Below are 144,179 nucleotides of genomic sequence, written 5' to 3'. Positions count from 1 at the left end.
TCTCTCTCTCTTTCTCTCTCTGTCTGTCATTTCAAAGCCTCCATTTGGGTGAAACGATGATGGACGACAGCCCCCTCCAGGTGCTGACGGTCCCCACGGCCCCCTATCCGGACCAGAGGCCCAGCACCGCCAGCGGCCTGCGGAGGAGGGTCTACGTCTTCCAGTCCAGGAGGAACTACCTGCACAACTTCATCCAGAGTGTCTTCTCCTCCATCGACCTGCGCGATCGCCAGGGCTCCACCGTGGTGGTGGGGGGCGACGGGCGCTTCTTCAACCGAACCGCCATCGAGGTCATCGTGCAGATGGCAGCTGCCAACGGGGTCAGTGTCACCAACCATGTCACCACGCCTTGTGTGTTGCATTTGCTTGCCCCTGTGTGCCTCTGTGAGTGTTTGTGGGGGTGTGCTTGTGCATACCGTCTCTGCACGTGCAGGTGTTTATGTGGTCTTGCATGTGTCATTGTGTAAATGTTTTGCTTGTGTGTTTGTCGGCCTGCGCGCGTGTGTGTGTGCGCGTGTGTGTGTGCGTGTGTGTGTGTGTGTGTGTGTGTGTGTGTGTGTGTGTGTGTGTGTGTGTGTGTGTGTGTGTGTGTGTGTGTGTGTGTGTGTGTGTGTGTGTGGTTCAGTAGCATGCAGTGTCAGTGTCACCTGCCCCTGTCATCTGTTGTAGGTGTTTCCCATGTGTTGTGGTGGGTCTTCCTCGGGGCATGTAAACACACACTATTAATAAAGCGTGTCTAATTACATGCCAAAGGTCCATTCTGCTAACATAAAACCAAACAAGTTTATCAGTGGTTCCTAACCATTGGGTGGCCCACTGTAATTAAACGCTTACATTTTGGAAATTAAAAATGTTAATTGTGTGTCACGTGGTTCAGTTATCTTGTTACCTTGTTATCTTGCAATTCTTCTCTTGCAAAAATTACAGGAAATGGGTTGAAAAGTGAAAACTATTATTGTTCCGGTGTCAAAGTTGACCCATTCTGCTCCTGTTTGACGCGTAGTACAGTACATCATGGGGTCACAGGCTTTCAATGATGGTCCCTGGTTCACCTAGCCTGGTAAACACCCCCTCCCTCCGGAAATCTCATTTGCATTTGGTTTCAGGAAGGAGGGTCTGGGATTGCTCACAGAGTAAAGCTGCCCGAACCGCTGCGCATACGAACCAATCAGCGGCTGCTAGGGGCGGGATCATCCAATCACCTGCCTAGTAGCTTGAAAAAAATGAAACTCCGTCTGTCATCGATTCTGCGCCCGGAGTCTCAGATGCAAGTACGCTGTGAAACAAAATGTGTGTCGCAAGCTTCTTCCATTTGACGGAGTGAGGTTATGGTTCACCCCCCTGGCGAGCAAGACAATTAACCCCTACCTGTTCCTCCTGCACTGTATTAGAAGTTGTGTTACTGTGTTAAAGACATATATTCCCCAAAGGTTGAAAGTGGTTAAGTCTGTCTATGAGTTTTATAAATATTTATCCAATGAAAATGTATGACAATAGATTGTTACTAAATAATAACTATACATTGGAGCACATGGTTCTTTTTTCTGTTTCTTGAAAAGTAACATGCAAGGTTTACAACCGACATTGACAATAAAGGAAAACGGCAATGAAAAGCAATACGATGGTATCACAACACTGTGATAACTGCGAAGACAGACAACCACTGCTCTAGATGGCTCCGGGCTCCTCCTGCTTGGCCGTTCTGTCTTGAAATAGAAGTGTATGAAACTTGTGTAGTTGTTGTCCCACTGCCAATGCCATTAATGTGTTCCCTAGGTGCCGGGGCTTAATTTAGAGAGCTTAGAGATGCTTTCGCTCATGGGGGGTATATTTAGAGCGATTTAAAGTAAGTTACACATGATGGCATCTGCACTTAACGCCGTGTGCCGCTTTCAGGTGGGCCGACTGATCATCGGCCACCAGGGGATCATGTCCACGCCGGCCATTTCCTGTGTCATTAGGAAGTACAAAGCCATCGGAGGCATCGTCCTCACCGCCAGCCACAATCCCGGCGGTCCCGAGGGAGACTTTGGCATCAAGTTCAACACCGCCAACGGAGGTAAATGTAACCGGAGAGGAGGAAGCAAGCAGTGGCAAGTTTGGCAACTGCCAAGTGTAAAATAGTGTTACGAGAGAAGACTAGACATTTCACAAGGCGCGGGGAGCTGTGCACGGCCTTATCCAGACATGACACATGCACACTACTGAAATACCATGTGTCAAATCTACACTAACTTTTTACTGTTATGTGACCGGTGCTAACTGTTATCCTCACAACGTCCTCCTTACACAAAGAATAACAAGCATATGAGTATTTTTGCTTTATTACTGTATATGTGCATTAAACTCATAAAGAATGTCAGCTCATATTGACCAGGCCACTACCTTTAATGACTGGTTAAATAAAGATTAAAACAAAAGTTGTCATACAGTCCTATAATCTGTATACTGTGGCATTAGTGGTGAGTGTCCCTAGAACAATACCTTTACACATGCACAAGAATGTCATATTTATAAGCTGTATAACTAATCAGTCATACACTACAATATGTTAATACCTCAATAATAGCAATCCTTCTGCTGTGTGTTGCTGGATCTAGGACCAGCCCAGGAGGCCTTCACAAACAAGATCTTCCAGATCAGCAGAAGCATCGAGGAGTTTGCCATCTGCCCGGGGCTCAGAGTGGATCTGTCAACACTGGGCAAACAGATGTTTGACCTGGAGAACAAGTTCAAACCCTTCACTGGTGAATGGCTACCGCACACACCCATCAGTAATAATGATAATAATAATAACTTTATTTATATAGCACCTTTCCAAGCAGAAGTCACAAAGTGCTGCACAGAGAAGTTACACATTAAAACAAGAGCAAGGAAAACAAAACACAAATTTAAAAGGATGCAAAATAGAGAATTAACAACTTAGAGATCTAACGGATAAAACTGATATACAGAAATTCAACAAGAAAAGAGGGGGATTGGGCTGTATAGGAAAAGAAAAGGGATGTTATATAACATCCCTTTAAAAAGCATTCTTGTAAAGAATGCTTTTCTGAACATATATGTTTTTAGAAGTGATTTAAAGGATATGATAGTATACGCTTGTCGAATACAGTATCAACACGTTCTCACACATAGGCATCAGTTATTGAGTGAGAACGGGTTGCGAATACACTTGGGTAGGGCATTCCAGATTGTTGGAGCTCGTAATAACCTAAAGACACTCAGACAAGAGCCTATACGACGTACAGTACATGTAAATCCTTCTTTTTGTTTGTGCTCATTCCAAGTGGAGATGGTGGACTCTGTGGAATCCTATGCCAATCTGATGAGAAACATATTTGACTTTGCTGCCCTGAAGGAGCTGTTGTCCGGCCAGAACTACAAGATACGACTAGACGCCATGCATGGAGGTGAGAGTATTAAAAATGTTCCTAAATATTTTCGATATTTTTCAAAAATTGCAGAAGCGCGACACGAAGTGACGTGCTGTGAGCTTGTAGATCTGCTATTTTTTGAATAGCCAACACATAAATGGATAAAGTGGTTTAAAATGGTTGTGATGCTATATTAACCACTTTTGCTGGGGACCCCCTGGAACCCCCCCAACTGAGTCTTAAGGGGCTGAGTCTTAGGTGGCTGGCCACACCAAGCACCATAACTATAACTGTAAATGTATGGCTTTAAAAAAGTCGATCTAGCTCAGGTGGATGGCAGAGCCCACACAGCACAACTATAGCGCTGACAGTGGTGATTTATTGTTATAGTTATATCGTGCTTGGTGCGGACAGCCCTTTACTTCATGTACTCAGTGCATCTTGCCAAGAAAATCCCTGAACAGAAGTGCTTATCTCATACAGAGATTATTTGGCGTGGTCTGAAAGAGGTAGCTATCTATAAGAGGGTGTGTCTGTCTGTGTGTCTGTCCGGAGGTAATCTCACAAACAGCTGGACCACTCAGCACCAGATTACATGTGCACACTGTCACTAGACTAACGTAGAATCCTGCACATTTTTGATATTTTTGGGCTTTTCTGCCTTTATTGATAGTCTAAGTGGGGATGGACAGGAAACAGGGAGAGAGAGATGGGGAGAGACATGCAGCAAAGATCGTCGGGAACAGGACTCGAACCCGCGATGCGTTGGTCAGGCTGCATTAAAGGCTAAGTGCCCACTGCCCAGACTGCTAGGCCAGCTGTCCGGGCTTAACATTATGTTCTAAACTTTTTTCAATGGGCCTCTGATTGTCCAAATGTGCACGGATGACGTGTGGATGACTCTTTCAGAGCCAAGCCGTCTAAAAGGAAGTGAACGGCGGTCGAATCGGCCTGAAACCTTGCCCAATATGGAGTCATATGTCATAGAAACGTCATAGATGTCTGTTGTCATAGATGGGCTGCATGAAATCCCAAAGCCACATGAAACCACCAAGTTATAGGTCTTGTTTTTCTGCTTGTAGCCCCTGATAAACAACTGCATATTCACAACACTTTGACATGGGGACACACGTCAAATTGTATGCAATCGAGGCAATTCCAATTCCTTTCAGAAGGCCAGACGTCACATTGTGTCATCTGGCGTGGGTGTTCACGATGCTAACATTCGTCACTTGTTTGCGGGGAATCTTTGCTAAGTCAAAGGCGAAGGTCAAGTCAGGGTGAAAACACGTTGTGTTTACCCAGTGGAAAAGCGCTAATCCATGCCACTCAAGCTCAATACGCAACGTTCACTGCAACGATAAAGAGGAGAAGATCGTGATATAGAAACATAATAAGGTTTTCAGCTGTTGTAGTCCCGAGTGTTTGTTACAGTATATGACCCAAGTCTTTGCGACCAGTGGAGAATGTGGTAATAGAAGCCGTTGCAGGGAGTGATGAGGTTTCTGAATTCAAACTGTTCCCAGGGCCTTTAGTGTATCCCCTAGTGTGATAACACTGAAACCAGACGCGAGATGCCATAACACACACACACACACACACACACACACACACACAGTCACACAGTCACACACACACGCACGCGCACGCACACGCACACGCACACGCACACGCACACGCACACGCACACACACACACACACACACAAAAGTCGAGTCTTGACATGTTCCTTATTCTAACAAGACACCAAACATTCATATCCCATGTCCCAGTATCTATCTCTCTCTCTCTCTCTCTCTCTCTCTCTCTCTCTCTCTCTCTCTCTCTCTCTCTCTCTCTCTCGCTCTCTCGCTCTCTCGCTCTCTCTCTCTCTCTCGCTCTCTCTCTCTCTCATGGGGTTAGGTGATTAGCAGGCCAACAATGCCACACCAGTATGTTTTGGCTCTTGCAATATTTGACTTTGCATGCCGTCAATCAAGTTATTTCTGGTAACGTTATCATGTCTCTTGGTCGTGATGTGATCACATTTTTCTTGACCTCTTTCAAAAAGTAGAACATCCGATCTAGTAAACAGGTGCAGGACAGACAAGACAACTCAAGGTAAAATAAGACAGAGTCGAGTAAGGGCGTTGTCTCCCTATCCAATCTTTGGCTATGGTTAGTTAGATAAGCAACCAGGTGTTTCAGTTTGAGAATGAGAATATTTTTCAGAACTAATACTAGTGTTGTTTGAGAAAAAGCAGCTCTCTCTTAATGTATATAAACATGAATACAGAACCATTCATATAGTATTTTAGTTGAGTAGGATTTCCCCCTTTGAAATAGCATAAACTTATTCTAAACGTATCCTATTCAATCAGCTGTTGTTAGACAACCAACTAGCAATTCTAGCACAATCCCTCCAGGATATGGATTATAAACAGCTGACGGGGCCGCCCCTGCGTGGTGCAACACACCTTACAGTATTTCCTGATAAGATATGGATGTTTTTTTTCTTGTTTTGATATTCTTACGTTACATGGATGTGTCTTATTATTGACATTTGAGACGTCAGCGCTCTGTTGATTCTGCCATTCACTTGTTACGCGACGATAAAGCGGCGTGATTTTTATTCAGATCAAGGTAGATGTTTCTGAGCTGCCACACCGTGAAAAAAGGCATCAACCTGTATTAATGAGGCATCAACTATATGAATAAGCAGCTCATTGGTCTTGTGGTTAAAGTGTCCGCCCTGAGACGGAGAGGTCAGGGTACCCAATGCTTCCCTGCTTGGCACTCAGCATCAAGGGTTGGATTGGGGATAGGTCCCTGCGACATACAGTACTAACGTCATGTCCAGGGGATGTACTTGTACATCAAGCTGCCTCACACTATGGAAACAGGATATTGGTTCCTGATATATGGCCCACATTGGTTCTGGATGGAACTGGTTGGGTCCCAAGGCCAAGGCTACTTACTTACAGTAACTATATCAGTTGATGAATTGTTTTGATGCAAAATATTTGCATATTTTGCATTTTCCTCACACTTTATTCATCACAACCCCAATGTGTAAAGGCCTTAAAGTGTGAGACAAATCTCCACAGCGAAGTCCCACCCAGACAACTTTAAACCCTGATATGAGGGGCTGGATAATCAATACAGTTTTGTGAGAAATCCCTGCATTGACAACCTGGCAGCTTGTGAGCATGTTGACTAGTGTGGTGACGGTCTATTTCCTTTAGTTTAGACAAATGGAAAGAGCCATCTTTATACATATTTCACCAAAAGTACTTCACAAGAACAAAGTCGTTAAGAGAGAGACTAAGAGATTCACTGAAAGAAAAACATTTTCAACTACAACCCAATTTTCATGCTCCTCTCTATACCATGAGCTATGATTGTTCTACTTTGGAGGGACACAAATTCATACATAATATACATACTGTACGTATACATACATACGTACACGCACATGTATACGTACATAGGTACGTACGTACGTACATACATACATACATACATACGTACATACATACAGTACATACATACATACATACATATTACTGTACATAGCCTACATACATACAGTACCGTACATATATACAATTTAGGCATTTAGCATATACAGTATGCTGTGTATAGACAAACCCTGTTCTATAAAAGAGAGTCTGCACACTTAAAACTTAAAATTGTGTACGACATAGGGCAGGCTCTGAATGATGCCTGACAGCGAGTCCCCAGTTCGAAGGCAGACCTTTGCTGCATTTCACTTCCCGACTCTCTCTCCCTATTTCCTGTCTCTGCAGACTATCAATAAAGTCAAGAAAAGACCCAAAGCTAAACAAAAAAATGTCCTCTTCAAGGAAAGGTCTTGATGAAGATCTCTGTCTTTTGTTCCCCAGTGTTGGGACCCTATGTGAGAAGGATCATTTGCGAGGAGCTGGGCTCCCCTGCTAACTCTGCCGTCAACTGTGTCCCCATGGAGGACTTTGGGGGCCTCCACCCGGACCCCAACCTCACCTACGCTGCAGACCTGGTTGAAGCCATGAGGGAGGGACCATACGAATTTGGTGCAGCGTTTGATGGTGACGGGGTATGTGCAGAAGCTCTATTTATCGAAAATCTAAAAGCCACAAATCATTTCAAAACAGTGTTACATTTGTAAGCTTAAAGCTGCAGTCCATATAACTGTCACGTCCTACCTGGGATTCGAACCGGGGGCCCCACATGAGTGATGAAATATTTTCTGTTGAGCTAAAATGTAGAGCACATTTGGGAAAACAAGATAATTCCATTTGATTTTCATGTAATACCTCTTGTCAACCAGTAGTGGTCCTACCTGACTATTGGATCTAAATGTCTCAATAGAAGAACAGGCAGACCAAATACTACAAACCACCAAAGTTGTGTTAGTTATACAGATTGATTAAGAAATATATACAGTATATGTGGTGGTGGTGGAGTCTCCCATCGATCCGACGGATGAGTAGACAGGCAGTTATTTCCTCTTAGCGTGGCTCATGTGGGAGCGTAGCCCTAAATTACCCACTAAATTACCCTAGACTAAACTGAAAAGAGAACCCGCACTAAACTAAACATTTCCCTATAACTGTCTGGATACAATGGAGACTTACAGTATATCCTATTTAAAAGGTCAAAGGTCACGAACTGGAGTTGAACCGGGCCTTCTAATCGCTGTCTGCCTGGCTTTCTAGGACCGTAACATGATCCTGGGGAAGCATGGCTTCTTCGTCACCCCATCTGACTCGGTGGCTGTGATCGCTGCCAATATCTTCTGCATCCCTTACTTCCAGCAGACGGGGGTGAGAGGTTTCGCTCGCAGCATGCCCACCAGCGCAGCCTTAGACAAGTAAGGCCTCGGCCTGTCATCTCACCTTATTGTCAAAGCCCCAAGGAGTGCTGTTATTTATTCATTTCTTTACATTTTCTTATTTTTTTCTTTTACATCTATGTTATATTATCAATCAATCTAAAGGCCGTTTCAGACGGGGAGCGAGTGACACGCCTTAGTAATTAATTTTCAATGAGAGACGGGCAATTATATGGGACGCACGGAGAAGTTGAGGGGCGGAGAGGCAAGTGGGCGCGGTCCCGTGAAATTCTCGCGCTCGTGCTTGTTTCGTGCACACGCCCACGGGTAGCAAGAGCTGAATTGTGGTCAACTTTTTTTCCCCCGCTACGCGCAGGAGGACAGAACAACAATGATTGTGGTGCGATCCCCGCTGATCCAAGCGAGAACGCCCGCGTCACTCGCTCCCCGTCTGAAACGTGTTAGTGTTCTGCCAATTATTTAGGGGCCCACTTGCAATATCCTCATGGTCCACCAGTGGGCCCCGGCCAACAGGTTGGGAATCGCTGCTATAGAACTTTTTCATGGCAGCCATATACAGGTGTTACCAGTGATACTCGTTAACTACTTAATGGACACTGACATGTCCAAGGTGGGAAATGGTTATAAGGCTCTGTTCCACTGCGACCGTACATCAGTGCCGCCGCCTTATTAACCAGGTCAGCTTGCCATAATACCAAAGCAAGAAATATGCCTGAGTTGTATAAGTACCTGACTGAGACTAAAACCTTTTTCTGTTTTATAACATTACTGTTAGTACTGTAGCCTATATCTATGATCCAACCTGAAACTGCACAATAGCAGCATCCTGACTCTTTTGACCTGAATGGAACAGAGTCATAATTTGTATCATTGTGATCACCTGTAAAGGAAGTAACATTACACAACTATATGGTCTGTTGTGAAAAAGGCCTGTTGGGTGAAATCTACATGGACTTTAGAGATGTTACGTAGTCAAAGATATATATGGATTGACTGCATGATAAGGTTGTCCATTTGAAGATGTTACCGTATCAGGCGACATTGTTTTATTGTTGTTAGTGTTGATATTTTGAGCACTTCTTTGAATGCTGTTTCTGTGTATTTCTTGTAGAGTAGCCAAGGCATCAAAAATAGAGCTATATGAAACTCCCACTGGCTGGAAGTTCTTTGGGAGCCTAATGGACGCTGGCCGACTGTCCTTGTGTGGAGAGGAGAGTTTCGGCACAGGTAGCTCTTCAGTGAGTGAAGCGGACTACAGAAATCACTTTTAAATCGTAAATCATTTTAAAACTTGAAATCTCTTACTTTAACCAAGAGAGTCAAATCTCTTGGCTTTACCTAACATATGTTAAAACGTAAGTTAAAAGTTAAAACCACAAGAAATTCTGCTGCAGTTTTTTTAATAGAGGACTTGAGGGTTCACAGACAATTCTGCCTTCTCTTGTCTTGAATTCCCCAATAAGTCTTGCACTGATTACGGGTGATGTTAAGTTGAATCAATGATTTGTTTGGATAGTTTACAGTCAACTTGATTAAAAATCTGCCCCTATACCACCCTGACAGGTGGAGACCATATTCGTGAGAAGGATGGGCTTTGGGCCGTGCTGGCATGGCTATCCATCCTGGCCACTAGACGGCGGAGTGTGGAGGATATTATGAGGGACCACTGGCTGAAGTATGGCAGAAATTACTACACCAGGTATTTAAAAGCATCACACAAAGACAGGCCTGTTAAGCCTCAGTTATCCTTGGTTGTGCACAGGTGTCGTGCACTGAAAATAGCACATCTAGAAAATCTAAAATGGAATCTATTCAATATAGACATACTATAAGAAGCTGCAGCAAGGAAAAAGAAAAATGGGGGCCGAATTGCATCCACAGACCACAGATAGTCCCAGACAAGTCCCATTTGTTTAAAAAGCCAAATAAAAGACCTCATAGGGTGATAAAAAAAACTCCACAATGAGGGAAGCACATGAACTCGCTGTGTGTGTGTAAGGGTGCTGGGAGTCCAATAAGATTACATATGTGGCTCTGACTTGGTAGGCTTCATGTGTCAAAGACACATTTACACCAGTAACTTTATAGCACACATTCATAATTCTTCTTGTGTGTGTTTGTGTGTGTGTTTGTTTGTTTGTTTGTGTGTGCGTGTGCGCGCGCGTGTGTGTGCGTGCACAGTCTTAGATGAAACATTTGGTCCTTATACACAGATTAACACAGAATTTGATAGATATGTCAAGACAATGCCTTTTTATTGGTAGCCTATAGCAGATTCCATAAAAGAAAAAGAAAAGAAAAGCACTCAAAGGCATAAAAGATAAGGATTTAACTGACATCTAGTGGCCAAACTATGCTGTTGCACATTGTTAAAACTATTGCACTGCCTTGCCTGTCAGTATAGTATTGGCACTGCCTGGGGCCTATTTACAATTTACTTGGAGATAAAAACCATTGTGAAAAATAATATTAGTTTTCTTAGTAAGTTGAATTTGAGTGAATGACAGAAAGGAATGTGAATACTAGTTCAATCTAGTCAGAAAATAACAATACTCTGATTCTGAAATTGTATTTCCCCCAAACACAGAGTGGTAATTAAGCCAAAAACTGATGATAATAAAAGACACATCGGATGGCATGGAAGTGACAGAGTCCAGCACAAGTTTTCAATGTTAATGCTGTTGTGATTTTTGTCATTGTCATCGCCCCAACCCAGATATGACTACGAGGATGTAGACCTGGACGCAGCCTTCGAGATGATGGAATACTTGGAAAACACGATAGTGGACAAGTCCTTTGCAGGACAGAGGTTTGCCGTGGGGGACAAAATCTACCAGGTGGAGAAAGCAGACAATTTTGAATACACCGACCCAGTGGACAGCACCATCACAAGGAACCAGGTACAGGATGGACAGACAGACAGACTGACAGACAGACAGACAGACACGAGTTTGTGGTGAACGTTCTCCCAAGAATAGGAATGCTGGGGTTCAAGTGGTTAACAAAGGGGCTTCTGGTTTCAACTGTACATGTTTCTAATCCACGCTAGTTGTTTTGTAGCCTGGCATTGCCAGACTGATGATGTGGATTCACACACACATATCTCCACAGAGGAACGTGTGAGTGAATCCAGGTCATCAGTCTGGCAATGCCAGGCTAGTTGTTTTGTGCATTGCTTGACAGTCTTATATATTGCACACTGAGGGAGGAGCTTGCTCCGAAACGCACAGGCCAATACAATGATAAAAAAGAGAACAAGTAGGGTATTGTTTTATGTTTTCATTGTTTATGTTTTTTTCATTTTATTGTAGGGCCTTCGGATAATCTTCACAGATGGATCTCGGATCATCTACAGACTCAGTGGGACAGGAAGCGTCGGGGCAACTGTTCGGATCTACATTGACAGCTACGAGAAGGTGGACGTCTCCCAAGACACACAGGTAAAGTGTCTAACTCAGTGGTTCTCAAACTTTTTAATTTCAAGGAGTTTGGTATGCATTAGGCCACGGAATACCCATAACTCTGAGAGTGTACAAATGGAACCAAATGGACCCATAATGATCCATTTGGTTCCATTTAAGGGTCCATTTGTACACGCTTTTGAAAATAGCAGATCTATAAGCTGACAACGCATCGCATCACACCGCGTCGTCAACTTATAGATCAGTTATTTTTAATAGCCGAATAGCCAACATATTTGAATAGCATCAGTATAAAGTGGTTAATTTATGTTTTGTAAAAAATATCTAAATATGCAAAGTAACTAGTAACTAAAACTGTTAAATAATTGTAGCGGAGTAAAAAGTACAATGTTTGCCTCTGAGATGTAATGGAGAAGAAGTATAGTAAGTAAAGTAAAAGTACCTCAAATATGTAGAGTAAGTACAGTACTTAAGTAAATGTACTTAGTGACTTCTCACCACTGCCTGGCCCCACCGCTGTGAATGTCTAACTACAGTGGTGTGTCTGTGTTTGGAACAGGTGATGCTGGCACCCCTGGCGACCATCGCTCTGAAGATCTCTCAGCTTCACGACAGGACGGGTCGAACAGGACCCTCAGTCATCACATGAGCTTTTATTTTTTACCTACATTTCACTCCAACATCCCGACTCTTATGTCCATTTCTCCCTCATACCTGTGAAAAGGCACAACGGTATTCAAATCCACAACCTGTGGTTTGCAAGTGCAGGACAATGTAGACAACCCCATTCACTGTACCATTGTACCACAATAAACATCTGCTTATTTTGTTGAGGTCTGGTTCATGAGTTGTTGTTTTGTGTTTTGTTTGTCATATTAGGCAACAGGTACACCTAAACTGTATACTGTATCTTTGCAGGTCATAGTAGCAGCAATCTGGGAACCCAAAGCCAAATGAGAATGAAAAACAGCGCCCTCTGCTGTTTGTACTATCTCATGTTGGCTCTGGGCTAAAGACGACGCAGCACCTATGCGCAAAGGAAACCGGGGTTTTAGTCTGCCTTCACGCTCCTTTTCCGGGTGGTGCGACTATGTTTTCATTCCCACTAACAATATTTCTACACGGAACACTAACACCACTTCTCCCAGAGAACATGGATCGTTTTGGTTATAAGCCCACTTGTTTCTATGATGAAAGAGCAAGTTAAAATGTGAATATCTTTCCGTGGTTTTGTCTGCTCCGCGGACGCCATTGTTAAATTAGTTTTGGCTTGTTTCGAGTAGGGAAGGATCAGCGGACACGTAAATCCCGCCCACTACATTTGATTGGGTAAAGCGCGGCCTGCTTCCTGATCTGAAGGCACGCCCACGCCCACACAGTGTGTACACGTTATGACGAACCTTCACGACAGATTCCAACGCAGAGCAGAATCTGTTCTTGAGAGATTATAGTAGCAGTGACTTGATAGTATTATGGAGAGACTGAAAATAGGGCTGCAGCTGTCAATTATTTTATTAGCTATTATTCTACCGATTACTTTCAATCAAATAATCGAGAAACTCAAGCTCACAACGTTCTTTTTTATAGACCTTTTAAACTTTTCACCCAGAATAGGGTTTGATTAGCCTATTAATAGATTATTTTATTGATTTATATATATTTAAATAGATTTATTTTACTTACAATTGATTAAATCGATTAGTTCAATTAACTGTTGCAGACTTTGCTAAACGTGATATCATTTTGATCTTTCAAAAGATTTGGGCCGTGCCAAAAATGTGCCAAATGTGTAGCAATTTAATTTCATTATCTCAGATTTCATAAAATGCATTGCCACAAACCACTATGAAATCAAGTGATCAACTCAGCCACAACTCATTATGTGAGAGTTTGGAGTTGAACAAGTCATACTATAGAGACACCTTGACACAAGTAATAAAACTTCTGGGCAAGGAGTATGCTTTCAATTACCTTGTATCCTCGAAATAACTGCTGTTTGAGTCATTGATATGTCTGCATGCAAGGGAATTTAAGTTCAGTGAGTAAAGACAGCAACACATCACACACACATGCACACAACAGTGCATTACACCAAGTGGAATGCAGCAGCATTAATGCTGCAATCCATCATTATTCTTTGTGAATAACATGTTATGTTAACCAATCTGTATGATAGAATATGTTACGGATTGCAGCTTTAAATGATTAAGCCTTTGGTGATGTTATATTCACAGGCCAACAGAAATGGGCTGGTTGCGATTCAGTAATATGTAAAGAATGTGATTTAGGTAGGATGTTGTTTAGACAATTGCTAGTATTGTTTACCTGGTATCCAAGCTTCTTTGAGGCACTACATTTTCTCTGTCTCTGCCCTATATGTGACCACCTTGTTGTTCATTGACTCATGCTTAGGCTACTCTGCTTATTCCAATTTCACACTTCTGTGTCTGCTAAATTCCTAAATTTTAAATTGAGATAATTCAAATAATTCGAATTATGGGAAATAATCAGAGTTATGGGAATAATGTATTGCAATGGTATTAACACACCTCCACATTTTTAGCTCATGTCTACCCAGGCAGGGTTGTGATATTTTCCTACATAATAGCCACCAGGGCCTTCATGGTTGTTTTTGTGAAAGCAGAATTTAGATTTTACAACAATGTCTGTCACAGGCTTTGTGTGTGCATGTGTGTGTGCGCGTGTGTGTGTGTGTGTGTGTGTGTGTGTGTGTGTGTGTGTGTGTGTGTGTGTGTGTGTGTGTGTGTGTGTGTGTGTGTGTGTGTGTGTGTGTGTGTGTGTGTGTGTGTGTGTGTGCGCGCGGGCGCAGTCTTAGATGAAACATTTGGTCCTTATACACAGATTAACACAGAGTTTCAAAGATATGTCAAGACAATGCATTTTTATTGGTATAGCAGATTCCATAAAAGAATAAGAAAAGAAAAGCGCTCAAAGGCATAAAATATAAGGATTTAACTGACATCTAGTGGCCAAACTATGCTGTTGCACATTGTTAAAACTATTGCACTGCCTTGCTTGTCAGTATAGTATTGGCACTAGGCCTTCACAAGTATTTTTTACTTAGAGATAAAAACCATTGTGAAAAATAATGTTAGTTTTCTTGGAAAGCTAATGTATTGCAACGGTATTAACACACCTAAACATTTTGTGGTGCTGGAAGTCATTTATTCCAAGGGGGGCTGGGCTTGGCGGGGGACTCCGCACACGTGCGATTTCCCCTCCACATTTTTTACGTTTTTTTCCCACTTTTTTCACTTTTTTCCCACCTTTTTCAACAAATATTTTATTCCCCAAAGTTAAATACATCATTGTTTTAATATATATGTGTGTGTATATAGACTTTTTTTTTTGTTGCTTCCCACCACCAGGGGGGCTGCAGCCCCTATAGACCCCCCCCCTTCCCGTGCCACTCATGTCTACCCAGGCAGGGTTGTGATATTTTCCTACATAATAGCCACCAGGGCCTTCATGGTTGTTTTTGTGAAAGCAAGATTTTACAACAATTACCTTATGGAATAATGTTTTGAGCTGACGCTTTTGGCTAAGCTTTAGAGGGGCTTTAAACGTCGTACTATTCACAGCAGACTTTTGCACGCATCTGCTGTATATTACTCTGGGTACAGTGTGCTTCATTTGTGTTACTGTAGGCCTACATGATTAACAGCACACACAGAGAAACTACTGGCAGTGCCAGTAGTTCATGTGCTCATGTGTTTCACCACCCTGTCCTGTCCCCAAATGACCCCACCTCACCAGTGGAAATCCCCTAAATTCACGCGTCAGGGTGCACACATGCACACCCACACACGCCCATCAAGCAGGTGTCTAGGGGTGCTCCTGGGAACCGTGTTCATCAACTTTCCCACGCCTCAAATCGATACAATGTTGCGACTGAGGAGGTTTAAATGGTGGCCTTTTTGGACTAAAGGTCTTCTTGACCAGACATCATTTGGAGACGACGCACCACGCACGTTGATTTTATCAAACAAAAAGCCAGCTATAAAATCAACACGAATAATACAGTAATGCAGCAAGTTAAGGTAATAAATCAATCAAGATGTCACGTTCTAAACAAAAAGTGGCCGTGGCGTACAAGACGCCCAAGTGTGCCAGATGCAGACATCACATTCCTGTCCTCTCTTCTTCCTGGTGGTCGCACAAACACTGGGTTACACCCAGATGTCGCGACACAACTAATCTCATCTATCCTACTCACGTCGAGCAAGTGGTAGCGGGAGGGCTTTGGAATTGCCACTCGGCTGTGGTGGAAGGCAAATCTGCTTTCATCTCAGCCTACGCATCCTTGCTCTCCCTCAACTTCCTTGCTCTGACTGAGACCTGGATCAGACCAGAAAACACTGCTACACCCGTGGCTCTGTCAGATGTGTACTCTTTCTCTCACACTCCCAGAGCCGTGCGGACAGGTGGTGGGGCTGGTCTGCTAATTTCCAGAAAATGGAAATACTCTCCTGTTTCGCTGTCACAATTCTCTCCTACCTCATTTGAATTTCATGTGGTCACTGTTTCTCATCCAGTCAAGCTCACCATTGCAGTTGTTTATCGCCCACCGGGCCCTGCTGGTGGCTTCCTGGAGGAGCTGGACCATCTAGTCTCTCACTTCCCTGTCGATGGCTCTGGATTCATCCTTCTGGGTGACTTCAACCTCCCGACTGAGAAGCAGCTAGACCCACTACTTTCGTTTCTCGCCGCCTTTGACCTAGTTATTTCCCCATCTCCTCCTACCCATGAGGCGGGCAACCAACTGGACCTGATCTTCACCAGAGGCTGCTCTATTGCTAACCTGTCTGTCACTCCTCTTTCCAGTGAAATCTTCGCTCACTTTCCTCCACTGATCTTTCCTCTTCTGTTCTCTCTGCTCTCCCTGCCCCTGAATCCTTTGCTCTTCTATCCCCTGATACCGCCACAGATCTTCTTTTCTCTACTCTATCCTCTTCTCTCGACCATCTCTGTCCCCTCACCACCAGGCCTGCACGTCAAACTTAACCTGCCCCCTGATTGTCGGACTCAGTGCGGACTGAGAGACGGAGCCTGAGAGCGGCTGAGCGCAAATGGAGAAATGGCAACCTCCTGGAGGACCTTCTCACCTTCCAATCTCTCATTTCTACTTTTTCCTCCTCTCTATCAGCTGCTAAAGCTGCTTTTTTCTGCACTAAAATTCAGGCTTCTGCTTCCAACCCTAAAAAACTCTTTGAAACTTTCTCCTCTCTCCTGCAACCACCACCCCCTCCTCCCTCCTCGTCCCTCCTCCCTGACGATTTCGCCAACTTCTTTGACAAGAAGGTGAACGATATCCGATCCTCCTTCCCTCCTCCCCCGGCTGGTGCCCTGCGCACTACCCACACCCGTCTGCCTGCCACCCCCCCCTCTCTACCTTCATCTACTCCTCTTCCCCCCCCCATCCCCTCTCTATCCCACTTCTCTCCCCTCTCCCCTAACGAGGTCCTTCTCCTTGTTACCTCTAGTCGCCCCACCTCATGCTCTCTGGACCCGGTCCCATCCACTCTGTTGCAGTCTATTGCACCTGAACTTCTTCCCTTCTTAACCCACCTTATTAACACCTCTCTGACATCTGGCTACTTTCCCTCTACTTTCAAGACTGCCAGAGTCACCCCCCTCCTGAAGAAACCGACACTTGACCCCTCTGAGATCAAGAACTACAGACCGGTTTCCCTTCTATCCTTCCTATCTAAAACTCTCGAACGTGCTGTCTTTAAACAACTGTCCTCCTATCTCCACCAGAACAACCTCCTGGACTCCAACCAGTCTGGGTTCAAAGTGGGTCACTCGACAGAGACTGCCCTCCTGGCAGTGACGGAGTCGCTCCATGCCGCTAGAGCGAACTCTCTCTCCTCCGTTCTGATACTCCTGGACCTGTCTGCAGCGTTCGACACGGTGAACCATCAGATCCTCCTCTCCACCCTCGAGGGGATGGGTGTCTCAGGCTCTGCACTCTCCCTGTTTGCATCCTACCTGACGGGTCGCTCCTACCAGGTGATGCTGAGAGGGTCTGTGTCAGAACCACACAGGCTCACAACTGGGGTTCCCCAAGGCTCGGTTCTGGGTCCTCTTCTTTTCTCTCTCTACACTACATCTCTGGGTGCTGTCATCCACTCCCATGGCTTTTCCTACCACTGCTATGCCGATGACACCCAGCTGATCCTCTCATTCCCCCCCTCTGATACCCAAGTGGAGGCACGCATTGCTGCTTGTCTGGCTGACATCTCGGAGTGGATGTCGACAAACCACCTGAAGCTCAACCTGGACAAGACCGAGCTGATGTTCCTCCCGGGGAAGGGCTGTCCGCACCGAGACATGGCCATCACCATTGATAATGCTGTGGTGACCTCAACTCGGACTGCGAAGAATCTGGGTGTGACCCTGGACGATCAACTGACGTTCTCGGCAAACATCGCATCAGTGACAAGGTCCTGCAGATTCCTCCTCTACAACATCAGGAGGATTCGCCCCTTCCTCACGGAGAAGGCAGCCCAGGTGCTCATCCAGGCTCTCGTCATCTCCCGCCTGGACTACTGCAACTCCCTCCTTGCTGGTGCTCCGGCATCTGCCATCAGACCTCTGGAGCTGGTTCAGAAAGCTGCGGCTCGTCTGGTGTTCAACTGCCCCAAGTTCTCCCACACAACCATCCTTCTCCGTTCTCTACACTGGCTCCCCGTAGCGGCTCGCATCCAGTTCAAAACCCTGGTGCTAGCCTATAGGGCAGTGAAAGGAACAGCTCCTTCCTACCTCCGGGCTATGGTCGATGCCTACACCCCTGCCCGACCACTTCGGTCTGCCACCTCGGGGCGACTGATTGCCTCGTCACTCAAGGGTCCTTCTGGCCGATCCACACGGTCACAACTCTTTTCTGTTCTGGCCCCACAGTGGTGGAATGAACTTCCCACTGATGTTAGGACAGCAGAGTCACTGCCCATATTTCGCCGCAGGCTGAAAACCCACCTCTTCAGGAAACACTACCCTTCCTCTCTGCCTGACCTACTTGTTGTTAACTAGTTGTACGAACGCTTGTTTTCCATTGTTGTATTGTTTATTGGATCTTGTTTAGTCGATACACTTAATTGTTTTAGCTCATGCTCATTTGATTTAGCTATTTTGTCTCATCTGTTTAAGGAAATAGGTAGCTGATATATTGCACTTTTACCTTAGCGCTAGGTATACTCTTGGTTGCTTGTTTTTGCAGAAAATGCACTAAAGACTTCTGGTGATTAGTAGTTTTCGTTCCCTACCTATGTTGAATACACTTATTGTAAGTCGCTTTGGATAAAAGCGTCTGCTAAATGATTGTAATGTAATGGTTATCTCCCTTGTGCCCATCTCCCTCCGCTGCTGGAACTGCCTCCGACTCCATGGGTCTCCCTTCCTGCGACGGCGATTCGGCGTCTCGTTCCCCGCTCGGATCTCCCCTCCACGAGTCCAAACAGGCGTATGTTGTCTTCCCCTCATCTCAGCGTCCAGTTGCCTTGCCTGTAATTGCTCCACATGTTCCACCAGCACCATCATCGCCTCGTCCGCTCCCACTCGCCAGTCCTCTATCTCCGATAAGCGCATTTGGGTTTCGTTTGTACCCGCCTTCAGTGTCGCTAACTCTTCATCGTGTCTTTGCAGCTGGCGGTCCACCTCAATGTGAAAACTTGTGATTTCCTCCTTCATGTATTTTTTCATTTCTTCTTTAAACGACGACAGCTCCTGCCGTATTTCCTGCTTGAAAGATTGTAGTTCTTTAGTTATATTGTCGAGTCCAGCATGCAGTATTTCAGCTAAGCCCTTGTCCATTTTCTCATCCGAGTCTTCCTAACTATCCCTCCGTCGTCGCCGATGTTTTCGTGTTATTCTTCTGCTGTTTATCTTCGGGTGTTCCTACGGCTTCATCTGTGTCTCCTATTCGTTTCTTTTCATTATCTTTCCATTTTGGTTCTGTTTTTGTCGAGTTATTTTGACCGACTGTAGAGAGCTAACCCCTCAAGCTACTCCTCTCTCCGCCATCTTCAATCGATCGATCAATTTCCTAAAGCGTTTACTCCCAGAATATTCGTTATAAAGACATTCATTTCGCCGCACAAATCGAAGAACCATTTCTTTCAGTTTCGGTGTTTCCAGTTTTTTCAGTTTTGCCAGTTCCCACCTGATGTTGTGTGGGAGTTCTGACTGCTCCAGATTGTACTGAATAACTGTTAGCTTGCATAATGTCTTCAGACAAGGCCTTAAATCTAACATGAACAGTTTATCAGTGCGAACAGGCGCTGAGCTGAAGAAGGATGAGTTGAAGAAGCATCGTTTGTATCCTCCAAAGATGATGATACGATCTCCCACCATGCAACATATCATTCCAAACATTGAAAACGGGCCTTTTCCTTTGGGCTCCACCTTCCTCCAGGAGAAGGTCTCTGGATTTAATTTCCACAGATCCTTCAAGTCCTTGTTTTTGCATTTTCCACCAAATATGTACAGCTCTCCATTGTAGGCAAAGGCTGAATGATCACTGCGTCCTTCTGAAGGAAGCTGTGCAGAAGGAGTGCTCAGCCAGCAGTTGGTCTCTGTGTCAAACACACTAATGTTGTTGTTAAACCATTGGTATATGCCCCCAAATACAAACATCTTTGTCCCAATGATGGTGGCAGAGTAACCTGAGCAAGCAGTTGGTGGAGTGCCTCTGGTGTTAATTAAAGACCAGACCATTGTGCTGGTGTCCAACTTGTAGATGACAGTGTATCCAGACCTCATTGCATATATGGCCTTCCCCAAGACACAGGCTGAGTAGTAGTGCTTGTGTTCTGGAACATTCCCACAAACCTTGGGCTTGAACCATCTGTGGGTGTCGACATCAAATGCATCAAGCAATCCGGCCCCAAAAATATAGATGGAACGTTCGATCAGCATAGCTGACACCGGGCCATATTTTATGGAGGGAACCTCAAGGTGGCGTTCTCCACTTCCTGCTGTCACAGGGGGTAACATCATCCAGCACAGAGACACTGTGTTGAAGACATGCACTTCAGTCCGATCATTCCTCTTCAAGTTTCCTCCAAAGCAGTAGACCTCATGCCCAACTACCACAGCACCACGGAAGTAATTATTTTCCCTTCCATTCAGATGTACCTTCCAATGAAACATTTCTCTCACCAACACAAATCAGTGCTGATAACTATTTTACAAGAGGAAGTTGTAACAAAGAAGATTTCTTGGTAAATCACATTTGTACCTGGACAGTTATGGTTGTGATGATGATATTGTGATGTCATTGCATGATGACGTCATCAAAATAAGTAAATAATACATTACACAAACCAGTGATTTTTCTGATAACATTTTAATCCAAGATCAGTCTGAAACAGTTTTTTTTAAGTTATATTTTCACCTACCGGTATATATTAAGAGAGAAAATGTATTGGTTTACAGTTTATACTGAAGAGTTGAAAAGTACTAAACCATGTAAAAACATTAAAACTGTAGGTGTAGCGCAGTGACAGTGACTGCACTAGCTAACATTGTACAGTACTTTCATACATGCAGGTGGAGGTTCTACTGTATGAGAGTCAAACAACTAAACCTGGAAGTGTTAATGCCATTCTCTACAGTGATATCGTGCTCAGCTCTGGGATCTTCCCCAGCACATGGAATCAAGGGCTGATAACGCCACTCCACAAAAGTGGAGACAAATATGACCCAAATAACTACCGCGGGATCTGTGTAAACAGCAACCTCGGAAAGATCCTCTGCATGATCCTCAACCACAGAATTCTAAACTTCCTCACAGAAAGCAATGTCCTGAGCAAATCACAAATTGGTTTTCTACCAAAATATCGCACAACAGACCACATTTACACTCTAAACACCCTAATTGACAACCAATTAAACAAAAACAAAAGCAAATTATTCTCCTGCTTTGTCGACTTCAAAAAAGCATTCGATTCAATTTGGCATGAGGGTCTGATGTACAAACTGTTGGAGAGTGGCATTGGGGGGAAAACCTATGACATCATAAAATCAATGTACACTAACAACAAATGTGCAGTTAAAATAGGCGAAAAGCACACAGACTTTTTCCCCCAAAGCCGAGGAGTTAGACAGGGATGCAGCCTGAGTCCAACACTCTTCAACATATATATCAACGAATTAGCAAAAACGTTAGAACAGTCCACAGCTCCAGGCATCCCCTTGGCAAACACAGAAATCAAATGCTTACTTTTTGCAGATGACCTGCTGCTGCTGTCTCCAACCAAGGAAGGACTACAGCAGCAACTTGATCTCCTACACAAATTCTCCCAGACATGGGCCCTGACAGTGAACCTAACTAAAACTAAAATCATGATATTTCAAAAAAGATCCAGCCGCCAAAACCATCAATTTTTCCTAAATACAATCCCACTAGAACAAACAAAAAACTATACCTACCTTGGCCTAAACATCAGCAGCACAGGGAACTACAACCAAGCTGTAAAGGACCTGAGAGACAAGGCAAGAAGGGCATTCTATGCTATCAAAAGAAACATCAAAATAGACATCCCAATTAAAACCTGGCTTAAAATACTGGACTCTGTGATAGAACCAATCTCCCTCTATGGTTGTGAGATCTGGGGACCATTAGCAAACCATGACCCTGAAAAATGGGATAAACACCAAACCGAGACCCTACACACAGAATTCTGCAAATCCATTCTCCGTACCCAGCGAAAAACACCAAATAATGCATGCAGGGCAGAATTAGGACGATACCCACTAATTATCAAAATAAAAAAGAGAGCACTTAAGTTCTACAACCACCTAAAAGAAAGCGACCTAGATGCACTCCATAACAAGGCACTCACACACAGCGAAACCCTAGAGAGATGCCCCCTCAGCCAGCTGGCCCTGGAACTCCGGGCACAAACACAAACAGAGCCACGAGATAGAAAACCCATTGGACTAAACCAAATTATAAAACAGCAAAAGGAAAACTACCTGACACACTGGAAAGAAGCAACACAAAAGCAGAGTAAACTAGAATGCTATCTGGCCCTAAACAGAGAATACGCAGTGGCAGAATACCTGAGCACCGTGACTGACCCAAAACAAAGAAAAATCTTAACTAGGTACAGACTCAGTGAGCACAGTCTTGCGATCGAGAAAGGTCGTCACAGGCAGACCTGTATCCCGAGAGAAGACAGACTATGCACCCACTGCACACAAAATGAAGTGGAAACCGAGCTACACTTCCTAACCGTCTGTCCATTGTACCAAGACATCAGAGACACATACTTCCCACAGATTACAACCACACACGGAGATTTTGAAAACATGACCAATGACAAAAAACTCCCATATCTGCTGGGCGAAGTACAACAATGTGCAAACACAGCAGCAAGATTCGTGAGTTGCTGTGATAGGAAAAGGATATCAAACGGAACACAACCACCCTAAAGACTAATCATTGGGTATATTCCGGCACTATAACTACACCCAGTGATCTTGGTACATAGAAATTGATCTATTGAAGATTCTGACTTTCAAATGTACATATTTTTTGTTTTGATTGTATTGCTGTATTGTTGTATTATGCTTTCTGCTTTGGCAATGTAAACGTATGTTTTCTCATGCCAATAAAGCCCTTTGAATTGAATTGAATTGAATTGTGTGTGTGTGTGTGTGTGTGTGTGTGTGTGTGTGTGTGTGTGTGTGTGTGTGTGTGTGTGTGTGTGTGTGTGTGTGTGTGTGTGTGTGTGTGTGTGTGTGTGTGTGTGTGTGTGTGTGTGTGTGTGTGTGGTTAAGAGTAGAGTCACTTTAGAATTCAGCAGGTGGTCAAAGAGAACTTTCTCTAGGCGACCATTAAGAGTTAGTGAGGTGAAGGTTGGCATATATTTATATGGCAGGACAGTATGTAATGATGACAGGGAACCCAGGCAACTAAACAAACACATTAACATAATGCTTATGTGTGTACTTGTGCTCTACTAGTGAGGGCCAACTGTCCCCACAAGTATAGTAGAATTTGAGAAGTAGACATTGTTTGGACAATGGTCCTCACAAGGACTCTAAAAATATTTTATGCCTGTTTTATACTTAATTGCACACCAGTGTCGCACACTGAAAATAGTCCATCTGCAAGCTTACAATGCATCACACTGTGACACATATTGTGAGCTTGTAGATCTGCTACTCTTTGGTGTGCGACACCAACACCAGCAGACTTCCAGGTTTGGGTTGAAAAAGTGTGTGTGTGTGTGTGTGTGTGTGTGTGTGTGTGTGTGTGTGTGTGTGTGTGTGTGTGTGTGTGTGTGTGTGTGTGTGTGTGTGTGTGTGTGTGTGTGTGTGTCTACGAGCAGAGGGAAGGATGGAAAGGAGACGAGACACGAGAGAGAGTAACAGACGAGTGGAGAGCAGAGGCGGGCAGTGTGAGGCGACGGAGATTGGAGACGTGAGACGCCAGTGTTATACTCCTAAAAACCGCAGCGGCAGAGTCATAGACTGCCTGGCCGGTAAGTCTTTGACTTAAAAACAACACTTGACCTACAGAGTAAAAAAAAAAGTGTAAACACTTTTATTTTCAACTCAGGTTCAAAGAAAAGCAAAAGGAAAAAAGTAGGAAAAAGCAGCAAAAAAAAGGACCTCCTTCTCAACGACCGGCTCCCTTTTAAGTCTTTGCTTGTATAGGCCGGCAGCAGTTGTCAGAGGTTCCACGCGATGGGCGGCGGAGAGCTTTGTATCCATCTTTGAAGGGTGTGTAGCAGTGGTCAAGAGTATTGTCACTGGCCCGGGCAGGCCTAGCGGTCCAGGCACCTAGGCTCCTAATGCAGCCTGATTGGGGATGCAAATGATCGATTAATTCCTTAATTGATAGTTTAAAAAAAGAGTGCAGAAACATAATTGCCTTGATGTATATAACATTATCGAGCGTCAATGAACATCAGCTGGACACACACACACACACACACACACACACACACGCGCGCGCGCACACACGCGCGCGCGCGCGCACACACACACACACACACACACACACACACACACACACACACACACACACACACACACTGAGCTGACATGGCTGACATTGAGCTGACATGGCTGAAACAAATATATATATGTATGTATATATATATGTATATATATATATATATATATATATATATATATATATATATATATATATATATATATATATATATATATATATATATATATATATATATATATATATATATATATATATATATATATAATAAAGGTGCTATACCAATATGCATATACAATTGTCCCACTTTATATTATGTCTCAAATGTGGAATGCAGTACATGAGTGTAACTAATGTAACTATGCATTGCCTCACCATAGTTATATGGATTACTGCTTGTACAAATATGCATGTGTATCAACTTAAGTCCAGGAGGCCACTGGTTCTCAGCTTGAGCCCCTGGGTTTACCAAATGGACCCGTAATTTGACGTGATAAAACAAAAAAGAAATCATATCAAATGCGAGTCCAAGGCCTAACAGTTGCTCTCAAAGTGCAACTGAAGGGATCCTTGAGAGGGTTCCAGGGAGTCCCCAGCGAAATTAGTTATTAAAAATCTGTCTAACCACTTTAACTATTATATACATTATATACGATTATATATAAACAAAAGTCTTGAAAATAATTGACCTTTTTGAAACATATTTGAAACATTTTAACAACGCAAATCTAATGTGGGTCCCTGGCACAAAATATTTTCAGATGGGGGTCCGCAGCCATATACATATTAATTTGGGGGTCCTTGACGTGAAAACATTAGAACCACTGACTGGCCTAATCCACATCAAACTGGGGGAGTCCTTTCCCAAATGAAATGGGTTTGAGAATCACTGAGCTAGGTCAGGATTGGAACTCTCAGTGACAGTCACTGTACCTTTAAGAAAGTCAGCTGATGATCAGAAAAGAGAGACAAAAAACCATAGACTGGAAAAGGAGGAAGTGAGACGACGTTGGTGAGTCTACAAAGTGACGACAGAAAGGAGCACATAAACAACACCAGACAAAAGGAGAGAAGCTGAAATAAAAGCACATCTTTATACAATGGCGGGCGTGAAAGGTAATCAGATTACTCTCATAAGGGAGTTACTGGTCATTTACTAACTGTGATCACCAATAAGGCCACGACAGCTTGTTATAAAGTTACATTTTCTAAGGCTCTTTTTTTTGTTCGCGACATTTTCTGAAACGTATCATCAAAGTTGTTTTAACATAACGTTGTCAACATTGGTTTTGATGATCTCGTTCTATATTAAAATGTGTAATAACAGTATACCAATAATATAGTTCTCATCACGGTGCCCCATCATCCGTTTACATTCACGTCGACATAGTAACGTGTTGTATATCGGCCATGCAATAGAACAGTGGTGTAAAGTAACTTTGGTACTTACATACTTTTACTCTTACATACTTTTTACTTTACTATTTCCAATTTTCAGTCCGTTTACTTCTAACTCCCCTTCATCTCAGACTGGAGGCAAATAGTACTTTTACTCCACTATAATTAATTGAAAACTTTAGTTACTAGTTTGTAGATTTTGATTATTATTACAAAACGTATGTTACCCACTTCAGACCTATACATTTTGGCCATTTGAAAATAGCCGATCTACAATCTCACAATGCCATGCATTGTGAGCTTGTGGATCTGCTATTTTCAGAAGATTTTAATGCATTTTATACATTTGAAAACTTGTGAAATGGGACATTCTGCATAATGAGTACTTTCTACTTGTGGTACTTTAAGTACATTTTGATGCCAATACTTTTGTACTTTTACTCAAGTAAATTTTTAATCATAGACATTACTTGTAACAGAGTATTTCTACATTGCAGTATTGATACTTTTACAGTACTTAAGTAAGAAATGTGAGTACTTTTTTCCACCACTGAGACTGACTCTACGTTTTCTGTTTGCCTTTCAGCACTAGTTGGCTTGTCGTTTAGTGGTGCCATCGGGCTGACATTCCTTCTGCTGGGCTGTGCATTGGACCAGTACGGGTATGTATGTGATTCTCAAACATTTTCATGTCAAGCCGTGGACCCCCACATTATGTATTAGACGGGCTGCAGACCCCTACCTGAAAATGCTCTGCAGGTGTCCCATAAGAGAAATTTATTTTTCAACAGAACATTAGAGTTTTCTCACCGTCAGTTGATGCTTCATATCCATATGAGTCAAACCGCTGGGATCATTTGTTTATTTTTTATCTTATTTGACGCCATATTAAACACGTCTATGGGAATTCAGAATGGGGGGGGGGGGGAACGCGACCCAGGTAGGATGCGTAAATTACATCAGACTTCGGTGCTCTATTAGCATGCTTATTAGTCCGATTCTTTATGGATTCCATAATTGACTCTTGATCAATTTTCATGGGAAAAGAGGAGGTGCACAGGTTTTAAACTGTATCCCTGAGTCTGAACAACACAGTATAGAAACGGTAGACAAAAGGCATACATGTCTGCCTTGTGCAGTGTCTTATATCACTTTTAACGAAGCATGTTAAAATAATTTACAAAATCTTCTCCTTTTCAGCAGTACGTAGACACATGACATTGTTTGCAATGAGCAACTGTCAGAAAAACATGCCACTATTGATCAAAGGATAAGCTCAGACTCGTACAATTCCTATCCTTATATGCAGTCATGCACTTCAAAGGTGTTCAGTCTTTATTCAGAATCTCCTCGGTGGTCAGTAGGAACACACTGAGGACACTAGCTGGAGCACTCATCCAATGTCATTTCGACTATGTATGCATGCATGCATGCACCTCATGGTACTTTAGTGCCACAAAGGCATTAAAAACAAAGCTGCAGGCCTCTCAAAACAGGTTACTACTTGGCCTTACACCCATAACTCACCTAATCCCTGCTCATTATGCTAGGGAGGGATGGCTCAGGGTAGAGGACAGAGTAAAGCAACTTGCAATGGGCCTGGTCTTCAAGATACGCATGAAAACGGGGATACCGATGTACCTGTCAGACTACTTCAATAGCGTAAAAGACACACACAGGCACAACACTAGAGGGAGCTCCACTGATCTCACTCAACCCAGATTCAGCACAAGCATGGGGTCAAATTCGTTCTACTACTATGCCACCAGAATGTGGAATGCCCTACTACCAACAGACATCAAAAAGTGTGTTTAATGTACATATATGTTTCATTGATACTAGTGTAGATGATGTCTTGTATATTATCGTATGTCTTTAAATGCCTCGATGAATTGAATACACAGGACCACAATGGAAATAAGCCCTTAAGGCTTTTTGTGTTATCCTTTTAGCACCATTGTATAATCGTACCACTGTACTAATTTGCAAACCGTTAACAAAGTATTCAATCAATCAATCAAAACAATGAGCAACTGTCAGAAAAACATGCCACTATTGATCAAAGGGCTATTCAAAGGATAAGCTCGGAGGCATACAATTCCCATCCTTATATGCAGTCATGCACTTCAAAGAAGTGCACTTCAAAGAAATGCAAAACCAACATCTTGAGAGATGAATAGTACTTTATCTATATTGCAGTTTGAATGCATCAGCACTTTTTTTTAATGTGTCTTTTTAACGTGTCTCTTGTTTTTAAATGTGAAGCAAGTTGTGGAGAACGGTATTTTGCTCCCTTGTATGCCTAGTGTGTATTGTGGAAGTGACAATAAACTGATTCTGATTCTGAAGATGTTCAGTCTTTACTCTTTACTTAATGACTCTTGCTTTTCTCAGGCAATATTGGCCACTCTTTGTTCTCATCTTCTACGTCTTGAGCCCCATCCCGACATTCATTGCCAGAAGACTCAGTGATGACACTGATGCTGCCAGCAACGCGTGTAGGGAGCTGGCATATTTCTTCACCACTGGAATTGTGGTATCAAGTTTCGGCCTTCCGATTGTCCTAGCCCGCAAGGCTATTGTGAGTTCTCCCTTTCCTTGTTAATGAATATTGGTTGTCCGTTTTTTCTTGGAATGTGTGTGTGCTCATGCATTTGACTCAGATTTATTTAATTAGAAACTAGCTTTGCTGTCACAGCTCTCCGTACATAACTCATTAGTTAGTAGAGAAATGCAACACTTTGGAAAATTAGAGGAAAGACTAAATTTGCTTTTGATTAATTGGGGCTTAAACTGTTATGCCTTGCCCTTCTAACGTCCATATACATACAGTGTATTTTACTGAACATATACAGTATAGTCCCAGTGTGGAGGACCAAGCATGCTTTTTTTCCCTGTAGAACACCTTGTATCTGTGAAACGTGTTTTGTCTAAAGAGCCACTGGGGGGTGCTGGCGCTACAACTTAAAATATGTCTCTTTTACAGATCGAGTGGGGCGCTTGTGGTCTGGTGATGGCAGGAAACACAGTCATCTTTCTCACCATCCTCGGCTTCTTTGTTGTGTTTGGTGGTGGGGATGACTTCAGCTGGGAGCAGTGGTAGAGCACCTCCCTGTGGACTATGGATGGACAGACAGATAGGGTGGATGGCCTGAACGAAGAGAAGACGGAGGGACTCTGAAGTCTACTACACTCCCTGGAGAGTGATGCATCTGTTGCTCATGTATAATGCCTATAATTCTTTGCTAGAGGACATATTTTGATTGTTATTCATGGAGAGGGAGGCTGGGGGTGACACTGTGGCCTCTATACCTGTGTCTTGTGTCTGTAGAGAGAGCAGACACTGATATAACCATACCTGTAGCCCTCAATCTGCATGTATCCAACTCAAGTCTTTTTGTCCGCAGTCACGCTTTTTTTCTTTACTGAGGGAGAATGCTTCCACCCCAAAAATCCTGTTTTTGTTGTTTTTTCCCCCCAATTTTAGTCATTGCCATCTGCCCCCATGTATTTGATAGTCCCTGTCCCAACGAACCCCTACTGTTTGGTCTGAGGTGGCTATAGACAACCACATGTCTCCTCTGATACACATGGAGTCGCAAGGCGCTTCTTTTCAGAAGGAGATTCACCGGGAGGGCGTTGCACGTCTTGCACATGTGGAGGAACACGGCGCTATTCCTCACGGTTCCACTCCTTGTTGAACAGGTGCCCCGACCAAACTAGGAGTTGCTTGTGCAGCGACCGAGAACTCAATCCCCTGCCAGCTTCCCATCCGCAAACGCGGCCAGCCAAGCCGGAGGCACCGTGGAGGAATAAAACCTTAAGACTCCATAGTGGTGGCAGGAACTTTACGCCTGCTCCACCTGGCCGCCCCAATTTGTTTCCTAATTTTTTTTCTCTTTCTTTTTTTTTTTTTTTACATCTATATACATTATGCTTCAATTATTTTTTATAATAAGGGACATCAATTAGTAATTCTGTTGTAATTCGCACTGCAACAATCTCTTTCTTTCTCTCACTGGATACCCTCAATCTTTTTCCTTCTGGAGGGAATTCGCTGGAGTGAAATACAGCGGTGACAACATAAAGTGTCTTTGGTAAGGTGTTGGCCCACTACATGCCACCAGGACCTTGGTATAGATTGTGTCTCTGGAACTCTACTGGAGGGTTGGAACACCATTCTAACAAGAGATATTCCCTCATTTGATGTTTTGATGATGGCGGCGGAGAACACTGTCTAAAACATCAGTCCAAAATATATGTATATATATAATGTATACAACTGGGTTGAGGTCTGGTGACTGTGAATGTCATAGCATATGATTGACATGATTTTCATACTCATCGATCAAACCAACCAGTGACACCTCATGCCTTGTGGGTGGAGGCAAATGCCCAACTGGAAATGACCAATATCATCAGGATAGAAATGTTTCATCATGGCATAAAGGTGATCACTCAGAATATCTTTAAGTGGACCCAAACCATGCCAGGAATATTCTCCCCCAGACACACACCAATAACGGCCCACTGGACCCCTCACTGTCAGGATCAAGCAGTAAAGCATTCAGGCATGTACCTTTCTCTTGGTGTACACCACACATGCACTCACCCAGTTGTTGTGGAGAACAAATGTTGAAGGATGACTCATCTGAACATAACACCTTTTCCCCCCCATCACTATAGACCGGGGTCATGATTTTTGTAATTTGTACCACTGAGCTCTCAAATGTGCATTTGTCTTTGTACTGAGGGGTTTCTGCACTGCAACCCTATTATAACGCCCCTCTCTAGTTGTTGACTCATGGTTGTTGATCCAGTCTGATCACGTCCTACTTTGACATTCTCAGTCTCCTCAGGGAGAGTTATGATTTTCCTCACATATCACGGTCATCGAATGTGAGATTTCTACCACAATTTCTATTTACTGGTGTATTTCCCAAAGATTGAAATTAGGGGTGCAACAGTTAATCGAACTAATTGATTTGAAATAGAAAATCCCTAATTTATTTTCTTCTATAAGTAGTGAAAATATAAATAGCTGATCTACAAGCTCATAACGCATTGTGTAGATCAGCTAAATTCACTCTTTTTGCATGACAGACACCATTGCATGATGAAGTGTATATAATGGGGCTTAAATGGTTAATCAGACTAATTTATTTAGTTGGATTATAAGAAATAAAAAGTATTATTATTTGATTGACCAAAAGAGTAATCAAGAGAATAATGGCTAGTTGCAGCCCTAATTTAAATGTAGATGCAGTCACTTTAGTCAACACTAGCCAGCTGAGCAGTGAAGCTCCTGCCATCTGTGCCTCAATAACGAACCTTTTATAGTACCACAAATCTTTTCCTGTTATCTTGATCCAAAATAGCGGTCAACTGGGCTTACGTTGGATGCATTAGTTATGTTTATCCATTCATTTATTTGGGTTTTTCTTTCTATCTGTCACCTGTCTGTACTATGCAATGCACATTGTAAGCACTCATACAGTAATGGCAGGCTTTCTGACAAGTATTCAGAATTGTATTGTTAGACAACTATTGTCAGAATTGTATTGCTTCTAATACAACTTAACATTCTTATCAAAAGAAAATAATTTGTTAGTTCATTTGGCACTGCGACTTTAAAGCCTTGTTGTATCCTGTTGCAAATGTTTACATGTTCACCAAAGACCTTTTTTTTTTGGACTGTAAAATCTATTTGTGTGCCACGCACAGATGTCCACAACGCCAGGCAAAAAAACTAACCCATACGAGATGTTTAAGCAGTCTTCCACAAGAAATTGGATAGTCCTTTTATAACTACCTACATGACAAACAATATTGGCAATTATATCAGATTTAGAATTGTATTTTTACACATGTAATGTTATATACATGTATATGTATGTCTTTTTAGACCATATCCATTTTTTTTCCTAAAGTAGAAATCTCTTCTATACACATGACATAAAAAGAAGTTTGCATAGAAAAGTCTTTTTTTATGTTGCACTGGACTGTCAAGAAAGTCTATGTAGCATTATTGGGGAGTTGTATCTGTTGTCATTGCCCCATTACATGGCCAAAGAACTGGTCAATGTTTTAGTGAATGTCTGAGGTGTGATTTGCTCAATTTTGACCAGCTGTTGCTATTATATTCTCACTCTTTGTACGTTTCAATCGTTGATATAATAATTGAATTTCTGCTACACGGCTAACAAGGGAAAACATTGTACACTACAAGAATGTTTGGAACATCATACGTTCTCTATCTCTATATCATGTGACTCCCAGAACCCAACCGCACTTTGAAAACACTAGCGAACTCTAACGAGGCCTTGGAACTGGACTGCCTTCTGTTTTCTAACACTGATTAAAAGCTCTTTATAGTGAGTGAGTTGACTGTTGCTTCAGGAAATATTATACATTTCAAAAACAATATTATGAAATAATATCTGACTGTGTCTCTCTGTCTGCTGTTGATGTAATGAGAAATATGTTGATGTAAGACCTGTGAAATTGAAGGGGGAATCGTGACTAACTTCATTATAAACTGCACCCTGGCCTGTCAGTCCCAGTGATGATGGAGGATGCATTCAGACAGACAGTGAGACTCCTTTAGGTACTGTAGTAGGCTATAGTACAGTGGCCTATTGACAGTGATAAACAAAAGCACTCAACCCCAGTACTTAAGTCAAAGTGAAGATACAGCACTCTGGTCTAATACTCAACTGCAAGTGAAAGTTGCTTGTGTCAAATTTGTACTTGAGTTAAAAGTAGAGTACTTTCTTTAGAAAATACGTAAGTATTCAAAAGTAAATGCTAGGAAAAAAAATTGTTTAAAAGGACGAATTACAAAGTAGCCTACATTTTCTTTTTAATATCAATGCATTACTCTATTGAAATGTAGACATTTTCCAAAAATATCAATAATGCGATGATGATCGTGATGTGTTGTGAGCTTGTAGATCGATTTAAACTAGATTTGAAATAGACCTTAAGGGGTTAATTCATAATGTAGCCTACTTTTTCACTTCCTAGAAATATTCTTACAATATTTGTCTTTGAAATATAGTGGAGTGAAAGTCAAGTATCCAAAAATAGTACTGATACTCAAGTAAATGTACTTCGTTACTGTCCACCTTTACCCGTAGGTTTGTAGTACAGTACAGTAGCCTAGTATTGACTAGTTATGACCTCCCTGCAGAGGGAATGAGAGAGAGAGAGTCGAACCTCGGCTTAATTGACAGACAAATCTGCTATTTGGCCTTGATGTAAGTAAGGAGTTGGTGAATAATTCAGGTATCGTGCTGTTGAACACATGATGAAACCACTGAATCTCAGTCAGACACGTAGAATATCTCTCTTTCTCTCTCTCTCTCTCTCTCTCTCTCTCTGTTTTATCTCCAACACAAACATGCTGATGCTGAATTCAGATGGGGATTTATTATTCCACTTTGTGAGCATGACAACAGGAAGCTTTGATAAAGTTTTAATGGGAAGCAATAACAACCAGCCAATAAACTGTCTCAACTCAGCAGTGTTGTAATCACTTCAGATCAATGGGATGCTCTCCGCTCAGTGACATCCGGTTTGTGTGTTAAGACACACTAATTAATTACACACATCTCTGCTTCCATTACACACGGGTTAATGAGGAGAAGCATCAGTGTGGAATGTGAGCGGGTCTGCCATTAAGGCTAATCTGCCCTTGCATGTGTAGAACAGTGGTTCTCAAAATGTGTTCGGGGAACCCCTAGGGGTCCTTGAGGTTCCAGGGGGTCCCCAGCAAAATGACTTACTGTAGCACAATCTTGAAAAAATGCGGAATGTTTTTGAAACATTTTAACAACACAAAGTTTGTATGGAGGTCCCTGCATGGCACAAAATCTGTTCAGATGGGGGGTCCGTTGTCAAATATATATCAGTTTGGGGTCCTTGAAATGAAAACGTTTGTGAATCACTGGTGTAGAAAAGCGATGTGGTACACAGAAGGACTGACATGTGTCAGGGACAGATTAAGAGTCAAAGGAGGCCCCTGGGCCAATTATTTTGTAGGACCCCCGGTCCGACCACATGATACACAGAATGGGCAGTCGGGTGAAAAGGCATGTGTCCCCTGTAGCCAGACATTTTATTGTACATGATTTACAGTCTACCTACACTGACTACAGTATTTGAATGATATGTAAAAATACAAATTGAAAATCTTAAAAATTCTTGTCGGCTCTGCTAGTCAGACAGCAGTGTTATTCAGATGGCTATGATGGGACTTGTACTGTAGGCTGGGTGAGGGGCCCACATATTTCAGTGTTAACCTACTGTATATTTAGTATATATTTGATAATAATACATTTTATTTATATTGCAATTTTTGAACAAATCTCAAAGTGCTACACTACAGAATAAAAACATTTGCATAAAAACAACACATACAAAGAAAAAGAGTATAAAACACATTTAAAAACATGCAAAAAGCCTATGGGGTAAAACCAGTATATAGCTAACCGAATACTTTATTAAAAAGGAAAGTCTTTAATCCTCTCTTGATAACATCAGCAGACTGTGGAGCTCTTAGGTGGTCCGGGAGTGAGTTCCACGGTCGAGGTGCAGCTGAACAGAAGGCCTGGTCGCCCATGGTGCGGAGCTTGGTGATGGGGGGGACGGAGGCGGTTATTGTTTCCAGACCGGAGGTTGCGAGTGGAGGTTTGTGGCTTGAGCAGTTCATTGAGGTAGAAGGGGGCATTACCGTGCGTGGACGCATTGATGGGTTATACAGAGAGGTCTTGTATTCTGTCTGGGATGAGAAGCCAGTGCAGTGAATGGAGTATGGGTGTGATGTGCAGTGCTCGTATTCACGCACTCTCATCAGGATCCTATAGCAGCGCTGTTCTGAATGTATTGGAGCTTTTGGTGCGTTGCAGTAATCCAGCCTGGAGGAGACAAAGGCGTGGACGAGCTTTTCGGAATCAGAGAGAGTGAGGGTGGGACGGAGACGGAGTTTGGCTATGTTCCTGACTTGGAGTAAAATAATATAAATCTATATGGCCCCCAGTGGCCCCTGGTAGTCAAGGGACCCTTGGGCATGGCCCCGTGGGCATGGTCTTGGTTTGATGCCAATACTTTTGTGCTTTTACTCAAGTAAAGTTTTGCGGAACAAGTTCCAACAACATTTGTCTGCTTGTACTCGTATAAGTAAGATAAGACAAATAAAACCTTCTTGATTCTTGAAGTGAAATTATGAATACCGGACTTTTACTTGTAGCAGAGTATTTCTACATTGTGCTACTTTTGCTTTCACCACCACAGCTCTCACACCAACCTCATGTAGTCTACCTCCACAAATTAAATTAGGCTGCTAGTAGATGTGGAGCTGAACTCCAGCCAGCTCTGCAAGGTAGCTTATTAAGACTGTGTCGAAGTCTTTGCTGTCAGGTGGAAACCTCATTTGTCCAAAATGGTTATTTTCAGGATTCAAATTCCATAGTAGCAAAAATAGCAGATATACAGGCTCGTAAAATGTTTTTGCTTCTTTTGTGTGACACTGTCGTATGACGAAGTAAGGCATACATTTACGAAAAAACATAAAAAGTTAAACAAATATGGAGATAGCAGGTTTCTGCCTGACAACAACGAAATGTTGGGTTCTGTTTGATAAATTCACATCGCATCGAGGCTGTGAGTGTGCATGCGTCTGCTTCATCTTTTAAACTTAATATCTTCACCTTGGTTGACGTATATACACTTTACGCATTGGAATTGGATCACTGGTTTCCTTCTAAACAGGCCTGAAAATTCATCTCTCAGGACGCCAAAGGGGGAGGTAAATCTCACTTCTCCCATAGCAAGGTGATGGCATTCACTGCCTACATCCCCCCATTTTCTACTCTGTACATATAGTGTTTTATATTTGTTATTTGTTATGCTGTTTTTTTTTTTACGCTGTCTTGCAAACCCATAGGAGCCTCCTCAGGGCTCTGCTAGAGACCTATGAAATGAAAATAAAGGTGAAATCAAACTTCATTTATATTTTATCAAGTTTGTGAGTGTACGTGTGCGTGCGTGCGAGCATGTGTGTGTGTGTGTGTGTGTGTGTGTGTGTGTGTGTGTGTGTGTGTGTGTGCGCGCGCGCGCGCGCATGCGCGCGTTTGTGTGTTAGCTCACAAAGAGAGATGAAGATGATGAGGATGAGAATGAGAATGAGTAAGGGGACATCCATTCATCTCAGGACAACTGTTGCCTGGCAACAGCCAAGGCATCAGACGTCCTCAACATAATATCTTTGACACAATGGTATTGTAGCCTCGTTGCAAAAACGTAAAAGACAAACTTTGCAACTTCAGCCCAATGTGATACAACTCAACTCAATGTCAGAGTTATTATAGTTACGACATAATGAAAACTAGATGTTTTTTGTTTTATTTGTTAACTCAAATTAAATAAATTAAATAATTAAAACGAGGCTTCACAAAAGAACGATAGCTACTGTAACTGAAACTGTATTGTGTATTTACAAAAAAAACTAAAACAAACTAAATTCGTAGAGAAAATCCCCTTAATTTTAGTCTTTGTCAGTATCCAATATTTTTCTTAAAAAATTGTGAAAATAGTCGATCTACAACTAAAATCTGCGCTCGGGTTGAGCAGAGGTAAAGTACCTGCCCACCACAGCGGACTCTAGGGGTTAGAATCCATGTCGAGCATCTATATGAAGTTATGAACACAATTGGCCCGTGTTTCTGGGAGGTAAGTTGGGCGGGGGAGGGTGATATTTGTTACTGCGCGAGTGCGCGTACTCCTACGGGTTGGAGGCTGGAGCGCCACCTGTCAGCAGGGAGTGTTGGATGGGAGGAGCGGGACGGAGGTGCTACGTCCTCCCGGTGGGGGCTCCTCACTGGTGAGCCAGTAGGATACAATAGCAGTGACAACACACAGAAATGTCTGTGGGGAGGAATCAATTGGCATAACGACTAAATTGGTGGGGGAAAAGGGACAACATTTTTTTATGATAATAATTAAAAAAACACACCCTGTGTGAAGTGGGCGGTGTCTTGCTAGCTAATCACAATACTGAATGGAGTCAACCAATCATGTACAAAAGATAAATACATTTATTGAAACACTCTTTATGATGGACGAAACCATAACTTAAAAAAAACCAATTTATGGTTTTTTTAAACCAATTTATGGTTTTTTTAAAGTTATGGTTTCTTATATAGGGCTATGCACATGTGTCATGTGACACTGGCCAATCACAGTCCTGAATAGATTGTGATTGGCCAATCACAGCGCAGGATAATTGTACAAATTTCCAAACCTCACTTATAGGGGCGGTTTCACTGCCCAAGATAATTGTACAAATTTCCAAACCTCACTTATAGGGGCGGTTTCACCGCCCAAAAAACTGAAATTGAAAACAGTCATAAAAGCCATACAACTATACCTCCAGGCAGTAAGTACTGTGCAACACAACACAACTACCACATGTGGGTACCTAAAACAAGAAGCCTCAGGCACTGGTGGAAGAAGTACTTTACTTAAAGGATCCTTTCACCCATTTTCAACCTGTCCTCATATAATTTGTCCTCACTAATGCTCATTATAAAATGGCACCATTTCTGTCTATTTACAATGTGTTGCAGAGGAGGCTGTGAACAGTTCAGAAGCCTGACTACCAATGACATCACCTTTTTTTTGGTATCAATTAAAGAACAATGGCTTCTATTTCAGTGTGCTAACTTTCCGGGAAGAGAAAGGTTGTAGTTTCTATTAGCTTGGAATAATGTCATTGGTGCAGGTTTCTGAACTGTCCACAGCCCACTAATGAGACACAGAGTGAATAGACAGAAATGGTGCCATCTTATAATAATGAGCATACAGGTACAAGGTAAAACCTTGCCCTGGAGTTGCTTGAAAACATGCAACGTGATATAGGGATGTTTGTCTTTTATGGTAAGCCCTTGCCTAATTCCCTCACTTGTGGTACAATAAAGCTGTCCTTGACCTTGACTTGACCTTGACAGCATGGTGCTGCTGGCTTCCAGCCATTCTGTGAACTGTTTGCTGTTTAATTTCCTCTCAGTGTTTTTGTTACTTTTCACCCAGATCAGTGGTGGATAGTAACTAAGTAGACATTTACTCAAGTACTGTGCAAGTACAATGTCAAAGTACTTTTACATTGCTTGAGTATTACTCCACCACATCTTAAAGGACAATGTTGTTTTACTCCACTACAATTATTTGAAAACATTGGTTATTATAAGTTACTTTGCAGATTTTGATTATTGTTACAAAACATACAGTGCTATATTTGAAAAAGTTTCAAAATGTGTACTATTGTACTATAGGTGCAAATAATTTTGTACTTTTACTCAAGTAAAAGTACAATGGCCTTAATACAGGCCTTTTACTTACAACACAGTGTTTTCATATTGTGGTATTTCTACTTTTACTTAAGTAAGATATCTGAGTACTTCTTTCACCACTGACCCAGATAAAGTCCAGTGTCTCCTCAGCTGAGAATTCTACCACCCTATCTGCCACCGATGTGTTTGGAAACCAAACACATCAGTTGAGTTCCTTAAGCAAAGAAAGAGCCCTAGTGGTTATATGGCAGGTACACAACCATTCAGCACAAGCTTATCAGCCTTGACTCCCTTCGATCACTCCTTTTTACCCAGGTCAAATACCTTCTGGGTAAGGGATAAATATCAGATACTGCACATATACAGTAGATGTTGCATTTGGTATGAGTGCAAAAGCAAGAACAAGGGTTGATGTGTGCAGCACTGGAGACCAGCAGTAGTCCAAATGCATTTTCTTATAGTCCAACTATATGCGGTTCAGCTGTTGCGTCCAAAAGCATGTGGGAATAAGCTGTTTAGTGCGTACTGTTCTTATAGTTTTGATAATCTGCAGTTGTCCTCAGAGTGGAGAACTTCAAAGAGATTTTGGCCAGGATGGAAGGTGTCAGAGATGATCTTCCCCATTTGCTTTCTGGGTTTGACAGGAGGAGTATGTAAACATGACCATAGGGGAGACCATGCAAACTCCACACAGAAAGGTCTCAATGGGGTTGTTTAAATCTAGGAATTTCTTGCTGTGAGATATAACAGTGCTAACCATTGATCCAACTCCTGGCTATATGCAGATTCATAACCATTCCAGATGAGTCCAATCAAAGTTGTCTTCCACAAACTTAACAGCTTGAATACTATAGCATTCCTGTTTCTCTGGGTCGAAGATATTTAGTGGAAAGGCCCAAAATTAGGGGGCCTTGGATAGAGAGCCCTGGGGGATTCTGGCCAACAAGTATATAGGATTTAAGTGGTTAAGATAGAGGAGTTTGTGGAGGTGTACGAAGAGAAGAGGAGAGAGAACACGTAGCCTTGCAGCGCTCCTGTGCTGAGGTTCAGTGGGTTTGAGATGTGCTTTCCCTGCCTTGCATGCTGCTCTATATCTGTCAGGACTTATGGAGGGGTTCAGGCCTAATTACATCCATTGTTCAGGTACAGTCAGCTGGGAAGCTGACTGTACCTGAAGCATAATCGACTAAATCTACGTATTATAGATATATACTTTGTTTTTCAATGGTGGCGTACCAAATACATAATACAAAAACATTCATTAATCGCAATCGAGGCAAACGTTTGAAATAATCGTGATCATTATCAATCACCCAGCCCTAGTTTGGAGTTTATGAGCTCTGTCACACCATGGTGTTGAATGAATCTAGTTCACAAACAAAATCTTTGCATAGGCCCCTGCATGGGCAGTCCAGGTGCTGCTGATAGCATAATCCATTTATACCTTATACCTATACAGTAGGGAAACTGCAGGGTCCAGATGGTCTGTGATTTGCCTTCCGGCGGTCTGGTACGTCTTTCAAGTGTTTCAGCTGCACCTTACCCATCTCAAGAGGTGTTCAGATGTTGAATATGAGCATAATTATGCAGAGCTTATCGCCAGCTATACGGTGAACATGGCCTGAATATACTGTAGCTCACAGTTTCACAAACATGGAAGCAGCTACTGTATCTCGTGTGCTGTGTCCATTGAAAATGGACAAAACTTGACTAATCGGTTGCTGCCACAGGGGGTCAAGAAACACCAAATTATGTTAAAGATGAAGTAGATTATATATTGTTGTTAAAATAAGTGTTAAACTCAAGCTCTTTAGAAAACAGAAAATGCATTTTCAGTTTGGGATACCGATTTTATCCAATCAGGGGAGAGAACTCATACAGGATACAGGATAAACAAGTGAAATTGCAAGTGATGACACAAAGAAACGAGCAGACACAGTTGAAACTGCAACACTAGAAAGGGAAGCTGTTAAATGGGTACTGGATGTTTCTTCTGATTGATCGGCAGATACATTCAGCAAATAGGCTGGGACTGGAACCAAAGACCCGGCGACCCACTGTGCACGCACATGTGTGCGCTCATGCATGCGTTTGTTGGGTTTATATGTGTGTGTGTGTGTGTGTGTGTGTGTGTGTGTGTGTGTGTGTGTGTGTGTGTGTGTGTGTGTGTGTGTGTGTGTGTGTGTGTGTGTGTGTGTAGGGCAGTGCAGTGTTTTGTATTGTGTGTATGTGATCATAGCAACACAAAAATGACTTTATGACTACAGTTTATCACATGACAGCAAACTGTTCTGAACAGTAGTTTGTTGGTAATCAGCATCACCAGAATCAATCAAAAATGTTTTCCATTGACCTCGGCTCGCATCCAGCCTTGGGCACAAAGACAAAGGATGGGGATTTCTATGACATCAAAAGGAACATTCCAATTGACGTTCCAATTAGGACCTGACTCAAAATTATAAATTCAGTATAAGTAGGTCGGAGAGGCTTATTGTCGGTATCAGCCAGAGTGTGGGAGTATATCCCCCTTTCACAATGCGCTAGACCTCTGGGAGATGGATTGCTGATGTGGAGCGCAACACACGAAAGCTCCCAGTACTTACCGCACAACTTGCCGCACCCAAGCTGTGCTACTCATACGCTGAGTTGGCGGTGACCAGGATCGAACCCATGTGATCGAAAGGCGAGTGCTCTACCGAGCGACTGAGCAAAACAGTTTGCTAATTAAGAAGTGTGCGGCCCATTAACCACTTTCAACTTAGAGGAAGAAAAAGAAAGAAAAGAGAAAGGGGAAAATAGCCGATCTACAAGCTCACAACTTGTAGATTGACTATCTGAGCTTGTCAATCGGCTATTTTTGTTATGTCTGTGCAAATCCGTTGTACAACTAGCCTACTTATAAAGTAGGGCTTAAGGGGTGAATCATCTAAAAGCCAGCCATCACAGTAAACATCTCCAATCAAGTGGAGTACCACTACAAAGCCCCTCGGAGCCAAGAGTTGAACAAAGACAAGGACCAGCTGCCCTTGATGCTCTGCTCTGCCCACTCACACCAGGGGCTTCAGGACAGTAGCAATCAATCTGCTCCAACCCAATTATCTCAAAACCAAATGAAAATTATCTCAAGTATTGGAATGAAGCACTAAATCACAATTTGACTTGAACCTAAACAGAGATGGTGGCAGAATAGGCCTGCCTCACCACCGTGGCTGATGGAAAACTGAGACAAACGGTGACAATGTACAGACTGACTGGACACAGTCTGATCAGGCAGTCACAGGCAGACCTGCGACCCAGAGAGACCACACTGTGTGTTCACTTTGTCATCACTGAGGGAATCTTTACATCTTACTGTGCTGTGAGAAAGTATCTGAGTATAGGGCTGCAACTATCGATTACCTTTTCAATTAATTGAATAATCGTTTAGTGTAAATATGAAGTGTTAATGTAAAGAAAACAACGTGTATCAATGAATCAATTAACCACTAGGAGTAAGTGTTGTTTTATACTTCAACATGTCACATTGCAATGCATTGTGAGCTTGTAGATCTGCTATTTTCACTAGTTATAGGCTTTCACCCAGAATGGCATGCCCCAAATATATAGGGATTGATTATTAATCCATTATTTTAGTAACTTATCGATTATTCTTTTAAATAATCGATTAAACGGATTAGTTTGATTCACTATTGCACCAGTATTTGAGTTTGATTCACTATTGCACCAGTATTTGAGTGGAAATAAATAATATCTGTCCTAGTTTATCCATTTCCCTGATCCTCAGAACTATCTACACTGGGGACAAAGTACATTATTAGCTGAAAATTATGTTGACTGAAACAAACTCTGTATAGCTACTGTATAAATTAGCTGTTAATACAGTATGTGTTGGCTACTTATGTATGTATTATGTATACTTGGTTAGGCTACAGTATAACGGGAGACTTGGTCCCCTCCTTTTTTTTCTTTTTTTTTGGGGATCATATCTATTTGCCAAAAATAGCCTAGTATCTATAATCTCACAGCAGCAGCAACAGCAATATAGGGTTCTTATCTGTCAGTCTGTCAGTGTCGTCAATATTGTTGTTTGAATATGAGGGGGGGAGAGAGAGAGAGAGAGAGAGAGAGAGAGAGAGAGAGAGAGAGAGAGAGAGAGAGAGAGAGAGAGAGAGAGAGAGAAACTTTCTTTTTAGCAGACTCTGCAGTCTGCAGACAGACACAGATTAATTTAACAGGAGCAAAAAGAGAAGACTAGAGAGAGAGGGGACCTGCAGCAGTCAATTGGTGCGTTATTACGAATTCCACCGACGTTATGGGATAGACCCGCCTTTACCTGTGTCTGATTGGCTCCCTGACAGGCCTAGTTTTACTGCGGTTGGGTTCGGAATAAGGTTAAATTTAGGCATAGTTTGACTGAGTTTAGGGTTAGGATTAAGGTTAGGTTTGGGCATATAGTTGCAAAAACGAGAACTGTCAATCACAGCGACTAACTGGCCAATCACAGTGGGTCTCCCTCAGTGGTGGAAAGTAACTAAGTACATTTACTTAAGTACTGTACTTAAGTACAATTTTGAGGTATTTGTACTTTACTTGAGTATTTACAATTTACAATACTTTTACTTCTACTCCACTACATCTCAGAGGCAAATATTGTACTTTTACTCCACTACATTTATTTGAAAACTAGTTACTTTTCAGATAAAAATCATGATGTAAAGAAACATACATTACCCACTTTAACCCTATTTTATACATAGGCTATTTGAAAATAGCCGATCTACAAGCTCACAACGCGTCGCATCGCGACGCGTTGTGAGCTTGTAGATCTGCTATTTTCAAATATTTAGTACTTTTACTTTTGGTACTTTAAGTACATTTTGATGCCAATACTTTTGTACTTTTACTCAAGTAAATTTTTAATTCTGGACTTTTACTTGTAACAGAGTATTTTTATATTGCAGTATTGATACTTTTACTTAAGTAAAGAATTTGAGTACTTTTTCCACCACTGGTCTCCCTTGAAAAGCGGTGGCATCCATAAGCACGCGTCATTGGTAAATGGAAAGCCTTTCGTCATGGCTTGTCAAACCAATCGATGTGGTCTGGGAGGTGGGCAGGGAATGAAAGCAAAGCGCGCTGGCAGACAGGCTCTTATAGGCAGTGCATTCATTGAGACTGTCTACCGCAGCACACACACACCATCCATCAGCCCCGCAACCACAGGCATCTTCTCAACGCACTAAAACAGGTACAGCACCGGTAATAATTACTATGGGGAAAGAACAAGCAAGGCTCTGGGTGATTATTTAATCCCGTATGTGACTTGCACTTGCCGTCTATATTTGTAGGCTAAACCTAAAGCCAATGAGTTTGCAAAAAAAAAATGGAAGTTGAGCACATTTCCTCTGCGGAACTTAAGTTGTGCAGAAGTCATTACCGACTAAATATAGCTGAATCAGAATAGCTGAATAGTTTTAATGAAAATCCAGAGATTCATGTGTACCCGCCGCATCGCATGCTCCTACAATCCTGCCGTCTCTTATGTCTGGTTCTTTGTCTCCTCGCTACTTTTCGTTATGTGGTAAATAATGCTGCAGACAGTCGACATGGTGGGGTGAGCGTGCTTTCGTCCGTACGGTACGGGTCAGTTTAGTTGGTCTCTTTCCTTGCGTGAATGAATGTTGAATCATGTGAATCTGATAGAGAGAGGTTTGTGGTGGGTGTAGGCTGGGCTGCCCCATTGTAACCTAGCCTTGCGTCTCTTCGCCACTGGAGGGCGCCTGGCCTGAGAGAGGCTCTCAGGTAATTGATTGATTGAATGCTTTATTAACAGCTTGCAAAAAGTACAGAGGTACAGTTATACAATGATGCTAAAATGATAACACAAAAAGCACCGAGGGCTTGTTTTCATTGTGGTCCTATGTATTCAATTCATCAAGACATATAAAGACATGCAATGTCAATACTAGGAGCAGTAAACGTATTTACAGAAAAATACAGATAATTTCTTTTGGCAAGCTAGAAGACTTTCCTAGGTCCAGTTGAAAATTGCAGACAGGTGCTCTTTAATGGCGGTTTGAAGGCGGGTAGGGAGTCACTTTTTGATGGCTGGTGGTAGGGCATTCCATCTAGTTTGACAGGTACATGGTCACCGGTTCCTTGAGTATCTTGAAAACCAGGCCCATTGCAAGTTGCAGTTCTCTGTCCTCTACCGTGAGCCATCCCACCCTAGCATAATGAGCAGCCCTGGGTTCATAATAGCAAAGGTGTACCAAGTACTCAAACACCAGTACTTGTCAAAGTATTGATACTCTTGGTCAAATATTGTTACGTTGTAAGTGAAAGTTGCTCTATCAAGTTTGTACTTGAGTTAAAGTGCTGGAGTACTTAAGTATTCCTAGAAATGTAGTGGAGTCAAAAGTACAATATTTTTCTTTGGAATGTAGTAGAGTGAAAGTAATACGTATCGAAAAATACAAATACTCAAGTAAAATACAGTAAATGGTGCATTTATATAGTAAAGCGCTTTACAATGTGCATTACATTCACCCATTCACACACAAGGCGGGGTAAACCATTCAGGTCACCAACCTGCTCATTGGAAGCAGTTAGGGGTTCAGTGTCTTGCTCAAGGACACTTCAACACTAACTCTGGGGGAGCCTGGAATTGAACTGGGAACCTTCCGTTTCCCGAGCGGTCGCTCTACCTCCTGAGGCCAGATTTCTAATGTCATTCTAAAAAAAAAATAGAAATCATATTAGTCAACAAAAGTGACTCGAGTCAGACCTGGCTGGATTTTCATCTCAGTAGTTGTTTGTATCTGCAAACAATATTTAATATTCTAATGTCTCAGCTCCAGCTCAAAACTTAAATTGTAGTCTTAAGAATCTTATCCCCAGAAAAAAATAAACATTCTGAACATCGTCAGACTCATCTGTTTACACGTTTTGACGGTGTGGTGGTGCCATCACATCTTATGATGGGATAACAGAACCCTTTTTGTGAACACTCACTGGCATGTGATAGGCAGGGTGTTATCTTCACTGCCCAAATTCTTTTTAAGGTCAAACCAATAAAACTGAATAGGTACATAGTCATTACCCCCACAGCAGGAATGCATCCAAGACCTTGCTGATGTTTGTCAGCGATATAATCAAGGAAGGGTGTGGCTAGAAATCTTGGCCCACCTGACATCTGGGATCCTGGGCCCCTTAATACTTTGAAACCCCTTTCCCACTCAAATGAAATGCCTGTAATGTAGTGGTATATTACATTTTCAATTTAGAATGCTGGTGTATTTTGTACTGTCAATATCACTAGTCAACACGTAATCAAACTAATCTATTTAAATGATTATAACAAATTATTGATAATTTAATAAAATCGATTAATAATTGTTCCCTTTTTTGGGCATGTCATTATAGGTGAAAACACAATGTTCTTTTTTTCAAAAAATGTGAAAATACATGCTCACAACACGTCGCTTTTAAAATACTCCAAAATTGCCAACATTTTGGACACGCAACTGGCTGAAGGGTGGCACGCGTTCAATAAGAGTAGGTCAATGTCTGTGAACAGGGTTTATCGCCGTCAGCAAGCTTCACGGATTCCAAGCCTGGCTGGTATCTCGGGCGTGATGCAGGGCCCCTGTCCAGCTCTGGCCCCTCTGAATCATTCAGGGCATCCCCTCCCCCTTATGGTGCCCCTGGATGAAATATCTCACTGACCGATTGGCTGACCGCCAGGCTGACTGGCATGGGTGAATTATTCTGGCTGGCTGCCTGACTGACTGGCCGGCCAGCTGACTGGTCTGTTTTAAGGCTATGCTGTTGGTAAGCAAGCCATAAGAGCTGGCCTTGTATGATTAATGTATGATTAATGTTCACCAGTGAATGAATACATGCCATGTCCGTGTGACACATTCCTTTTGTCACTCTGAATGTTTATCTGGCTGGGACATCTAATGAAATCTCTGGTGCTGAATCGAGGTTTCTTTTGTAGGCTTGGATTGTAATTCCATGCACTGAGATAACTACTGAGTCTGCTGTTTCTTGCTGTGCATTGAAGCAGTAGCACAAAAGTAAAACTTTTTTTCTGTACATGTCCTGACTCCTTAATTTAACTTTTTCCAACAAGGCTGCACCCCCATTGTGTCTAAGATAATCTTGAGTGAAAGAGAAAAAATGCATTCAATTGAATTCGGTTTCCCCATTCACCACCACAAGTAAATCCGTCCCATCTTCCCCAGTGGTTATTTGCACTGCTGTCTGCAGCCTGCGAGTCATGCAGCTATGCATTGCTGACTGCTGCCGGCTGCAATCTGCTGGTAGGGCTGCAACTAAGCGATTATTCTTTCGATTACTTTTTCGATTAATCGAATAATCAAGAAGCATGGGTTTTTTCTATTAAAATTTTTATATAACAAAACAAAACAAACATGTTAGTAAATCGCTTAAAAACATAAGCGTTGTTTTATATACTTCATCGCACATCATGCAAAAATTGTGAAAATAGCAGATGTACAATCTCACAATGCGTCGCATGACTCGCATCCCGATGCGCTGTGAGCTTGTAGATTGGCTATTTTCACTATTTTCACCAATAGTGACTGCTCAAAATAGATATTGATTGTTGATCGATTATTTCATTTACGGTTAAATCGATTAGTTTGATTAACTGTTATACCACTACTGCTGTACATTGCACCGATCTCTCATCCTGTTTAGGCTGCATCCACATTTCTTAGTTTTGACCTACGCTCCGTTTTTCTCGAAACATGCACAGTATATAACATAAATGCTGTCTCTCTGTCCGCTGCATACAATACAACTTATTTTGGCATGAATTATAAACAACAGTAGGTATAACTAAAATATGCTATAATGTTGTTACACCACCTGCTGACCTGTTAATTACACTCATGTGTACACATTGTGTCTGGAAGTGGTTGCAGTTTTGGCCAGAACCAGTTCAACAAGGATTTTATGCATTGGCTGTGTATAATGTTCCGTTTCATGCATTAGTCTTGAGTTTGCCAGACTAAATTAATATTCATTACTGCTTTGGGAGCATAATGGCCAAAGTGACATTTGTGCAACAGTCCATTTACAAAGACAAGTTCCAAACGCTGTAATTTATTGATACATTTTACACATCACGCCTGACATCTTCATCAGTCTTGTGCATGCATTAAAATTCTGAAAAGTAGGACAAAACCATCTGTTAGAGAAGATTTCTTTTGGATCTTCAGCCAGTGACTCATCGTGGTTATTTAAATCGGACACCAGAAGGTGCTAAGTTTGTTCAACAGGATAGACACTAACAAATAAGCGTTTTTAACAAAATTGATAACAACATGCAGATAGTTCAACCCTAACAGGTGCATGTCATGCATGTTACTTTTTCCATTTTCTTTTGGCATACATTGTTGACTATGTCCGTTTATTACCATGGATATGCTCTAAAAAGGAGAAAAACACACTTTTCATTTCAGCTCATCTTTAAACCCCATGTGACCAGCTGACTGACCAACATTGCCATCTCACTTGTCTTGTGGGGCTAAAATCATCTTCTAGCCTAAACAAGAAAATGCACTTAGTAGATGGCAGACCTCCACCATGGAGGCATTAAGTGTTATGTTGTGATGCACACTGTCATGTCCCCTTTTTTGGAAAGGTATCAATTTGATACAATTTAATTTCATTATGGTTTAATATACTAAGTTTAATATGCTAAAGTGGGGTCGAAATTAAGCAAGTCAGTGGCTCTGAGACAAATCTGATGACATCCCATAAGGCCCTGTTTGGAGACATTTGCAAACCAGTTAGTGGCTGTGTATAATAAATATTTTAAAATGCATCTATTTAAATATTTAAAGGCAGGGTAACAGATCATTTTAAATGCTGGATATTCAAGAAATGTGGATTTATATTATAATTTGGCATTCTCATAACTAGGGATCATGGGACGAAACGAAAATGACATGTCACGATTACGGTGGAAAAAATTATTGCGATTAGCGATATTATCGCGATAATCAAAATATGCTTAAAACGCCACTTTTGTTAACCACTTGAATCCCCAGCATCCCTATTCCAGGGTTGAACGTTCGCCAAAAATAGCAGATCTACAAGCTCACAGTGTAGATCTGCGATTTTTTGTGAATCGATTTGTGTACAGTGAAATGTACCATGTACCAAATGCGCTCTTTACAGGTCAGTTTTATCAAGACTAGAGGGTTTAAGTGGTACTGAATTTGTAGCTCAACAAAAGCTAGTTCATCCTAGTGTATGTCAGAGGACAATTTCACGATAAATTCAAATCTCCGCGATACGATTATTGTGAGCGTTTTTTATCATGATGAACAATAATAATGATTATCGTCCCATCCCTACTCATAACCGATAAATATGTTTTGTAAATGTTGGAATAGGGTAGCCTGACACTCAGCCTGAATTTTCATTTTGTTTCACTCCATTATTCAGTCTGAAAGCCCTCTCAGTGCAGCCGTTTTCTGAGATGGGGGCGTGGACAAAGTGGGACACTTTAGCGATTGATTCATACTGGATTAACCCAATCCAGATTGGGCCGGGCCGCCGGTTAGATTCTCAACCGAAAAAACTCCGCCTTTTACAGCGTCACCAGACCCTGAATGCGAGGCTAGCGATTTCAGGGGCTGGAGCCAGGCTAGGAAAAGGTGTTTGAACAGCTAAATCTGCCCAAACATTCAATAATCCCAAATTGAGTGGTTTTGTGATGAGGAGTGGAAGAGGTCCAACCTGGTAAACTCTACTATTCTAATACACTGGCAATGCAGTGTACATCTAGGAACTCCTTCTACTCGTGAGGTAATCGCTGTGCAATTCCATTCTGCTACCTTTAGGGTCACCTTTTCAAAACTCATTTCAACTCTCATTTTAAGTAATTTCCATAGAATTATACGGAAAAAAATAAACTGATATTATTGTTAATATTTAAAAACTTCTGTCCCCAGCGTGGTCCCTGTGACTTTAAAATGCTACAGAACCTCCACAGTATTGCGGCAATATTTTGTGTTCAAATTTACCTGATTAGTTTGGGGACCAGTTTTAATGGTCCCCTGACCCAAGAATTCAAAATCATTGATTTCTGATTGGCTCGCACATGCATAGTTGTTCTGGTTTTATCAAGATGTGTGTCTTGTGCTTGCGGTTTGGACAGAGGCAGGGGTTCATTAGGACAGCCAAGGCTGCACTTTGATTAATTTCCCTCTCGACGGTCAGGGGAAGGTTTGACTAGACTACTTTGTTGATTGAACAAAGGTTCCCCAAGCACCTCTTCCTCCCCCAAATCCCTCAGGTGCCAGGTGCTATTGTTATCCTGTTAGTCACGCAGTATGTCATTCATTATAACTCAGCCTGGAGCCCAGTTCCATCCATCATAGTGGCATGATCCAGTGAATGTCTAATTGATGAAGTGCTGAATTGGTTGGTGTTTCATTTTGAGTGGCCATTGACTCTTTTGTCAGTACCTCAATGGGCTTGTAGTCGCCTATAGTATTAATGCCAGAGTTTAGAACTTGGCAGAACTCCCCAATGATTTATTATGTTTACCCGGCCGGCAGCAGTCAGATATCTGATCAAATGGTGACTGGCCCAATTAGTTTTCCTTTCTTTGGGTTTGGATAGCCTCTGTGATGCCTCTCTATAGCAGCAGCTATAGAGCTGTGTATGCAGTAAGACCTAGTAATTAGTCCACAAAACCAACAGTTTTTTTCCCCCTCTTGCCTTCTCTTCCATCTTATTAGCAGAGAAGTATGGCGGGTGGCAGAAATTAGTGACCCTCTCATTAAAGCGACCAGAGGTGCATGTTGAGTCGACGATGTGGAAGAATATTGTGACATTATGGTGACAAGATGTTGATGGTCCTGGTCTCGCCTGCAATTTTATTTTATTTTGCCTGTGCTACTGCCTCTGCTACTGCAGTTTTAAATGGGTTTTCACAGTATAAGCTTGCTATTTCGGTTAAGGTTCTTTCTCAGGAATGGACTTGTGACAGTGCACTGAGCGCGTCGTTGCACAGAGCTCACATACAGTAGCGCATCTCCACGGTCGGTGGCCTGAGCTTAATTGCTGGGCGATATGACTGTTCAAATCGATGTCACGATTATTTCAAACTTTTGACTCGAATGATTATTTAATAAAAGTTAAAATAGCAGATCTACAAGCTCAAGCTTTTGAGCTTGTAGATTAGCTATTTTCACTACTAAATAGTGAAAATAGTGAAAATAGCTGACAAATGTTTGTACGGCACAACAAAGTATAACACAGGTTAAATGGTTAATCATACTAATGGATTTAGTTGATTATAAAAAATCGATTCAAAGTTTTTCGTGTTGATATATTCTCGATTATTCGATTAACCTACATGAGCAAGGTTAAGTCAGTTTCGATATTATTTTTGGGAAATTGCCCAGCCCTAGTAGCCTGTCATGGTGCTGTTATTATAAGGCTACTGTTTAAGTCATAATAATGGTGTTTTTACATTTGAGAGCGTACATATTCTTTTGCATTCCTGTTTCTGTGAAGTCTGAATGAATGAATTACTTCATAGACGGTAGTTTTATATAATATATCTAGGTTTTAGATTTTCTAAATTTTAATTGTCTCATTTTATATTTTGGTCTATTCTTTTACTTGCCACCTCAGATTGTTGCTCTTTAGAGGACCACACTGGAAATATGTCGTGTTGTTTTAATGTGTGTTCAATCAACACTGACTATTGTCAATGCCTGCTAACTGATACCTAACTACTGTAAATCAAATGTACCAACTATTCATTTTTATTAGCTATAGTTTGACCTTGTTATGACAAGTCTGTAAAAAGGGTCTTATCGCATTCACCATGCAGTCCTCAGTATTGCCTTTTTCCTACAATTGTTCAGTCTCGAGAGGCCTCAAAATAGCCTAGGGCCACAAAATGTCTTAATCCGGGCTGTCACTGGCCTCTAGCAAGCCTAGAGTGTGGAGTTCACTGTCATTCAGAAAGTGAGTAGTTTTTCCATGTAACAGACAGAGGACAAGGGGACAAACTGTATAGTAGAACACCAGTCACACCTGCGTTTGAGCCCATGCAGTCAGAGTACATGGCTTGTTTTTTGCACTAGCCTAACCTGGGATTTCAACATTTAGCTTTTTGTTTTTAAAGCTCTTAACGGTCTAGCTCCTCCATACATTTACGATCTGCTGACCCCACTTCCTGCCCCTAGGGTGTTTAGATCATCCACTCTTCGACTCCTCTCAGTTACCCTGGCTAACACGCCTCAAAACTAGGGCTGGGTATTGCCTACAACCTCACGATAGATACGTATCACGATCACGATACAGAGGCCACGATACGATATGTATCGTGATACGCGTTATCACTAATACAGCATGGCCTACATAGTATATTAATGACTTTTGCGATGTAGTTGTGACAGGCTGAATGTGTGGGACAGTATAGTGTGTTGTTGGCTGACTGCTTGCATGATGTGGCCTCCATGGTGATGTCACCATCACAGCTTCCAATCCACACACTGTTGTGTGCGCTGTCATTTTGTCTCCTCCACAAGGCACAGATTTTTTACCTCACTGCACTGAGTGTACCATGTGTAAATGTAGTGTTCTGCTTGTATTGTAGTGTATGTTTTACCTCACTGCCCTGACACTCTTCACCTGAATCCCCCCGATCGGGTCATATCAATCAAAGACTATAAAAACTGGTACCCCGTCCCCTAGTCTCCCTGCTAGGCATTCAGAATCAGGATTAAGGGTTGAATTGGGGTAAGTCCCTGCGACATACTAGCAGCATGACCAGGGGGTGTGCTTGTACATCATGGCTCGGGGATGTACTTGTTCATCAAGCCGCCTCACTCGACAGAAACAGCAGTGGTTCTCAACCTATGGATCGGGACCCCTAGGGGGATCCCCACAGGATTTTTAGGGGGTCCCCAGATGACAGTGAAGTGTCACTTTAAGGACTTTTAATTATAGAAAAGAAAAAGACCATTACTGCATCAAAAGTAATCAACAAACTATAAAAACTGGTCAAACATTTGACAAATTGTCAAATAATATAAGAAAGAGGCAAACATTTTGAAAATAGCCAATCTACAAGCTCACAACGCCTCGCGTTTGCAAGGCGTTGTGAGCTTGTAGATCTGCTATTTTCACAAATATTTATCCGTGGAACCGAGTAAAACTAAATGTAATGCCTCAACTTCTACTATTTCCAAGTGCTTGTCAGGGTGGGGGTTCCCCTGTTCAAATATGATTATCTTGGGGGGGTCGCGGCCTGAAAAGGTTGAGAACCACTGACCTATGGGACACTTGGCTTGGAACCGTTGGTTCTCAAGGCTACTTACTTACTTACAGTACTTAGTGGTACACATGTTAAGGTACCCTGTGTAAATGTACCATGTTCTAAATGTAGAGTGCTGCTTGTATTGTAATGTACATGTTTTTATATCACTGCACTCACTGCACTGAGTGGACCATGTACAGTACAGTATAAATGTAGTGTTCTGCTTCTACTGTACTGTACATTGGCCTATTGCCATTCTGTCATTATTCAGTGCTTGTTGTTAACCACACTTCCTCTGGCTGTATCATCGATGATACTCGAGAATATTATACTATAGGTGTTGGTGGACTTTTGGTGGTTTTATATTCAAGGACATTATGCACTAGGACTGCTTAGTAATAATGTGACACTGTTTTGCAATTTAGATCTGTTCCCGGGACAAGCTAGCCCATCTGTGAAACCTGACTCCTTATGAGTGGGTTCCATTGTCTACTGCAAAGAATCACATTTAGTTTATCCAGATTATAATAGCTGCCTGAAAAGTTTAGAATTTTTGTGTACCGATTGTGTCACAAGTTAGTCGAAAGAAGAATGCTCATTTCAAGTTTAAACTGGGCCTGTCACAATTATTACTTAATCGCCTAATTGCAATTATTTCAGACTTCCGATAATAGCAATTATTGTGCATAATCGTTTCCATGTTGAAAAATGTTCCTCAAAACAATAGGAGAAGTAGCAGAGCTACTGTACAAGCTCACAGTGCGTTGCGATATATATGTCAGTCATTTATTTTTAAGTTCTTTGTCATATCTGCCCTGTGGAATTTTTGTTTACTAATATACAGAAATGTATTTTTTATTTATATCTTCCAATGTTCAATGCCAAAAAGACACAATTTAATCACAATTATTTGTATGACAGTTAATCGTCAAATAGCCTCGATCTCCAGGCCTTTATTTTTTAGTTTTGCTAAAAAATAAAAGCCTGGACCAGCGAGTCGGTGTTCCGGGTATAGGAAGTGTTTCATTTCCCCAACCAACCAGAGTGCAGTGGGCGTCGCTCATAATGTTGTGTTGACGGGGGCGGGGGCTGACGGACAGATCGGTGAACCAATGGGATCACACGCATTCTCTCTCTCCGGAGATGTTAAAGGAGTAGTTCACCCAAAAAATGACTTATTTTCTATCAATTGCACACCCCATGAAGCCTTGAATCCATGGATTTATTTTTGATTTTGTGGCATTCCTAAACCAATAATTTGATTCCCGTCTCCTACCGGCTAATGTATCCGGTAGGAGACACAAAGTAGATTATTTGTGTCTCCTACCAGATACACACCCGGTCATCAAATTATTGGCTTAGGAATGCCACAAAAACAAAAATAAATCCATGAATTGAAGGCTTCATGGGGTGTGCAATTGATAGAAAATAAGTAATTTTTTGGGTGAACTCCTCCTTTAAATCCCGCCCCTCTATGCCAGATATGAGCCACGCGAGGGCAGTCTAATCGTCAACTAATATTTCATGATTGTGACAGCCCTATAGTCCTGGGTCATTGGATTATAATTCGATAGTCAGTGGTGGAAAGTAACTAAGTACATTTACTTAAGTACAATTTTGAGGTATTTATACTTTACTTGAGTATTTCCAATTTCCAATACTTTTACTTCTACTCCACTACATCTCAGAGGCAAATATTGTGCTTTTACTCCACTATAATTATTTGAAAACTTTAGTTACTAGTTACTTTGCAGATATAAATTATTTTATAATGAAACATACATTAACCACTTTAAACCTATTTTATACATAGGCTATTTGAAAATAGCAGATCTACAAGCTCACAAGCATTGTGAGCTTGTAGATCTGCTATTTTCAAATATTTAGTACTTTTACTTTTGGTACTTTAAGTACATTTTGATGCCAATACTTTTGTACTTTTACTCAAGTAAATTTTTAATTCTGGACTTTTACTTGTAACAGAGTATTTTTTTATTGCAGTATTGGTACTTTTACTCAAGTGAAGAATTTGAGTACTTTTTCCACCACTGTGGATAGTGCAAAAACGCAACACAAGTCTGTTGTAAATGTCTACGAAACACATTGAATATCCCAACACCCAACACCTCCGTAGGTCAGGGACGAATTTGGCCACTTTAGTTATTAAGTGTAGGTTAACCCATTAAGACCTGAGGCTGATTCTACAAAATGTCTTCCAAACAGTTTTCTGAGAAACGTATGTTGCTATTATATCAGTGGTTCTCAAACTTTTTTAAGTTAAGGACCCCCAAAATGATATGTATTTGGCCATACTCAAAGATTTGCACAAATGTTCATGATTTAAAAAAAAATTAATGCAGATCTACAAGCTCATAGCACGGCACTCGGTGCCTTGCTATGAGCTTGTATATCTGCTATTTTTGAATAGCCAAAGAAATCTAAAATGACACAGATGCGTTCCAAGTCTTAATAGATTAAATGCAATGCGTCTTCAATCTGCATGTAAATAATGTACCGTATGCTGTAGAAATGCATAGAAATGACGAATCTACATTTTGCGGGGGGGAAAGAGATCTGCTTTAATGCCCAGGTGTAAATGTAATCCAATTGTAACATTGTACTATTCTGGACACTCTTTGGATATCAAATGGAGTGTAAATGGGAACATAGTGTTCCCGAGTTACGAATGGAATTTCTGGTGTGATGATGAATGTCAGGCATGCAGGTTTTCCAAGAATTCAGCACAGGTTTAAATGGATATACTACAGCATGTTGTTGTGGAGTTTAACCCATTAAGACCGGGTAAGCATCCGTCTTAATGGGTCTGCCACATCTGCCACTTTAACCATTATGTTATACTTTGGCTATTGAAAAATAGCAGATATACAAGCTCATAGCGTGGCACCGAGTGCCGCAGTATGAGCTTGTAGATCTGCTATTTTTTGAAAAATCTTTGAAAATATATATTTTTAAGCAAACATTTTTAACTCAAATCTTTGCTTCTGGGGATTCTACAAATATCTTCTAAATCCTAACAGTTTTTTGTTTTGTTTTATTATGTTGCTATAATCAGTGGTTCTCAAACCTGTCAAGAGCCCCCAAAATGATATGTATTTGGCTGTGGACCCCCATCTCAAAATATATTGTTCCAGGGACCCCCAAAAGCAGAGATTTGAGTAAAAAACTTTCACTTTAAAAAATATATATTTCAAAGATTTGCACAAATTTTCATGTTAAAAAAAAATAGCAGATCTACAAGCTCATAGCAGCGCTATGAGCTTGTATATCTGCTATTTTTGAATAGCCAAATAAATCTAAAAATGACGCAGATACTTTCCCGGTTTTAATGCGTTAAAAGCCTTGCTGGGGTATTTTTGAAGAAGTAAATTCGTACAGATGACTTACTCAGACTAAAAGCGACGTAATCTTTTGAACATCTTTCTAATGATAAAAACAAGATTGTACTGACCTTAGCAACCTTTTATTTGTTTCTTGAAGGTCAGCTCGGAATAAAAATGACCTCTACAATGTTTCCCCAAGAATTTGATGTGAAGAAAAACAGCCTGTTTATGAGAATGTATCCCACAGATTTACTACAGCATCATCTGATTAATTTATTTCCCTGTCAATTACATTTTCTAGTAATATGTAGAAAGCTGTGGTCATGTGAACTGTATAGTTTGTTTGTATAAAGGCCCAGCTGTTGTGTGGTTTTCTATAAACGCAGGCCAACACGGTCCATGCCGCTAGTTTGGCCCGACCTCTTCTCTGCCACAGTGGGAACCATTGTCGTGGTCTAATCATCTCTTACGAGTCTTAATTTGATATAGATATAAATGTCATTATGTCAACAACTTCCAAGAGAGGCAGACAGCTACAGTGCAGTATATCAAAGCTTCAAAGTGAGGTTTTAAAGGAACATGCCAGTGGTCTGGCATGTTAATTATTGTTATTGACTTACCGCTCACTGTATACTTGACATTTAATATGGTTAGACTGAAGCATTAAATATGGAGCTTAAAGATGACATGAAATGAAAAGTAGAAAATAGCCGGTCGATACGTTGTGAGCTTGCAGATCGGCTATTTTCGCTAAGATGAAGTAGGGCGTTAATTCAGGGAAAAAAAGAAAAAAAAAGTTGAAAGCTATGCAAGTGGACATGGGAAGTACAGTAGTGTGTAGATCCCTATGGCCTTGAATACTTTCATTATTGAGACAAACGGAAATTGAACTTTATATATTAATGCAATTGAAGGCATGATGCCTTGACCTCCCTTTGTTGTGGCGCCACAAAAGATACCTTTGTTTGGGTGTCCTGTGCTCATAAGTGTGTGACGGCTACTGACTCGCACGTCACAGCCTTGGCATTGTGTGCACGTAGACATGTGACACAAATTGAGCTGTCTGACAGGAAGGCTTTCTCTTTCCCTGCAATTTTTTTGAACGAGTCACGACTCACGGCACACAACGATAAATGTATTGTGTCTGGGTTTTGGAGACCCACTGAACTCTACTGTAAATTCTTTAGCATGTTAAGGACCCCTAAATTGATATGTTTTTGGCCACGGACCCCCCTATCTGAAAATATTTTGAAAACTCATTTTCCTGGGGACCCTCTGGAACCTCCTCAAAGACTCTTGGGGGTTCCTGGGCCTGACTTTGAGAACCACTGCTTTACAGGCAGTACAAACTTAAAGATCATTTGCTGTGGTAATGTTACAGGCTACATCACATTCTGCTACTGTTTGGTGGACGGCCATAGCTGCATGAGTACAGAGGCCGCTTGACAAACAGAAGATCCCAGGTTCAAAGTTTGCTCATGAACATGTTGGAGGCTGCATTCAGTGTTTTGATTGTGTTGCAGTGAGAAATTAACCAATTAAGGCCTATATACTTTGTCACATCATTAATATAATAGTGAAAATAGCCTACTAAGCTCACAATGTGCTGTGAATCTGCGATACATTGTGATCTTGTGGATTTGCTATTTTTTACTAATATTTGAAAATGTTGCCTTTATGAAGACGAGGACATCTCGCTCTTAATACTCAGATAACCGGGATTACGTTTGTAAGTTACCCTATAGTTTTAACCCATTTAGACCTGCGGCAGATTCTACAAATGCAGTTTAGTGAAACTGACTGTGGTGCTGCAGTTTTTCAATGGAGAAAACATTTAGCCTGAGTCAAGACTCAGTGTTTTGTAAGTATGTACACCTACATCCACATGATGTGCATCACATTTAGGAAAAACACTTAGCTTGCTCGACCCACTCACACATCCCCTGACTCATACCCCCCCCCCCCCCCCCACACACCCACACATGCACGACACATGTAACACACACGCACACACACACACACACACACACACACACACACACACACACACACACACACACACACACACACACACACACACACACACACACACACACACACACACACAGTGTGCCGGTCTAGTGACTGCTTTTAAGCTGTGATGTGCAATTTGTATTTTACAATTTTATTAAAGTGTGTGCAAATACGCTCATGTTTGTTTAGTACTGTTAGTACTGCCGGATGTAACGTAATTGAGTTCTGCTGTATCCTGTGTGTACTCTGAATGACAGTAAAGTTAACCTTAAGAGCACACAATCCTGCTCTGCACCATAGGCAGCCTCACGTTTTATTCATAGCGTTATTTAGATTTAAGGCTGCAACTCTCGATTAATCTCTCGCTGATTATTCTATCGATTACTTTTTCTTTTAATTGATTAATCAAGATTGGCATCTGACCCAAAATCTGGCATCAGTCATTTTAGATTGAGCTATCTAAAAAGCATTATTTTATACTTTGGCTATTCAAAAATAGCAGATATACAAGCTCATTGCGCGGCAATGAGCTTGTAGATCTGCTATTTTTAAAAAAACTTGACAATTTGTGCAAATCTTGGAATATATATATATATATATATATATATATTTTTTTTTTAAAGCTAACATTTTTAACGCCAATCTTTGCTTCTGGGGGTTCCTGGAACAAAATATTTTGAGATGGGGGTCCGCGGCCAAACACATATAACTTTGGGGGTCCTTGACAAGTTTTTCAGAAAACTGTTAGGATTTAGAAGACATTTGTAGAATCAGTCTCAGGTCTTAATGGGTTAAGGGGAGACATGATGGGAATCTGATTTTAAATCGGCACCCCCACTCGCCACCGGGCACCCCCACATGCTTTTAAGCGGGAATTGTCTGCCCTCACACTGAAACTCATCCTGACCTCCAGCACCTTGTTTCAGTGCACTTTGACGGTACAAGCCTGGGCAAAGTGCCCTTGTTACTGTGGTTACCACTTACCAACTCCACATCAGCGAGCCAATTACGTGTAGTGGTGATGGTTAAACGCCGGGTGTTTGGGGAGGACAGGTTACTTGAGGCCTGATGCTGTTAAACATCTTTATCAACCTCCAGAAATGGTCCTGCACTGCATTTTTCAGTATTGGTGATGGGTTTTGATGTTTGTGCACTTGTAACAGGATGGGCGTTGGTTCCCACACTACCCACGGCCCATCCTCCCACTCCCACTCATCAGTGGGCTGATTGGTACCAGTATTAAGGCAGCGCACCTCCTGCCAGAGTTAGCTGTCTGTCTCCGCTCGTTTGTGGGTGCCACGCCACGCTCGTCCTCGACGCGTGTGTGTGTGTGTGTGTGTGTGTGTGTGTCCACACTAAACATGTGACCACTGAACCAGGCTGGCCTGTTGCGCTGCCTTAATACTGGCACCAATCAGCCCACTGATGAGCGGGTGGAGGATGGGCTGTGGGTAGTGTGGGAACCAACAACATCCTGCTACACACTCTTGCATTGTGTGATATCCTTTGACGACGTCACAAGGGACTGCTCTACTAACCGGTCTGTTGATTTGACTCTTTACTTTTTATAAAAAACACCCTAAAGTTGGAAATAGGCATACAAGGTGTCTGCCCGACTGCAAAGACATGAACAAACAATATTTTAGAATGACCATTGTCAGATAATCTGTTCAGGCAAATAAAAGAAGACACAGATTGTTTTCTGATCTCTTGTTTTTCGATGTGCACAGACTGCGCCCTGTCTAAAATGTTTTAGGTTTACGCCCAGTCAGAGTTTCTGACTGTAATATTGTCTGTCATCGCGAGAATTGGTTGACAGGCTGTCAATGATTGACGGTCTCGCGAGAACAGCCCTTGTTTACCGCACAGTCAGTAAGAAACATACTCTCTGCTCTTTAGATCGCCCCAATAAAATTATATAGTGTGCACATCAAAACCAAGACCGCAGGAGACGATGTGCGATATCTATGTCTTTTATTCTACTGAATCAATTTGACAAAGTTTGTCCACCCGGCTCTCTTTGACTTCAATGCATTCTATGGAACATTTGGCTCCAGTTTGCATCCCAGTGTGACCAATCTGCCAACTGGAATTGCTGGTGATGTGACGTAAATGTGACGTAAATGTCCTTTCCCTCTTTACATGTCCTTGGTGGCAGTCAGGACTCAGGAGCCTATAGCCCTTTATGCTAACTGCAGCCCAGAAAGACAATTAAAGGGAATTCCAATAATTGATTCAGGAGGAAATGAAGTCACGTAACACAATCTCCAGCAGATCCTTTGATGAGAGGAAAGATTAATTGCAATGGTTGCAATGGTTCTAAGCTAGAAGAAGCTACCAGCTACATTACCATCCACAATAGAAGTTTTAGGTCAGAATCATAGATGACACCAAGATCCTTTGCATCTGTACCGGTATGTACATTTGAGGACAGAGGTCATTGTTAAACTGATAATCGGCTGGTTGTTTAGAACCGGACTCAAGAGCCACTGTGAGGCCTAGCTGGGTTGTACGGCCAGCTAGTCGTCCTGGTACTCTAGAGAGAGTTAAGATGATCTTCGAGCATCGCTGAGGACACTGGGTTGTCAGGTGAGCTAATCCTGCTTGGATCGATGCTGGCTAGGTTGGTGGCTAAACCTCTGGAGTCAGGAGACCAAAGATGATAACCTCTTCTTTAGGGGCGAACTAATACATTTTACCGATTATAAGACGTAATCGATACTTTATCGATTCATAATAATCGATCCCTACTTTGGGTGATAAGTTTCCTAAAAGAAAAACAAAGTTGTTGTGAGCTATTTTTGCAATGGCATCGTTGTGCGACAAAGCAAGTGGTTAATTGATTTGATATAATATAAATTATATAAAATCGCTAGCCTAGCTAACCCTAAACTTCTTGTCTTTTCCTCATTAAACTGGAGAACCGTTTTTTTTTCCCCACAAGGTGTTAATCTTAATGATTATGATGCAGTGTGCATCATCATCATCATGTGTACCCTTCATGTCATGTCAGTGTCTGGAAAGTTCCTTGGATGCTTGCTACAGAGAGAGTAGAACAACACTCCAGAAGCCATAGCAACACTTCAGTTAGAGTTTTAATGAACCTCTTGGAGTCAGTGGAGACGGTGGACCTTGGAGTATTGGAGATCCTACAGCAGGTGTGTGTGTGTGTGTGTGTTTGTGTGTGAGAGAGCAGGCTGACCGTCGACTCTATGGTCAAATATGGAGAAATTAAAGGCCCTACGGTGTGGAGCATTTTATTTCTCCTTATATAGTTATAATGCCAATTAATTCCTCCCGCTGCTTACCACTGGAGATCGCGCCTCCTTCCACTCAACATTCCCCGCTGACAGGTGCTGCAGGAGTATGTGCACATTGTGCAGTGACAAACATCACCCTCCATGCCCAGCTTCCCTTCCCCCGAACACTTGCGTTCATATAGACTCCCAGCAAGCTAAATGCTTGAATATGAACCCCTAGACTCCGCGGTGGCACCACCCGAGCACAGGGGTGGTTGCATATAGTTGCATACCGTATCAGGATATCGATTATTATAATCAATGCAGTATATTGCTATTGATTAGCTAGTATTTTATACTTCATTGGATAGTGTTGGCCTATAATGACATGCCCAAAATAGGGATGCAGGGTTGAAAGTGTTTAAAAAAAAACAAAAAACACGTTAACAATAACACGTTTTCAATGGCTTTTTTTCTTTTTTAATCAAGATTCTAAGCCAGTGTTTCGTTCAAAGGCGGCGAAACTGGGTCTGTGTGAGAAAAGTGTGGTTCCTTTTCATTTGTAGTGCGGCCCACAGATATTTGACAAACACAAGAGCATTAAAAACACCCATCCATTCATACATTATCGTCTTCTCATCTCTCTCCTGCTGGTTAGGGTCACATTTAGCCATGCCTTGCCAATCTCGCCTAGATAACGGTGTTTGAAGCATGTCAGGGGGTCTAGAGAGGCACGGATGCACTTCTGATAAACGCACGAACCCTCATGCCTGCTGACCGTGCATAATATGGAGCAGTTCTCTTCGCCTTCCTGCTGAGATCAGACCTTCATGACAGGCTGTGTGATCATACCTCAGATCTTCTTGACATGCTGGACCTGTTTGATCATCATACCGCCGATGTCCATGACATGCTGTGTGTGTGATAACACTACCGCTGCCCCCTTGCTTTTCATGTCACTTTACTTGGCAATTACTGAGAGCTCCAGGAAGCTGATGTCTTGTAAGCTTCAACAAAATGAATAGTTCTATTCATATTCTCTTCATAACCACTTGTCAATAGTGCAGTTTACAGTTTACAGTTTAGGCATTTAGCAGACACTCTTAATCCAGAGCGACTTACAATAAGCAAGGACACAAGATAATACATCATAATACACATAATACATCAACTGCATAAACATTGTAATCTAATAATAAAGTAATACATAAGTAAATCAATAATCTAATAATAACTAATACATACGTAAACCAAGAACCTATCATTAGCCTGTACCGGTACTATTTAACAGAAGGTTAAATAGTACCAGAAGGTTAAATAGTACCAGAAGGTTAAATCCACATTTGAACCGTATAAACCCTATCGCCACAACACACAGAGGCCTGTTAATCAAAATAAATGGAAAAATCAATAGTGACATGATTGGTATAGATTGGTTGATGGATTCAGCCAACCGTGTCTGACTGTTGGATGCTTTGGGAGAGCTGAGGTAATTCTGTAAGTGATGTTCTGTTCTGGCATCCAGAGGATGCTACCTACAGTAGCAGACAGGACAGGAGGCTATTATATAACGACTTTAAACAGACATAATAATTCCTGTAACTTATAAAGATCCCACTGTGACCTCATTATTTAACCCATTAAGACCTGGAACGCATCTGTGTCATTTTTTTATTTGATAAAAAAAAAACATTATTTTACTCTATTCAAAAATAGCAGATCTACAAGCTAAGAGCATTTTGGGGGTCCTTGACATGAAAAAGTTTGAGCACCACTGATAAAGAAACAGGTTTTTCAGAATACTGTTGGGATTTAGAAGACATTTGTAGTTAACTGTACCTTCAACCCCCCCTATCTGCCAGCTTACACCCACCTTTATTGTGTTTAAATGCACTCAAAGATCTACAAACCTGGATTACATGATTGCTGTGAATATTGCAATGGGAACCTGCAAACCAACAGCAAACGGGATGAGGTGTTTGTGTGGCTTACATATCCCTGGCATCAAATGCAGGTTGAAGGTTCTAATGATCAAAGGACGGCATGACCTTAATCTGGCTATTGTTGGGTATGCAATGTGGCCTTTACCTGATCCAACTCTTGAACAGAATAGAGAGTATATCAGGTAATATTGCCATAATGATATGCATGTAGATAAACAACAAACACTCATTTGTTAATATATCATATATTACGACAGTGGTTCTCAAATCCTTGACAGAATTCCAGGGGTTCCCCGATCTGTTAATATACTGTAGCATAAAAACTCAAAAATAACCGATCTACAAGCTCAAAATGCGTTGCGACTTGCGATGCGTTTTGAGCTTTTGGATCGGCTATTTTCCAAGATTGAAAGATTATGAAAGAAAATCTTATCATATCATATAAACTTGGGGGTCCTTGACGTGAAAAAAAAAGTTTGACAGCCATTGGTCTTACAGGCACTGTATGTACAGTATGTATTCCAAAAGAGCAGCTTTTGGAATGATGTTGGTGATTCTTCTCGCCCACCACACTCCTCTCTCTCGATGTGCAGGTGTAGCGCTGAAGCTGCCCAGAGCAGGAGGAGACACGGGAGGCAGCGTGTGGACTGACTGACGGACGGACGGACGGACGGACGGACGGACGGACGGACGGAGGGAGGTTAAAAAACAGATCGAAAGGGGGAGGCGGACGATTCCTCTGAGTAAACATCAGTCAGGATGAAGAAAAGCAGGAGTGCGCTGGGAGTCACCCCAGGTGACGTGAGTATTATCGACCCGCCTTTCCTGTCCCGTATCATCCATCCAGCCATTCGTTCATCAGTTCATCCCTCTAGGGATGCAAGTATCGATGATGTTCTTAGCCATTATTCTATCGATTACTTTTAAGATTAATCGAATAATGGAGAAGCATGTTTTTTGGATGATTTTGTTTTATCTTTTATCTATAAAAAAATATACAGTATATTACTTGATTTTTATATAATCGATTAAGAACAATTAAGAACAAAAAGCGATGTTTCAAATGTTCCGTCAAAAATCTATTATTGTTGTATTGCAATTGATTAAATCGATTAGTTAGATTAACTGTTGCACCCCTGCATACATCACTGCGCCCCGCGGCCACTTCTGAAAATCCTGAATGAACCGAGCCCACTGCCGTTCATTCCTCTATGTAGAACTTTACGTCGTAGCCATTCTTTGCCTGGTGTGTGCAGCACCTCATCCTTTGCAACGTGCCACCTCGTCCGCGTGTCGTCGTCCGCGTTGAAACCGGGCGGCGGTGAGGCTTTTTTGGACAATGTTATGGTGCAGTCTCTCATCAGGAGATGCTGGCTGACTCACTGAACAGATGCCCATTCAACAGACGGCTGGCCTGGGCAGGGCCAACTGCGGAGAGGGGAGGGTGGTGGGGTGAGGTAGAGCAAGAAGGGGGGGGGGGAAGAGAGAGAGAGAGAGAGAGAGAGGGGGGGAAGGGGGGGGGGATTAAAAGCCAACAGGCATGGAGGAAGACAGAAGGAGACAAAGGTGAAGAAAAACAGGAAAAGCGAGCGGGAGATCTGACAAAAGGGTGGGATAGATAGTGGTGCGGGTGTGTGTGTGCAGAGAGTGCAAAGAGTGAAAAGGTCCATCTGTTTCCCCTCAAAAGCGGCAGTGTTTATAATTAGACAGGCAAGACCAGAACATTTGTGACGACGACCAGAAGGACCTCATCTCTTTCCTGTCTGTGTACTGTCAGTACCGTTTGTGTACTGTCTGCACCGTGTCTGTACTGTCTGCACTGTGTGTCTGTACTGTCTGCACTGTGTCTGTACTGTCTGCACTGTGTGTCTGTACTGTCTGCACTGTGTCTGTACTGTCTGCACTGTGTGTCTGTACTGCCTGCACTGTGTGTCTGCACTGTGTCTGTACTGTCTGCACTGTGTCTGTACTGTCTGCACTGTGTCTGTACTGTCTGCACTGTGTCTGTACTGTCTGCACCGTGTCTGTACTGTCTGCACTGTGTCTGGAACTCTGGACACTGCCTGCGTTTTTACCACTCTCTACATCTCTGTAATCCACTTCCATACCTGGTTGAGGTACGCCTGCATACAAAGCGTGTCCAATCTCGCCATATTCATCTTCAAGCCTGATTTATACTTGGTTGTGGTGTTGCACGCCGAAAATGGCAGATCTACAAGTTCACAACGCGTCACACAGCTTGTATATCTGCTATTTTTGGCGCTGCGAGCATAAATTGGCTTTAGACTTCTGAGTTGGTTAGCATTACTGGGAATGTAGAGAATAAATTTGCATAATGAGTTTTATTTTAAAATACTGCGTTTCCATTTGATCATTTTACACTACCTGATGCTCATTGCTCAATATGAAAAAAATATCTTCCCCCAAAAAGTGCTGTTTTGTAAAATGATGAGCTAATAGCTAATTAGATGGCTACTAATGACATGGTTTCCCAGGCACTTTCAAATATACAGTTTTCAGCTCAGCAACCTGTTCTCTCCAGTTTGACATCTTGACACTGCTGGACAAAGGCTGACAGAAACTGTCCTCTATGTCCCTGAGTCCAACAGCGTTTTGACTTTGAAGTCGTTCCAAATTTGCGCCTACAGCTCTGCTGTGACTATTGGCTCTGCTTGCGAGCGAACATGTTAGATTTTTCAATTCTTGCCCCAAAATTTCAATGCACTTCGGCACATCAAAAATGCACTAGGTTCGATAACCTCCATTGCAAAAGCGTCATATGTAGTATCTCCTTTTTTTCCTACAATTCCGTTGGATTTCTTTTGCCCAGAAAACATCAAATAGCACTGAGTTGAGAAGTATTCCCAATTGCATGATTTATTCATGATTTTTCTTTCTTTGTTGTGGGTTGCCAGATCTGTGACATTGAAATAATCAATATTGTACAGAATATAGAATGGTGTTGGACAGTAACTAAGTACATTTACTTGAGTACTGTATTAAAGGTATGGTAAGTGATTATTTTCTTTGGTTAAAATAGCTCTATTTTCTGATTGTTTGTAACTAGAGTCTCCATGTCTCTCCAGCTCTTTATTAAACAGAAAATGCATTTTCAGGTCAGTGTACCAATTTGATCCAATCAGGATAGAGCACTCGGACAGGATACAGATTAAAATTGAAATTGGAAGTGATGAAACAAAGAAATTAGCAGACACAATTGGAACTGGAACGCTATAAGAATTAAGCTGATAAACGGGTACTCTCCTGATGGGCAGAAATGTTGTCACCTAACCTAACCTAAAATGTATGTATTTTCTGTTTATCAAAGAGCTGGAGAGACAGGAAGACTCCTGTTACTGAACTATATACTGTAGCAGAATATAGTGCTTTAACCTTTTTTAACCAAAAAATATCACTTACCCTTCCTTTTTAGTGAAAACAAAATAGTATCTGTTCCTCACTTTTGAGCAAAGCCTTTTTTAAAGTAATTTATTTTCAAAGACAAATATTTCACTTTCACTCCACTGCATTCCTAGGAAGGGAAAATGTACCTCGTTACTTTGTAATTTGTACTTTTGAATACTTGAGTATTTTTTTTAAAGCAAGTACTCCAGTACTTTAACCCTTTCAGATGAGTAATATTTGACCAGGATTGTACAGGATAGTTGAGTACCTTGTCCACCCCTGGTGATGATACATTGGGTGTGAATAGCGGCCAGACATCCTGCTACACCCCTGAACACCTCTGCCCTCCCAGCCTTTCATGAAGCCATTCACATTTTATATGCCGTCAATAATTGATGTGAACAGTCTTCCTCTTCACATCAACTACCAGAAACAAGCAGCTCTGCCATGGCTCAACTGCACGCCATGTTCTCAAAGCCTCAATGCCAAAGCCTCATATCATTTATTCATCATTTAGGGGCGGCAGTGGCTCAGGGGTAGAGTGGCCGGGTAGAGTGAACTGGAAACGCAAGGTTCACAGTTCAATCCCGGGGTGGGGGGCTCCCCCAGAGTTGGTGTCGAAGTGTCCTTGAGCAAGACGCTGAACCCTTAATTGCTCCCGATTAGCAGCAGGTTGGTGCCTTGTATGGTTTCCTCTGCCATCGGTGTGTGAATGGGTGTGTGAATGGGTGAATGTAATGCACAATCTTTGTAAAGCGCTTTGGATAAAACCGCTATATAAATTTACCATTTATTCATCTAGGGCTTCAACATTATTACCTTAGCAGCGATTCTTCTATGAATTTCTATTTAGATTAATGGAATGATCAAAGTTCGTTGTTTTATATAACATTTTGTATGGACCCGATTAACCAATTAAGCTTATTTTACACTTTGTCGTACAACAGTGTTGTGCAAAAATGTTAAAGAAAAAAACCACACACACACACACACACCCACACACACACACACACACACACACACACACAGGACTGTGGGTTTGGAGGCAGCCCAGACAACATCACAGTAGTCTTTGTGGCCAACAAAAAGCCCTTTAATCTTAATCCCAAACATTATCCAGCACAAGTTTGTTTGACACAGAAGGCAAAGTGCCTCCATATTACATGGCGCTGTACCACTCATCACACTGTACTTCCTGTGCTGTTAATTTGGAGTGGATACAGTACAGCTCAGTATGAAGAAACTAGACTTTTGACACTTTTCGATCAAGTGTTCTATTCCAGTGGTTCTCAAAGTGGGGTCTGGCCACTTCCAGCGGTCCCAAGGAACCAGGGGGGTCCCCAGCAAAATAATGTTATCTAGCATCAAAATCAGTTTTACCACTTTAACCCTATTTATACTTAAGCTATTCAAAAATAGCAGATCTACAAGCTCTCCCTAGCAACAAAACCTTTTCAGATGGGGGTCCGCGGCCAAATGCATATACATTTGGGGGTCCTTGTCATGAAACAGTTTGAGAACCACTGCTCTATTCTCATGCTGTGTAAGTGGATATAATGAGAAATACATGACGTTATGCAGTGTTTCCTTTCCCTTTGTCCAATCAAGGCCATTGAGGAAGGAAGTTTACCCTTGTCCAATCAAGGCCATCGAGGAAGGAATCTATAAACGGGAGAGAACGAAATGTTCTCATTACAGAGACACAATCCATGCACAATGAATAGATGGATAGATAACGCTAACAGAATGCCTACAATACCGTCATGTATCGACAGGGTGTCATTTAGATATCTGCCGTTTGAATGATCGTATTGCCAGTGTCTCAACTGACACTTGTTTTTGTTTTTTCTTCCCTGGAACAGAGAGAATAGTGTCGGTGTCTCAACTGACATCGTGTTTTCTTCTCTGGTACAGGAAGAATGTCTAAGAATAAACCAGACAGCCTCCCATTTCCTCTAAGCCTGTATGAAGGACAGACGCAGTCAGCAGAACTGTGTTCATTGATAGTCAGGTGGATGGAGGGAGCTGGGAAACTGGAGACACAGGTCTTTGTCTCTGGTTTCCCTCACAGTTTCTCTGTCTCTTGTCCTTTCTTCTCTTCCTTGGCTCAGTCTTCTGTAGATCCTATTTGTTCTTACCTCTCTCGTTCTCAATCTAAGATCTTCTCTCGCTCTTCAATCACCAATTGGTTCTAGCTCTTGTCGACTATAAGAACGAAGAAGTGAGCCGTGCCATAACTTATTTCACGGGTTCTGGATTTGTTTACATACGTTGTGGCTCTGTTTCACATTAAGTTCTCAGAACCTAATATGGGCCCTGCTCAAGAGGTAGTTCTAACGGGACTTCTGGGAACCCAGAATTCTTGTTCTTCTTATTCTTTTAACACATGCGTGTCTAAGAGATTTTGAAGTCAATTATCTTTGCTCAGGAGGCTCTCAGAAGGTTCCCCTTCCATGACTTTTCCTAAATAGCCAAATGATCTAGTTTTTCCCCCCCCATCTGAAACGTTTTCTAAATATGAAATTAGGCACCTTGATACCATCTCGGACGAAAATGTTCGTCTACATTGACCGCTCTCACCCTCTGTCCCCCAAGCAGGGCAGGTCTTCACACCTCAGACCGCCTGGAGATGTGTCATTGTTAATGCGATCATTTGGATCCATTGTGCGTGGATGTGTGTAAAGTGGTGTAGTGTTTCACTTGTGCCAACTCGAATGCAACTGAAAGAACAGTTTATCCCTTTGTGCAATTCTTCAGATGACAGCCAAATCAAATCTCATGCTTGTGTCCTGGTTGCGCACTGTGTTTAAAATAACACACATATAGGCTATCTCTGTCCGGCGTGTCCGCCTCTCTCACCTCAGCGCACGCCACACTGCACACTAAAACCCTAAGTGTTAATTCATAAATGTTTAACTCCGAACAGTGTAGGCTAAATTGTAACCGAAATGGACTGACAGCCCTCATATCTCTGTCTGTCTGTCTGTCGGCACCTCGGTGTGTAACCAAATGGACCATTTTGCCGTTGGATGTCGAACAAATAATTATCCAAGGAAAATTCGATGACGTGTACAAAAGCACTTCCGTATGTATGGCCTACTAGCGGTCTGTTTGTCGGGAGGACGTCACAAACATATATGATGACCTATGGATATATGGTCATTCTGCCTCAGAGCTGCACTGTTAATTTAAAACGGAACGTAAAAGATAGCATGCAGTTTTGTAATTAGTTATAAAACCAGGAGAAGACTACATTCAAAGTGGAACAAACCTGGATATTTTGTCAAGGACTTAAGGAGGATTGTATCAACAACATCAACATGATAAACACCACACTTTGACATCATTTTACAGACGCTCAGCTCGTCTGGTAAGATATTATTTATATGCTTTCTGTCTCTAACCAAATGAAGCGTTCCTGTGAGCTGTGAGTGGATTACATGTTGTGTAAGCAATGCTAATCGACATTTAATAGACAATGGTATCCCTGCTGCTATCCAGCTGTATGGGTGAGTAGGTGTTAGACCCCGAGGAAAGACAGTGGCCAATGAAATCGCAGGAAAAAAACTGTCAATTTGATCTCAAGTCCGTTTGTGTGGTAGGTCGGCTAAATGCCGTCATGCAAGTGTTAAAATGTGTCTAAAATGGCAAAAATGGCTGCTCCACAAGCTTTTTTAAATTATGTATTTTACTGTAACTCCCCCTTCAGGGATGGTTCTGGTTATAATGGAGACATAAACAGAAAAACATTACATAACTTAACAGGTTCTGGAAATGTTCAGGTTATGGAAGTTTCTGGATTGCCCTTCATACTGTAGTTAGTATGAAAAACAAAAAAGTAAAAGCCTGGAGATCGAGGCTACCCCTTCCCTAGCCCCTGTAATCAGTGTTGCCATGTCGGCTTACTATAAGCGACTTTGGGCTTCTTTTTCTGTAAAGTTGCTTGTACAAATTGGTTAGGCTTAATTGTTTCCAATTTTCTGTTTGTATTATTTAAACCAGTGGTTCTCAAATATTTTCATGAAAATGTTTTGTGCATTTGTGTTTTTGAAAATAGCCGAGCTTGTAGATCTGTTATTTTCAAATAGCCGATGCATATAGGTTTAAAGTGCTCATGTGGCCTAAGTTGCTTCTTTTGGGCTTGTTTTCCTAGACCTGGTTGCTTATTTCTCTCACAGAATATGGCAACACTGCCTGTAAAAATGAGTCCTCATTAACGTCGGCCGACAGTTTGTGCTGAACTAAATACCAACAGACTGCCTGTCTGTTGTAGTCTGAAGTAGTCTGTTTGATGGAGAGTCACCTTACAGTTACAGCAGCAACACAAGCCTTGCTTTGGCATTTTGGCCTGGACAGTTTGTAGGAGGGCTGTTGAGCAGCGCTCAGATTGGTTAATTGGGCTTAAAAAGGGAGAGTACGCGGCCCGGGGTGGATGTAGCGCTATTTAAATGACCTCCCTCCGGCTTATATCTCCTGCTCTCTCTCTCTCTCTCGCCTCCCTATCTCTCTTTATCATCCTCTCATTTTCATGTCTCCGCAGCCGGACAGCCATGCCATTTTTGGGTTGTCTGTCCGTCCCACCGGTGTGGACAAAGGAACTCAGGAATGCCTTGAGGGAATTCCGCGACATTTGGCACAAACGTCCCCTTGGACTGAAAGGATGACCTGGTTAGAAGTAGGTGGTCATGGGAAGGTCACTGTGATCTCACGAAATATGAGAATGGTGATTGTGAATTCCTTCACAATCACCATTCACTACATACACAGTATACTGTATGAGTCTAGACAGACACAGCAACCGGGTTGGTGGAGGCATACAACCGCGATGCAGTATTTCTAGTTTCTCTTCTCTCTTTTCCTTTCTAGTCATTGTCTCAACACACACACACACACACACACACACACACACACACACACACACACACACACACACACACACACACACACACACACACACAGAGGACGTATGCGCTGCAGCTATATTGGCATGAAATTGGACCTGGAAATTGGTCCTCACTGGAAAGGCTGCACGTATATATGGAACATAGCCTTAATTAGTATCATATGGTAACACCTTTCGAAGGAATATTTCACAGGTGTCACCACCAATGATAATTAAGATTGTGTTCTCTTCTGGTTGGCTCACTGGAAAGGCCCTGCTGCACATATGGAACAGAGCCTAATTAGTATCATAGGGTAACACCTTTTTGAAGGAAGTCACATGCAGTCCAATTTCATGGGCTGCAGCATAGGCCCTATTAAGAAACACACACTGATGGGCTTCTAGGAATTCCTCGATTCTCCTCTGCCTCCGGCTCTGTCTCTCCTGTTCCATTTGGGACTTGTCAGGTCTCTTCATTTACACCGGGATGGAGTGGACGTAAAAGTGACTGGTGATGTATATGTGCCCTGGCTGGCAGCCTCCTCTCCTGCGAGGAATGGCAGCTTGGTTTACTGCCGACCATTACGCCGAAGCACCGAGGCGGCCCTGCGCTCCCGCCCGTCGGCCAGGGTCACGCCACCCAATCAACCGCATCAAATGCACACGATTTATATTCGAGACCACACCGTAAAGAATGTCTCCAAGGCATCGAGTGCTGGAAATGGGCTTTGACTAAACAGTTAATTTACTCACTCTAATGAGTCGGAGGGAATAGATCCAAGAAATGGTGTATTTGTTAAAAGGCAGCGTATTCATAAATCAGTCTTGTCTAGTTCGTCTTTGGAATTGCGGTTGTTTTTATAGCTGCGGGGCGGACAGGACTGTGTTTGGGTTACTGAATCAACATGCTCTGTTCAAGTCCCGGTTGAATACTCATTGATGTGCTTCTCTGCCAAGGCCATGATGCCTCACTTTTTATTTATAATGTTTCACTCGCTGTTTGATGTTAACTCGGTAATGGGCTGCCTTGCTGATTTTAATTATTTGGTTGAATATTTTTGGATGTCCCCGTGTTCTCTTTTGGATCAAAGTAAAGTCTAATATTGTGATATGTCATCTCATTCTGAGTTTTAACACTACTGTAATAGATGGTTTATGATTGTCTTACAGTGCCCTCTAGGGGTGTGATGGTGTAAATGTAGGCCTAAGAAAGAAATGGCAATTGTTGTCCAATGTAGTCCATTAGACTTATGAATATATTGTAGGATGAATATACAATATACAACAATTTTCTTTATTATTCTGAGAAAAAAACTAATGTTTGTTTTTAGAGTAGACAAGGCGACATAGTACCAAACCTAATCGTTTTACCAGTTGCCAGCCAGATTATCAGCCTGACATTTCTACTTGTCCAGTTGTTAGTGGCCTGGTTTTTATTCTTATAGTAACAGCTATTGAAAATATATGATAACTGCCCCTTTGCAATGGATTGCCGGTTAGACAATACATTTAGGATTGCAAGGTGTTGTAGGGCAAGCAAGGAACTTACTCGTAAAACCAAAACAGACAGAATTACAACTTGTTTAAAATTAGTCTGTCTTTCTGGCATTCCTTACAATTTCATACAAGTACTAGGCCTAGTTGTTCCTCATGCAAAAGAGGTGGGCTTTGGTATGGATATTTTGTGGATACATTATAGCACTATATCCCAGACAGTGGGTCGGGACCCATCTTTGGGTTGCGGAGCAATTTGTATGGGTCTTGGGTAAAAATATCCCCTTTTTTCAATTTCCTACATCTTAAAAAAAAAGTATATTTTTCTAAAGAAAAGGGGGAAAAAAACGTTCATAAATTCAAAACAATTCCAACTTTTTCAAAAGTAATACAAATCTAATAATTTCCATAAATATATATATTTTTAATTGTAATAGTGAACATAGCCGATCTACAAGCTCACAACGCGGGTGAAGCGACGCATTGTGAGCTTGTAGACCTGCTATTTTCAGTAGTTTGGGTCCCGGGGTAGTTGCCTCCCACAACTTTCAAATGTTTCCGGTCATACAGTCAGGGACACGGAAGCTCTGATCATGATTACAATATAAAGCGGATGCCAAGCCTCCTCCCCACTTCCGTGTCGTCTTTACAGTCGCGCAAATTTATCCTAGTATGAATCAAAATCACCCTAAGCATATACTGTATAGATTGATGCTAAGCAGAAATGTAAATTAAAAAATAAAATGTGCCAGCTTCCTCTCTCGGATTTCGGGAGGTGTAGTTCCAGACTCTATATTCACCTGTTTCCTAGGCTGTGTGTTTTCCACTTCCTGTCGATTTGATCCAATGAAATCCAATGAAACTGGTCAGATGACCAATGATATCCAATGAAATCGACAGGAAGTGGAAAACACACAGCCTAGGAAACAGGTGAATAGCATTCGGAGATTGTGGAATAGTTGTCTGGCTACGCGAGACTAGGTCCCGGGCAAACGTCTAATTTGTTTCTATTTCGGGTCTTGAGTCTTGGGTCTTGAGCTAACAAGTTTGGGAACCACTGCATTATAGTGCACATGTCTTTCTAAATAAAGTGCTTCAATCAATCAAACACACTTGCCCACTTGCAATACCCTCACAGCCCACCAGTGGGCCCTGGCCCACAGGTTTGGAATGGCTGACATAGGGTTTCAGTGGTTAACCCAGGACAACAACAACCAAGGAGACAAAACAAGGACCCAGCATCTGTCCCATGACGTCCACGATGACACACTGCTGACCAGAACTGTCAACATTGTCACTTAAAAATATGGGACATGGGGCTTTTTTTAATGTAGCGGTTTCACCCAAGTTTTAAACTAGTCAAAATGTCAGTGTCCACCCACCCCGCAAAGGTTAACATGCATTTATGAAACGCAGTACCCTGCTTATTTTCCCAACACAAATGACTTGCATTAAGTTCATTGCAGGACAGTAAAATGAAACGGTAAAATTGAACCGCAACATCAGTCAGTTCGATTTTCAAAGGTTATATTAGATTAAAAAGAAAAAAGATAAAGTATAGTTCATTTCAGTGCCATAACAAAGTTGTCTCTGTTCCTCAAAGAGTTCAACATCAATGCAGTTCATAGTTCCTTCAATGAAAGGAACCAACCCTCATCTGCAGTTCACTGATAGCATGAACCCTGACTTCAATATTATACCTTGCTTGTTGTGAGTGACTATTGTGACTAGGGAAAGTCTGAACACAGGGCCTTCAACTTGTACTGCTTGTTGTGACTATTGAAAGAGTAAACAATTTGCCTTCAACAAGTGCTGAAACTCTTTCTAGCTAAACTCTTTCTAACTCGATATCTATCTCCTGTCTGCCGCCATCTGTAAGTTCTCATGCTTTGAATACCTTGCCCTAGTGCTTAAAGCTGAGCCATTGTATCACGTTTTTTTATTCAGGCACCCAATGTCAACATTTCTGGTGATATTATTGACTGCTCAGTGCTCATTATCACCAAGTATGACTGTCTCATTTCAGATAGAGATAGATAGATAGAGAACAGTTAAACAGTGCTTGACTTGAATTCATGAATGTACTTAAGTTTTTTTTGTTTTCTTTTTTAATGCAAAGCATTTTGTTTTCCTTTTGCTTCCTTTTAATGCATATGTCCTGTTCCGTCAGTGCTGTCTAGAGAACTGTGTCCATCTGTCTTCGTCTGGAGCTAATTGGCAAACTGCTGGACCGATCAGTGACAAAAGTCTTGTGCACACAGCCAGTAGATCACATTATGTACTCCTGCAAATTCACATGTTTTATACTTTTTTTTTAATATTTAACTTTTCCTCATTTTAATGCTGTCAAAGGGGCTCTGATCGGGCTGAAACCTTGCCCATATTTGGAGTCATACATCATATATAAATTATGTGACATCACAGATGACTGATGCACAGGGCAGGCTGGCCACATGAAGTCCAAGATCCACATTGGAACCGTGCATTCCCATGTGGATGCCGAGATCCACATGATTCCATTAGTTTTATACCTAATCTAAAGCACTTTGAGCTGCATGTTTTGTATAAAAGGTTCTATACAAATAAAGTTATTGATTTAAAAAAAAAAATATTCATGGGTACTAGGGAGGTTCTTGCCTATGAACAAGGTAGTCAAATCGATCAGCTTCTGATCAGGGCAGACACAAGTGCCCCAATATGAACAAAGAGCATCACAAAACAGACTTTTTAATGTGGACTAAATAATGTAAACATGCAATGCGTTCAGTTTTATGCTTGGCACTTAAAAAACCCGTTCCATCTGCAACAATTCCTTGTTTGTAAGTCTACTTTGACTCAAGTACTGGGGATTGAGTACTTTTGCCACCGCCGATTCATAATGAACATGTAATGTTTACCCTGATTTTCCTTTGTGTCCCATCGGCCTGTCAGGAGACTCCGGGGATGCTGTTCTCCGCCGGCAGCACTCTGGGCGTGGACCTACGCCGGGGCTACCGCCGTTTCTCCGGCAACCTGCAGCTTCCTCCGTTGTCGTGGCGGCAGATGGAGAGGGACAGGGAGAGAGGCAGGTCCGTCTCCCTCACCCCCGAAGAGGAGAGGGGGGCCCGAATCCGACCCACCAGCCTGCCCATCACCACCCTGCCTCGCATCGACATCACCCAGGCTGACCCCAACAGGTGAGAGTCACCGCTGTATACAGTACAGTAGGCTGCTCACAAATTAATGACTTGCCTGATCGCAATTATTTGAGGTAATCGCAGTTATTTCTTGCACAATCGTCAGAATCGTTTCCATTCATCTGTATGAATTCATCTGTTGAAAAAATTGCGGAAATAGCCGATCTACAAGCTCACAACTTGTTTGGCTAATATTACATTATTTATTATGATTAATGATACCTGTCATCGTTGAAGTAATTTCTTTGTAAAATCTGCCCCCCTTTTTTTTTTACAAAGCCTAAAAGGCAAACAGAAATGTAATTATTACCATTAAATTGTTAATTTAATGGTCATTTAATTACATTTAATGGTCAAGTAAAATGTCATGATCGTGACAGCCTTAGTCGCAGCAAACATCAGAGGTGATGACAGTGCTTCATGGTTGTTTGCTTTGGTCAGAATTTGGTCAGACTTTATTGAGAGGATAGCCCCTTGAGATGCAGCATCTACTGTATGCTTTGGGGTCAAATACTATGAATCTAATGTAGAAAATACAGAAGGAAACAAGACATGGCATGACAAAAGACACATGCTGTTATTCAGGATATAGTGCACGATTGTGCTAACACCTTCCTTGCTTCTATGTTTTTCCCGCACAATGAGTCATAGCACAGAGGGCCTCGCCATTTCGTTTCACATTCTTCAGCGACCAAAGTTCTCTGAAATGTCTTTCATTTAATCTTTTTCCTTGATCTGATATTTTCAATGTGCGACACCAGAGAGCAACTAAGTATAATTCAGGCTTAACTCACTCAACATAAAGCACTTGCCACTATTGAGCAAGGGAATTATATTGGCTGCTACCTGCAGACTTTTATCATCTTTTCTGACAAGCTCACTAACGCTGGTCTAAAACTAGCTCTATTTGCAATGGTCTGGAAGCATTCCTTCTGTTTAGTTATGACATTAAATGAAATGTCTACTGATGATATACAGTACATAAGTATTTGTTTATACTGAGCTTGGGTGTATGTTGGACTTCTTCCACTCCTGTCATCACAGCCTTGAGTATGGGAACTTTTGAGCTGTTCAAACACCAAAATGTACTGTATATACAGGAACATTTATTGTTTATGAGAATGCCAAAAATTAAATAGGTGCTGTTTCTTAACATGATTTGAATTTGAATCCAGCATTTGTTTTAAAATGATCTGTTGCCCTGTCTTTTGGTTTGTTTAGTTGGTGTATGTCAGTGGTTCTCAAAGTGGGGTCCAGAGACCCTCTGTGTTCCTTGAGCGTCTTCCAAATGGACCCTTACAGCCAAGTCTGCAACTCTGAGAGCGTACAAATGGAACCGAATGAACCGTTACGGGTTCCATTTGTACACTACCAGGGTTTACAGGGGTCATTGAAATTAAAAAGCTTGAGAACCACTGGTGTGTATTACTGGCGGTGACGCTTCACAGCTGTGTTGTGTTGAGTTTCTGACGATCATTGATTAGCCAACCCAGCTTGCGTCCGTGTTATTTTGTAATCTTTGGGGGGGTGACATCACATCCTCTCGGGGCTCGACTGAAACCAGACACTCGCCAATCACGGTCAAGCCAAGATCTGTGAGAATCCCACTCCGTCTGGTAGCTTTAAAAACCCTTGCCACAGCAGAGTGAATATCACTTTGGGAATGGAGAGATGTCAAAAATGTGTCAGCAAGTGATTGAGGGCAGTGATATTTAAACTTTAGAATAGTGTGTGACGCTGACTGTTGTGGAGGGAAGAAACCGACCGTTCGGTTTTCCACTCTTCCGACACTGGACTAGTGGACACGGGCAGCTTTCTAAGCAGGAGTAGTAGTGGAATGGAGTGCAGTGTTGTTGGAAGCATGGAGCTCATCCTAGACCAGGAGGAGCGCGGCGGTCGCATTGATCCCGTCAGTCATCATCACGGTCAGAGTGCAAAGAGTCTGACAGCTTCGCCTCTCAGCTCCCCCAGGTGCTTTCGCAGGCAGGCTGGCAATAAGGATCTGCGCCGTTACAGGCGCTTCACTGTAGCTCACACTTGGTAAGGATTTTAGATGGGGGGGGGGGCTATCTTGTGTGCCGCCTTACCCCTTATGCCTAAACTTTTTTGGCATTTTGTACTATTTTGAAAAACATTTTTAAATGGTAAATTGGCTATTTTAACAATTTTAAAATGTTTTTCAAAATAGTACAAAATGCTGTGTGTGTGTGTGTGTGTGTGTGTGTGTGTGTGTGTGTGTGTGTGTGTGTGTGTGTGTGTGTGTGTGTGTGTGTGTGTGTGTGTGTGTGTGTGTGTGTGTGTGTGTGTGTGTGTGTGTGTGTGTGTGTGTGAGAGTGATATGACAGAATCTGTGCAATACACAAGTCATTTTGGATTAGGTCTGCAACTATTGATTATCTTTTTAGAGATTATTCTATTGATTACTTTTCTGATTAATCAATGACTCATTGTACTTTGTCATAGAACAGCGTTGCATAAAAATAGCGTTGCAACACGTTGTGAGCCTGTAGATTGGCAAAAAAAAATGTTTGTTTTTATGTTTGATTATAATTCTTTATTTTTATTAAATCAAGTATTTTTAATAATCGATTAAATTGATACATTTGATTAAATGTTGTCATCTTTGATAATCATTTTGCAATGTTTTAACCACGCCATGTTGATTTTTGCCAAATTATTCATGTTTTAGTTTTAAATGTTCAGCTTAACTTTGCAACGGCATGACAAAGTCACTTATTTGCATACATGATTCAGCCTACTAAGTAATATTACATCAGAATAATTTAGAGGCCGAGTCAGAGTCATAAGTGAAATGTCACAGATAGACTGAAATGTAAAAAGGCTGTTAAGAGAATGAAATGAAAGGGCATGTGACATTTATGAGGTGCACAGTGCACACTCACTGAGCAGAATTCACTCTGCAAGAAATGACAGTATTCAACCTTGCTTGAACTGAAATAGAGGCTCAATAACGAAAACGTTTATCAGTAATAATTGTATCAGTAATAATTACAAAATACTCTGTAATGTATGTAAAAAATAAATACTTTTATTGTTTTAATTTCAAAATGATAAAATACTGCTGCCCAAACAAAAAAGAATGTTGCCATCCAATGTGGCTCTGGATCTGGTGTTGCAATGTGAAAAGTGTTATTGTTCAGATACAATCATTTCCTACATCTCCACCAGGGTCCCAATGTTTTTCTTTCTTTTCATTGTTTTCCCCCTGAAGATTTTGAATTTGTTGAAAAGCCCAGTGTGAGTATTTTTGTCAGGGAAATGTGATTATTGTGTAACACTTCATAGTATCATTATCTGCCATTTGAATAAACATTCAATGAGGCCCTTCACTTGACTGAATACACAGGATTCAGTACATTTAATTGAGTGCTGTACTTGCGATGCGAGACTGCGGTCTAGCCAACACCAACTCCGGACTTCTGAATCGCTGCCCTCCACACCCTCCTGTCTAGCATCAGGGTCTTGAGCTCTGCAGTGTTGTTAGCTCCGCTGTAGCGCCGCAGTGTTTCTACGTTGATGGTGAGCCTCTTTCCTTCCTTTTTTTGTGCCCTGTGTTGGCTCCCACAGAGTCTGTTTGCCTGCCACCAGTTCCGGGTGCCTGACGCAGTTCCCAACCCGTGGTTGGTCCCCGTAGAGGTCCACGTTTGTCTGATGTGGTCCGCCTCTGTGTCACCTAGTGCCATTTGTAGCATTCTTGTGTAGTCTAGACGCCATCCAGGGCCCATTCCTGCTGTGCTGTGAGCGTCCCTGTCTCGACCCCATACAGCAGTACTGAGAATGACTCCACTGTTGCCACAAACAGCCGCCTATTGAGGTTTTCTCCCATTTCAGATCACACACACTCTCCTCATCCTATGCAGGGCAAGTGACCGCCGATATTAAAAAAGAAAAGGGAATTTGTACTTTTGAATACTTAAAGGTAGGCTAAGTGATATTTTTCTTTCTTTGTTAAAAAGAAAAGTGACAACATTTAAGCCAATCAGGAGAGAGCATTGAAAATGCATTTTCTGTTAAATAAAGAGCTGGAGAGACCTGGGAGACTCCTTTTACTGCACAAACACTCTATAGCAATGAGTACTATCAGAATATATACCTATTTTAACAAAAGTAAATCACTTACCCTACCTTTTTAAGTTTTTTTTAAAGCATCCACTTTTGAATATTTATTTTCAGCAAGTTCTGCAGTACTTTAACTTGAGCACAAATTTGACAGAGCAACTTCCACTTGTAGCTGAGTAATATTTGACCAGGATTATCTATACTTGACTCAAGTACTGGGGGTTGAGTATTTGTCCACCACCGTGTGTATTCCCTGAAGCTTGTTGATTGGCGTACTGTGCTGTAGCTGTGTGGTTTTGGTGAAGAAAGAACAGCCAGTGTGTCTCCACCCTCCTCTACGCTGATCTGTTTCCACTCAGACAACAATGGATGTCTCTGGTTTCGCGTGGCCATTCAGACATCGCCCAGTCACACTCATCTAGTTAGCGCTGAGACTGGCTTGGACGTGCCAAAGGAAAACGAAACAAAACAACAACACTGACATCTGAACAGTCTGAACTTTCACTTTTCTACGGATTTCAGGATCTGTTTTGTATGATGATGGGCAGATTTTGAAATGTGGTCATTTCATAATTTTCCATGGTTGACTCGAGGCCACAACTGTTTACTTACAGTCTGTGGTCCCATGCCCCAGTCCCCTCTATCTACTGTATACTGTACCATATATAGTACCAGTTGTGTGAGCTTGTCGATCTGCTATTTTAGAAAGAATTTTGACAAATTCAAAATCAAAACAGTAACATGCCCAAGTCCCCTCTACCTACAGTATACTGTAGTTCCTCCTTTTGTCAAGCCTTCTATTTCCGACTCCTTTTCTAAGCCTCCTTTCATTTTTGTTTGTTCTTTTTAGGAACAGGGCAGGGGCATCATTTGGGGTCCCAGGGGATGGTGGAAATTGCCACTTTTTTTACGTTGTGCAACAAGTGTACAGTACAACTTCATTGCAAAGAGCAACTCCCAACACAAGCTTTGTAAAACAGTGAGAGGCAGTTTTTGCATAAGAGGAAGGGACTAGTCCCTCACTGTGCTTCTGCACTTACTTTCCTTTCACACCATACAGCACCCCACGTCCATTCAATTCAGCCCAATTTAGTCTGTTCATCTACTAAATAGGTTGTTAACATGTCACCGTGCAATCACAATGGACTGGAGGTTTCTTTCTTTGTGGCCATCTTTGGTACACGCACACACCACTCCCCTCTCTCCATGAGGCTTTGGAGCCGATATACAGTATAACAGCGTTTAGTTTTAATGCACCACACGTCTGGAACAAACTCGCACAAAACTGCAGCTCTGCTGCAACTCTGTCATTTTAAATCACAGCTGAAAAGCTTTCCGTTTGCCGCTGCCTTTCATTGAGATTTCTTTTATCATTCTTCTGCGCTGTAATACTTTTTCTTTTTTACTGAATTCAAATGTCATTTGTTCCCTTTGCTTAACGTTGAATTGCCTTGTTGTTTAAATGTGCTGTACAAATAATAAACTGCCTTTGGAGCAGATGCATGTGCGGCAGGCGATGGGCATGCTGTGGGAGAGAGGCCGACGTGACGTGATGGACAAACGTGCTGTTTAAGCTGAAATGCAAATTTCACACACTGTTTCTCAATGTCTGGTTCGGAGACCACCCATGGGTCCAAATGGACCCTTACTGACTGTAAATCTGAGAGTGTACAAATAGACCCTTATGGGTCAGTAACTTAACATCTACTGAAAGAGAGGTAAAATATCTGCACGCTGAGAAAACGTTTTATTACTACAAGGGCAACGTTTCGGCCTTATACTGTGGGTCTTATTGTGCAGATCGTACCTGTCCTAAATACAGGTATAAGATGGGCACATATTCTCCTCATTGAACAGTAACACCCACTGACATTTTTCATGAAATTGGGTTCCATAATCCAAGAGAGAGACAGAGACAGACAGACGGTGACAAATTGAGGGGGAGAGAGAGACAGAAAGAGAGAGAGATTAAGAGAGAGAAAGAGAGCGAGATTAAGAGAGAGAGAGAGAGAGAGATCGGCGGAGAGAGAAGCATTCAGATGAACGGAGAGCAAGGGAAACGAGTCCAGTCCCTGGAGTCCGGCCCTGGTCTGCCCTCTGTCCTGTGGTCATCAGCCTCAGCCTACGTCCAGACAGCATGTGGCCTTTTGCAGGACAGAGCAGCGTGTGTATGCGTGTAAGTCTGTGTGTAATGTGTAAGCGTGTGTATGTGCAAGCGTGTAAGTCTGTGTGCATGTGTGCACACAGCGGATAGAGCGGCCAGTGTTTAGTCATGGCCAGCGAGGAGAGAGGGAGCAGGCGAGTGGAATGGGAGAGGAGGAGAATGTTCAGGAAGTCCCATAGAGGCCGCTCGGCAGCGCACTTTGACTTCAGCGAGGAGGTGCTCGGCCACCTCTCTGCACCCAGGTGACGTTCGACTCCCGAGGACAGATGGTGTTGCTTGTAGGCGGGCTTCAACTGTCGATTGTTTTCTTAGTTGATTACTTTTAGTTTGATTAATTGACTAATCAAGAAGCTTGTTTTTTTTATATCATAAATCAATGAATCGATTAACCACTTAAGCGTTAATTTATATTTCGTCGTACAGCGATGTGGTGCAAAAATAGTGAAAATAGCAGATCTACAAGTTCACAATGCGGCGCATCGTGACGCGTTGTCACAATGCCTATAATGACATGACCCAAATCGCGATAGATTATTAATTGATACTTTTATTACATTATTGCTCATTGATTTTTTAAATAATCGATTACATGTATTCATTTGATGAACTGTGTGTTGCATCTATAGCTGCTTGTAGAGTCATACTGTACTTATTCATACTTCATCGTACAATGAAGTATGAATTAGCTCTGACTCGTGTGTGTGATTGATTGAGTACATCTTTACAAGATCAGGTTTTATTTTGACGGTGAATCAAGGCATCAACCTGTATGAATGAGGCATCACCAGGCATCACCGTTTTTTTGGGGTGTTTTTTACAAATTTTTTATCCCACGATTTTGTAACCCATTTTTTCACCCAGTGCCAATTGCCTATGTAATCCTGGGCGCTACTCTCCCTCTGCCAGCCTATGGAGAGCTCGAACTGAGCTCATGCCTCCTTCAATGCATGAGGAGCTCACAAGCCGCTTCTTGTCACCTGACAGCGGGGAGTTTCCCCGGTTGGACGTAGCGCGTGGAAGGAGCACGTTATTCCAACCAGTTCCTTTCCCCTCCAGCAGGCGCCCCGGCTGTTCAGGGGGAGGCAGTATAGAGACCAGGATTACTGGATGTTTTTTGTGAGGGTACCTACCCTAGGAGACAAGGGGAGAACATGCAAACTCCACACAGGCGTCATCAAAGTTTGAAATAGTTGCGTTTATTCGTCACTCTCCCGGCGTGTAAAGGCCTTTACAGTATGTGTGTATTTTCGAATAAGCATATCGTTGCTGTCGGGCAGAAACCTCTTATTTCCATATTTAAACTTTTCGTGTTTTTCTGTAAATTAATGCCCTACTTGATCCTACTACAGTGTCACACAAAAGTAGCAGATCCGCAAGCTTGAAACGCGGCACGAAAGCGCCGCGTTTTGAGCTTGTAGATCTTTCTTTTAATCCTAAAAAGTTTTGGTCATATGAAGTTTCGATATGCATCAAAATTGTTTTGTTTTGTTTGCACTGTATATTTAAAAGTAATAACTGAACGTCTATTTCTCTCTAAATCTATTTCAACTGCTCTATTTTGCAGATTAAGGATTTATAGCAAACCCAGGTTGTTAAATACTACTACGGCTTAATGCATGTGTCAGATTAAGGGATTTTAAATGCACCACCATGAGTATTTGCGTACGTCTATGATGACGCACACTGTGCTGGTATACCCTGGATGACATACGTGTGTGTGTGTGTGTGTGTGTGTGTGTGTGCGCGTGTGTGTGTTCTACACTACAGCGTCCACATTTCCCATCACTCTTCCCTGGCAGAGGTGTGGGGTCGTTGAGAGTATCTCGGTGGCATATCTGGTCGGACAATCCCAAGTATAACACAGATTATGGTGTGGAGGTGTGGTGGCTGAATGTGGGTCAAACGCTGACACGGTCTGACCGTGGTTCCATTAAGGATAGACGGTGAGCTTGTTGAGTGATTCCTGAGGACAGGCTCATCTCGTGTCAGTGCAGTTGGATTATGATATAATAATAATAATAATAATATTGGTCCCCACTCCTTGGGGTGTTTTTCGTCACTGTATATCTGCACATTAGAGATGCGCGGCTGGGCTTTTGCGTCACCCAAATCCGCACGTATACATTTATTATCCATCCGCCATCCACCCGCATTGATTATATCGTCCTATTTATAGATCCGCACCAACTGCACCGCACGGATGCACATGGGACTCTATATGGATATACGTACTTGTACAAACAATGTCACTCACCACTGTCGTCATCGCGATGTAGTGACTGTATACAATCCATATCCATGGTAACAACAAGTCCTCTGTCACTTTTCTTTTGTTTTAGAAAAAACTTGAACGTAGGCTGAAACTCCAATCAAAACGATCGTTTTGATTGTAAGCCCACTTGTTTCTATAATGGAAGAACAAGTTAAAATGTTAATAACTTTCCGTGGTTTCGTCGGCTCCGAGGACGCTATTGTTAACACATTTAGGATTTTTAAAACAGGGTACATCTAGTGCCAGCGCTTCTTACCGTGTACGCTGATCTGTTTAGAGCTGTAGATGCCACGACATGGACGCCGATGTAAACAAAGGGCGCGTGCGCGATGGTCGAGGGTCCCGACTTTCGACTGGAACAATAACATTTCTAACGCGATCCGCCATTGCAGAGTGATCGTGCGTCGAAAATGGCTCGTTTTCACCACTGTAAAAAGATATGGACCTTTTTCTCCAGATCTTTGGAGAGGACGGGAGGTACGTTTTTTGGACAGGATTCGAATCCGTCCATTCCATTTTACAATGTCCGAGGATCATTCCTAATTTGCTTTAGAGCGCCCCATGTGAAAAAAATAATAATAATAATAATAATTTTTAACACACGTAGATCTACGGTTATGGCACTCGACGGGTGTATTTGCAAAACTGTAGATCTCCGGTTTTGGCACTCAATGTGTTAAATGAGTTTGGGTTTGTTTCCAGTGGGAAGCGAACGCACAGATGTAAATCCCGCCCACTACATTTGATTGGGTAAAAGCACGGCCCGCTTCCTGATCTAAGGCACGCCCACTTGTAGGCCAACGTTGACACGTTCTGAACGGGTGGCTCCCGACAGATTCAGTAGCGCAGCTCTGAATCCGTTCTTGAGAGATTACTACTACACATACGTGAAATTTGTGCTCTGCGTTTACCCATATTATGATCACCAGGAGCAATTAGGGGTTAAGAGCCTTGCTCAGGGACACACTTCTGGCCTGGAATCGTACCTGGGACAACCAGGGGCTCTGGCTCCCCAGGCGGGCTCACTTACCACTCGGCTATAGCCGCTCTAAAGCTATGGTTGCTCTGCTAAATGCAGTGGTGGAATAAACATGATGTTCGTGGGTGGATCATGATAAGGCCCCAGCCTAATTTATACTTTTGTTTTTATGATGTGATAGCTTCTTCAGTTATTTCTGGCAAGCGAAGCGGTCTTCATCAATGATAAATTAGGCTTTATTAAAGGAGACATCCGGACATTTTAAGTGTTATCTTTGATGTGTCGCTAATCACTCACCATCATTGAAAGGGACGTTGAGTTATTTCAGAGAGTCCCGTGTCTTCATTTTTTCGACCCCCTCTGTTGGCATAATGGGAGCCCGTGTATGAGTGAAATTCGTCTATTATAACCGATGCAAAGTTATTTTTTTCTCTACTACTGCTCATTGTAGAGTCTCATGATACTCAAACATGCACTGAAAGTCCCCGACAAGCTAACGCTAATGCCGAACGAGCTAACGCTGGTTGCTTGTTTCTCTCCCTGGCAACACCGAGTTGCCAGGTTCTGGGAGAGAAACAAGCAACCAGCGTTAGCTCGTTCGGCATTATGCCAACGGAGGGGGTCGAAAAAATGACGACACGGGACTCTCTGAAATAACTCAACGTCCCTTTCAATGATGGTGAGTGATAAGCGACACATCAAAGATAACACTTAAAATGTCCGGATCTCTCCTTTAAGAGCAGGTACTACAGTAGGCCTACATCCGAGACGGAAACAAAATCTGTGGCTGTCTGTCTCTCTCACTCTTGAGCCCTCTCTCCCATTCAGTATCTCTCTGTCACACACACAATCTCACTCTCTCTCACTGTAAAATAAAAAATCAGAACCGCGAATGAATATTTCATTTAATTGAGGATTACTGGCATCACGTTGTCCTGGTTTGTGGGGCCGCTGATCCTTGGACCTCTGCCCTCTAAGCCCAGTCCCACCCATCTGACCTCCGCTTCCTGCCTGGTGATCTGGTTACATAAGTACCCATCCGGTCCGTCACCCCGTTTTTCATGGTGAAGAATGGACTGTGTCTGCCCGTACGTCTGTACGAGCGCTGGACAGACGGAAATGCAAATATCACATTTCACACTCATCCAGTATCGTCTCTATTTTCTCCACAGAGGTTTGGAGGGTTGATGAAACCTAGTTAGAAACTAAACTAACAAAACTACTGACATCAGACAGAGTACCATAACAGATCCCATGTCTGAGCTGATTTTGGAGTCATGGACAGTAGTTTCTTTGGTTCCCCTCCCCACCTCAAAGCACGTTCGTCAGATCAAACGCACAACTTTGTGTGTATGACATCCGTGTCTATGGACTTTGAACAACGGCATGGTCTAGGACCTAGACCTATGCACGTGGGGGGTGACCCCCCCCCCCCCACGCATAGGTGCATGCATAGGTATGCGCGTACACACACACACACACACACACACACACACACACACACACACACACACACACACACACACACACACACACACACACACACACACACACACACACACACACACACACACACACACACACACACACACACACACACACACACACATTTGCTCACTATTTATGGAGCTGACCTATGTTTTTGGAAGTACTTTTTTTTTTAAACAGACAAAGGTTGAGTGGTTGATGATCTGATTGGTATGATAATTGTGCAAGCCTGCATAGTATCGCCTAATATAGTTGATGAATGTTTTGTGTCTACAAAGAGACAGAATCGTCATGGTCATCATGGATTAAAGTTCTCTGTCGTTATGACTGATTTCAGTCATTTGGCTTCCTACAAGCTCACAACGTGTCACACTGCGACACGTTGTGAGCTTGTAGATAGCCTATTTTATGTTTTTAATTAAGGAGCATTTGAAATGGTCAAACTAGCAACATGTTCAATCTTCCAGAAAACCCCAATGATCTCGGATATTTCATAAAAAGCAATGGTTAAAACCTCTCAATCTGCAATTTCTTCAACTGGCTGGCTGTATATCAAAACATCATAATTTGACATATTGTGCTAATTGGTTATGAAACAGTGCTAGTCTGGGGGGCGCCTCCGTTCACGCTGTTTCACAAATCAATTTTTTTTTCTTCCAGTGGTGAGATTTTATTTCGCTTTAATCCATGTTTCATCATTACTCTCTCATCTCTTCTCTTCTCTCTTAGCTTTGAAATAGAAAATGGCGCGTCGGCGTGCGGCAGCCCTTCAGACCTCCAGGCATCATCTCCGGGTTCGGGCCTGGTTCTGCATCCCAACCTGGCCACACACGGCGGGCGGCGAGAGTCCTTCCTCTACCGCTCTGACAGCGACTATGAGCTGTCGCCCAGGTCCATGTCCCGCAACTCCTCCATCGTCAGTGAACTGTGAGTCTGCTGCCTCACAATCTGGGCACCCATTCTGTGAAAAAAAAGTTAGTTTTCCCCTCAATTTCTTTGCCTCTGGTGGCCCACCTGCTTTTTCGTGTAGAACAGGAACTCTCAGTTTGGCTGCCTCCCCTCTCTTACCCTCCCGGGTACTTTGTGTGTTTATTCCTACTTAATACAACATTACATGTTTAGGCCAGTGGGGCTGACAGAGATTAGTTGCCTCAAGCCTGAGTTATACTTGGGTTGTTGTGCATCACATTTGCGCATCGAAAATAGCCAATCTACAAGGTCATTAAATGATGCATAAATCTTCTCAAGCCCCTGCTGTGCTCATATTCAGATGGGCTTTTACTGTAGTTTCAAAGGTGCACATTTTATGTAAAGCAGTGTTTTATCTCTAGCAATAAAAGCAATAAAGCCTGCACACTTAGAACTAATTAATCGACAATAAAAAGGTGTATTAATGGAGTTTCAAGTGTGGCGGTTGTACTCTTTTACAGTCATTACTCATTCACTCTGGCACCTCACCTTGACGCACTTAAATATCACACTGTCACACTAGCTACATCTTTAAGCTATATCACTGTTTCTCAGTGGTCCCGGACCCACCAGGGGTCAAAATGGAACCTTAAGGGTCTGTAACTCTTGAGAGTGTACACATGTACACCATGTTTTCTCTTTGGGGACCCCAATCTATACTGTGCAATTCTCAGTGTTAATTTAACTCCGAGAGTGTACAATTGGAACAAAACAAAAAGGACCAGTAAGTGTCCATTTGGACCCCTTGGTGGTCCCCCGGACCCGACCCCCGGACCAGTGAACTATATCAAGTTATAAGCATCAAACAAACTAATCATTAGAAGGTTCACGGGTCCGAAAATACTAGACAATACCCGAGACACGGATCGGGTCCATGTTTTATTATAATCAGCTGGGTTTCAGATTCTATTACCTCAGGTCTGTTTATTATTATGTGTAATATACCCAAGTGAATCCGAGAAGACCTGTACTCGGGATGACTGATTCGGAGTGAATCGCCTAAAGTGCTGTGTAAAGGTCCTTACACTCCGGGGGCGAGTTTTTCATGCGAATAATACGTTTTTTTTAAAACCTTATAAAGTCAATGCAAGCTTCCACGGAGCGAAAAGGCGAAGCGAAAAAGCGTCTTATTTATTCGGAACGAGTCTGAATTTTGCATATATTCGCATAATCGCCGGTGTGTAATGACCTTTACACTGTTGATTTCGTAGACTAAAACTATGATGAAAAATGTTCGTCGACTTCCTTTTTTCACTCACGAAAACTAAATAAAAACAAATTCAAAAATTCAAAAAAACAATTTAATCTACAAGTAAAAACTAGACTAAAATGTTAGAGAGGGACTAGTGGAGAAGAGATCCAGTGGAACTAAGACAAGTCATTTTATGTTTGGTTGCTCTCGGGTGTTGCGCTCTGAAAATAGCAGATCTACAAGCTCACAACGCGTCGCGCTGCCACTTGAGTTGAGAGAGCAGATCAAAGGTGCTTGATCATGCATTCATTCTTCAGCGAGGTGAAAACATACGATTATCTCTCATTGCGGGCAACAAACTGCAATATTCCAAATGGAGTAGTTTATCACTGGCATCTGCTGGTAGAACAGCATTTTGCAATTGCAATTATTTTGTCAGATCTATATATTACCAGAATTTCATGGGTCCAATTAGGGTACGGGTCAGTCATTTAAAAAACATTTTTGGAACCATTCAGATCTCAGAGCAAATTTTCTGGGTCCATTTGGGTTCAGGTCCATAATGTTTGACCCGTGAAGACCCCTACTGATTTACTCTTTCTTGTTATTTCAGACATGGAGAACAAGACTTGATTGTGACTCCATTTGCGCAGGTAAGAGTCAGACCCCTTTTTGTTTCTGCCCTCATTCAACACCCATGTCATGATTAACAGTACATTAATTGTAATGGCTGATTCAGGTTATTCTGTTGTTTCCTTAAGGTCCTGGCAAGTCTCCGCACAGTCAGGAACAACTTCACCACATTGACCAATGTACAGTGCTCGTCGAATAAGTAAGTGATTCCACTGTGGAACCAGAAATGTAAAAATGGGTTTAATGCAAATAGAAAATGGGTTTAATGCTCGGGTGGCACAGTGGTAAAGTACCTGTTTTAATCTCTAGGACCCCAAATCTACACTGTAAAATCATCAGTGTTACAAACCATGTTGTACACTCTTGGAGTTACAGACCTGTAAGAGTTCATTTTGTTCTCAAGTATCAGTCATTTAGCTGGGGAGGTGACTCCCTGGAACCCCCCTCAAAGACCCCTGGGGGTCCCCGGACCCCCGCGGACGTCATCTCTGTTTATGTGGGATGACCCGACTGACTCGGAGTTATTATCTTGTCAAAAGTATGCATTTACGCAAATCCCCCCCCATAAAAGTCTAATTTTGAGAAACCCCTGTCCTTTGCTGCTGGGGTTTGACTGTGTCAACATGAATCACTTGGGGGCGCCAGTGGGCCACAGATGTTTCATACAGCAGCCTCTAGTTGACATGTTCAGAGAAAATAGTTCTCATGCAACTGAGACTTCAGAGAGTTTCAACATCTTAAGCTTCCCAAGAGTCCTGTGCTAGTTTTTTTTTTTACCACGGCTGGTTGCATTTGCAATGCTAAGACTCCTCAGACAGAGGAATTAAAGCAGTATTTTTACAGTACGCAACACCAGTTTGCTGAAATATTTTCATGATTTTGGGGAGAAGAGTTGAGTGGCATCACTGCAACTGTCGATTTATCTTCTTAGTAATCATTATATCCATTACTTTTTCGATTAATCAAATACTTTTTTTTGTATTTAAAAATATATATAATTCAACAAATTGATTAACCACTTGATGTCGTGCAAGAATAGTGAAAATAATCGATCTACAAGTTCACAACACTTTTTCTTTTTTACTTTTTGAAACTTTTTTTCTCCTCTAATGGCATGCCAAAATAGGGATCGATTATTAATGGATTATTTTATTAAATGATTGATTATCGAAAATGTTTTCATCGACTAGTTTGATGGCATGGTTCGATGGCGAAATCCACATTAACATTCAACAATGTTGAACGCCACTCGAGGCACGCACATTTCCTTTGTCAGCTGAAACTATGCCCTTTCGCTTGCATAGAATGGAAATGAACAGGAGGTGAATAATTAAATTGCACCATACCGTTGAAGTGCACCATAAACCAAGCCCTCCCAACAGTGACATATTCAATATAACCTCACAGAATAAGGTCACTTTGGGCTACAGTAGCGTCAGACATTGCACAGGAAAATCCTCAAGTGTTAATTTTTCTCTCGGAATGTAAAGATTGACCCATATGGTCCATTTTGGTCAATTTCGACACTGTTTAACACTGTTACTTGCAAGCTATTTATTATATGTGTCGAGGTGTTTGGCTTATACAAGAATCTTACTGATCTTTGGCTCTCCACTCGTAGGAGGTCTCCGGCTGCTCCGCCCCCTGTCAACAAAGTCTGTCTGTCAGGTGAGTCCTGCTACAGTGCAATGATGATGCTTATGATGATGTTACACACAAGATCAGTTGAAAAATAGTAGTAAGTAAGCGTTGGGAACATAACTCCTGTTTACTGTAGCGTGAGGCCACTTGATGTGCAAGTACATGCCCCCACCCCCAGCCATGATGTACAAGTACACCACACCAGTGATGGAAAAAGTACTCAAATGTTTTACTTAAGTAAAAGTATTACTGCAATGTAGAAGTACTCTGTTACAAGTAAAATTCCAGAATTCAAAATTTACTTGAGTAAAAGTACAAAGGTTTTGGTATCAAAATGTACTTTATGTACTACACCATGAATTAAAAAAATAATAATAATATTTAATATCATATTGTTTATGTCCCTCAAACGTTTTTCAAAAGGTTTGAGCTTAAATCAAGCCTCAGATATACTCACTGCTCTCTGGCTTATAAAGCACTTTCACCTGCAATACCACATTGTCCTGTTTGGCACGGGGCGCTATTGAGCCAGTTTGTATGCACGTTATCGCACCGGCTTCGAATGCTATCAATGCATTGAATGGGAGATTATCACGTTTTATCAGACCATTGAATGGACGAGTAGGCGATATACTGACCTACCTGCGATTTGTCAGACCATTCATTGGGCGTAATCAGGAGCTACTGACCTACTTGGAGGCGGAGCAGTCCCTACAACATAATTTACGATTCTGTGCCTATCGGTACATAACTCCAACGGCGCTGAGTAGGCTCAGGCGAACGTCACACCGTTCAGGACGGCAACTCGGTCGCTTTAGCTCCCTCGGTGGTCCTTCACGGGGTTCCAGTTTGCCTGAGACTGCGCGCCTCCGTCATGGTCCAAAACCAAAACCGAAACTGGACTATTTAAGTCATCTCCGTCGGTAGGTCAGTATGTCTTGATAACACCCAATGAATGGTCTGATAAATCGCGGGTAGGTCAGTATGTCACCTACTACGCCCATTCAATGGTCTAATAAAAGGTGATAATGTCCCATTCAATGCATTGATAGCATCCGAATGGGGTGGTTATCTCCTGGTTCTGTGTGGAAAAAGTAAAAAAAAAAAATAAGAAAAAAAGAAGAAAAAGTTAAAATTCATGGTGTAGTCCCTTTAAAGTACCAAAAGTACAAGTACTTAAATGTTTGAAAATAGCAGATCTACAAGCTCACAACACGTCGCGATGCGACGCATTGTGAGCTTGTAGATCGGCTATTTTCAAATAGCCTAGGTTTAAAATAGGGCTAATGTGGTTAATGTATGGTTTATAACGTAATAATTTATATCTGCAAAGTAACTAGTAACTAAAGTTTTCAAATTATTGTAGTGGAGTAAAAGTACAATATTTGGATCCGAGATTAGAAGTAGTAGAAGTAAAAGTTTTGGAAATTGGAAATACTCAAGTAAAGTACAAATACCTCAAAATTGTACTTAAGTAGAGTACTTAAGTAAATGTACTTAGTTTACATTATTTTTACTTACTTTCCACCACTGGGAAAACGTGTATAGACTCCTAGGGGACTCAAAATTCCCCTAGGAAAATTACACTTACATAGAAATAGCAGCTGACAGGCTTTCGGTACCTTTCAGTCACAACATACAGTCTTATAGCCGTTTCCTCCGACCCACCTCTCCGCCTTCCTCTGTTACTGCGTCTCTGTCTCAAACTACTGCTATGACACTTTGAAATGTCTTTCCATTGAGTTCACAAGGAGATGTTATGCACATTCCATTTTTGGCGCTGGTGCAGGACACAATAAGTTGCACCATCAAAAGAGGAAACAAGCTGCTCCAATACTTGCAAAAACACACAAACAACCTGTCCAAATGTTGGCTTATGTTTCTTGCTTATGTTGGAACTAACCGTTGTGTATTAAATAAAGGTCATTATAGCGATTAAACTGTAGATGTTTAACCGTTACAGATAGCTCACCATTCATTACCGTTATTCACACACACACACACACACACACACACACGCACACGCACACGCACACACACACACACAAATGTACTTCGAGTATATTTTGTACTTTTACTCAAGTAGAGTTTTGAATACATGCTTTTACTTGTAACAGAGTTCTTTTATATTGCAGTACTGCTGCTTTCACTTAAAAAAACTGAGTACTTCTCCCACCACTGCCCTTTGGAGATGTACATGTGCAACAACTCTGTAATCAGGTTTTAAGGTTGCCTCGCCCTCACCCTAACCCAGCCTCAACCTACTGTAACTGTGCAAGTTTGCAAACGAACGACTGTAACCTTGTGGTTATGGTTTGAGGAAACATACACACAGAGAAAACACACACGCACGCGCATGCTGACGTTATTATCTGTGAGATGGAAGGAAAAAGAGAGAAAGAGAGAGAGAGAGAGAGAGAGAGACCACAGAGAGTGAGAGAGGGAGTGAGAGACAGGCCAGATAAGAAAGACAGACTAGAGAGAAAGAGACAGCCCAGATATAGAGACAGACAGACAGACAGACAGACCAGAGAGAGAGTGACAGAGAGAGCGAGAGACACTCAGACAGACAGCCCAGATAGATGGAGAGAGAGACAGATGGACCAGATAGACAGACGGAAAGAGGGAGAGAGAGACACAGACAGGAGAGAGAGACTCAGACAGACAGACAGACCAGAGAGAGAAAGAGTGAGAGAGAGACTCAAGACAGCCTAGATAGAGAGAGAGACAGACAGACGAGAGAGAGAGACACAGACAGACAGACAAGATAGAGAAACAGACAGAGAGACCAGCTCTTTGGGTACAATTTTACACTCTCAGTGTTAATTAACACTCTAGTATTTAGCGTTTGTAGATTCAGGGGAGAGCAAGCGGGAGGAGGGGGGGGGGGGTGTTGTCGGTGAGATTTTGGTTCCTGTAGCGCAGGTTCCTGCAGGTCCATTGACGTCATGCTGGCCCACATACGGGCGCTCTCCGCTTCCTATCAGCACAGATGGGGCCGCTAGCAGCGTCCCCCGGCAGGAAAAAACACGCCAGACACAACATGACTGCGAAGGAGTCCCTCATTGTCCTTCCTCCTCCGCTCCCTCCCTCCCAAAACCTTGACCTTGCCGTCGGCTCCCATCGCGGAAAAAAAAAGAAAGATATCACAACGCTGCAAGTCTTGTACGCCACTGGTTCTGCTCAGCCTTTTCTTATGTCAAGGATCCCGCGATTTGATATGCATTGGGTCCACGGACCTCCGTTTGACATGTTTATCTCTGGGACCCAATGCAAGCACGCTGCATGCTTGAAGAAGGTTGTGGTGACCGGAACATCGCGCAGTGGGCGGGTGCTTTGTCTGTTTATCATAACTCTAGTGAGAGTGTACGCTCCTCTGAGTCACATACTGCACCTATAATGGTCCATTTGGTTCATAACTATCAATTTTGGTTCATAACTATCAATTATTTAGCTGGGGACCCCCTGGACCCCCTGCGTTCACCCCCTTATTCAGGTCTTGCCTCCTTTGATTTAATCCCTCTGAAGGCCTCATTCAGATGATACTGTACACAGCCCCAATTTATCCCCAAATTCTGGTTGCAGACAGAATTTACACCCAAAAATGCATAGGAAAACCGAGACAAATGCACCAATGACCATAGGGGGTGGTATCAAAAGCAGCTAATAAAGTAATCGGTTTATATCCCTATTTTAGGCATGTCATTATGGGTGGAAATCTCCCCAAAAATGCAAAAACTTTCATGATAATGAAAATAAGTGCAGCTTGTAAATCGCGTACTTTCACTCTTTATGCATGACACTGTTGTGTGTCAAAATATAAAATAGGGCTTAAGTGGTTAAAAGATTTGTTAATATATATTTAAAAAAAATATATATAAAAAAAGCAGCTTGATTATTTGATTAATCAAAGATTAAGGTTATCAGTAGAATAATCACTTCTAAAATATAGTATAAATCAATAGTTGCATCCCCCCCACCCTCAGAAGCAAATGTAAGCCTGCATAGAAGCGTGTCCACCTGCCACTAAACAACGACACCAGAGCCCATAACAATGAGTCAATGAACGTAGCGTAGGAAGGACGCTCTCAGCCCTCCCGCCGCCTCGTTGTCTTGTTTCTCAATACAATCATTCATTGGCAGGAAAAAGGAGAACAGATTTTTCCTGTTTTTCGCCGTCGCCTCGCCGTTTTTTTTTTTTGGATGAGGTAATAATATTCCCACTGTTAACGAGCCGCATCATGGTGGGAAGGAGGGTACCTGCGTGTTTCCGCACGGGAGCTCCGTTGTTGACAGCAGCAACGCTGAGCACCTCCATTAAAGGGATTAACGAGGGTGGAAAAAGAGACAACACACACACACACACACACACACACACACACACACACACACACACACACACACACACACACACACACACACACACACACACACACACATGTGCCGATTTTGTGAATGGCACACATTTTCTTTGCCATTCTTAACCCTTAAGCCTCTTCGTGGCCTGAAAATCATTATGTTTGTTGTGACGTCCGTCCACCCGACGTCCACCCACACAAGGCAATTTTTATATAGGATAGGATCAAACAACCATTTCTCTTGTGAGGACCAGGAAAGTTGTCCCAAGGCCCTCATTGGAAACAAGTCCGCAAGGACTTTTATGAACGGACCTGTTAGACAAAGTATTTTAAATGTAACTGTGCTGTTTTACATTTTTGCCTAATAAAATATTCAATCAATCAATCAAAAAGTCCTCACAGTGTCTATTTCTCAAATGTTACTGTATTGATTGATTGATTGAATACTTAACAGTTTGCAATTAGCACAGAGGTACGATTTACAATGATTGTTAAAAAGGATAACACAAAAAGCCCTAGGGTCTTGTTTCCATTGTGGTCCTGTAAATTTACAGTACATTGTGTGTTCTGTACTTGTAGGGAGACGTGGCCCTCACAATTATAGTAATAGACACGCACGCACGCGTGTGCGCGCGCACACACACATACACACACACACACACACACACACACACACACACACACACACACACACACACACACACACACAGTACAGGGTTCAAGAGAAATGTAGCAAGATTAAGAGAAGTTGACTGTGGCAAGGAACCACAGGGACAGTTTGTTGTCAGAAAGAAAAACGGACGTAGAAGAGAGAGAAATGGAATGGCAAAGTCGGTGTTGAACCTAATTTGTCCTTCTGTAAATGTTTACTTCTCGCCCTCACCAACCTGGAAAGGCTGGTCTCTGCAGTATGCTGACTGTATGAAAATCTTGCAAGCGTTCGTAGCCCACCCTTGTGAGCATTTTTGGAGCATGTTTATTTTATGATCAATTGATCGATTGTGTTCCGGCTTGGATCAATGGTACACAATAGTACACCTTAAGTTCATATTTACCTGTATCACAAGGAAAACTACATTTTCCAGGTTTTAAAGAAAAAATACCAGTACTTTATTTATTTATTTATTGATGTTATATTATCCTAGTGTTTTGCCAATTATTTTTTGCCTAGAGAGAAGGAACATGACCACTGCCAGTGTGTGTGGGGGAAAAAACATGAAAGAGAAGCAAAGGATAATCCTAAATCAGATCAGTTTGCAGTTGCGTCACTGTAGGCCAGTCTACGTTATTAGCCATATTGTTTGTCACACGTGAGTTTACTTTTAATGCTGCACGCTTCTCCTTGGCCCATTGCGCCCAAGTCTCATGAGCCAATGGAGCAACAAAAGCCACACTCACCCGCGGCCGAATTAGATTATGGGCTTTACTCTGAATTATACTTGATAAGTGGTATTTCTCAGGCAAATGGCTCGTTGTGACGTCTTTTGCCATCAGTGATCAGTGGAAAATCTGCGACGGCTATTTGCTGGCATGAGCTGAATGTAGTCACAGATGCTAAAGGGGAAGGTTGGGGGCAAGATGGGGCATGTTGGACTTAATCTACTTAGAAGCCGATAGCTATGTTTCACTACAGTCCTTTTGACCGGCGCACTGAACCATTAATGCTTACGTAGCGGTCCCTAATGCAGTGGTTCTGAAACGTTTTAATTTCAAGGACCCCCAGTTTGGAATGCATTATAGGCCACGGACCCCCATAACGTTGAGAGTGTGCCATTCACATCTGTCTTGCTTCTGAATCCATTGGTCCCCCATCCGAGAGTTCCCATCGGCATGTTTCTTCATGCTTATCTGTCTTTGTTGCACGTGCATGCCTAATTCTTCACAATGCACATCTGTTTGTGCAGCCCTGCGGGCCCATTCCCACGAAAGCCGGCGTAGAGGTGGAAAGCAACCAAGTACAGTTACTCAAGTACTTAAGGACAATTTTGCGGTACTATTACTTTACTTGACTATATTCATTTTTCAATACTTTATAGTTCTACTCCACTACATCTCAGAGACAAATATTTTTACTCCACTACCATTACCAAAAGCCTGAGTAGACCCAATTTTTTTTTAAGTGAAATATCCCAATTAAGACCTAGAACGGTGTCATTTTTAGATTTGAGCTAAAAAGCATTATTTTACACTTTGGGCTATTCAAAAATAGCAGATCTACAAGCTCATAGCGCGGCACCGAGTGCCGCGCTATGAGCTTGTAGATCTGCTATTTTTTTTAAATTGTGAAAATGTGTGCAAATCTTTGAATATATATATTTTTAAAGCGAACATTTTTAACTCAAATCTTTGCTTCTGGGGGTCCCTGGAACAAGATATTTTGATGGGGGTCCGCAGCCAAATACATATCATTTTGGGGGTCCTTGACATGAAAAAGATTGAGCACCACTGATATAGAAACATACGTTTTTCAGAATACTGTTGAGATTTAGGAGACATGTAGAATCGGCCTCAGGTCTCAATGGGTTAAGTAAAAAATAAAACATTTGAGCACTTCTTCCACCACAGAGAGTCGGTGTGCAACTCGAAACCACATGACTCGACTAAACACAATCTGAGCTGACTGCGCTCGACGACTACATTCTAACGTACACATTCTGAGAACCATGGGGACACACGCGTGAGTGTGTGCGTAAATGCTCGGGGTGTGGGGCCCCTCTCTTCAGTAAGCATTGCTCATCCACCTTTTGTCTCATTTTCGTCAGTGCGCGTCATCCAGAGCTACTGTAAATGAACCGTAATGTGAAACAGGTTTGTTCTGACATGGCGATGAGGCGGGGTGGAGTCTTGTGTGCTGATTATTATGCACTTCTGTGGTACTTCTTGATGAGCAATTGTATTTAGGGAAAAAGCCACAGGATGTGTCGCTGAAGTGTGGCTTGTTGTTTACGCACGCGCGTCACACGGTGGTTTTAGCATCGTCCTCTTTTTCTGAAATGTCCTTTTGCACACGTCTGTGTATATACACACCTTTGTGATTAGTGTGCATGTGTGTGTGTGTGTGTGTGTGCTTGTATTACTGGAGGGCCAAATCTCCCCACAAGTTTAGTTGAAATTGAGACATGGACATTTTGAGGACAGTTTTCCCGGTCCTCGAAAGATAAATGGGTTCTTATGGTTAAAACGCGTCTGTGGAATTATGCTTACAATTAGAAAAAAGATTCAGGCTAGCGTTAAAATGGCAGTCCAAAAATTGACGTCCTAAAATGTCCTCAAAATAAGTGTGTGTGTGTGTGTGTGTGTGTGTGTGTGTGTGTGTGTGTGTGTGTGTGTGTGTGTGTGTGTGTGTGTGTGTGTGTGTGTGTGTGTGTGTGCGCGTGTGTGCGCGCGCACACAGTGTAATATGGCACCCACTTGCAAGGCCTCAAGGACATAATGGCAGAGGGAGGAAAGCAGTGTTGTTTTTACCTGCATTAAGGAGGTTATGTTTTAGCCCCCCATCTGTTTGTTTCCTGGTCTGACTGTGACAAACATCCTGGATGAATGGCTGGAACTGCCTTGGAACATTCCATGCTCCCACAAGGAAGAAACAAAGAAAGAGTATAGATTTGTATTGATTTCCAGGCAAATGTGAACCTCACCAAGGAAGTGTATGTGGTCAAGTGGAGAGGTATGTGTGTGTTAGATAAGAACCTGTTCAGCCCTTTCTTTCTCCAGAAACGAGTCAGACATTTCTGGTTGACTGGGTGTTGACATTGGCCATGCTATTCCAGTCAAAGGAATACAGATACAGAATTTACATTATGTTAGTCACACCATGCTCCTGATAATTCACACTTACATCATGGCGTTACGCTGTGTGACTATTTGTAACCTCATCCTGTATCAAGTATCAACCCATGTCATAATGGGCAAACACTGACTGGTAATTGGCAAATTTACAAGCTCACAATTCAGTGCATTGTAGCATGGCTACTTTCGGTGAAGAGATTTGGCGTAGAGGAACAATGTAGGGGGCCTGGTAGCTGGGGGACTCCGGTCAACTAAGTATAATAGGATTTAAGTGGTTAAACTTCATGTCACGATGCAATGCGTTGTGAGCTTATAAATTAGCTATTTTCACTATTTTTGAATGTTTTTGAAGTTTTGGGAAATAATATAATGACATGCCAAAATTAGGCATAGATTATAATTCAATTATCTTAATATGATAAATTAACAATATTTTGTATTATCGATTGGTTTGATTAACTGTTGCACTTCTATTTTAGAGACACCATGACCTTTCCTAGTAACACCATTTAAACTTTCAAAAAAGCAAATAGATTTTTCCACCTTGGCAGATGTCTGCACTCTTCTGAGTGCATTCTTAATTTTGTTTTCCTTTTTGCGCGAATCTCTAAAAGTGTTTTGCTGCTAAGTAAATATGTGTGTTGTTCCAGCTACTCTTTTACTTCTAACTTGAATCATTCATTTGTCAAGTGTTTCTCCCCCAGTAAATTAGACCTAGGTCATAGAGGGGCTATGACCCTAGGTCTAATTTACTGTAATTGAGGAGAAACGGCACTTGTGCTTGAGTAAAACCTCTGGCATCAGCTTAGGTCGGACAGGGAGGGAAGATTTTTTTTAAATTATGAGTACTCCTAAGGATGACGGTTGGTCAGTCGATCTATCCGTCTGACATTTGGTCCACCATACAACATTTTTCTAACACCACCGGCTGGATTACCATGGAATTTGCTGTGCATCTTCATGGTCCCCGGAGGAGGAACCCTACTGATTTTCGTGAACCCTTGGCCTTTGCTCCAGCGCCACCCTTAGGTTAAAACATTTACATCATGCCAACTTTGCACACTAGGGCCGTCATTTATCAAACTTGCGCAGACCAAAAAATTGGTGTATGCTTGCAAACTCAAATCCCCCGTCAGGTCCCAGCTCGTGTACGGAAATGTTTTTCAGCATAGACATGCAAGGAGCATAGATCTGACAAGCATCTAAACATATGCAGCAGACACTTATTTGCTTATGTAACCCAACGTCTAATATCTAACATAACCCTATGTTTCCCTAACATAAATGGGTAGTGGCAATTACGGGGTTGACAGTTGACATGACAGGTTAGATGCTTAACCAGTCACCCATTTAAACAAAAGCCATTTGGATCTTGGCGATGGCAGATCTGGCTCTATTTCCTGCCAGAATTATTTCAGATTTTTGGCTGTAGACTGCCAGAGATTTTCCATTGAAAAAAAAAATTCTCAGGAGCCGAGATACAGATTTTTTAAGTTTTAAGTTAACAATGAAGTGGATAGGAGTTTAAATCTTTGATATATCATATCTCCTTGGTCTTTGGGTCTAAAAATAAGAAAAAAACGAGAAAAAAAAATAGAACGCAGATCTGCGTCTTTGGCAGCCAGGCGAGAAATTAAATAGAACGCAGATATGCGTCTTTGGCAGCCAATGTGTTAAGATACGAGAGGAGTTTCATTTTGCAAAACAGAAGCATAGGCACATGTCTTCAGAGCGCGCTGCAGCAGGGACGGAGTCATATCCTCGGTACTGGGTGAAATTAATATTTAAGACGAATGTTTTGGTACCTGGTAATCCCTCTGGCAAGTAGCAAACACTAGCAGAAGGGCAGGTTGTGCCAAAATACGCATGGGCCATGGTGCATTATCAGGCTTCAATGCTTGAATCAGGAGGGGGGACTCTACTGTACAAGCCACGCCAGGTAAAGTGTAGAATAAACATTATTCTGCCCTGTGAGGTTCCGCGCAATATTGAGATAATATTATTACATTATTAGCAGGGTGCTATTGCAGTGTTTCCCAAACAGTGGGTCGGGACCCATGTTTGGGTCCCGGACGAATTTTCATGGGTCGCGAGTAAATATCCTCTTTTTTTCGTGTACTACATTTAAAATGTATGTGTGTGTCTCTCTCTCTCTCTCTCTATAAACACACCTATATATCTCTATAAATATTTAAGAAGTTGTGAAAATGGCAGATCTACACTAGTTTAGGTCCCAGTCTCTTTTGGATCTTGAGCTATAAAGTTTGGGAACCATTTGGATGTTCTGATGCAGCCAGGGAGCCGTGGATATATTATACAAATAGGCCAATTTTATGTTTCACGTTTTCGTATATGGGTTCTTTTATTAAACGATCTATATCGATTAGTTTTTTACAATTGATTAAATCGATTATAGTTCAATTAACTGTCGAGCCCCTAAAATAAACAAAGAACGGATCTGGATTAAAGTGGTAGTATAGTGGAGAACTGGAGGATTTCAACAGGTTCGATATCTCTCCTTCCCTCCCTCCCTCATTCATTCTTAACTGCTCCAGCAGTCCCTTCCAGTCCTGGCCTCTTGTGTAGTTACTCAGCTCTCAGCTCCCTCTGCATCACCATCCGTCCCGGATGGTCTGTGTCGGGTTTTCCAGCCTCCCCGTCCAGAGGAGAGGATCCTGAGGGCTGGAAGCGTGCAGCCTGGTTAAGTATTTGAATTATGTTATTGACGTCAGCACAGCCATAAACCTGACTGCTGGCCCATCCCTCCTGCTGCCCTGTGCCAGCACGGCTCCATGGTGCATTGTGAAGGCCTGTCAAACAGGCCTCAGCTCTGTGTGTGCGTGTGTGCGTGTGTGCGTGTGTGCGTGTGTGCGTGTGTGTGTGTGTGTGTGTGTGTGTGTGTGTGTGTGTGTGTGTGTGTGTGTGTGTGTGTGTGTGTGTGTGTGTGTGTGTGTGTGTGTGTGTGTGTGTGTGTGTGTGTGTGTGTGTGTGTGTGTGTGTGTGTGTGTGTGCGTACTTGTGAGGGCAAAATGTCCCCACAAGTATAGTAGTGGAATGTGGGGGATTGTGTGACCATTCTCCTGGTCCTCACAAGAGAAATTGATGTTTCATGGTTAAAGCGGATTTTTTTGAGTTACAATGTGGAAAAGATTCAGGCTGGGGTCACGGTTAGAATTGGGTATTCAGAGGTTAGGTTTAGAAGTTGGAGTTATATGCCTGATTTATGCTTAGTTGTGCGCCGGTGTGACACAACGAAAATAGCCGATGTACAAGCTCACAACATCATTTTGTGCCTGTAGATTGGCTATTTTTGACTTTAGGGTTATGGCTAAAAATGGCTAAATAAATAAATGAATAAATGTCAATGTCCTCACAAGTACAGTAATACAAAAACGTGTGTGTTTGTGTGTGCGCACATGCACACACGCATTCATGTGTTTTTCGGCGGAACGGCTGTTGTTTTTGATAGATGAAGAGATTAAGCCGCACTTGTAAACCATGAAGAGACCCAATCAACAACAGTGCAGGTTGTTTAGGTTCGTGGGGAATGAATACAAAAGCAGTGACATTGTGGTGTGGGAGTATAGTGGGACCAGAAGGTCCCAACAACACACCACATGGTCCCCAAGAGCCAGCGTCCTCGCACTCCATATGCCACTACTGGCAACACCACCACCACAACAACAACAACAACTAGGGCTGGGCAATTAACCCACAATATATCCAAACCGATATTTAGAACCATTAATCGACTTTAACCCATTAAAGGACGACTTCACCCATTTTCAACCTATCTTCATATAATAGATCCTCACTAATGCTCCAGATAAAATTGTGTAATTTTTTCCTACTCATTCTGTCTCTCATCATCGTTAGGAAGGGTTTCAATTTTTAATTTTTAATTTGTATTAACGCAAGAACAATGGCTTCCATTATAGCATGCTAACTTTCCAGGAATAGAAAGCCTGTAGTTTCAATTAGCTTGTATTCCCCATCGATGATGTCACTGGTAGGCGGGTTTCTGAACTGTCCACAGCCTTCCTCTGAGACACCAATTATATGAAGACAGGTTGAAAATGTGTGAAGTCGTCCTTATAAGACCTGAGACCTGAGGCCGATTCTACTAAAAAGATTTTTTCAAAAATAGCTCAGAGCTTATACGTATAGCTTGTATGTCTGCTATTTTTTAATAGCCAATGCAAGAATCAAAAATGACACAGATGCTTTCACGGTTTTAATGGTTTAATGTTGCTCATGTGGGTTAATCGAATAATTGAGAAACTGTTTTTTGGTGGGGGGGGGGGGGGGTATAATTAAAAAAACAATTGAATATATTTTTTATAATCGACTAAATCGATTAGTCTGATTAAGTACCATGACCCTGGATTATACTTCATTGTACAATGGCGGTGTACAAGAAATATTGAAAATAGCACATCTACAAGCTCACAACGTGTCGTGAGCTTGTAGATCTGCTATTTTCACTATAAAAAGAAATCGTTTATTAATCATAATCGAGGCGAATCGAAGTATGAAATCATCGTGATATTGAAGCCCTAACAACAATAACAACATAAAACCTGAGCCACTCCATACAGGGATTATTTATTGTTAATGAGCTGTCAAATATACGACTCATAATTTTAAGACTTGTTTATGTACCGGGCGAGGAATGCGCGGCAAAAAAATAATAATGCTAATCTGCTTTTTGTTTCTGCGACAGTGAGGAAAATTGATCAGTGTTCTGATAGCAGGCTTTGTTTTTCTTCGGTGACATTTGGCTACAGGCCTATCGGTGGGAAGATCTGAGGTGTTTACAGTGGTTGAGTCTATAGCATGCAGAGGTGGGAGGTACAGTTACTCAAGTACTGAACTTGAGTAACCTACTTTTACTTGGCTTGAGTGTTTCCGTATACTTTCTACTTCTACTCCACTACATTTCAGAGGCAAATATTGTACTTTTCACTCCACTTCAAATACTGTATGCGTCAACTTTAGTTACTACTGCAGTAACTTTGCAGATTTGGATTATTATTGCAAAACGTACATTAACCACTTAATACCTATTTCGTACTTTGGCTGTTAGAGAATAGCCGATCTACAAGCTCACAAGGTGTCAAGTACTTCTTCCAGCACTGCTGTTCAGCTGCAGACACCTGGCTGCCCTCATGTCTCCTTATCTCCCTGAGTCATCAGACAAACAGACATTCATGTCCTCTCTCTGTTTCATGCTTTGTTTCACATTAGCTCTGTCTTATCTTTGTTTCTTGGTCTCGCTTTCATTCCCCCCCCCCTCTCTCTCTATATGTCCTGCTCTCTGTTTGTCTCTCTCTCCTTCGGTTCTCACTCCATTCTTTTTATTTCCTCTCTCTGTTTCTTTTGTATCTTTCTGTATCACTCAGCAGCCATGGCAGCTGACGTACGTGTGCATGTTTTGTGTGTGTGTGCGCGCGCTCGTGTGTGTTTTCAGGGTGAGAACTAGCGTGATTCATTGTTTTCCCCTCAAATTCCCCACAACCCTCCCGGATTCATACGTGGTGTTGCAGACTGCAGACAAATTGTAAACACCACCAAGCAGATGTGTGGTCAAGTGTGGAGGTGTGTGTCTGTGTGTGTGTTAGATAAGACAAACCTGTTCAATTCTTTCTTTCTCCAGACATGAGTCAGATATTTTCTGGTTGACTGCGTGTTGACATTACATTGATCATGTTCTTTCCTGTCAAAGGAATACAGATTAAATTGACTAATTATGTTAGTCACACCTACATCATGGTGTTAGGCTGTGTGACGTTCAGCGTATGGCTATTTGGATCCTCATCCTTCCTGTAACAACACGTCATAATAGGCAAACATTGACAAAATTGGCAAATGTATAAGCTCACAAGCTCTGCAAGCCCACACTGCAGCTCCATTGAAGATTGGCTACTTTCAGAGCAGTGATTTGGTGTAGAGGAAAAACGTAGGGGGCCTGGTATGGACCCCTGGGGGACTCCGGTCAACCAAGTATGATATGGAAGCTTTAACCACTTAAACCCTAAGATACTGAGATGCTCCTAACATGATGTACAGATCTAGCTCTGTGGTGCTTGGTGTCATGTACTGTATGAGGCTGACCTCATCTGCAAGACCTCTGCGCTGCTGAGCTTCAGGCAGGTCTGTCTGGCGGAGGGAGACTGCTTTAGGAAGAGGGTTGGAGCGGGTGAAAGCAGAGAAAGGGGTAGTGTGTGTGTGTGTGTGTGTGTGTGTGTGTGTGTGTGGGGTGGGTTGGGGGGTGCTCATTGGGTGATTGGTGTACTCGATGACTCTCACAGAGGCTGGTTTGTGGTGTTAGAGGAGAGAGAGCAAGAAGGGATGCAGGCTCGTTCTGTCCACACACACACACACACACACACACACACACATGCGCGTTTGTATTACTACTAGAGTTCGACGCCTACGTGCCACTGCCGATGTGACAGATATGTGCTGTGAGCTTGTATGTCTAGAAAATAGACACTTCACAGATTATAGAGAACTTTGAATTTTAAAAATCGATTGAGAATTGACCAAGCTGGATTATCTGGATTATAATGTTGGCTGCATTATGTGCTGTTGGCTCTTGGCTGCACACACAACACGTGCCACTTGAGCAGTTCTAGCCAATGACGACAAAACAAAAAACATCAGGGTTGTGGAAAAGCCGCAATTGTAATAGACGCATGTGAGCACAAAATAGCAGATCTACAAGCTCACGACGTGTCGCGCGACTCGCGCCGCGTCGTGTTGCAAGCTTGTACAGTAGATTGGATAGATTTTCCGGTGCGTTACACCGGCGCACAACTATGTATAAATCAGGCGTAACTCTATACCCCAACCCCTAAACCTAAACTCTAAACCCCAACCCCTAAACCTAAACTCTAAACCCCAACACCTAAACTCTAAACCCCAACCCCTAAACCCAAACTCTAAATGCCTGTTCTTTTCCTAACCGAAAGCCTACTGTAACTCCCCAAATATATTTTTTAACCATAAAACAACCATTTCTCTAGTATAGTGATACAAGTACACACACACACACACACACACACACACACACACACACACACACACACACACACACACACACACACACACACACACACACACACACACACACACACACACACACACACACACACACACACACACACACACACACACACACACACACACACACACACACACACACACACACTGAGAGCCTGTTGTCCTCTTTGCAGTCTCCAGCATATGGCCAAAGCATTAGTAGTGAGTAGAGGACCAGAAAAAAAAAACTCAGACGAAAAAAAAAAAAAAAAAAACGGGCCTGTTGTCTGGAAAAGTTCAGTGTGCGTTTGTGTGTCCTGGAGTGGGACTTTTCACACTGTGACAGTGCATCACGCCACCTTCGACTGATGACATTGTGAAATGTCTGCTGACCCATTTAGCACTGCATTTATGACCAACTAGAGGTGATGATGGATTTAACGGTTGTGTGTGTGTGTGTGTGTGTGTGTGTGTGTGTGTGTGTGTGTGTGTGTCATATCAGGACTCTACTATCCTGTTATGTTTAACTAAAGCTGTTACAGTTTAGTCTTTGACATTTATTGTCTTTGTTTTTCTTTGACACAAACAAATAGTTTCCACTTCGGTGGCATCATGTTGGCATCAGAAACCGTTTATTTTAGGCCTCTCCGTGTTAAACAATCACTCCTTGTTACTGTAGACAATTCCTGGCCTTGCCTTACCTTTTTAGTCTCTGAGGGCCTAGTGGGTCCCTGTTTCATCTTTAAAGAAACACTATTACATTATTGATGCTTGTCCCCAACGGGAAATTCTTGTGCTATGGACTATCAAACATACAATAGCCCAAAGAACACAACTACAAAAGAACACAACATGACTGTAACGTCTGTGTCAAACAATTCTATTCATGTGTTAGGACAGTGGTTCTCAACCTTTTCAGGCCGTGCCCCCTAAAATAATCATATTTGAACTGGGGACCCCCCCCCCCCCCACCCTGACAGGCAGAGTTGAGGCATTACATTTAGTTTGCCGATCTACAAGCTCAAAACGCCTCGCCACTTTTTGCCTCTTCCTTATTGTATTTGACAATTTGCCCAAAGTTTGACACGTTTTGTTCATTACTTTTGATGCAGTAATGGTCTTTTTTCTTTTCTTTACTTTTTTTTAAAAGGTATTTTTAAAGGTCTTAAAATGCCTTAAATTGTCACTTTACTGTCATCTGGGGACCCCCCCCCAAAATCATGTGGGGACCCACCTGGGGGTCTCACCCACAGGTTGAGAACCACTGTGTTAGGACACAGCTGTGCCCTAGAGCTAGTCTAATGTATATATACATTTTAAACGCATAACAAAAACATACATTAAACATTCCAGGACCTGCAAATCAATCATTAAAAACTAGATATAGTCAACACAAATGGCAAACCTAGATTCGAGAATAACATTAACCACTTGAACCCTAGCGTCCCTCTTCTGGGGGGCGAAGATTCGCCCAAAATAGCCGATCTGCGAGCTCGCAAAGTTGTGAGCTTGTAGATCAGCTATGTTCAGTGTTGGTGTAGAGGGGGGGAATGGAGGTAGCCTAGTGAGAAGTAGTAAGGTAGAAGTATAAAGTATCGAAAAATGAAGTATTAAATGTGCCTCTAAAATGAACTCAAGTACAGTACTCGAGTATATACTTAGTTACTTTCCACCTGTATAAACATCATGGGGTTAGGATGTACCACAGTAATTTGGCTGGCCATGTTCACAATTTAGTTCATCGCATTTTTATGACACACTGTTAAAGAGTAAAACCATGCTACAAAGCAGCATGTTAAAACACTCTCTACAAATGAGCAATAAAATAAGACCAATAATATCTCTCTCTACTCTAAATTGTCTCCGTTTCCTCATAAAATGAAGGCACTTGCAATCCCTTCTTATAAAAAGCTTCTGTGTTTGGATCCCAAGTCACTTTTAAGACATTCTCAAGTATTTGTACTGTTCCACAATTTCAGTGTAATCCAGTGGAAGCCACTGGTGTGGCTTTGACTGAGGGAGCACTAGAGTCAACTAAAATGTCCTTCATAGTATTCAGGTCAAGAAGATTAGTTTTACACCACAAAATCAACTCATCAGTCATCTTTCTATAGTAGGGGTGCAACAGTTAATCAAATTAATCAATTATAAAAATAAAATAAAAATAATACTTTTTTGGCCTTTGCTTTTTATTCTTTCAAATTTTGTTTTATTAAATAGCGACACGTGAGCTTGTAGTTCTGTAGGTGTATTCTTTGCAGTTATGGATCTGACCTTGGTAACTAACATCACTGGATTAAAGCATTTCAGAGACACAGAGAGACAGAAGACTGCTTCTCAGAGTGGGGGGTCCGGGGACCCGCAGCAAAATCGGAAAAATCGAAAAAGCTGTTTAACCAATTAAATCTTATTTTTTACTTTGGCCATTCGAAAATAGCCATAGGTCGGCTATTTTCAAAACATTGTGAAAAATTTTAAATGATTTTGAATGCTTTTAACAACACCAATCTTCTCTTATGGGAGTCTCTGGCACAAAACATTTTCAGATGGGGGTCCAGGGTCAAATACATTTCAGTCTGGACGGGGATCCTTGACATGAAAATGTTTGAGAGCCACTGCTCTTTAGACTAAGAACTGGAAGCGAATCGCTGTCGAGACGAAGCGGTCCACGCGATTGAGTCTTTGATGTTTTCTGACTGCCCTGCAAAAAGCCCTCTAATGTCTCTATAATATCCCCTTCGTAGGGAACCAGGGGCAGGATGTGGTCAATACCTTCTTGGCACAGTCTCCCCGTTCCTACGGCTCAGGGCGGCCGCACGTTGGTGTGTGTGTGTGCCTGCGTTCAACATCCCTCGCTGCCTTGCCTTGCTTTGATCTCATCCACCCCCACCCCCCCCCCTTCTTTTCCTTTTGCTCTGTGTCACTGACTTTTACATGGCTAAAATGCCAAGGGTGTCTGGGAGTCGTTTTGGGTTATGGGGGGATTAGACTTCTCAATTACATTCGAGAAGTCATATCGTGTAGAAAAGGGTTCTTGAAAACCTTTCAGCTTGGGACCCAAGATTAACCACTTAAGCCCTACAGTATATACTTTGTTGTATGACAGTGTTGCGCAAAAGTAGCAACATTAGCCAAAATAGCCGATCTACAAGCCCACAACTTGCTTGTAGATCTGCTATTTTAACTATTTTTTGGAAGAATTGTGCCCCTGTTTGATCATTTCTGCCCATAATGACAATGATGACAACCCAAAATAGGGAAGCCTGTTTGAAAGTGTTTAAGAGGTCAATTTCATCCGGGGGGGCTTGTGCACACGCAAGCCTTTTGTGCATTTTGTCACGTGAGGAATCTCTGTATATATATATTTAGGAGTCGCGGCACACTGCGGGTCGCCAGCCACCGTTTGAGAACCGCCGTGGCAGATAGATGGCGTGACAACCAACCATATATAGGTAATCCTGTATAATTACTCACCCTCCCTTTGGGGGTCACAAGAGTCACGGTCATCATTATTATACTGTGCGACTATACCTTTCATTAGCGGCGACCGCACGCCAACTGCGCGCTGCGTAGAATGCGATTCCACTGGAGCTCTTTGTTTTAAACAGCAGCGGTTCGTTGAGCCTTTTATGTCATCGCAGCGCTTTGATGTTCTTTGATCCACTATATTGACGTAAATTGGGAGGGGGGGCGGCGGTGCACGCGGGTCGTCCTGTTGTGCTAAGCATATGGGCTAAATCTCTTCCATGTGTGAAGCCCTCTATGAAGTAAAAAGTGTTTTCCATAGAAAAAGGAGCTGTGGAGGGAAAAGTAATGAAGTACATTTACCCAAATGCTGGTCTTTAAGCACATCTTTGAGGTTTTACTCACTACTGTTGTTGAAAACCTTTGTTACAAGTTACTTTAGATTATTATTACAAAACGTATATTAACCAATTAAACCCTGTTTTATGCTCTGTCTATTTGAAAATATGCTATTTTCAAAAGATTTGGACGCTTTTTGATCGCTTTTGGGGAAAAAGGTGTAAAATGTGTACTTTTACTTTAATCCATTAAGACCTGGAACGCATCTGTGTCACTTTAGATTTCTTTGGCTATTCAAAAATAGCAGATATACAAGCTCATAGCGCGGCACCGAGTGCCGCGCTATGAGCTTGTAGATCTGCTATTTTTGAAAATTCTTGAAAAAAAAATGTTTAGATTTCCTTCCAAAAACTGTTAGGATTTAGAAAACATTTTTAAGAATCGCCTCTGGCCTTAATAAAGTACTTTTTACTGAAAAGGAGGAAGGTGCTGTAGGGACGTTCAGATGCCTTCAATGTTCTCTCCCTCTCCCTGTTCTGTGCGAAATACCCTTCCAGGCTGAAATCTGGATGTGTCTGCATTATTATTATTATTATTTTTGTTTATTTTATCAACAAGATGCCTGACACAACGCAACATAACTCCTGCATGGAGACGGGGTTGTTTTGAGTCAAGTTGACCGTTTCTGATTTGTCTTGGACAGTGACTGACCCCCCCCCCCCCCCCCGCTCCTACTAAACAAACTCCTCTCCGTGTTTTGTGTAAGTTCAGGGCCAGGGAGGAAGTGCTTTGGTTTCTTTGGCACTGAGTCAAAACCCTGGTCTGGACTCCCCCCAATTCAGGGAGTCAAAGTTTGCCTCTCGTGTTGCTTGTGCAAACACAGCGTTTGCTGTTTGATACAGACTTTTTTTTCTCTCTCTCTCTCTCTCTCTCTCTCTCTCTCTCTCTCTCTCTCTTTCTCTGTCCAGAGGGGATGGGATGGCAGACAGCCGCTTGGGCCAACGTGGTGATGGTACCGGTGCAAGTTGCTGTTGCAACCAGTGGTGGAAGAAGTACTCACATTTAGTATCAATACCACTATGTAGAAATACTTGTTTTACAAGTAAAGGTCCGGTATTCAAAATGTATTTGAGTAAAAGTACAAAAGTATTGGCATGACAATATACTTAAGTACTATAAGTTAAAGCACAAATGTTGTTCCATTTCACAAGTTTTCAGATGTATAAAAAATCGTTTGAAAATTGCGACACGTTGTGAGCTTGTAGATCGGCTATTTTCAAATAGCCAAAGTATGGGCTATATACTGTAGGGCTGAAGTGGTTTAATGTACGTTTTACAAAGTAACTAGTAACTAAAGTTTTCAAATAATTGTACTGGAGTAAAAGTACAATATTTGCCCCTGAGATGTAGTGGAGTAGAAGTAAAAGTATTGAAAACTGGAAATACTCCAGTAAAGTAAAAATACCTAAAAAAAACAAAACAAGTAAATGTACTTGGTTACTTTCCACCACTGGTTGCAACTCTGTAAAGGAGAAATTCCCAAACGTTTTCAGCTCGAGACCCAAAACAGAAATCTGGTGTTAGGACACAAATGTAAAAAGAAAAAAAAACGTATTATGAATTAATAACTACCTAAGCCCTATTTCAATAGTGAAAATAGCCGATCTGGCAAGCTCTGCTATTTTCAGTATATATTTTTTTGAAATTGATGGAGTTTTCTTCATTTATTTTTTATTTTATTTCTGACTTTCTTTTGATAAATGTTAGATTTTTTTTTAGAAGTTCTTATTTGAAGGCGCACGGTGGCGCAGTCGGTAGCGCTGTCGCCTCACAGCTAGAAGGTCCTGGGTTCGATTCCCGCCGGGGACGCTGTGGGCACTGGGGGCGTGTCTTCTCCTCCACGTCATCAGCGCCCATACCCTAGGTGGGGTTGGCGAAAGGGCCTACTCTGTGTGGAGTTTGCATGTTCTCCCCGTGTCTCCTAGGGTAGTTAATACCCTCACAAAAACATGTAGTAATCCTGGTCACTATACCGCCTCCCCCATGACAGCCGGGGCGCCTGATGGAGGGGAAGGGAACTGGTTGGAATAACGTGTTCCTTCCACGCGCTACGTCCAACCAGGGAAACTCCCCCCTGTCAGGTGACAAGAAGGTCAGTTGGCTCTCATGCCTGAAGGAAGCATGAGCTCGGCCCTGGCCTCCCTACTGTGGGGTGACAGGTGTAATACTGGTGTAGGGCTGGTGTAGTGCCCAGGATCACTTAGGAAATTGGCACCGGGTGAAAAAAAATGGGTTACAAAAATCGCGGGATAAAAATTTAAAAAAGAAAAGAAGTTCTTATTTGAAAAAAATATGTAGTATAGTATACTGTATATTTTCTTTTTGAATTTTTTTTGAAATAATATTTAAGCATATTTTGTAGGAAACGAAAAATGTAGAAGGGATATTGACCAAAGATGCATCCAGACTCACTGTTCTGGAAGCACTGCAGTAAAGCAGTGCCTTGAAGTGGTCTAGGGGCCAGTTGCACCACCTCACACTAAATTCAAACTTAGCCTAGTTATAGCTTAATCCAGTCAATCTGGGGACGCATCTCTGTAATTTTAGATTTCTTTGGCTATTCAAAAATAGCAGATATACAAGCTCATAGCGCGGCACCGAGTGCCGCACTATGAGCTTGTATATCTGCTATTTTTTTTAAATCGTGAAAATGTGTGAAAATCTTTAAATATATATATTTAAATAATATATGACATGACTTTTGGAATCTGCTGTGGTTTGCCTTTGCGACACACGCGGTGTAAAGTAACCAAGTACATTTACTCAAGTACTGTACTAGTTTAGTTACTAGTTACTTTGTAGATTTTGATTATTATTATTACGAAACATACGTTAAACCACTTCAGCCTATGGGCTATTTGAAAATAGCCGATCTACAAGCTCACAGTGCTTCGCATCGCGACGCGTTGTGAGCTTGTAGATCTGTTATTTTCAAACATTTTTGTACTTTTACTTTTGGTACTTAAAGTGTATTTTGATGCCAATACTTTTGTACTTTTACTCACATAACATTTTGAACACAGGCCTTTTCACTTGTAACAGATTATTTTTATATTGTGGTATTGCTACTTTTACTGGAGTAAAATATCTGAGTACTTCTTCCACCCCTGTTTGAAGTCATTCTACACACGTTTCCCTGTGTCCCGGTTATATTGACACTCCTCCTCCCTTTCCCTTTGAAATAACCCTTTCAAGTCATATCTGTCTTTCTTTTTTTTGTTTAGTTTAGGGAAAATATTTACTCTCGAATCTCTCTCTTAACCACTTTCCGCCTGGCGGCCCTATTTTTGGGCAGGTCACTGTAGGCCAAAACTATCCAACATGGTGATTAATAGCAAATCTACAAGCTCACAACGCGTCACATCGCGACACATTGTGAGCTTGTAGGTCAGCCATTTTTTTTACTATTAATCGTACGGGAAAGTATATAGGGATTGATATACAGTGGTGTAAAGTAACTAACTAAGTGCATTTACTCAAGTACTGTACTTAAGTACACTTTTTAGGATTGTTTACTTTACTGGAGTATTTCAAGTAAATTTAGAATTCCGGAATTTCACTTGTAACAGAGTATTTCTACATTGCAGTATTGATACTTTTACTTAAGTAAAACATTTGAGTACTTTTTCCACCACTGATAATTGTATGCAGCTTATGCAACAGATTGACTGACACGTCTAGCCCCTAATAATTCAACCCCACCCCCATGCATTCCCCCCCCCCCCCTCCTCCTTCGTCCCACTATTTGTCTTCTGCTTTGGGGGTAAAAAACCTCATGTGAGAAGGGGTGCATGAGTTCGCCTGACTGGACTCCGCCTCTTCCAAAAGCCCCCTCAGGCAGTAGCGTGTGTGTGTATGTGTGTGTGTGTGTGTGGGACTATACTTGTGAGGGCCAAATGTCCCCACAAGCATAGTAGAATTATAGGACAGTTTTCCTGGTCTTCACAAGAGAAATGGCTGTTTTATGGTTAAAAATTGTTTTTTTTTGGGGCCAGGTTTACAATTAGGAAAAGTTTCGGGTTGCACACCGACAATGGCCGATCTACAAGCTCACAATGTGACGCAGCGCGACGCGTTGTGAGCTTGTAGATCAGCTATCTTCGGCTTTAGGGTTGGTGTTCAAAAATTGCAAAAGATTTCATAGAATCACTGTCCGAAAATGTTGATGTCCTCTCAAGTATAGTTATACGTGTGTGTGTGTGTGTGTGTGTGTGTGTGTGTTTGTGTGTGTGAGGAGAAGGGGGGTTAGTAGGGTCATTGACACAGCTACAGCAGGAGGCAGCAGACCGCCTAGTTCGCACGACAGGGTTAAGGCGGGAGAGAGGGAAGGAGAAAGAGAGAGAGAGAGAGAGAGAGAGTGGGAATGGGACAGAACGGGAGGGGGGCACACAGGGAGCACGGGAGCGAGGGAAAGAAGGGGATATTGACAAAAGAGAGACAGTGAAAAGAGACGAGAGGGAAACAAGCTGAGAAACAGGCCGAAACAGCATCGCAAGTTGTTTTCAAAGGTGGCGTGTGCGCGCTGCAGACCCCCCCGCGCTAACGCCATGAAAGAGCAGCTGTGTGGCGTGCACACCTCCTCCTCCTCGTGCTCCCTCTCTCCCCCCTGCTGCTCCTCGTCTACTACGGGACGTCCCGGTGGTGCGGGGCAGCCCTCCTCCTCCTCCTCCTCCTCCGTACGGACCGGACCCCCACAGCAGCAGCACCCCGCCGCCGCCGCCGCCGCCGTGCCGGGGGGCTCCGCCGTTGTGAACATGGACCCTCCTCTGGGACCCTCTGAGTACATGTCCGTGTGTCTGTTGGCAGATGAGTCGTACCAGAAGCTGGCGATGGAGACCATGGAGGAGCTGGACTGGTGTCTGGACCAGCTGGAGACCATCCAGACCTATCGCTCCGTCAGCGACATGGCCTCCACCAAGGTAAGGGGGGGACCTTTAGACCAGGGGTCTTCAACAGGGGGGTCCGGGACCCCCTAGGGGGTCCTCAGAGCTACTATAGGGGGTCCGCCAAATCTTTGTGTGATAGGATTTCGTTTTTTACATTAACCACTTGAACCCTAGAATTCCTTTTCTGAGGGGAACATTAGCCGAAAATAGCCGATCTACAAGCTCTCAACGCCTCGCGCTGCGAGGCGTTGAGAGCTTGTAGGTCGGCTATTTTTGGCAAAGAGGCTATGGGTGTAGAGGGAAAAAATGGCAGACTAAGTAAAAAAATTACTTTAATCTGAAACACAATTTTATGCAATATAGAGTAGGGGGTCCCTGCTTCATCTTTCTCTCAGCTAGGGGGTCCTTGGCCTGAAAACGTTGAAGACCCCTGCTTTAGACCTCTTATATGGCTTGTTTTGACGTGAACGGTGGTGGACAGTAGCAAAGTACCGTTACTTGAGTACTGTACTTACAGTAAGTGCATTGTTTTGATTATCTGTACTTTACTTTGTAATTGTGGATGCTTATGGCTTTCACTCCCCTACAAACTTTTAAAGACACATTTTATGCTTTTGACTTACTTACTACATTTCTACGATTTAACAACTTAATATTCAATGCATTGCTGTATTGAAATTTTCCAAAACAAGATTTTCCAGAAATCTTCAACAAATATCAATAGTGAAAATAGGCACCCATTTAAAAAATGAACCACCCTTAAAAAGAAAATGTACTTTGTAATGTGTACTTTTGAATACTTGAGTATTTTTAAAAGCAACTACTCCAGTACAATTTTGAGTGAGCGACTTGGAGTGGAGTAATATTTGAACAGGAGTAGCTACTGCATACTTTGACTGAAGTACTCGGGTTTAGTACTTTGTCCACCACTGGACGTGCAAGCATCTTCCGTACACAAGGCACCATAAAGCCATAGTCTGTGTCAGTGGAATGAGTCTGAAGTTCTCCTGGTTTGGGGTGAAGCTAAACCCTTCTGAAAGAAGTCTCTAATGTGCCTTAGTGTGAAATGAGTGGGGATGAGGTCAGTCTGTGTTATGTCTACCGTGGAAATGATGACCCTGAAAAGTTTTAAGCGCATCCTCCCATGCGGTTGATCCTACCATTCGTGGACCTTTCAGTCCAAACAAGGTGATTGCATTCATGTGTGTGTCGGTGTATCTTATCCACTTAAACCCTAAACCAGGGGTCTTCAACAGGGGGCCCAGGACCCATAGGGGGTCCTCAGAGCTACTACAGGGAGGCGGTCCAATCCTTTGTGTGATAGGATCTTTTTTTTTAATTTTTTTTACATTAATCACTTGAACCCTAGCATCCCTTTTCTGAGGAGAACTTTAGCCAAAAATAGCAGATCTACAAGCTCACAACGCCTCGTGCTGCGAGGCGTTGTGAGCTTGTAGATCAGCTATTTTCAGCAAAGAGGTGTAGAGGGGAAAAAAGAGCAGACCAAGTACAGAGTGAAAGGTCAAGTATTGACGGTTTAAGTGGTTAAATCATGAAAATACACATCAACGTGAATCCAACACAACACGTGATGATATTGTGTTGTCAAACAAGTCTATGAAATCTATGACAACATTGAATCTGCAAGACAATACGTATATAGTGGGGGTCCCTGCTTCATCTCTCTCTCAGCTAGGGTGTCCTTGGGTTGAAAAACGTTGCCCTATATACATAGTTAACTGGAGTTCCCTGGGGCTCTATTCGAGGTCTGCTATGGTATCTCTTTGCTGAAAATAGGAGATCTACAATATTGTAGACCTCCTATTTTCGCCAAATGTTTGCCCCAGAATAGGGAAGCTAGAGCAGTGGCTGTCAAATGTTTTCATGTCAAGGACCCCCAGATTCATATGTATTTTTGGCACATATTTTTGGCACAAATATTTTGTACCAGGGACCCTCATACAAGATTTGTGTTATTAAAATGTTTCAGAAATACTTAACTTTTTTTTAATCAAAATAGCCGAGGTATATGGGGTTAAAGTGGTTAAAGTAGTTAAACATTTTTTTATGCTAGCTAATTTGAACCCATTGGAACCCCCCACTGACCCCTGGTGGTCCCCGGACCCCACTTTGAGAACAAGCGTGCTATTTTTCATGTGGTTAACCGGTCTGCAAAAGCTTGTTTGTTTTCAGGGCCCTGCACAGCAACAATCATATTGTCTTAAGTTTAAGAAGCTTAAGACGCTGCTCTGCTGGCGTAAGGCTGCTATTTGAACAGGGATTGTCTGTGATGTGGCTGCTAGCTAGTTGATGGGAGACGCATCTGCAAAAGGCCACTGTTTGTTTGTTTTTCCTGCCCCTTTTGATGTCAGTTTGAGAGCTTGTGATGCAAGTTGATTGAAGTTGCAACCTCAGCTTTGCATATCGTTGCAAGTAGGCTTAGAAAGTAACCTTGTATCTCCATATTTATGTTTTTAATACATTTTTATAATTTTGTATTCTTCGTCGTATGACGTATGCAAAAGTAGCGAAAACAGCTGTGATGACATGCAATTCTAGCAATGAGGAGCACAGCGCCAAGTAATTAGCTGGTGCCTGGCAGCTCAACCAGTTAGTGCACTGGCCACGTGGTCTTTGTCAGTTGCGAGTTCAAATCTGACTCCTCCTCGCGTCATGTCTCACATGTCTCGCCTCTTTCTCTGTGCCCTCGGTAGGGATGTGGAACAGTTAATGGAGATAATCAACAATTTAATTAAATAACCGAGTAAAAATCGAATAAAACTAATAATATACTAATATACTCTCAGAGTTAAATTAACACTGAGGATTGTGCAGTGTAGACTGGGGTCTCGTCGTATCAAATGGAGGTCCGTGGCCTAATGCGTAGCAAACAGGGGGTCCTTGAAATTAAAAAAAAGGTTGAGATGAATCACTGAAAGAGCTACTGTACACCAATGTGAGCACTAAGCAGGAAGGACGGGACAAGAAGCAGGAACCTTTTGCGCGTGCAAGGATGCCATATGACTGAACGTCCTGCTGAATGCTTGATGCCAGGGGTCTTCAACGTTTTCAGGTCAAGGACCCCCTAGCTGAGAGAGAGATGAAGCAGGGACCCCCTCTATATTGTATAAAATTGTGTTGCAGATTACACAATTCTTGTTTTAACTTGGTCTGCTCTTTTTTCCCTCTACACCTATACCTCTACCTCTCTCACAACGCCTCGCGCTGCGAGGCGTTGTGAGCTTGTAGATCGGCTATTTTTGTCTAAAGTTCTCCTCAGAAAAGGGATGCTAGTGGTTAATGTAAAAAATATCATATCGCACAAAGATTTGGCGGCCCCCCCTGTAGTAACTCTGAGGACCCCCTAGGGGCCCCGGACCCCCTGTTGAAGACCCCTGCTTTATGCTGTTTGCCTTATAGTGACAGCCAACCTCCTTGCCCTGGCTGTGTCTACAATATCCTCTACCACACTGATTGATAAGCATGATTAGGTCACAGACCCCCCATTTGATAGCCTTCCTCAGTATTTATTTAACTCTGAGAGTGTAGAAACGTGTGCACACTCTGTGTTACAGACCCCTAAAGATACATTTGGTTCCTAACTATCAATCGTTCAGCTTAGGGACCCCATGGAAACCCCTCAAAGGACCCCTGCGGGACCTCTGACCCCACGTTGAGAGAGCCAGTGCTTTATCCACTGAGGTACTACATAAGAACACACGACCGCCGCTGGACTGCTGTACAAACACAACACACATTGTAATGTCATATACGGTATCCACTTGAAAATTTCGCGTTCGCGGCCCACCCAACTGACCACTCAACACAGCAGCAAGTAAAGAGTCATCATTTAGCAGCAGATATCAAGTACAGTATGTATGAAATTAGTAGTTTTGATTGATTGATTGAAAATTGTATTTGGCAAAAGAATGTAAAACAACACAGTTACATTTATAATACTTTTGTCTAAAAGGTCCGACCAAAAAAGTCCTTGCGGACTTGTTTCCGTTGGGGTCCTTGAATTAATTTCATAGACATGTATAGTAGCAACCAAACAGTTCAAAAATCAACATAACAATACAGAGAAAAAAATACCTCTATGTACAAAAAAAAGCATGAAAAATAAAAAATATATACAAAAAAAGGGGAGGGAGGGGGGGGGGGTCGTGATGGAGTGTATTCACACACAGTCATACTGTGTGTACAGTACACCCTGTATGTACAGGTAGTGGGCAGTCGAGCAGTTGGAAAACACATGGAAATGAAGAGACTTGAATTAGCATGGTGATGACTGTAGCAGCCTGTGCATGACTCTACAATAGGCCTTTGTTCCAGGGCTGTCCCCAGTGCTCAGTGTATGCAAAATATAGATTGCCTTTTCACCACTCTGACGCACTTTGCAAAGTAACAGGCCCCTCCTGTGGTAGCGCGTCCGAGCCGCCCGCCACCAGTGTTTTATAGGCCTACAGTAAGACGCAGCTGGGGTGGGCTTTGCATAGAGCACCGCAGACTTCTTGTTATCTTTTTGAATATCGTCACCGCCCCGCATTCCTGGGAATGCAATGCGATGTCGGGTTCCTCCGACTCGGGGTTATCCATGTTTCACACTGCATCTGATGCAGAGCACGTGACATGAAACCGCTTTATGTCAGGGGTGTCCAAACGTTTTGTATAGGTGGGTCGTATTTGAAAATATGAAAATGGCTTATTAGGACCGACAGCATCTCCTATCCATATTGTACAGTACCTTTGGACTTTAACAAAGTCACATACAAATGCATTTTACATAGTACTGTATATTGTGGTCCTAGAGCTAAACGTTTTGATCAAATGTGGGTCTGTGGCCGAATGCATATCAAACTGGATGTCCTTGAAATAAAAAATGTTGAGAATCAGTGTGTGTGTGTGTGTGTGTGTGTGACGTGAATGGTGGTACTGTCAGTGTGTTTGCGCGGCATAACTGGGTTTCTATTTCTCCAGTGACATCATTACATAAAGGTCATGAGGTTTTAGCTTTGGCCACTTTGGCCTCCACCCTTGTGGTTTAAAGACAAAAGTTTAATTTATACTTATGACGGTGTCAAAAGAAACAGATCTGCAAACAAAGTAGAGTTTGGGTTAATTTTGTGAAAGTTAAATGCCTGTGTTCATGTTAAATTACCATTGACAGAAGTTCTCTATCACGATGGTTCTCAAACAAGGACCCCCAAATGTATATCTTATTTGGCCACAGACCCCCATCTGACAATAATTTGTGCCGGGGACTATTTAAGAGAAGGTTTGTGTTGTTGAAAAGGTTTATTACGTTTTTTCAAAATCTTTCAAGATTCAAAAAAATGCTTCAAAAATAGCCGATCTCCGCCTGATCCGTTTTCATGCCATGGCAACTTTGTTACGCACCACATGCACTGAAGATGGCTGATATACGAGCTCACAACGCCTCGCACTGCAACACATTGTGAGCTTGTAGTTCAGCTATTTTAGTAAATCGGGCATACTGCAAACTCCACTCAATCCGATGGAGCTATTTGTTCAGCACTCCACTACTTGCTTTCCACAGCTCAACTTAATTGAAGTGTAGCCTATTCTTTATCAAGATACTGTAGCTTGCAAATACATTTTCCTTAACCTGGTCGTGGTATGTTAAATACACAGAAACATCTTATGTGGTTAATCAGACTAATCCATTTAGTTGATTATAAAAAATATATATTGTTTAGGAAATACAAAGAATCATCTTGATTATTTTATTAAACTACATGAGCAAGATTAAGTCGGTTATTGGTTCTAAATGTCAGTTTTGATATATTTTTGGTTAATTGCCCAGCCCTAGTAGCAGGAATATTATATTTGTATTATCAGAATCCACTTTGTTTGCCTTCATACAGTGAGGTTGAGTGGAATTATTACTTCTGGTTCCTCGCTCACAGAGTTCCTCGCTCACAGAGCATAGAAGTAACGGAAAAAGATGAGGGGCAATATTTTGGACTTATACCATGTCCAGGTACAGTATAGCCCAGGGTTCTATTAAAAGTTTAGCATGACTTCAACTGCATTATATGGCAAACACACATGGAGGGCGAGAAACTATGGCAGCATCACAATGTAAACATCCAGGGTGGCGTTTGTCCACTTCCTCCAGCAGTCTACACACACAGTGGCAGAGCGGTGGCGCGTGTGGTTTGAGGGAGGAGGGAGAGGAAAGGAGGGGGGGGAGAAAAGGACGAGAGGAGAGGAGAGGAAACGAACGGAGGAGAGGAGGGGAGAGAAAGGGACGCAGGAGAGGAAGGGAGAGGAGAGAAAGGGACAGGAGGAGACGAAGGAGAGGAGAGAAGAGCAGAGGAGTGGGGGGTGGAGGGGAAAGGAGGAGAGAGGAGGAAGGGAGGAGAGGGAGTTGGTAGGACCGAGGAGTCGGACCGTGACGGGTGACCGTGACCATGACAGCAAGCTTCCTGTCTCTTTCTTTCCTGTGCCCTCAGCAGGCAACACCCCCTTCTCCTCCCCACTCCCCCCCCCCCCCCCGTCGCCAGACGACAATAGCCAGAGAGCCAGTCAGGGTCCCGGCGTCCAGGTTGAGCAGCTTTTTACAGGCAATGACGTCACTGGGACTCTGGAAGACAATGAGCCGGCGGCCCCCCCGACACTCACGGCGGTCCCAGTCGCATGCTCCCGGCCCGACCGCAGGGCCACACTGTTGGCCATGAATCACTTTGTCCTTCATTGTGGATGACCCGGGCGGCGCTGCTGCCACTTATTGGCGTGGGCGACCTCGTACCCTGTGCTGCTCGGTAATAAGGGCTGAGAGAGTGGGACGCCAAGAGATTAAGATGTCCCAAATTAAATTGGGCAAATGCCCTTTGACTGTTGTGTGTGCAGTCGCACAGGCAGAACGGGGAAAAGGAGAACTTATTGACCCAGTTTCTACCCGTCGCTATTTTAGAAACATTTTTAAAGTGAAAGAGATTAAAGGGATAGTTCACCCAAAAAATTACTTATTTTACTATCAATTACACACCCCGTGAAGCCTTGAATTCATGGAGATTTTTTTGTTTTTGTCGCATTCCTGAGCCAATAATTTGATGACCGGCGGAGACTCAATGGAGACTCCGCCGGTCATCATATTATTCAAGGCTCCATGGGGTGTGTAATTGATAGGAAAAAAAGTCATTTTGGGGGTGAACTATCCCTTTAAGTCTGTGGGTTTTATTAATATAGAATAAATATTGAAATGTATTAACAAGACCTTGTCACTATATAATAACTGCGTTGGATCCATTGGACCACAGGTTCCTTTTTTATCCATTTCCTGAAAAGTAACACTTTTGGAAATAGGTTTTCCGCCCGACGACAGCGACGATAACCACCAGTCATGCTTCCAATATTGCACCACCCAATGGTTTGCTCATCTAACGGGTGGGTGCTGAGTGTTGCCTCGAGGTAACACAACTCCAGTCCCCCCGTCACCCCCCCCCCCCCCCCAACCCAAAAAGCTAATGAGCACCATTACTGTTCATGCGTGGAGAGAGGATGTAATAGAAGAAGGTTGTCCATGCAGTGTGACCAAAACGTTGAGGGCGACTCCACTTTCATTTTCCAAGGGCGCAGGTGTATCCGGTTGTGTGTGTGTTGTGTGTGTGTACTTGTATTACTACACTTGTGAGGACCAAATCGCCACACAAGTATAGTAGAAATTGAGAAATGGACATTGTGAGTACCGTTAAAAATGATTTGGGGAGTTTTGGGAGGATTACAAATTTATGAAAAGATTCAGGTTAGGGATAGGATTAGGCATTTAGAGGTTTGGTTTAGGTGTTGGGGTTAGAGTCTTCCCTATTTTATGCATAGTTGTGTGGCGATATCACACACACACACAAAAATAGCCGATCTACAAGCTCAGATCGGTGAGCTTGAGCTTGTAGATCTGCAATTATTTGGCTATTGTGCACGATTTTTTTGTGCCATCCTAAAATGTCCTCACAAGTATAGAAATACAAACCTGTGTGTGTGTGTGTGTGAGGGACCACACACCCCGCTGACCGCCCGGGCACCGGTCGCCATGACCTCAGTAGAAGCTACGCTGCTATCCATGCCCCCTCACTATCATTAGCGTTAGCCACACTTCCACTCTGACGTTGGCGACGGCCTTGCACAAACACTGCCATCTGAATCCAGTTAGTGGAAGCAGCCCCTCTTTTTTTTTCCTCCTTTTTTTTTTTTTTTTTTTTGCGGGCTAGCGTGCGAAGCGGGGCGCCGGGGCGAGCGGCGCGCAAAAAAGCAAAGCGAGCGTAGGAAACTTTAACTCACGTGTGGTCACTAGCGACTTTGAAGCGCCCCACCGTCTTCTGGGGGGGAAAAAATGACGGAATTATTGAAACAGATGTAGCGGTGGGTCAGTAGCTTCGGCGAGGGGGTAATGGACGTTAAATTATAGCTGCGGTGGTGATTATGTTTGATTGAAGGGGTGGTGAGGAGACGGGACACGCTGCAGCGGTGATTAAAGATGTCTAATTGTGAATAGAAACGTGATGCGGATTTACAAACCATCATTCACCATATGGAAAGTAAGCCAAAAGGAAGAGGGAGAGATATTAATCTAGTGTTCATCGCAGGATTTTGTCCTCTTTCTTTTTTTGCATACCTTAGCTCAGTGGTTCTCAAAGTGGGGTCCGGGCACCTCCAGGGGGTCCCCATCAAAACTAGTTAATATAGCATCAAAATCAGTTTAAAATAGCCGATCTACAAGCTCACAACGAGCTTGTATACCTGCAACAACAAAAAAATTATCGTGAAAAAAAATGCACGAAATTTGAATATATTTTAAAGCACTTTAACAAAAATCTTGTAGGGGGTCCCTGCCCTGGCACAAAATATTTTCAGATGGGGGGGGGGGGTCTGTGTCCATATACATATTGTTTTGGTGGTCCTTGAGATGAAAAGGTTTGAGAACCACTGCCTTAGCTGAACTCCTGTCTATGAAACCTGTATTTGTGGTGTGAGAACTGGTAGTAAGGCTCTAGTGGCTCTAGTGCATGACTTCCAGAAATGTTGACAGTGTAAATAGTCAGATCTGGGCCACAGGTGGTTGACATTGGCTCACTCCGGGCTCTGTCAACTTAAACAATTTCAACTTTCGAATGCACCGACTGAACTCTGCTGCCATCAGGCCCCGTTTCGATCTCTCCCTCGTTCTCTCTCTTTCTCTCATCCCAGTGACTGTATGGGGCAGCCCCCAACAAAAAGATGAGTTAGTTATGAGACACCTCCCCGTCATCTTCAACTTGTCACCTTTTAGATCTGCCGCAATGTGGGGCTTTACCGATTGGCACACTCTCAGGTAGGGCTCGGCGATAATGACTGACTTTTGTCTCAGACTTTTTCGATTATTAACCCATTAAGACTGGGAACGCATCTGTCATTTTAATTCAAAGATTTTCACACATTTTCCAAGATTTAAAAAAAAATAGCAGATCTACAAGCTCATAGCGCGGCACTCGGTGCCGTGCTATGAGCTTGTATATCTGCTATTTTTGAATAGCCAGAGAAATCTAAAATGACACAGATGCGTTCCCGTATTGACTGGGTTAAAATAATAAGTGAAAATAGGAGATCTACAAGCATACAATGCCTCAAAAAAAATCAGCTTCTCGGTTATTCGATGAACCTACAGTACGTGGGCGAGATTAAGTTGGTTGTTGGCTCTAAATGCCGGTTTCGGTATATATTTTCGGTTAACCGCTTGAACCCCATGCATGCCTATTCTGGGGGGGGGGGGAACATTCGCCCCAAAATAGCCGATCTACACACGTTGTGAGCTTGTAGATCGGCTATTTTTGTCGAAGAGAGATTTGGTGCGGACAGAAAAAAGCGGGTCAAAGTACCAGTTGTAACTCAAGTCCGGTTCTCCACGACTAGAGGGTTTTATGTGTTTTTTTAATTGCCCAGCCCTATTATGAAACACCTCCCAGCTCAACTTTTCACCTTCAGATCTTCTGCTCTGCCGTAATGTGGGGCTTTACCAATTGGCGCACTCAGGTGTGTTTATGATTTGGTGCCGGAGGCAGTGGCCCGGACGGCTGCCAGTAAGTGACCTCAGTGATCTGTCAGCATAGAAGTAGATGGAGGAGGCTGGAGGAGGAGGAGGTGGGGACACGTGCTGGGGCCTGTAATGAGAGGAGGAGCTATGGCTTTCTCCTCCAGTCAGTCAAGTCGAGCTTTATCGCTATATGCTTCCTGACTGGCGCCCCAGCAGAACCAGACTTGTATACACAGAGGAAGCAAAAGCATAGTCAGTCACACACTGAAGCACACACACAGTCTGTGGCTCACTCCGTACACTGACTGACTGAACGGACCTCGGTTGGAACTTAACACGACTTCATGCAAGAAGTATTACTGTGCGGTGTGGCTTCTGTTTTTACAATGGGACTATGCTGCTCTGAAAAGAACAAGAAAGAGTTTGGGTTACACACTAGTTGGACACAGGTGAGTTGCTTATTTTTTGTGTTGCATTGTAAAAAAGAAAAGAAAAAAGAGACTTATACACCCAAGAGCTGATGAGCTTCTTTATGAATTGTTTTTGTTTTGTTTCAGATTTTTTTGTCTTTTGTGCATATTTTGCCTGGCATAACTAACTGATATGACATTTTGGGATTAAAGACAGTAAGACCAAGCTTTATTTATGAAGTTGTTTCAAGAGATGTACTTTTTTTTGCGTCTCAAAGACAGTTTTGCCCTGGTTTCAAAACCTTGCTTGCCCTTAAACTGTGGAATGTTTGTGCATTTCCAGTTTAGGATGATGATTTACAGGCAGTGCAGCAGTTACACACAGTATGTCTGTGCAAATGTTATTCTATAGTACAGTGGTTTTCAAAGAGTGGGGTCCGGGGACCCTGGGGGTTCCTTGAGGGGGTTCCAAATGAACCCTAACATATCTGCAACTCTGAGAATGTACATTTGTACACTCTCAGAGTTACGGGGGGTCCTTGAAATTAAAAGGTTTTGAGAAACACTTCATACTGTAGTGCTACGATCATACTCAAACTGCAGTTTTAAGGTTCCTTTGAGGCCCTCCTTTGACTGCAGGTCTCTGGTGAAAACACAATGTTCTCCTCTTTTCCGGCTCTTGCAACGCGGGACCTCTGTGTGGATGAGCTAAGAGAGGTCTTGTCAGGCTGACACACTTGAATGCGTGTCAGGCTGACATAACAGGATGCGTGCGTTGGGTAATCTGCGCCGCCGCTCCACACACTCATGGGCCTGTCATCATGTCTCAGCGTAATCCACGTATGTTGTGCGTCCAAGCTGAACTATGACTGATTTTTAGTTTCCTAGAGCACTGGTTCTCAAAGAGGGGCCCATGAGGGGGGGGGGGGGTCCCCAGCTAAATGAGTTAATATAGCGACAAAATCGGTTTAAGCTTTTTAACCCTATAAACATCGGCCATTTGAAAATCTATTTAAAATAAATCTTAAAAGATTTGGGGAAATGTTCAATATTTTTGAAACATTTAAACACATATCTGGCACAAAATATTTTCTGATGAGTGTCTGCGGCCAAATGCATATGAATTTGGTAGTTCTTGACATGAAAAGGTTTGAGAACCACTGGAATAAAGCCACTTGATTCTGGGCTTTCTTTCTTTCTTTCTCTTTCTTTTCTTTTTTTCCCTCTTTTTATGAGCTTTCTTTGATTTCTTTTTTTTTCTTTCTTTCTTTCTTTTTTATGGACTGTCTCTGGCAGCAGGATTTGTGGGGGCTTTGGAGGTTCAGGCCAAAGCTTTGAGAGTGCCGTTCAAGTTTCACAGTTGAGTGGAAGTTAGCTGTCTAGTTGACAGCTATTAGACAGCTGTTGAGGCCAGAGCCTGAGCCAGCACTGGCAGGACCAGAAAAGACCCCTTTGTGAGAGAGTGAAATGGATCAAAGATGCCTCTTGCAAAATAGCACAATCACGGCTGAATTTCTTTTTTTCTGTTTCTTTTCTTTGCACACCATATTTTTTGTGATGGCGGACGTTTGGGAAGTTGAAAGAATTAACAAAACAAAACAAAAAAGTTTAAAGGATTGTGAAATGTTAAACAACAACATCAACTGTTGATGGTTTATTAACAGGATCGGCAGGGCAAGAGATGGTTTAGGTGTGTAACACGTAATTGAACTAATCGATTATTTGAAAAAATATATAAATCGATCCTTTCATAAAATAATACAATAATAAAACAATACAATATTTTCTAGGTGAAAAGTAAAAAAAAGTTGCAAATATTGTGACAAGATCACGAGGCGAAGCTTGTAGATCTGCTATTTTCGGTTATTAAACTAATTTAAAAAGTATTCAACGGAATAATCGCTAAGAAAATAATCCGTAGTCATGATTTGTGTGTCACCAGCGTCACAAGCAAAAACGAAGGGTAAAAAAAAAACATTAAAACAAAACATCTTGAAGGTTCCTTATCTGTGTTCTCCAGTGCAGCTTAGAATGTCTGTGAAATACTGTGGAGGCTGTCTCCCTCTTCTCTCTCTCTGTCATCGTCTCTGTCTGTGGATCTCCATATTCAAACTTTTTGTTGTTTTTTCGTAAATTAATGCCCTACTTGATTGTACTACAGCGTTACACACACTTGTAGGTTTCCACCGGACAGATACAATATGTGTGCATTGCCAGTGGTGGAAAAGGTACTCAAATGTTTTACTTAAGTAAAAGTATCAATACTGCAATGTAGAAGTACTGGAATTCAAAATTTACTTGAGTAAAAGTACAAAAGTATTGGTATAACAAAATGTACTTAAAGTACCAAAAGTAAAAGTACTAAAATGTTTCAAATAGTATAGGTATACAATAGGGCTAAAATGGTTAGTGTTTGCTTTATAATGTATAATGTATATATAATTTATATCTGCAAAGTAACTAGTAACAAAAGTTTTCAAATAATTGTAGTGGAGTAAAAGTACAATATTTGCCTCTGAGATGTAGTGGAGTAGAAGTAACAGACAATTGGAAATACTCCAGTAAAGTAAAAAATACCTCAAAATTGTACTTAAGTACAGTACTTGAGTAAATGTACTTAGTTACTTTACACCACTGTGCATTGTGCACACTGCCCAGTGTCTTATCCACACATTTCCTCATCAGTGTGCGTGTGCATGTGCGTGCGTCAGCGTGCCGTATGTATGGGACTGTGGGCTGGTATGATGCGTTTGGAGATGGATGGTGGGTGGGAAGGGGGGGGGGTGGAGGCTGGAAGGGGGGGCTTTGGGGGGGCCGTCGTGAGTGAGAGTGGTGCACGTGACTCTGTTGCCATGGCGTTTAGGTTGCCGTGCAATTGGTGGTCCACCGGTGGTACACACTGCAGTCTACTTACAACTCATATACAGTACTGCTGTTTCACCCTCTCTCTGTCTCTCTTCTCTCTCTCTCTCTCTCTCTCTCTCTCTCTCTCTCTCTCTCATATCTTCCTCTCTCTGTCTTCCCTCTCTCTCTTTCTCTCCCTCTTTATCTATCTCTCTCTATCTCTCTATTGTGTAATATCTCAGTCTCATCTTGCGTCAACATACTTCCTGTTGCATACTAATGCAGAGCTGCATGCAAATAACTGCCAGGCAGACGTTTGAAGCACGCCGTCGGACATGACCGGCGCTTCTCAACCTTTTTAATCCATGGGTGGGATCCCGATCTAGACTGTAAAATCCAACTCTGAGAGTGTACAAATATAGAACCAAACGGTGGTTATGACGGACAAGGGGCCTAACTGTAACCAAACTATACCTTTTAGTCGTCCTCTCTGAGTCTGCACTTTATAAAGCCTGAGCACTCCCTAACCAAACTACTCCATAGCATCATCGTGGCTGTGGTAAACAGTCCTGGTGCCTGGATGCCTGCTGCTGCAGAGCAGCGTGCAGCACTATGCGCCATGCGGTGGGATCTGTTCTGCATTACTGAGCAGGGTGCAGGGGGGGTTTCAACAAGAAGGAGGGAGGGAGGGGGAGGGAGAGAGAGAGAGAGAGAGAGGGGAGATGGGATTCTCCAGGCGCCTCTGCAGTGGTGACTGTTGACGAGTGCTTCGCAGGGCTGAGAGAGAGAGGGGGAGAGAGAGAGAGAGAGAGAGAGAAGCAGCCTCCATCCGCCTGTCTGCCACAAGGGACTCTACGGTTGGAAGCCCCCCCCACCCCCCACGCACCCACATACAGTACAGCATCTCTGTTCCTCCCACTTGTAGAGCCTGCCTTTCATCACACAGACTGAGCTGGTGGCTGTCTTTTGATCAGCAGCAGAGGGACGGAGAAGGACGGGGCTGGCTGTATTTATTTATGTGCGTTGCCTCAGAGGGTCAGGGAAGGAGCAGAGAAGAAGCAGCCTTGGCGTGGGAGCACGAGGCAAAGAAAAGGAGACAAGACGGAAATACTGACCAGTCCCGATCCGTTGGCCGCTGGGTTGGGGGAGACACCGAGCCCTAGTGCCTCACGATTTACCTCCCCGGCAACAGCGGCGGCCATGAGGAGTTGGCGCACGCGTTCGCGGCTCGGGGTCTCTGTCGCAGCGGAGTCTCTCGGCAGAGATCTGCTGTGAGGCGGAGGAGGGTGCGGAGGAGCGGGGGGATCGGTGCGGCTGATTTGCCGGTGGCTGACGTCGCCGCGGCTGTTGTGTCTGAGCTCAGCTTTGGGGGTCCACTCAGAGAGGAGCGCACTACAGGGCTTCTGCTGGGGAACGCCAGGGGCGTAGAACAGCACGGCACCATGCCGGACGTCAACTACCTGCTCTCTGTCTCCTGGGGATACATCAAGGTGTGTCCCGCAGTGGTGACTGGCTCAGGACTGTGCTGTGTGTGTGTGTGTGTGTGTGTGTGTGTGTGTGTGTGTGTGTTGTGTGTTGTGTGTTGTGTGTGTGTGTGTGTGTGTGTGTGTGTGTTCGTAGACCCATCATCTTTGTGTTCCAGTGTGCATTTTATAGCTGTCAAAATTCCCAAATGTGTGATTTTGTGTGTGTGTTTCTGTTACATAGCTGCGTGTGTCTGATTAGATTAGCCTAATTCTGTCAGCACACAGTGCCCGAGGCTGGCTAGCAGTGTGACAATGATGTTGCACGATGATGTTGCACCTCGTTTTGTTTATGCTGAGGTGTTAAATGGTCGAGCTTGACCGCTAACTTAAACTAGGACCTGCAGACAGACCTCATGTGTTTGATATTTAACAAACCAGTGGTTTAAATTGATGTAATCAGCCGTGGACCCCCATCCGAAAAGATTCAGCGTTGTTAAATATTTTCAAAATCATTCCAAATTCCAGTGTTTCTCATTTTGCTGGGGACCTCCTGGAACCCCCTCAAGGACCCCTAGGGGTCCCCAGACCCCACTTTGAGAACCACTGATCTAATAAACAATGGGTCTCACTCCCGAGGGGCATCTTCCAATGGAAAAACAACAGGAAACTCTATGCCTCTGGGTGACGGTGCCAGGTTGTTTTAATTGTCGGCCTTCATCATTGTAACTCTCCTTGTGTTTCCTTTTTCTTTATATATATATTTTTTGGGGGCTTTTCTGCCTTTTATTGGATAGTTCAGTTTAGAATGACAGGAAACAGGGTAAGAGAGATGGGGATTCTTAAGGGTCGCCTTAACCACTAGGCCATCGGCGTCCCCTCTCCTTGTGTTTACCGCATGTGGCCTTCAGTCCAGTATGTGTTGATCTGATGTGATTTCATCTGCTGTTTTTCCAGTTCAAGAGGATGCTGAACAGGGAGCTCAGCCACCTGTCAGAGAAGAGTCGCGCTGGCAACCAGGTGTCTGAGTACATCTCCAACACCTTCCTAGGTGAGAGCACACACACACACACACACACACACACACACACACACACGCACACGCACACGCACACGCACACGCACACGCACACGCACACACACACACACACACACACACACACACTCTCCCACTACAGCACTGTTTCCCAAACAGTGGGTCAGGACCCATTTGTGGGTCGTGATTAATGTTATTTCAAAATAACATTTTTCAAAAGAATTTCATGAAATACAATAAAACGGATTAAAAGAAATTCCACAAATGTAACTTTTAAGAAGAAGTGAAAATAGCCGATCTACAAGCTCACAACTCGTTGCGGAGCAACGCGTCGTGAGCTTGTAGATCGGCCATTTTCACTAGTTTGGGTCCCGGGGAGACATAAAATGTCCCTTTTGGGTGTCCAACTAAAAAGTTTGGGAACCACTGCACTACAGTACAGTATGTCATTGTGCATGGACGTAGGGGTGTTAATCAGCTAAATTAGCTGATCTACAAGACCTGCTATTTACAACATTTTTGCACGCCATCGTTGAATAACAAACTACACAATTTGTCTTTAATTAGACTAATCTATTTAGTCGATGATAAAACATTTATTCAAAAAATCTAATATATATATATTGACTCTGTCAGGTAGAAACCTCATATGTCCAAAACAAATTCAAAACAGATTAAAAAAAAAAAAGGCAAATGCAGCAGATCTACATGCTCAAAACGTGTCGCTTCGTGCCACATTTCTGCTACTTTTGATGCTTTTGTGTGACGCTGTAGTAAGATCAAGTAGTAGGGCATTAATTTACGAAAAAAACATAAAAAGTCAGAATATGGAGATGGGCGGTTTCTGCCCGACAACAACAGCGACATGTATAGTACAATGCTCCTGGATTATTCAGTTAATGTAAAAAAAATTAATGGATAGAATAACCACTCAGAAGAAAGTTGATGGTTTGCAGCCCTTACATGGAAGTGCCCAAAAGCTGCTCTCATCCTTGGGGAATGATGTAGTCTGTTCAGTCAAGGTCATTGGGGTCACTGCAAACATGTGCTGAGTCTTGGAAAGCCTCCTAGTTGGTGTGCTGTCTGTGCACCGCTGTGTGCCAACCGGTCTGATCTGGTCTGAAACACACACTGCGGAGAGGAGGGGGCGGGAGGAGGGATGGGGTTTTATCCATACTTTACTCTCTGAAAAGAAAGGGAGAGAAAGGTGTGCATGCGCGTGTGAGTGAGTGAGTGCGTGTGCGCGTGGATAATTTTCCATGTACTCACCAGAGAAATGGTTGTTTTATGGTTTTATGGATCTACCAGCTCAGATCAACAAGCTCTAAAACGCATCGCGTTGAGACGCTTTGAGAGCTTTTACGTCAGCTTTAGGGGGTAAAAATGGCAACGAAATCCATTTTGATGTCCTCACAAGTATACAAACGTGTGTGTTGGTGTGTGTGTGTTCAAATGTGCGTACGGACAGAGGCGCGAGGGCAAAAGATGGTGGTTGTATTATTCATCGTGGGGGGACAGCAGTGTTTCCCTGTCTTTTTAAAAGCCTGCTGGCATTTAGTGACTCACCCGCCAGCCAGCCAAGTCACCTTCCATCAGTCAGCCCGTCAACGTGACAGCTAGCAGGCCTCGGTCAGCCCCGTGGGCCCAGCAGGCAGACTTACAGACAGCGAGAAAGACTAATGAGACGCGTCAACTAGCCAGCCACTCAAAGTCTGCCCAGTCGTTAAAACAGGCTTATTGTAAAAGGGCAAGGCAATATTGAGTTCTCTGAAACATAATCAGTGAGCTAAGTGGGAAAAAGTCAATATCAAGATATCGATCAATACTTATTTACGTCATGTCTTGAGGCAGAGGAAAAATGATTCACAGAAAACCTCTTTATCCCTCTAAGGCTTTACTTTTAATTAACTTGCAGTTAAGTTTAATGCCACTAAATAAATAAAGTAAATAAAATGGTGGTACTGCTTTTAAGTCAGCCGAGTGTAGTAGACAGATATACAGACTGCCAGCATGTACGTATGTCTGACTGACTGTGGGGGCTCCACACAGCATGTCGGTGTCTTCTCCCCCCTGCTCGGAGAATACTGCGCAGTGCGCAGTCCCCACTCTGCCAGGCCTGGTAAACATGCCTCCATCTTCTTCCCGAAGATGCGGAAAGAATAATAATAAAAAAAGAACATACATGAGAAATGAGGAAGGATAGAGGAACAAGGAGACAGAGAAGTTGCTGTACAGTAATGTGCTTGCATGAGAGACGTTTTAGTTTTGGAACGGAGAGGTTCCATGAAGAAGGCCGTCAGATTGGTTGACGTCTGCATTGCAGCGAGCATCTGTCAGGTGTAGCGAGATCCTCTGTGCCTTCATCACTTTCCCAGCGGAGGCTTTTAGTTACACGACGGCGGCATAATGAATTGCTGCCTGTTACCCAGACAGACACGCACGTGCAGCTGCATGCAGGCAGGGGGAAATCTCACCCTGACGAGTGAGAAATCACATCAACACACACCAAGTCAGCGCACATACTGTAGGTGGCGGAGTCTGATAGAATGTGCCGCAAGTAGGCAAATCAAAGAAATAGGTTGGGTTTTTTAAATGTTCATTTTTTTCCCCACAACTTTAAATGCTGAATAATTCACTCAATATAACAAATGGCAGTTTACGATCACAATAAACGTATAATTTGTCCTACTAGTAGTAACTGCGATGAGAGGTGGGAGGCTTTCTCACAACATTCAAAAGAAAAATATCATTGTATGATGTGATTTGAAAGTGTACAATCTGCAGTTTCATAATCTGTAAAAAAAAAAAACAGAAAAATGACACTGCTAGACATTCTAGCAGACCCTGTCACATGTACCGCACAATGTACTGCAACCCATCCTTCCTTCTCCCAACTTCTGCATGCCGTATGAGTCAACGTTTCCACGTTCCCATGGCTCCTCACAGTTCCCACTTGGTCATCTCTGGCTCTGAGCTGTCATTAGTCAGGGTTTCTCAGAAACTCATTAGGGCTCAGCGACCTGGCCTCTGAAAATGACAATTCTTGACACAAAGATATTTGGGAGGAAAAAATTATATTTGCTGCTATAAAAATCTGATCCATGTTTTATGGCCATGTAAACTGAACGATCAGCCTGCTAAATGGCGAGCTGTCAGTGGACTGAGAGAGATTGAAGGCGTTTGCCGCCTCGGTGCGAGAGGTCAGCGATCTCTCCGAGTTCACTTTGTTTACTCTGTACAGCAGCAACAGCAAGCCGAGGGGGGGTTCCCATACCCCACGTTGAGAACCAGTGTTCTCAACGTTCTCTCAAAGTGGGGTCCAGGGACTCCCAGGGGTCCTTGTGGAGCTACGGATCTGTAACTTCCGTTTTCACGCAGAGTTAGGGTTTTATAATGTAGATTAATTAGGGCCCCAGAGATAGAAAAGTATATCAAATGGGGGTCCTTGGGCCTAATGCATATAAAACCTTGAAATTAAAAAAAGTTTTAGAATCACTGTTCTTAACCACTTCTTTCCATTTCATCTCCCATTCCCCACCTTTCCCTCCACCCTCTCTCTTATCTCCATCCACCTTCACCCACCACCACCACCACCAACCAGACAAGCAGAATGAGCTGGAGCTTCCGTGCCCCAAGGCTAGCAGGGAGAGGAAGAGGCGGCAGGGCCAGCATGGTGGCATCCAGGGCCAGCAGCAGCAGCAGGACGGCCTGATGATGGGCGGCCAGATCAGCGGCGTGAGGAAGCTCAGCCAGACGCCTGGCGGCCTCTCCGGATGCAACTCCCCCCACCGCTTCGGGGTCAAGACCGACCAGGAGGAGCTTCTGTCCAAGGTACGTCGATAAACGGCCGTTTTGTTTCTCTGCTACGTTGGGGCAGTCATAGACAGATGGTATAGAAGTCAGTGGTTCCCAAACTGGGGGTCCCCAAATTATTTTGTGTGTGGGGGGGGGGGGGGGGGTCCCCGGATGATTAGCTTAATGTGCAACATTGTTTTCTCACTCAACAGTAAACAAACCAACATAAAGTGTATACAGGGTATCTGCACATTTCTAAAGTTAGAATTTAATGACTTTTAAGACCTAAAATTGGCCAAATTGTCAAATATTACGTAAGAAAGAGGCAAACATTATGAAAATAGCCCGATCTACAAGTTGTTGATTGTTGATGGCCTGAAAAGTTTGGGAACCCATGGTATAGATCACGGTCAGCACGAAGAACATGATGTTCAACACATGTATGTCCCACACAGTGTAGCTAGATGGCGGATGTGTTGATCAGGGGGAACGCTTCATAGAGGAACTGTCTCTTCTCTGTTCTCATCTTGGCATGAACACATTTGGCAACATTTGACGTTTAGCAACATTTAGCATTTGGCAATTTGTACAGTAACATTTAGCAACATTTAGAATTTAGTAACATTTAGAATTTAGTCACATTTAGCATTTGGCAACAGTTGGCGCAGACTCAGAGGGGAAATGGTATTTAGGGGAGAGGGGATTAAAAGATGAACATCGTTGAGGCGGACTATCATTGCGAACGCAGCGGAAGGAGGCGCGCCGAAGTGTGGCTGAAATGCGCCTGCCCCTGGGTGACTAATTACACTCCTCTGAGAGAAATATAGCAGCTACAGTCAAAAATAACACATCTAAAAGCATCTAGACGAGTTCATCTATTGGGATATCTAAGAATTCCATGTAATTTGTGCATATTTCAGGCCGGATGGCAAGTTGAAAACGCCTTAGTTTGAGGACCGTTTTTGATTTCTTCTTGCTATGTTATTTTCGAGCTGCGTTCGCTTCCCGCGTTCGCTTCCCACGTTCGCTTCCCGCGTCGCTTCCCGCGTTCGCGCGTCTTACTTGTATAATATGCGGGTGATGTGGTGTCATCATTAATAAATGTTTCTTCCACCACCTAGGACCTGGAGGACATCAACAAATGGGGTCTGAACATCTTCAGGGTGGCAGAGCACTCCCATAACCGACCGCTCACGTGCATCATGTACACCATCTTTCAGGTCAGTGCTCTTCATCTGCATACACACGCACACGCACATGCACGCGCACACACACACACACACACACACACACACACACACACACACACACACACACACACACACACACACACACGCACACTCATTAAGACTATAGTCTTATAGCAGTGAGTGTAGTGAGTCACTAGGACCCAGCCACCCACGCTCATTCTTCTGTATCTGTATGAGGGCTCAGGACATCTTCAGAAAGGAAATGAGCAGTAAAATAATAAAGGTTTTCAGACAGAGAGTCACCCAGGTATAGCGCTGTAATTGTTAGTGATATAGCTCACGGTACTCGTCTCCGTTTTATTAACTTTTTTTTTTTTTTGCCTCTTTCTGTCGCGGCGTCTCTCCCGAACACAGGAGCGAGACCTGATGAGGACGTTCAAGATCCCAGGGGACACCTTTGTGACGTTCATGCTGACGCTGGAGAAGCACTACCACTCTGACGTGGCGTACCACAACAGTCTGCACGCCGCCGACGTGGCCCAGTCCACGCACATCCTGCTGTCCACCCCCGCTCTGGACGTAAGTGTCTCTTCCTGTCTTTCTCTTCCTCTCCGTCGTCTCTCTCTCCTCTTCAAACCGTCTTTCTCCTCTCAAAGCAAGGCTACTGTTTTGATCTTAGGATTTGAGGAGAGTCTGTTTCTAATGCTTAATTTATCCCATTAAGACCTGAGGCCGATTTCTACAAATGTCTTCTAAAACTGTTTTCTGAAAAACTTATGCTGCTATATCAGGTTCTCAAACTATTTCACGTGAAGGAAAATGTATGTATTTAGCTGCGGACCCCATCTAAAAAAAAATAACTCACCTTATCGGTTATGCTGGGATTAGTGTTGAGGTTAAGACTGTCCCTGAAACCCGTTCAGGTCTGTTTACGTTTTTAGGACTGTCATTGCATAATGATGCATAGCAGAGGATGACATAAGGGAAGTCCCGGGTTCATACCATTGTCCCAAAGCTGCGACTTGCTAAGCCAGTTCCCTTGACTCTGACGCACGTTCATTGTATTTTTTATTATGCTCTCTCTTCCTCTTGTCTCACCCTGCATTTCCTGGTATGTTCTCACACGCAGGCAGTCTTCACTGACCTGGAGATCTTGGCGGCCATTTTTGCCGCTGCCATCCATGACGTCGACCACCCAGGAGTCTCAAACCAGTTTCTCATCAACACCAGTAAGTCCACTTTGGCAGCTGTCAGTGAAAATGGAAGCACCCCCATCTCGAAATATTTTGTTCCAGGGACCCCCAGAAGCAAAGATTTGTAATATGGTTAAAGTGGTTGAAATCTAAAATGACACAGATGCTTTGCCCGGTTATAATGGGTTCATTGCAAAAGTAATCCATAAAATAATGGATAGTTAGTTGCAGCCCCAAAGACGAGGCACCAGTTCTCCGACCTGGATTTCTGATCATCTCTCTCTCTCTCATTCTCTCTGTCCAGACTCTGAGCTGGCGCTGATGTACAACGACGAGTCGGTGCTGGAGAACCACCACCTGGCGGTGGGCTTCAAGCTGCTGCAGGAGGACAACTGTGACATCTTCCAGAACCTGACCAAGAAACAGCGGCAGAGCCTCAGGAGAATGGTCATAGACATGGTGAGGAAACAGCCTTTCTGTTTCTTTTCTTATGATTTCCTCTTTATTTCGCTTTTTGTACTTTTTTTTTTTTTTTAAGTTAGGTTAACCCTTTCCTCTCTGTTGTCCAGGTATTGGCCACTGACATGTCCAAACACATGAGCTTGCTGGCTGACTTGAAGACAATGGTGGAGACCAAGAAGGTCACCAGCTCTGGAGTGCTGCAGCTGGACAACTCTACAGACAGAATGCAGGTCAGCACACTAGCGAGCGCGCGCACGCACACGCACACACACACACACACACACACACACACACACACACACACACACACACACACACACACACACACACACACACACACACACACACACACACACACAGATACACACACAGACCGTGATGCTAGATACTTAAAGGGCCAATGTCCCCACAGGTCCTACGGAACATGGTTCACTGCGCTGACCTCAGCAACCCCACCAAGTCTCTGGACCTGTACCGCCAGTGGACGGACAGGATCATGGACGAGTTCTTCCATCAGGGAGACAGAGAGAGGGAGAGGGGCATGGAGATCAGCCCCATGTGCGACAAACACACCGCCTCCGTGGAGAGGACACAGGTTAGCACACTGCTACAATCGGTTGTAAACATCGGTTTCGATATATTTCTGTTTAATTGCCCAGCCCGAGCCATGATCCATTGTTAGGAACATTGTAGATATATTTGATTATATTGTGATTATAAAACAAAGCTACTTACCAGTTGAAAAGCTAAAAAAAATAATTAATGTACTGATGGTCATCCAATTCCCCCCCCCCCTATCATCTCCTCGTTCAGGTGGGCTTCATCGACTACATCGTCCACCCTCTGTGGGAGACGTGGGCTGACCTGGTGCACCCGGACGCCCAGGACATCCTGGACATGCTGGAGGACAACAGGAACTGGTACCAGAGCATGATCCCCCAGAGCCCCTCGCCGCCCTTCTACACCGGCGACGGCGAGGAGGACGACGGCGGCCGCCTCCTCCTCGGGGACGAGGACCGAGAACCGGCGGTGGCCAAGTTCCAGTTTGAGCTGACTCTGGACGAGCAGGACGGACAGAGCGACGAGGCAGAGAGCGCCATGATGATGGAGACGGGGGCGGGGGGATGCGACGTAGACAGCGGGACATTCCAGGGCTGTCCAGACGACCACACCGGTGACTCTCCAGCCGAGACATAGCAGGCGTCGATGAACACTCAGCACCATCCGCTGATGTCCGTAAGGGAACAGCAGGTTTCTCTTGCTGTTTTTTATGGTTTGGGAGTTGGTTTCATTGCAGTGGAGAAATCCTGCAATATGCCTCTTTGTGGCTAAGTGGGGCCTGGCTGACTTTGGGGCCCCCCTCCCCCCCACCACGCCACCCTGGAGAAGAGGGTCGGAAACCCCGCGGCGGTTAATGTTTCTGAGCCTCCAGAAGGGAGGATGAAGAGTGTTTGCCATGACAGCTCAATTCTCTGAAGAAGGGACTACTGTAGGACACTGTTTTTCAACGTCTGGTCTGGGGCCCATCTGGGGGTCCTAATGGACCCTTATGGGTCTGTAACTCTGAGAGTGTACAAATGGAACAATTTTTTGTCTTTGAGACCCCAATATACACTGTTAGAATTCTACAATTTATAGATCCGTAAGGGTCCATTTAGACTTGGTGGTGCCCGGACCAGACATTGAGAACCAGTGCTGTAGAAATGCTGACGTTGGAGCTGTATTTTGGTTCTCACAGGAGAATGAAGGTGAATGTGACGGTATATACAGTATATGGACACAACAAGAACTCTGAAATTGCACTTCGATTCCTTGTGTCGTGTTGGGATCGGTCGCCACCCAGTAAGGCGGTCCGTCCAAAGCTACTGCTCAACATGTATTTGTAATAGATACTTTTTTTTCTAACACTTGTCTAAAGATGTCACGTGCCTTTTTTGTTTTCGTTTTTTACAGCCGTGACTTTTGTAGGTGTTTTTTTATAATTTATTGAACACTTTCATGTAGGTGTGAACGGTGTTTTCTACACAGAGAATATATTTCGCTCTCTTGGTCTTCCTCTGACGTTCTGGCAATAGTATAAGCTTGTTCTCACAAAAGTGTTTGGTGGATGTATCTCCAAAATGTTACTTCCCAGCACAATTTGCACTTTGAGACACCGTACAAAGAGAGTGTATAAAACATCAGTTACTTTCCAAGTCATAATACATTATAGTAAACAAAAAAATATGATTTTGTGTGATGTGTATGTATACAGATTACAATAGCATAACCGATGAGTTCCTATTCTGCGTAAAAGCAACTCCTATCCATTTTACACGTCAAATTTTCAGTATTTCAGCACAAAAGCAATTATTTCAGAACAAAGTCTTCCTTAGAATTGAGATTAACATTGTCCAAGAGATCTGTAGAGTTCCAAAGAACGTGTGATGAAAGCACTTTGATAGAATCTACGCTTGAAGAGTCGCTAGTAAAATCGATTGATCCTCTGCTCAACCAAATCAAACCCTAAATGATCCCATAGAGTACAGAATTCTACATCTAATTCTGAGCTGGATTGTGTGAGGCCGTAAACACAACCCTTCTATGAATTCCTGCTTTCATTTAGCAAAGTTGATGCGCCTGTTTGTGGTTTTGAGCAGACATTTCTTCTTGCAGCATTCCAGGCCAATGAAGACAGCTAAAACCAAGTGAAAGTTCTTGAGTTTTGATTAACTGTAGACTGTGTGTAGTGACTGAACAGGTGAATGTTTGTTAGTTTTTTATGTTGTGTCCTCTCCCTCCCCCCAGCACTTTTAATATTTTGACCGTTTCGGCAGCTGGTTGCCGATCTGTCTTAACCACCTTAAGCCCGATTTATACTTAATTGTATGCTGGTGTGGTGGTCCGAAAGTAGTCGACCTAATAAGCTCACAATGCGTTGCTGATGCAATGTGTTGTGAGCTTACGGGTCTGCTATTTTCAGTCCGTGATGCTGTATTACGATGGAGAATAAATTAGGCATTAGCGGTACCACGTTGTAAGGTGCTACCCTCTGAGGGAAGTCATTACAGCTTCACAAAAAGATAACACTTCTCCTCCTCTTTGTGTGCGTGTGTGTGTGTGTGGGTGGGTGGGTGTGTGTGTGTGTGTGGGGGTGCGTGTGTGTGAATGAGTGTGTGTATGTAAATTATCACATAGCCGCACAATCTCTTCTTGCACCCAGCCGTGATGTGCTGATACTTTGACTGTTTGTAACAGTATATTTATTACCTTTTTCTTGTACATAATAATACTATTAATGTCGATGTACATTTGGTATAATTTATACGCACTACCACCAATACCTGTCAAATTGAGAACTGACTGAACCGTTAATAGTGGTTCTTTTTTATTTTATTTTAGTTTTTGTTTAGTTTTTTAGCGAGTTATTTCGCTAAGAGCCTATAATGTTTAGTTATGCTGTTCAATTTTGACCTTTCTCGATGTTCTGACGAAACGGAGAATTCAAATTTTCTAAATGTACGTGTTTAGTTTGGTCTTAACGCCCAACGTCTCGGTGAGAGACACTTGGCAGAAAAGGTGTGTTAACTTTTTCCCTTCCGTTTCCAGAGTCTCCTAAAGGCTGGATTGATACTGCAGTATATTGCGTACGTACGGTGACAGGTCATTGTACATTTACATAAGTATATTTGTTGCAGTATACTATGATGTTTCAAATGGAACTTTGTGTTTTTTTTCTTCACACAACGTATGGTAAGACGGTGTTTATTGTGCTCAACAAATATTTTCTATGAGATTATTAAAGATGAGCATGAATTACTGAATCCCTTGTTAGTCTGTCTTGCTTCTGTTTATAAACTTTACTGTTGTACTGTCTGGTCAATGCATATCACAAGAGTTGAGAAGATCACACTCCCTTGTGATCTTCCCTTTACTCAAGGATTTCCATATTTCAATACTTCAGATTTTTTACTCTACTACAACTATTTGAAAACTTTAGTTTCTAGTTACTGCACTTTGCAGATTTTGATTATTATTACAAAACATAGATAACTTAACGTGGCGTGAAGCGACGCGTTTTGAGCTTGTGGATCTGCTTTGGTATGACGCTGTAGTATGATCAAGAAGGGCATTAATTTACTAAAAAACACAATGTTCTGCCCGACTGCAACACTATGCTTGATGCCTTGTAAAATTCAGTATTAATATAAAGTATGTTTCTTCTCACTACCTGGGATTCAAACCATTTCTACCGCTCTTTCAAGAGGGAATCCCTGCTTGGCCGGGGGACATATTGCGCTTATGAGCTACAGGCAGTACTACTTGTCAACCAGTATATGTACAGTAGACCTACCCTAAGGTCTACATTTTTCAATTGAAGAGTTAAAATGTCTTATTCATTCAAATGAGTTCTGGATTGCAGCTCTAACTCCGAGAGAGTGTACAAATGGAGCCAAATGGAATCGTAAGGGATTTTACAGCCCTCCCGTTTTGAACGAGCACTGTTTTTTTGTCTGACCTCTGTTGTACAAATATTTTCCATCCCTACTGGCTCATCATGTGGAGAACGGGAGATGGTTTGTTTGAGTTCTAGATCTATGGTATTTGACTGTGAGAGGCCACCAGCTGCGTGACCCCTGGGCTGATATCTCACAACAGTAGGGACAAACATCCCTCGCATATACTGTACTACACTGCACTGGTTCTCAAATCTTTTCGTGTCAAGGACCCCCAAACTGATACATAATCAGCCCGCAGACCACCATTTGAAAAGATATCCCAGGGACCCCCATAGGAGAAGATTTGTGGTGTGGCTCTGTAGCAGTGATTCTCAAACGTTTTAATTTCAAGGACCACCAGTTTCACATACATTAGGCTAAAGACCGCCATTTGATAACATTTTTACCTCCGGGACCCCAATCTACACAGAAAAATCGTCAGTTAATTTCACTCTGAGAGTGTACACATGGATCCATTTGTACTCTCTTGAGTTACAGAACCATAAGGGTCCATTTGGTTCCTATCATTTGGCTGGGGACTCCCTGGAACCCCCTCAAGGATCCCTAGGGGTCCCCGAACTCCACCTTGAGAACCGGTGCCATACTGTACTTGGTGACTTGTTCAAACCCAACCTGTGAGGACAGGCTTTGCCGGTCTAAATGGATTAAGGGACCTTTCTCCCCTAAGCGTTATAGATTTGTGTGAGTTTAACGTGAAAACAGTGACCAGAGCTGTCCGAGGTGAAGGGAGAGGATGCAGGCAGACGACGGAGAGGCGCATCGCCAGCAGAGCGGTCCTGAGGCAGTAGTACGGCAACAGTAAAGCCATGGGGAGATGGCACGTGCTCATATGCCTAATACTTGTGTTTGAGAACCACTGGTTTAAACAACATTAGGAAGCAATCCCAAATAAGCAAGTGCACTTTAGAAACAAGCCCAGAAAAAAACCTCAACCCGCAACTACCAATATTTACAAGCGACTTTACATAAAGAGAAGCCCAAAGTCGCTTTTAATAAGCAGACTTGGCAACACTGGTTGGTACGAGTTACGAGTGTATATGTTACAGTATGATTGGAGAACCAGTACGATTGAAGAATGCGCGCTTGTTTTTACCACCCACCCAGCACTAGAGGGAGCCACAAGCCAGGCTTGTGCACAAACATATATGGCCACACACACACACACACACACACACACAAACACACACGCGCACACACACGCGCACGCGCTCATGCTTTTTTTGGTTTATTGAAAGCAGGACTGTTTAGATACTTTTATTGTGTTCTGGCTTTTGTTTTACTTTCTCCCTGACACACACACACACACACACACACACACACACACACACACACACACACACACACACAGTGATCCATGAAAAGAACTATTCTGTCCCTATCGGTTTACAAATCAAACGGCGCTGAGTCGACTAGTGGAGCGTCGGCCGGTCACCGCGGGCACTCGCGAGGGCGCGCTTCCTCGGCCTCAAGCTCCACTAAGTCGGCGCGCCGTGCGTGTGAACGCGTGTTCAGCGTTCCCCTCATAGATATTATGGTTCCCCTAGCGTAGCTTCCTGGTTGCTATGTGGGGGGGAACAACAAAAGACAGGTCTCCGTCGGCGCATCAAAGCCCCGCCTCTCCGCGCTCTCCTTCTCCTCCTCCTCGGAGGACGGGACGGTTTAAAACGCGAGGAGGAGGAGGAGGAGGAGGCTCCTCTTCCTCGCGAGCCT

General features: G+C 42.8%; 3 protein-coding genes across 3 annotated transcripts in view; all 3 read left to right on the top strand.

Annotated features, from left to right (window-relative positions):
• The window catches only part of LOC308094212 (phosphoglucomutase-1-like), a 12,478-nt gene extending 12 nt beyond the window's left edge, over positions 1 to 12,466 (top strand). The window contains exons 1-11 of the mRNA XM_080440724.1: positions 1 to 320; positions 1,897 to 2,059; positions 2,601 to 2,747; positions 3,291 to 3,413; positions 7,262 to 7,452; positions 8,075 to 8,229; positions 9,323 to 9,438; positions 9,775 to 9,910; positions 10,928 to 11,111; positions 11,523 to 11,651; positions 12,193 to 12,466. The exon at positions 1 to 320 is cut by the window's left edge and continues 12 nt beyond it. Coding sequence (XP_080296850.1) covers positions 57 to 320; positions 1,897 to 2,059; positions 2,601 to 2,747; positions 3,291 to 3,413; positions 7,262 to 7,452; positions 8,075 to 8,229; positions 9,323 to 9,438; positions 9,775 to 9,910; positions 10,928 to 11,111; positions 11,523 to 11,651; positions 12,193 to 12,282 — 1,698 coding nt within the window. The 5' untranslated portion in view covers positions 1 to 56 and the 3' untranslated portion in view covers positions 12,283 to 12,466. The remainder of the gene's footprint in view (positions 321 to 1,896; positions 2,060 to 2,600; positions 2,748 to 3,290; positions 3,414 to 7,261; positions 7,453 to 8,074; positions 8,230 to 9,322; positions 9,439 to 9,774; positions 9,911 to 10,927; positions 11,112 to 11,522; positions 11,652 to 12,192) is intronic.
• A 13,136-nt stretch (positions 12,467 to 25,602) lies between these two features.
• On the top strand, positions 25,603 to 30,108 carry leprot (leptin receptor overlapping transcript). The gene is made up of 4 exons (XM_080440324.1): positions 25,603 to 25,737; positions 26,606 to 26,681; positions 28,414 to 28,600; positions 29,006 to 30,108. The coding sequence occupies exons 1-4, from the start codon at positions 25,722 to 25,724 to the stop codon at positions 29,120 to 29,122; spliced, it is 396 nt and encodes a 131-aa protein (XP_080296450.1). The 5' UTR covers positions 25,603 to 25,721; the 3' UTR covers positions 29,123 to 30,108.
• Positions 30,109 to 63,942: 33,834 nt separating this feature from the next.
• Positions 63,943 to 141,773, top strand: LOC308094013 (3',5'-cyclic-AMP phosphodiesterase 4B-like). The gene is made up of 16 exons (XM_080440442.1): positions 63,943 to 64,029; positions 75,941 to 76,185; positions 87,898 to 88,095; positions 89,943 to 89,982; positions 90,091 to 90,161; positions 91,584 to 91,630; positions 115,465 to 115,577; positions 131,252 to 131,345; positions 134,932 to 135,161; positions 136,247 to 136,345; positions 136,730 to 136,894; positions 137,445 to 137,544; positions 137,813 to 137,967; positions 138,078 to 138,200; positions 138,383 to 138,565; positions 138,784 to 141,773. Exons 1-16 carry the CDS (start codon positions 63,988 to 63,990, stop codon positions 139,165 to 139,167), a joined length of 2,289 nt encoding a protein of 762 aa, XP_080296568.1. The 5' UTR covers positions 63,943 to 63,987; the 3' UTR covers positions 139,168 to 141,773.
• Positions 141,774 to 144,179: the final 2,406 nt, after the last annotated feature.

Source organism: Gymnoscopelus braueri, assembly GCF_963280865.1.
Source record: "Gymnoscopelus braueri genome assembly, chromosome: 10".
Lineage (NCBI taxonomy): Eukaryota > Metazoa > Chordata > Actinopteri > Myctophiformes > Myctophidae > Gymnoscopelus > Gymnoscopelus braueri.
The sequence above is the reverse complement of the archived record's forward strand: the minus strand, read 5'-3'. Positions and strand labels throughout refer to the sequence as shown.

Bases quoted from the DNA above. Each gene is read 5' to 3' on its own strand.
- leprot (XM_080440324.1), top strand. The intron at 26,682-28,413 runs GTATGTATGTGA...TGCTTTTCTCAG, and splicing joins TGTGCATTGGACCAGTACGG to GCAATATTGGCCACTCTTTG. The intron at 28,601-29,005 runs GTGAGTTCTCCC...TCTCTTTTACAG, and splicing joins TCCTAGCCCGCAAGGCTATT to ATCGAGTGGGGCGCTTGTGG.
- LOC308094013 (XM_080440442.1), top strand. From the start codon at position 63,988: ATGAAGAAAAGCAGGAGTGCGCTGGGAGTCACCCCAGGTGAC. The intron at 91,631-115,464 runs GTGAGTCCTGCT...GTCTGTTGGCAG, and splicing joins CAACAAAGTCTGTCTGTCAG to ATGAGTCGTACCAGAAGCTG. The intron at 131,346-134,931 runs GTGAGAGCACAC...ACCACCAACCAG, and splicing joins CATCTCCAACACCTTCCTAG to ACAAGCAGAATGAGCTGGAG.